This window comes from Helianthus annuus, chromosome 9 (assembly GCF_002127325.2).
Source record: "Helianthus annuus cultivar XRQ/B chromosome 9, HanXRQr2.0-SUNRISE, whole genome shotgun sequence".
NCBI lineage: Eukaryota > Viridiplantae > Streptophyta > Magnoliopsida > Asterales > Asteraceae > Helianthus > Helianthus annuus.
This window is the reverse complement of record NC_035441.2, coordinates 123,240,172-123,384,350: the sequence shown is the minus strand read 5'-3', so window position 1 is coordinate 123,384,350 and position 144,179 is coordinate 123,240,172. Positions and strand designations below refer to the sequence as shown.

The following is a 144,179-nucleotide window of genomic DNA, read 5'->3' as shown; positions in this document are numbered from 1 at the left end:
GGGTGATCCGAGCACCATGGTCTTCGGTTGCCGTCGGTTTGAGAAGAGAGAATGAGAGAACTAGGGTTGTGTGTTATGTTTGAGAGTTGTGACAAATGAGAAAACAAAACCCAAAGATGAGTTCTTGTTTGCGTAGAAAAGGAGTGGGCCGGCCCATCACGGGCTGCCCCTTTGGTCCGCTTACAATGGATACGGCCCCAAGTGGGCTTGTGTGATCGAGTGTGTAGTGTTGTGTGGTTCGGGTTTCAGGTAACATAACAATCACATAGTCATAACATATCACACATAACACATACAACATAACATTCTTGTAATCATTCGAGTTCATAAAGTCATGTCATAATCACGAATGTTACACAAAGATAGGTTCGAATTGCGTGTTGTCACAGTATCCCCAACTAAAAAGAAATTTCGTCCCGAAATTTGGTACGCACTCACTGAGAAAGCTAGGTAAGTTAAAGCAGCTAGATAAGTTAAAGCTAGGTAAGTTATATCGTTTGCTGGTTTTCCTGGGGTGTCACATGGTTATTCAAGGTCATTAAGTTGAACTTGATTTAACTTTCATACAAAGTGATTGGAAAACAAAGCGATGAATTAATCCCCGATCTTACAAGTGAAATCAACAAAACTTATTTTCTAGAAAAACCATTTTGATTAAAACAAACTTAAGTGTTTTGAAATCATAATGGGACAATAGTTTGTTGTCAGAGGGAGTTCTGATTGTTTAAGCCAAGTGGATGGAGATTTGAAGCAATTCAAAATCAGTTTGTCACTTTATTTGAACAGTTTATTTTCAAATTTTCCTTGAAAATCAAAAATTGAAACATATTTTTGATTTTAGGGGGAGTAAAAATTTTAGGAATTTCAAAATTTTGAAAAATCCAAAAATATTAGAAAATTTGAAAAAGACAAAAACATAATAAAATCTAAAAAGTCAAAAACATCAAAAATATAAAAAATGAGTTTTTTTGTGAAAAACAGGAAATGATAGTACATCAGTGGACTATCACAACACGCTAAAGAATTGGAAAGTCAAATGTAATAAACGGTCTCACTAATGATATGCCAGTAGGTTTTTATACATTCAGTAGATTGTTTTCGAGATATAAACCTAAATGTCAATACTTACTTATTTCGTGGGGAACATCTCTCGAATATATAGGTAACCCCTGAAATCTTGTTTGAAGGGCTTTCTATTTCTGACATACTAGGTCTTTGTGCGTGATGATATCTGGGGTATTATACCTGGACTTCTGATTTTTCCGAAGCAATAGCCTAGTCCTCGTATAATGCTCTGCACTGCTTTAATAGTAAAGCCCACCCTCAGCATAAAAAATGATGAAACATTGAAAAATGATAACCATGTGCTGTTGAAGAAAAGATCCCCAAACGGGACACACCGAAAGACGAGCCATCATCTCTTTGTCTGAACGGAAGTTCTAACCTGAGCTCTCATGGTCTCGCATTACCCATTTACAGATATCATTAGTGTACATTCACCTGTAAGACTGAATATAGAAGTCTGGATACGGGAGTATATTCTGAGGTGGTACACGCGAATAAGTTTAAGTGCTTAAAACACTAATCTAGTATCTCGGAATAGTTAAACTTTTTGTGAAAAATTAAGTGGATCAGTATACTGACAATCTAAGTGAATCGTTTAGAACTTAAAATGTTTAAAGCTTAACGGTGTTAGTGATTTGTCTCATAAACTGATATGACCCTCTTACACAAACTCACAAAAATATTGTATGTAAATATTTCTCAGTTGTTTTTCTTTAAAAAAACCCAAAAAGATTGTGTTTTTTTAAAAGGATTTTCGACAACTGATGTTGGAGAGCTGATTTTCAAAATTCCGAGTGCTAAACATGATGAACCAACAGGTGAGGGGGGGTTTGTTTGAAATGAGAAAAGATTTAGAAATGAAAATGTCAAATCTGAATGTTATTCTTACAAGTGGTTATCAGAGATTTTATATGTTAAATCATTTTTGAACGATACCTGCAAGTGGTTTATAAATTTGTCAAATTTTAAATTTGTGAAATTTATTTTGAGGTAGAGGATTGTGCAGGAAACAGCTTTGAAAAAGCCAGCATTCGATTCCTGAAGACTTTCCGCATAAAGCCTGAGCAGAATGTGAGCCAGGTTATGATCTTAAAGCAAAAGCTATGTCAGATTGCGATCTCGGAACAACTTAAGGGGGAGGAGTCTGCTAGCACAGGGAAGTCTGAAGATGCAAGACTCAGTTTCGAATCCTGATGATCACGCCAGCTGCTGATTCTGAAGAATTTATGGAATCAACATCCAAGGGGAAGTTAACTGCTGATACTAAATAGAGAAGAGAAAAGATTGAAGATGCTTACACTGTCAGATACTTTGGAAAGAACACGAAGATTGATCAAGACTGAAGATGTGACATTCCGAAGACTCGACACTGAAGACTTCGTCAACATCCAAGGGGGAGTCTGTTGGTGCATATGTCTGTCGACTTCGTCTTGTATCGAGTCTTGTAATAGATTGAATAGATCAAGTCATGTAGTTCGAAAGAATAGGCATGTTCACACGAAATGGCATGTTCACACGAAATGGTATGTTCACACGAAATGGCATGTTCACACGAAATGGACCATTTCGTGCGAAATGGACTTGTACCATTTCGTGTGGAATGACCTTTTCGTGCGAAATGGACTTGTACCATTTCGTGCGGAATAGAATGCCTATATATAGTGTGCTTGATCATTTCATTTGTAACTTTTGCAATTCCGGTAGCGAAGCTCTGCCGAGGTGTCTCCAGGTTGTGAATCGTTGTCAAATCAATATAGAAGACATTTAAACTACTTCTTTGTGTAAATCAAGCTGGTTCAACATCAAAACGTTTGTTTCTGCCTCTCGTTTTGATCAAAAACTCTTCTGAACGACTCGTTTGGTCGTTACAACGATCCTACACGTAGGGGTGTGAAAATTATGGAATAACAGAAGAGAGTAAACACACAGGATTTCAAGCAAACAGTTGCTACGTTAGCTAAGCATACCATGAACAATACACTATGTAAACTAACAGGCATGCAATACAAACATAAACCATATCACCTATAGTGTTGAGTCTTGCACGTGGAGCGAAGCGTTGTTGTGGATCGTTGAGCACTGAACAGGTTATAGTCTGGTTTTTATCAAAAAGTTTTTTCCTTTTTAAAACCAAGTTCACTATAACCAATGGCTCTGATACCAATCTGTCACACCCCCAAAATCCACAAACGGAGTATCACTGCAGGGAGTGTGACTGACAAGGATCCAGCCACCAATCATATTGAACAATATAAATAATTAAATAGACAAAAATCTAAACCAAACAATATAATTGGTGTCAAAACAATTTAACCAAGTCTAAGTTATCAGCGGAAGCATTAGGTTCAAAACCAAAACATAAGTTTAAAGTTCATAAGTTTATCATGAACACACAACGGTCCATGTTCCACAACGACTCCTCCCATGCAAGCTCCTGCTAAGTACCTAACGACCTGCAAGGCATGTAACAACGAATCAACAACAATGTTGGGTGAGTTCATAGTTGGTTGTCCATTTTAATGTTGTTCCAAAAACCATAGGTTATTTCGAAAACCATGAGTTAACCAGTTCCTTATTTCCCAAACCATATACCGTGGGGGCTACCCCATGTTGTAACCACTAGACCTATTACCGTATCGACTACTGACTTTAGTCATGTTTATGTGCCCTGCATTAATGTTTATCATCATTGACTAAGTGCCCAAGTACATTAGTCCACTCTCGTCCTCTGCGACACGGTGTGAGGCTTGTCAAACCTAATTAAGTCGATATAAAATTGAGGGGCTTCATGATAGAGTTTTGTCTAGTAAGATAAATGTTGTCATCCTTCCCAAGGAGGATGGATGTACGCATTCTACCCAAGGAGAACATGCAGGTTTAAGTCATCCTTCCCAAGGAGGATGGAGGTATGTATCCTACCCAAGGAGGATACGCAGGTTTCACTATAGTTCCTTAACCCATTCCAAAACCACCGGGAATCCCATGCCTTGTAGAAAGTGTGAACTCACCTTAGATTAGCTCGGCAGATAAATAGAAGGTCACTTGAGCTAATTGTGGTCAACCACGTCCTAACATGGTTACCATACGAGTCAGGTTTATGTTCAAGTAATACACGTATGTTCCACACATATACTAACAGGTTACGTACACGGAATGATCATGGCATACATATAGCATCATGGCAGTTGATTAATAGTATATAGCATGTTCAACAGTAACATATAAGTATTCATCCAAAATCTAAGTGTACGATTCAAATGATTGGGTCGGTGGAATGTGCGAGCCCAACATTGGTGTGCGAGTTCAACTGATGTGGCCCACTATCTCTGGCTCACAATCAAGGGTGTGTGATCCATCCTTGATTGTGCAATCCGAGAGGTGTGCGATCCAACCTTTACACAACCCAATAAAGATGTGCGGCCCAATAATCATTAAGCAGTCCAATATCTTGTGCGGCCCACCATGGTGTGCGATCAGCACCAAGGTGTGTGATCCACACTATGGTGTGCGGTCATGCATAAAAAGGCTGTACAGTGTGCTTTAACAATGGTACTATGCAATCCTAGGTGAGCAATTGAACTCGTGCGATCAGAAGCTTGTGCGACCAGTTACCTGTTTTGCGCAGATTATGGAAAACAGTTCATCAATCAATCACCCATCATTTACTCGATCAAATCAGTAATTATTAACCAAAATTCACAAGAACTTAATGCAATAACAATTAACAATCAAATCAACATTCCAAATAAATCGAACTGTTTGGTTCTTTGATTCACATGCACCCTACACATCAACCAATTCATATTTAAACCCTATTCATTTAACAGAGTGATTTCATTGATTGAACATCATCATATAAACCCTACTCCTAAACCAAACACTAATCTCATGATCATCATGTGGGTTTGGATCAATCATTCAGGAACATCAATCAAACATACATCATTTAATCATGTATTCATAGTTTATCACAACATCAAGGATCCATCAATCATCATGCATATCATCAAGTATTTATTATCAAACAATCAAACACCAACACTAGAAGGAGACTAACCGAATCAAACTATGAACCAAGGATTGTGTGCGATTATAAAGCTTTGAGAGAGGAAGAGGAGACACTCGTCGGCCTTCTCTTCGAAGAGAAGGGGAGGGCTGCCGTCGAACAAGAGGGAGGAGAAGAGAGAGAGAGAGAGAGCTTAGGGTTTTGTGTGTTTTCTTGTGTTTGCAAATTATGAGAAACAAACCCCACTAATGGGTGTTTGTATGCGCATAAAAGGAGTGGGCCAATCCCAGCTTTGGGCTGCCCTTGGCCACGGGTTCGAACCAAACAGGATTGGGCCGAGAGGAGTGTGTGACATGAGACAAGGTGTGCAGCCCAAAGGGTTTGTGCGATCGGTTATATGTTGTGCGACCAAGTTCGTTAACCATACATACTACACTCACATAACACGTAATCATAAACAAACTCATAAAATTTCATTGCAATCAAGCATAACAATTTATCAAGTAGTGTTCATACAAGTTACATCAAAGCACAACGAAAGGTTCAAAAATACGAGTTGTCACAAAAAACCTAATCTAAACCTCAAAAAAAACCTAACCCTAACAGCTAAACTAAACTCAAAAGCCAATTTTAAGCATGTAACACATATGTGTAGTACACATATAATGCACATGTGCAGTACAATTTTTTTTTTTTTGAAATTATTTTTATATATAAAAAATAGAGATTTTTTCTAAAAAATTATAAAAAAATTGGTATGTTTTTTCGTTAGTTTTCTAGTTTTCTCATTTACATTTAGTTTTTCATGATCCTCTATATATATATATATATATATATATATAATGTAAGTATCTATAGAAAACCCACTTTAATTTAGAAAACCCGGGAAACTCAAAGCTCCCGATGTTTTTTTTTCTTGAAAAAATTTACACATGTTATATACATGTTTTTAAGGGTTTTGGGCAAAAAAAATCAAAAAAGCGCCGAGTAGATATTTTAAAAAAAAATAAACAAGTTTTAGTGTAACACATGTTACAAATATGTCAGATGAATGTAACATGTGTTACGCCAAAACTTGTTTATTTTTTTTTTAAATATCTACTCGGCGCTTTTTTGATTTTTTTTGCCCAAAACCCTTAAAAACATGTATATAACATGTGTAAATTATTTTCAAGAAAAAAAAACATCGGGAGCTTTGAGTTTCCCGGGTTTTCTAAATTAAAGTGGGTTTTCTATACATCCTTCCCCTATATATATATATATATATATATATATATATATATATATATATATATATATATATATATATATATATATAGGGCGAGGATCATTTCAGAACCAAATTTTTTACAGAACTTGCAGAACTAATTACAACCACTCATTTTATCTTATTTAATAATTATTTTAGAATTTAATCTAAGGGTATTAACGTAAATTTATCTTTCATAAATCTTCGTATGATTTCAAATCTCCTTAATTATAAAAGTGGAGTGTGAGGTGCAGGTTTATGTAGGTTTGAGGATAGAGGAAAAATGAAAGTTGGTTTAAAATCTAATATGACATGTTGAGGTGGTGGTTTTTGATGGTTTGTGGGTTCTACCACCCGAGATGCTCTTATAAATTAAAATCATAAGTTATATCCTATAATTATAACTAAATTTTTCTAGGCGAAACCGAGCAAATGATAATGTAAAACAAACGTGATTTGAAAATAAAACATGTTGTTTAGAAAGCCAGAGCATTAGAACGGCTTAGTTTATCATTGTACCGTTTTATGATACAAAATAAAGACTTTATTTTGAGTACAACTTTGTTTTTAACAAAACTTATAAGGAATGTCGAGGGAAAAAATCAAGCACAACTACCTGCTTAAGTTTTTAGAATAAATTATACACGTAAATTATTAAAGAAGTATCAAATTATTTGATAAATTAATATATGTTCTAAAAAAGAAAAAAATTATAAAAAATGGTAAAGGAAATATATGGTCTAAAAAAGGAAAAAAATTAAAATATGTTATTAAAAGTAAATATAATAATAAACTATTATAATATATGAAATAAAAATGATAATAAAAAGCTATATATTATCTTAAAAATGTTACTATTCATCGTCCTTCGCTAACTATATATACTAGTTGGTTTTCCCCTGCACTATGTGGCGGTAACACAGTCAATATCAGTTTGGAAGAGTTCGTTTCGATACCGATACTCGCTATAGTAACTGAAAGAGAAAACTAATGAAATAAAGTCGCAATATTGTCGCATCTTTTACATCAATCAAAAATCTTAAAAACGAATACCGGTTTTTGATATTGTCGATATCGCCATATCGGTACCGATTTTATTTGGTCGAAATCGATTAGATTCATTACATATTGAGACTCGTATAGTTTACAATGTTATTTGGTCGAAATCGATTAGATTTGTCACATATCGAGACACGTATAGTTACAATAAAAAATACATTTTTTAATACTGTTATCAGCACTCGTATAATATACAATACAAAAAAAAATACGTTGTTTTGAATAATGTAAATACATCGTCGGTTCCGGTTCTATTTGGTATCATAGCGGCACGATATCCATTTTCATGAAAATTTATATCACAATGTTTAAAAAGTATAGTTACAGAGTTAGATTAAAAAAAAACAACATAAGCAAGTTACTAAAAAATAAACTAAATGACAAATAATATTTTATTAAAAACTTATAAAGAATGTTTAAAAAATTGAAAACACTATTCTTCGTGAATTCAAATTAATACATATAATAATATAATTGGTAAAACTGAGTGCACTATTCATGCTCCATGGAAATTAATATATAGTTAACTAGGTTAGAACCCCGTGTATTACACGGGTTTAATAAATGTAATTTTATATATTAAATAATAAAAAGTTATATCTTTATGAACCCCATATATTGTATGGGTTAAATAGATATAATTTTATATATCAAATAATAAAAAAAGTTATATCTTTAAAAACCATGTGTATTACACAGATTAAATAAATGTAATTTTGTATACTAAATACTAAAAACATCGTATCTTTTTAAAACCCATGTATAATCGGGTTGAATAAATCTACCAAATAATAAAAAATACATCCTTAAAAACCCCGTATATTACACGTGTTTAATAGATCAACAAAAGAGTTATGTCTTTAAAAACCACGTGTATTACACAGATTAAATAAAAGTAATTTTGTATATTAAATACTAAAAACGTTGTATCTTTAAAAAACCCGTGTATAGTTAGGTTGAAAAATCTACCAAATAATAAAAAAAATAATATCCTTAAAAAACCTCGTCTATTACACGTGTTAAATAAATCTAATTTTACATAGCAAATGATAAAAAAAGTTATATCTTTAAAAACTTTGTGTATTACACGGGTTATATAAATGTAAATTTGTATAGTAAATAATAAAAAAATATATTTTTAAAAACCTCACGTTTTACACGAGCTGAATAAATATAATTTTGTATACCAAATAATAAAATAGTTATATTTTTAATAAATTAGGATAACATTTAATATTAATTTATTATTTATATATTTAATATAAGATAAGATAAGTAGGAAAGAGGGGTATTTATTTTAAAAATATATTAAATTAACAATATAGATTTGAGGATAATATTTTTTTAAAGTATGATAAGAATTAATATTAATTTATTATTTATTTAGTTAATATAAGATAAGTATAGATTTAAGGATACCTTCAATGAATGACACGTGTCCAAATGTTGGTTTCTTTTATTATAGTAGACTAGCGGTAAGACCCGTGTGCAAACACGGGTGGTTTCTTAGAAAACCATGCATAACACATATTGATTGAAAGTATAGATACATGTATAGATATTGTACCAAAACGTGTTATCTATTATAGCTAAAAGACAATTATAAACATAGATCATCGGTTAATATATCAGTTACATATGATTATTTCAATTCTCTTATTCAAAAAAAAGAGTATCCACCCATTGACAATGTAAACTGTTATAAACATAAGTACGTGTAAAAGATGTCTAACGAACTTAATAAAACTTGAAATACAACTTAAGTTTTAACAAATATTAACTAAGAACGTACGATCACCTGCCTAAACAACTTTCATCAAACCTCAATCAAGAATTCGTTATGCAACAACATGTCCTTTGCTATATGTTGTGATCTGGTTAAATATGCTACTAGAGACAATGTAACAACTGCTGATCCAACAATCTCCCTATACAACAGATGATACCAAAACCCTTCTTTATTACTGATTTTTATTTCTCATCAACATCTCCCTGATTTGTCCTTTGAATTGTAGTTCAAAGTCCAGGGAGAACATGTCTTCTTCATCATCCCTTTCAAGTTGAAGGTCCAACAAATCTTGGAGATCGTATGCATTCAGATTATATGCACTATCCATTTCAATCTCTTCAACACTACCATCTGATCTGATCAAAGTCAATACTTGGGTTTTTGAGCATGACTTCCACTTCACTATTTTTTGATCGGTTGGTTTTCTTGGGAAAAGAATTATGGAAGATGAGTTTGGTGATTGTGGTCTGCTAACTAAATTTGCAATGGATTCAGACAAAGCAGATGATGAGAGAAAGTTTTTCGGAGTATGGATTTTTAGAGACAGAGCAGTAGTTGTAGGATAGACTGGGTTTGAAAGAACATTTGAATCTTCAGCTCTAAGTTCTTCCAGCTTTTTGTAGGTCTCAACTATCTTCAGTTTAGACCATCTGGCAATGGATCTAGCTGGACCATAACCAGCAGCCACAAGCTCTGCTCTCATTCTTTTAAACTTCAATGCCTCATTTGAATCCACTGTTTTGACTTTCTTCCAATTAGGTGGAGTTGGCTTTACCAGAGGATCCTTGCGCATTTTTGTGATTCTATCGATCTCTTCTCTAAGAGCATCTACTGACCAGTTTTTGAATTGATCTTCGGTTGCCTTATATGGTTTGTACTTCATAATGTGTCCAACATAATCATCCCTCGGTTTCATCTGAAGTTCAGGAATTACTGGCCTCTCAGACATGGATTTACTCAGGTCCCTAGCATAGTCTTCAAGTTTTACGACTTTGCTGAGCTGAAAAGATAAGAACCTCTGGTATTCCCTGTCATCCATCCCTATGCTATTCTCTCTTGCTATAACCTCAGCCTGTAATACTTTTAATTTCAGATACTCATCTAAGTTTTGAGGCTTCTTATAGCCATAAATAGATGGGAAGGATCTTTTAGATGGATCCTCTATTGTGAAGAATGATTCAATTTCACCTTTAATAATGACTAACTCCAGAGGATATTGAGCTTCCAGAGGAATGACTGATGGTAGTGTAGCAATTGGAAGAGATGAAGTAGGTTCTCTGGGTGGAAATGATGAGCATGAACTGTTTTAAATGGAGGCAGATGATACAGGGATTGCTGAGTTAATCTCCTCATCGTCTTCTAACACAATATGAGTTTTTCTCTTACGTGTGGACATGATTTCTGGTGAAGGAGAATGTTTTGGTAGTGAAGATGAATGTATGGGAAATCTTTATGACGTTGAAGGTGGTTGGATTGTGGTTGGTGTAGTGAAAATGATCATGGCAGATGTTTGACAAACTTCTGCTGAAACAACTGGTGTCTCAGCAGCTGTTTGGCTAACATCTGCTGATACTTTTGTTATATCAGCATCTATTGACTGAATGGGTGATGATGGTGTTGAAGCTATTTTCTCCTTCTTTTGTGGTGGTTCTTTTGGAGAAGGTTTGGATTTAGGTTCAGCAGAGGATACAATTTCTGTAGGATTAACTTTTGAATCTGGTGGCAACTTTCTCAGTGAATCTTTCTCCCCCTTTTTGGCATCATTATCATCATCATCTTTCTCAAAGATTGATGTAGGGGTGGAGCCAGTAAGTTTCAACAGATGTATTGTAATGTTCATAATGTCTGCTTGTGTGTCTTTATACCTGGCATTAACCAAATTTCTGATAAATTCCAAACTGAAATTGTGGTTACTTTCAGCCAAATTCCTCTGAGCTTGAAGGATGGGTTACAAGAATTCCAAAGCTCATTGGCAATTTCCTGTGTGGTAGGTTGACTTTCAAAGAGCTCTATCATCTGCTTAATCAATTCTTTAATTTCAGCAACATCTGTTTCAATGGTAAACACTCTAACCGTCAAATCCTTATAACTTAATTCATCACCTACTTTAATAGGATCATCTGAATTCCCACCTGTAGTGGTTGTATTTGTTTTGATAATAGGAGAAGTCTCCATATCATCAGAAACAGATGCCCCTTTTTCTTGGTTATGGGGACTTCCCACTAAAGCAGAGATTACAGTTGTAACCTCATCAATGGTTTCCTTTAAGGGAGTCTTAACGATGTAACCACTGTCCAACTGATCACCAATGGGTTCAACAGTTGTAGTGGCTGCTCCACTTGAACTACCACCAAGAGTTTTGTAACACTCAACGGGGATGACCTCCTCAACTGTTTGTAGGATAGCAGATTGAATTGGTTCAGACATAGTCATTTGTTGCGCTCTACTCTCAGTAATGTGTGGATTAGAGGAACTGTTTTGTTTCTGAAATTCAATTGCTTCAAACAGAAGTAATATTGTTGATGGAACTTGAGAAGAGGGTTGTGGTGTAGAAAGCGAGATTGCCCTAGGAGAGGGACTTTTAAACATACTTTCATATGAAAGGTCTACTTCATGTTGTGGTGTCCCTGTGCTTACAACATGATCCTTTTGTGATGATACATGAGGAGTTTTGATGGGTTGGGATCTTTCCAACAACTGTGAGGAAGTAGCAGCAGTGGTTTCAAGTGACATTTGTGTTGTCACTGGATTAAACTCTGGGATCTCATCTTCCAGAGGAACCTTTTTATTTTGTTTGGTTTTGGTGGGCTTTTTGGATGTGACAGGTTTCTTTTTGTGTTTTCCTGGTGTGTGTTTCACAACACCGGTTGTGGTGTCATGATTACCGAGAGCAGTTAGCTCAACAACAGAGGTTTAGGAAACAGATGTGGACGCATCTAAAACAGGCTCATCCCCCTTTGTTTCTGTTTTTGAAACTTTTGACTCTTTTCCATAAGTCTGGTAAAAGTTTTACTTGTAAGACTATTTATTTGAAAAGCTACACCTTGTTCAAAATATGTTTGTGACACTTGTTTTCGTAGGTAGTAGCTTAGAAGTCTTGGATACAACAGAAAAGCATTATTACGAACACCTTTTTTCAATTTTTTTCACATTTTTCACATTAGTCAACAAATCAGAAAACAGTGCTTGTGATAAATTGTAATAACATTTTGTTAAAATAGCATAACCTAAATACTGAATGTTTAAAGGTATCTCATTAAATGCGGTGGTCTTGGCTGAGAGACAAGTTAAAAGAGTATGAAACAAAAATTTCATTGGCGGAGGGAAGTTTGGTTTGTACATAGTAACTTCCTTTAATTGTGCATCATACCCTCTTTCAATGAAGTCTGTATGAAGTTCAGGTTTTCCAAAGTTGGTCTTACCTCCCAAGTCGTCCAATGCAAATGTAGTGGAAATTGTAAATAGAGAAATTCGTACCACACTTTTCCCGACCTTAGATATGATTGCAACTGGATTATTATCTTCAGACTCTATTTCAGCATTAAACCAAAATTGTCGCAGTGTTTTCGTATGAACCAGAGCATCAGCAGTAAGGATTGATTTGTATTTTGATGACGTTAAAAGGTCAATTATTGAGTGAAAGCTGGTATTTTTGCTGGTTTTCTCAAAAATGGGGAGGTAGTTGTGAGGGTTTTTGATGTTCAGAGACATGAGCAGAGAAGAAGGTGATTTGGGGATGAAACAGGGTTTAAGTTGGAGGGTTTTAATATGTTGGAAACTGTTTTTGAGAATTTTTAATTCGAGACGGCGGTGGTAGAAGCTCGATTTAGGGATGAAACAGCTTTTATATAGAGAGAAAAAGTGAAGGCTGACGTGGCAGTAGTTACAAATATATGATGGCTAAGATCAGTCCACGTCAGAACCTCTCTTGCGATAACCGATGACAGTTGTTTGGAAACCTCTGTTGGCCGAGTACAGAAGTTGGGAACAGTGTGAGTCAAACAGTCGTTAGATAAACAGAAGTTATGAGAACAGATGATAACTTTCAGCAGTTGTTTTATTTTTAGCTAACATCTGTCCACGTCAGAACCTCTCTTGTGATAATGCATGACAGTCAGCAGTATAGTAAATCAACAGTCATTAGGATAAACAGAAGTTATGACAACAGACGGTATCTTTTAGCAGTGGATGTATTTTTAGGCAAGCAGAAGTTTCAAAAACAGTTGTTTTCAACAGCTGTAACTTAACAGTCGTTAGTCTAACATCTGCCATTAGCCCAACCACTGTTAGTATCAAAACCTCTGTTAAGCATTTGAAGATTGAATATCATTTGTTGTTCGTTAACATATGTTAGCCCATAGCAGACCTTTGCATCTTTAGACAGTTATTCATCTGTAACTCAACAGTCGTTAGTCTAACATCTGCTATTAGCCCAACCACTGTTAGTATTAAAACCTTTGTTGAGCATTTTAAGATTGAATATCATCTGTTGTTCGTTAAAATCTGTTGGCCCATAGCAGACCTTTGCATCTTCAGCCATTTATTCATCAGCAGATGCTCTCTTTTGTCAGACTTTAGCTACAACACACCTTTTACAACAACAAATATTGACTCTTTGTAATTAGGTCTTACCGCAAATTCTTCCAAAAAACTGTTATTGATGAACAAATATTCTAGACGTTACACATCAACATCAATATCAGTCTGCAATCCTTAGATGTTAATGTCAAAATTATATAATAATACTTAGGAATGACTGAAATAATTAAAATGAAGATTCGACAACAAAGATTAATAGTATTAAAATTTATTCATTTATTCAGCAGTGGTAAATATGACAACAGCAGCATGCTTATACAAAGGTCTACAATTACAATTTCACATACTGTGCAACATCTAATCTAATGGACTAACAAACTCCCAACATCTGTTATTAACCTAACCACTGTTACTATAAAAACCTTTTGTTGGCTCAACATATTTTGAATATCATCTGTTGTTCTTTAACATCTGGTCTCCCATACAAACCTTTCCTTCTTCAATCTTTCATCATCAGCAGATGTTCTCTTTTACCACACTTTAACTACAACAGACCTTTTACAACTCCAAATATTGACTATCTGTAATTTGCAGGAGCACAAATTCTTCAAAAAAACTGCTATCAATGATCAGATTTTATACCTTGTTTTATCTTTGCACTCATCTGTTCACCATTAAACCAACCCTTGATCCTATTAAACCTCTGTTGACTTACCAAACATCTGTTCACACACAATTCAACATCAACATAATCTAAATCAAACTCAAACACTAAATAAGTAAAAGTAAAAATGCAACAACATAGATTCATAAGATTAAAATTTATTCATTTATTCATGACACTAAAAGTCCAATAATTACATAAAATACTGAACAACTAAACTTTCAAATCTAACAATAACAGCAAGTATTAAGAAATTTTAGCTTCAACTCCATCGATTGCTGAACCTCTCAATGTATGTCCTTTAGCATCGCCATGAACTCTATATTTCTATCACCGCACTCTATATTACTGACAACACAAAGCTCACGAACGGAAGTTGAAGGCATCCGCATCAGATTTCTGGAATCCTGCTCTCTCGTGAACAGGCCAACTTGCAATCCATCAAAGCATCTCTTCAGCTCTCGAAGAGTAGCCCTATCCTCATACACCTGTTCCTCAATTTTCCTGATAAAACGCTGCTTTAAATCATCTGATTTTGCAGAAGTGTATGATGCCATTTCAATAAACTATATTACTCGACTTTCCTGAAAGTATGATATCTTCGTAGGAAAACATGATGAAAAATAGGTGAAGTGGCAATGAGATTATATACTGAAATATCTATGTATGAAAGAAATCACACTTAAACTCATTGTACATCTAATAATCTAATCAATCAAAACGTGTAGATTTAATATAAACATATTAATGTATATTTCAAAACAACAGTCTTTTAATGCAAAAACTTTTTCAAACCCCAACTTTTATGGGAAAACTGTAAAATTAAATATCAAGAAACCCAAGTGACAAATTTTAGAACTCAAAGAAAAAAAAGCAGATTATCATAATTACAATTAACCTCTTCATTTACCATGTAGACGCGTTTTTAAACTCTATAAAAGACCGATGATTACTTTTGATTCAAAATATCAACAAATTGTCCAACAAATCATTGTCTGTCAAAAATTGTTCCAAATCAAAAAATCCAACAAAATCTACATGGCAAACTTCAGCTTCTACCACTGGTCAGACACCAGCGATGTTAAAACACAATTCTCGATGTGGTCACTCAAAAAAAAAAAGAACAGACGAAGAACTAAGCAGGAAAGTTGACATAATCAATGACACTAATTACAATAAAACCTGGAACAGCATAGCATGGCTCGACGAACTCCTCCACTCTCCTCCATAAGATTTCCAGAAGAATGCAGAATAGTTTCTGACACAACTACTAAAACAGAATCAGAAAATCTGCAACATGCTAACTGATCTGAAAAACAAAAGAGAGCATGAAATCACATGGAGAAATGCCATAGTCTACAAAATCCTAGCAAGTGTTAACTCTAGCATGTAATAGTTTATGAATATTTCAGTAAATTTTTATTTTTCTATGTATGCTTATTTAATTTAATAATCTCAATATGAATATTAACATATTCTAAAATGTCAGTGTCAATAAAAACTCTCAACATCATCAACACTTGTTTGTTCATAATCAAATTAAACTACAGGTAATCAAAATAAAAAACAAACCTAAAATGCAAATGCATCCTCTCAACGAAGGTAGCACATGCAACTTTTCACGATGTTGCAATAATGATACTGCAACATCGATGTTGAAAGGTTGATGTGTGAAGTGAAGCTTCATTGAAACGACGATGTTGGAACAATGATACTGGAACGATAATATGTAAACAGAAGTTCAAACACATGAAACTGGAACGATGATGTGTAAACAGAATCAACAAACATTCGAACAAAGAAGTATAATCGGAGATTAGCCGGCTGAATCACGAGACCTATGCATTTGAGAGAGAGAGAGAGAGAGATACGCTCGCAGATATGAGCGAGAGAGATAGAGGTGAAATTTGAATGTGGAGCAAGATTCAGATATCTTATTTATAGGATTTGAATATATGGTTTGAATTTTGAATCTGGAGCCAGAATTTTGAATCTGGACAGAGGTTTACTTTGGCTAAGATGAGCAGAGGTTTGAATGTAAAGTGAAGAGCAGATGTTTTAATTGTGAATGAAGTGTAGATGTCATTAGCAGAGGAGGTTTGAAGAGAATTTAAAATGATTTTATATATTAGATTTTATAATGCAATAATAACATAAGAAAAACATTTTTGGATAGTTTCTCTGACTAACACATCAGCTTTTCTTATGATTGGTGTTTCTGTTTTTATAGAAAATATAGATAGATAGTGTTGGGGTATGATAAATAGAAGTTGTTATTGCTACATTGCTCAAAATACACCCCAAATATAACATGGTTTGTTGGAGTTTATTGACGTAAAGAAGTTGGTTACTAGTGTCCTAATCTTAAAAATCAAAATTTCATGGGCCCACACAAAAGGTATTTTCTAAAACAAGATTGAACCAATCATCAACCAATCAATCTTCGTTGGCACGACAACACGCCACAAACTTGCAGAAATTATTAGAATTTAGAGAGAGAGAGAGAGAGAGAGTTCATCCCCACCACCCAGCAAGCGCTTCAACGGCATTGTTTACCGGCTAAAACAAGGTACTCTTTCTCTCTCTCTAACATTGATCGATTGATTCTTTCTTTCTTTACGCTTTTCCCTCGTTATGTTTGTTTCAATTTCAACAACTCTTCTTCTTCTTCTTACCCCTGTTTATCATCAATTCACCCCTTTACATTTCCGTTTCTCTAGGGTTTGTTTATTAATGCCAAAACACATTTCCACAAATCATTTGAATTCAGCTAAATAAACGTCGTTTTTTCAGAGGGGCAGGAGGAAGAGACGAGAACAAATTTGTTGGCCGTGATCAGGTCTTCAGAAGAAGGGAGATCTGAAGAATCATGAGCGCTTCCAGGTTCATAAAGTGCGTTACTGTCGGTGATGGGGCTGTTGGAAAGACCTGTCTCTTGATTTCCTACACCAGTAATACTTTTCCAACGGTATTTCTTCTTCATTTTATTATCCTATCATCACACAAATCTGGGGATTTTCAAAATATTTGCCAAATTCTTCTTTGTGTTGGAAACAGGATTATGTGCCAACTGTGTTTGATAATTTCAGTGCCAATGTGGTGGTCAATGGTGCCACTGTCAATCTGGGCTTGTGGGATACTGCTGGTAACTTTTTGAAATCTTGTCTAACTAATTTTTCTATTGGTTATACGTTTGGCAAATTGGATTTAAATAATCCCAACTTTTTCAATCTGGCCGATAATAATCCCAACTCGATTATTTGTCGATAATAATCCGAACCGAACCACTTTTGGCCGATAATAGTGTGCGTTAAAAATAGCTTAACGGAGTTATGTTTTTTTCCGAATTAGAAACCGATGTTTTAGGGCTTTTGAGTGGAATGAGGATATGAGTTGATTGATGTAAATTTACCTCGAAATACTGCCCCAAACGACAAAAACGGTGCTTCAATTCGAGTGTTTAAACTTTAAACTTCCAATTAACAAAAATCAAAGCCGTTTAAAGCACCTTTTCGACGTAAGTTTTACATAAATCGACTCGTATCCTCGTTCTGATCAAAATCCCTAAAACATCGGTTTGTAATTCGGAGAAAAACTTAACTCCGTTAAGCTATTGTTAACAGCAGATTATTATCGGCCAAAAGTGGATCAGTTCGGATTATTATCGGCAAATAACTGAGTTGTGATTATTATCGGCTAAATTGAGAAAGTTGGGATTATTTAAATCCAATTTGCCTACGTTTTGATTAGTTTAAGCAATTTATTGATGGTGTGAAATTGAAATAATGGGAACAGGACAGGAGGATTATAACAGACTAAGACCGTTGAGTTACCGAGGGGCGGACGTTTTCATTTTGGCATTTTCCCTTATCAGCAAAGCTAGCTATGAAAATGTGTCTAAGAAGGTAAAAATCTTGTCATTTTTCATGCTTCTATAGTATTTTTCATAATCTTTTACAATAATTTTGTGTGCTGTAGTAATGTAATATCTTAAAACCGATTTTCTTATATTTTACAGTGGATTCCAGAGTTGACACATTACGCACCTGGTGTGCCAATCGTCCTCGTTGGGACCAAACTTGGTGAGTCAATAACGAATTATTATTATTATTATTATTTTTATCTCAAAACCTGTTTGTTATCAGTTTCATTTGTGCATATGCATGCTTACTTTTATAGCTATGTTTTGTTATGACAATATTCATGTATTGATTTTTCACTTCAAGAGTATATAGTTCAATACAATATAATTTGACTCTTGTGGATTATATAGATCTTCGGGACGATAAGCAGTTCTTCGTAGACCATCCTGGTGCAACTCCCATAACTACCGCTCAGGTAATTATCACCGAGAAACACTTGACCCGTCCATAAACGGGTCAAAACTGCGACCTTTAGCTATTAGCAGTTTTCCTTATTTGCAAACATACATATTATTGAACTTATTATAGGGAGAGGAGCTAAAGAAGACAATTGGAGCACCTGAATACATCGAATGCAGTTCCAAAACTCAGGAGGCATGTATATTTTTATATGAATTTTTCCTGAAACGAAACATTTAATTGCTTTAAGTTGACACGCGTTATTTTTTTTCTCAGAATGTGAAGGGAGTTTTTGATGCTGCAATTAAAGTTGTCCTTGCTCCTCCAAAGTCAAAGAAAAAGAAGAAAGCAGGTCAAAAGGCCTGCTCTATATTATGATCAGAAGTCAAAGTAAGGTCAATGAGGCTAGCAGCGATCATCTATGTGAAGCATCAGTTGGCTTATCATGTGCCTCTGTCATCTTGATCCCTTGTCAGATTTTGATTTTTTGTTCGTTCTATGTATTGCTTTTGACCCGAGATTCAGTTAGATTAAGAAATTCGAGTTGGATTCATTTATGTCCTATTCGTTGATATGTATTTGATCTTTTCTATATACTAATCCTGTAGATGACCAAAATGATGCTTGTTAGCTTATGCTTTATCATGGTTTTAAAAAGCGAGAGGCGCACAAAAGCGACGAGGTTTAAAATTGAGGCGCAAAGCGCAAAAGCAGTGGGCTTTTCGTACCCGAGGCGCAAGATGTTTATATAATTTTTTTTATATATCCCATACATATCCCATAGGTTTTTAGCTTCCTTTAACCAAAATATAGCTATAAGTAAGGCTTTTATACCATTTTAATTACATGTACAAGTCAAAAAACCCAAGGTACAACATTTTTATGCAGTAAAACACCTAAGTTACATGAGGCGCGCGCCTCAGGCCAAAAAGCCCACAAAAAAACATCAAAAAATGCGCCTTTTGGTCGCTTCCTGTGATTACACAAGGCGAGAAGCAAAAAAGCCCCAGGCCCTGCGCCTTGTTGCGCCTTGCGCCTAGGCGCGCCTAGGGCGCGCTTTATTCTTTGCCTCATCGCTTGTCATCGTGGTTAGTATATTATCACTTTCAACATTCTTGATCTATCCCACTTTTGTCTTTCAATTTGAACAAATACGAAGACAGCCTTCAAATATTCAATAGGCGGTGTAATGGTAAGAGCCTGATTCTTGTGTAGTCTATCGGTCTCAAGTTTAAATCTTGTTTCTGCGGGTTACCTACATAACCTCTTGAAGTCCACACGCCAAAACGCAAACCGTGATATCCCTGATCATGTTGATTTTTTTTGGTAACAGGTTCTCATGGTTAAGAAAAAAGAAAAGAAATACGAAGACACAAGTGTGTCCATTGGACATTATCTTGATATCTAACCACTTTGGGATAGATGCTTCTTTTGTTTAATGTTTGTCTAAAAGAGGTAGAAGTATAATTGGGTTTGTTTATGTGCAAGTGGAGAATATGCTCCATTGATGGACCAAGATTTCGGCTCGTTGCCCATACGCAATGTAGTGGGGCTAGTCGATACGGTTGCATACATGCATGTCGTATAAATGTGTGTCTGGTCCAAGTTGGTACGAGTTTATTTTATAATCTTCAGAAATTACAACTAATTTTGCGAAAAGTAATTTGCCGTTTAGCAGAAATTAGAGTTTAGGTGAATATGTATGGATACACATAAACATGTAAAAACTAAGTAAAACTATTATGACATGCAACAGTTATTTGCTCACATTTGAATGTCCTCTCTGACCCAAAACAGCCACACATGCACCACACCATCTAGTTATATACAGTGGCGAAGCTTGAAAATTTCCACCGGGGGTCGGAAGTCACCGAACCTAAAAATTCTATATAAGTAAATTTCTTTTTTATAAAACCGGGGGGTCGAAAACGTATATACCTAAAAAATTCTATACGAAATATACATCCATAACACTACTGAGCGAAAAGTCCCCCCCCCCCCCCCCCGCGCCCCTTGAAAGCTACGCCCCTGGTTATATATATAAAATACAATGTTATATAAATATTTAAAGTGAGAATCGACCAAAAACTGAGCTTAATAACTACATAAAAGAGAGATTACTATTAGTTTAAACTAGCTTACCCGACCCAAAAAACTTATTAATTGATACTCACAAACCGAAAAATAGTGACTCGAGTGAAAAAAAAAATTAAAAAAAAAAAAAAAAAAAAAAACAAGGGTCCACACCGGGTACTTGAATCGCGCCCCTGGTATCAGATGAAAAAACTTGTGATGAACAAAATTAAGCTTACAAATATTATGTAACGAAATCAAATTAGATTTGAATGCAATGGACGAAATTAAATTGTTTAAAAAAGCAATATTCGTTTTCTGGGTTGATGTGAAACTAATGTATGGAGGTGATGAGAAGAATCTTGTTGTTCTTCACTAAAAATTTTCCTAGAATCTATACTATCTCCACACACTCTCTCTCTCTCCAACTATATATAAATCCATCCCACACCCATTACAAGACATACCAAAACATTTGTATTCTTTCATAACAATGGCTTCCAGGAGGATTTTAAAAGAGCTCAAAGACTTGCAAAGAGACCCTCCAGCCTCATGCAGTGCTGGTCCCGTGGCTCAAGATATGTTTCATTGGCAAGCGACGATCATAGGTCCAAACGATAGTCCGTATGCGGGTGGTGTGTTTCAAGTTACTATCCACTTCCCTCCAGATTATCCTTTTAAACCCCCCAAGGTACGTTCGTTATATATGATGGTCGGCTCAACCTTTTCCATGTCCAGGAATGGTTTTTGAGCCGGGGTTACTCTAGAAGCAGCCTCTCTATCCTCTGGGATAGTGGTATGGTTTGACTACATCACACCCTCCCTAGACTTTACCAATAACATTGTATGGTGGTGTTGTCGTATTTTGCTTATAATCCTAATAATGACTTACCATATTCTACCACATGATGATATTTGTATTGTCAAGTTATTGAGAACAATTAACACAAGTGAAATTAAGAAAAATTCACATAGATGTTACAAATCAACTTTGTTTAAAAAATATTGGCTTCTTGACCAAACATCTAGTACCACATATTGATGATTGTAGATGTCCATATAAACTCTAATTTTAACAATGAATATTCGCCCGTTATTTATCAAATTCAATTAATCCAATTGAACCTCCACTAATTCATGCCTAAACACTCCAAGTACACAAAGTGAAGCAGCCGAATATCGTCGCGGCTGATGGCCAGAACCTTAATCCCTACAAAATTGTTAGGGGGCACTATATTTTGGGGGTCAAAGTGAGGCTTGTTTTCCAAAACAGTAGAGACGCTTTTGATCTTCATGGCCAAGAACAACTTCAAAGTTGTTGGTTTTTATGATTTTATTAATGGTTTTTGATAATTTTTGAAGGTTGCTTTTAGGACCAAAGTGTTTCATCCAAATATAAACAACAATGGAAACATTTGTCTTGATATCCTCAAGGATCAATGGAGTCCTGCTCTCACCATATCCAAGGTTTTCTTTCATTTTATAGGATAATTTGTTAATTATTGTGCTGGATAGACATCTGGCTCACACAAAAAGTTAATAATAATTTGGCTTATGGTTCAACCAGGTCTTGTTGTCAATATGTTCATTGCTGACAGATCCGAATCCAGATGATCCATTGGTCCCAGAAATCGCACATATGTACAAGATAGACAAGGTCAAGTATGAAGCCATGGCTAGGAGTTGGACTCAAAAGTATGCTATGTATTGAGAAATGATGACGCGAATCTATGTTATGTAACTAATAACAAGTTCTTGTATGCCTCACAAAATGGAAAGGAGTTAAAAATAATTGGATAATGAGGAATATGAAAGAAATTACATGCAGGATGCTGGTGTATATGGATGGTTTTGAAGGTGAAGTTGGTGTCTAATTTGACTTTTAAATAAATTGTTCTAATTTTTTTTCCAACTGTTTTCACTATGCTAATTACACGACTATACAATGTTTATTGTCGGTGGTTCTTTACCAACGAAAACAAATGCGTCGGTAATACAGTATTACCGAAGGACAAAATGTTTCTGAAAGAATAAAAATTTGCGACGGTTGCAAAATTAGCTACGGTTTTTCAACCGATCTCTTATTAGTAGCAAAAGATTGACTATGATATGATACAATCACAAAACAAACACAAATGTTGCGCCCTAATTAGCAACGTATGGTCGCAAAATGGTGATAAATATATGAAAAATAAAAAGTTTAGTGAGAGTTGGTGAAAGATTTAATCCAAGTTGTTAAAGGATTACATTGGAGTTAAGGTATTAATGTGGTGTTGCTCCCCTTGGGATCAAGGGTTTGAGCCTCACAGAAGACGCATTTGATGAAAATCAAGTTGTTAGAAATTATTTATTTGCATTTGAATAGGTATTAGAATAGAATAGGTAGCTTGCACAGAAACTAATGTAAACATTAAAAATAATTCAGCTCTGTGTTATGTTTTCAAGTTGTCAAAGTTAATAAAACACAAAAAGGACTCATTGGGTGGTTCCTACAAAATTTCATGTGTTAATCGTTTTGCTTTGTTTTACCAATTGTCCCTAACAACTGGTATCAGATCACATTGCTATGAGAAATTCAAGGAGGACATTCAATCGAGGTGCATAACCGATTGATATTTGGAGTTGCTCGTTGTTGGTCTTGTGAGGATCAGAGAGGAAGTGATCGGGGCGTCTACCCATTCTATATCAGAGCCATATATCTATCATTGAAAGGGTTGAACTTTTGGTATAGAAATTGATCAGAGGGAAAGAAAAAACGAGAGAACTATGGCCGACGGATCTCAACCTAATAACGCATTAGCAAACATACGGGAAATTAGAATGTTAACCTCCAATGGCCAAAGTTAACTTCTACAAACTATTCTTCATGGTCAGTAGCTGCAAGAACCATCTTGGGTGCGTACAGGGTAGTGGTAGTAGCGCTACCTTAAAAATAGGCATTTGCTATGAAGTTTTGTTACGATAAAAAACGGTCGCAAATTTTGCTACGAATTAGCTACGGGCAAATTTTACTACAATTTTGCAACGGATATTCTGTCGCAAATGAAATCCGTAGCAAAATCTGTCGCAAATCCATAGCATAACCGAGGAAATAAATATAAACAAATAACGTAGCAAAATTGGTAGCAAAATTCGTAGCAAAGCCCATAAAATAAATATTTAGAAATTAACTAAAAAATTTCTAATAAAATCCATAGCAAAATTTGTAGCAAAGTTGAGAATACAAGTAATTAAAAGATAGTTGAATAAAATGCCTAGCAAATTGGGTAGCAAAATCTTGAAAAAAAATATCTAAAATCAAACCTATACAAACTTGTAGCAATATCCGTAGCAATATCTGTCGCAAAACTGAAAAATTAGATATAATGAAAAATACTTAATAAAATCGTAGCAAAGTCATAAAATAAATATTTAAAAATTGACAAAAGTTAAATAAAATTCATAGGAAAATCAATAGCAAAGTAGAGAGAAAAATATTCAAAAAATAATTAAACAAAATTCGTAGCAACTTTGAGAATCTTTTTAGATCTAACATAAAAAAAATTCATTAGCAACAATCATAGCAAAACCCGTAGCAAAATCTAAAAGTAATTTAAAAATAACAAAATTAACTTGGTAAAAGACATAGCAAGATTCGTAGCAAAATAAAGAAAACACATTTTTAACAGATATTTTAATAATATTGGTATACAAAATTGACAAAAAAATATAGTACATTACCAGTTTTGTCCTTATAGTTTGGTCATATTTACTACTCTAATTTGAAATCTTCTTTTTTCTGCCCCGTTGTCTATGTGGTTTTAAAAACTTATTATTTTCATCAACTTCGTTAACCAGATCCTATTTTTACCGTTAAACGAGGGGGTATTTATATCTTTTTATACATTTTTTATTTAATTCATGTTCAACCACCATTTATTTACCAAACTTTAAACCTTATTTTCTATCTTTTAATTAAAATTATATATATATATATATATAATAAAAGAAACCATTTTAAGGACACTTGTCATCATATTAGGCCATGTTTTATAGATAAGTATTATTTTAGTTTAATCTTTTCTAATTAATTATAGATAATCTTCCTACTAAATATTATTTAGTTTAATTTCATATGCATAATTATTATTTAGTTTATCTCCTTCTCATTTATAATATTATTTATTTAACTAATATAGTAAATTACGATTTTGGACCCTGTGGTTATATCACTTTTAGGGGCTGTTTGGCAAGTGCTGAACCAGTAAGTGCTGAACCAGTAAGAGGCCTGAATGGGTAAGAGGCTCTGAACCAGTAAGTGCTGAACCATTAAGAGCTGTTTGGTTGTATCTCTGAATGACTGTGTAGAATGACTATTTTACCCCTCTGAACTATTATGTGCTGAATGAAATGTATCTGTTTGGCAAGAGCTCTGAATAGTGTACAGATTGATGAAAATTTGTAAAAGAAAAATACAAAACGCCATAGAAAATCCAAATTACACATCAATCCTTTAAATCCAAATACAAAACAACACAACATACGAAATCCAAATACAAATAACACAACTCTACATACAATTTTAATTTGATTCATTTGAAAGCAACTGATTAGCAATCTGGTTACGTAAAGAAGTCATGTAGTCAATACCTTGTGAACCCCACTCTATGTCTTGAACTAGCAGGCCATCATTTTCCCCACTTTGCATTTCATGAAACATCGTGTTCTCATCATAGTCCATAAATAACTGATCATAAATATTGCATTTCCTTATAAAATTATGGACGGCGAAACAAGCAATCACAATGTCTCTTTGTATTGGAAAAGAAAAGGGAGCCATTTGCTTTAGGATTGGGAATCTCGCCTTTAGAACACCGTATGCACGTTCAATGACATTTCTGAGTTGTGCGTGAGCATGATTGAATCTTTCTTCCTTAGTTAACGCACGTTGTCGTCTAAAATCGGCTAACCAATACCTCGTACCACGGTAGGGAGTCATAAATCCACGAGTGTTGGTGTATGCAGCGTCACAAAGGTAATACTTATCTGTATCAGTATCAAAACTATCATATAAAAAACAAATAATGTATGAAATGAACATTGAAGAATGGTTAAAAACCTGGTGGCGGAAAAGGAAAGCCAGAATTTGGGTTGAATGCAACTTCTTTTAAAACTCGTGAATCATGTGCAATGCCCTCCCATCCGGCCCATACGAATGTGAATATCATATCAAAGTCACAAATTGCTAATACATTTTGAAAGCATTCACCTTTTCCTCTTCCCCTGTAACGAGTCTGTTGATCAACAGGCACGATCGCATGTATAAGAGTTCCATCTAAGGCACCTATTGCTCCAGGAAATATTTCTTTTAGCCTTCTATGTCGTTCGGAGTTATTTGCGCTTACATTAGAAGATGTTGGAACTATAACTTCTCTTGCGAAATTCATCATTGCCTTTAGGACCTCATGAAAACATCTATGAATTGTTTCCGTTGAGTGTTGGAACCTTCGTTTAACCATTCGAAAACGTTCATTATGTCCAATGACCATCAAAAACATAGCCAACTTTTCTTCCAAGCTTATTGACCTACTACTTTGCACCCAATTTTTTTGTTTAAAATGATTGCACAATAGTATAAATGCATCACGTGAAAGACGCATCATCTCATGACATTGTGTAGAAGTACCATGCAATAATTCTTGCGTGTATTCATGACCGGTTAATGCCGAATTCAAGTCTCTTATCCTTTCAACATTTATTCTCGAGGCTAATGAAACCCAATACCAACAAAAAATCATGATAACTATAATCTCATCGTCCGGATCCATAAGGTACCTATCATAACATAAATAAACAATTATATCATCCACATTACATCCATAACATAAATAAACAAATATATCATAACATAAATAAACATAACATCCATAACATAACATCCATAACATAACATCCAAAACATAACATCTAAAACATAACATCCATAACATAACATCCAAAACATAACATCCGAAACATAACATCCATAACATAACATCTAACCCAAAAAAAAAAAACAATCAAAGCACAATCTTAGTTAAACAATCCATACTTCGCTCCCGCATTCTTAACCCATTTCTCACAATTCTGCGGCTTAAGACGTACCCACAGTTTCCTAAGATCGGCACTCTCACCAAAAAGCAAAAGCGCTGTATCGTATTTCGCATCCGACTCATCCCAACCCAATGTCTCCAACTTCTCCAAACATGCATCCATATCATCAGAAAGTGTGTGTTTCTCAATCATCATCTTTGCCAACTTGCTAATATCTTCACCAACTTCTATAAGCTGTGACTCTAATGTTGCCTTATGTTTTCGTTTCTCTTCTTTTTCTTTTTTTTGGGACCGAATACTTGACTCCTCACTAACACCTTTACCTGGGGAATCCACTTGAGTGCATTCGACATCCATACCATCCAAATTGTGCTCATTCACTTCCTCAGAAGGATGAGGAAGCGTAGAACTTGGCCCCCAACTATCAAACCCATTTGAAGTAGACCCCTCAAACAATTGACAACAAAGCTCGGGGAAAGCAAGTGGCGCACTTCTCAAAGCTTCTACATACTTGTTAGACTGTGTGAAGAAATATTTTAAAATACTATAAAATTAATGAAATATACCACTACTAATTATTAGTATAAAATAGATACCTTCATCTCAATTTGCCACTCTTCTTCTGACAAGTTAAAGCTGTTTGTAACTGGATCATAGACATTCCCGGTTTTGTTTTTAAGCTTTAACCAAGCTGCAAATTTTCCTTTTAGAAAATCATAGTGATTCTTCATTTGACGTTGTTCCACTATGAAATTATGTTGTGTTTTCAAATTTTCAGCTACAGTTTTCCATGACGCTTGTTTAAGACTACTTCCTTCACGTCCATTAACGGTTATTTGATGAACACATGCTTCAAGAAAGGTTTTTTCAACACCTTCTTGCTTCCAATTAATCCTAATCCTTTTTGCCATTTCTTTGCCATTTCAACATACAACATAACCACAATCAAACATACAACACAAAGAAAACATGTATCTTTACAACATAACCATTTACAATCATACCATTCTACATATAACATCAATGAACATAACCATTCTACATATAACATCAATGAACATAACCATTCTACATATAACATCTATGAATTTTCAACATACAACATAACCATTCTACATATAACATCAATGAACATAATAATGAGTAAAATATTGAAAAAAAATATCAGAAAAAACTAATAAAAAAATCAGAAAAATAAACAAATCCATAAAAAAAACCTAATCAAACTTAACTACATCATAATAATGAGTAAATTAAATGAAAAATCAGTTTAATAAAAAAAAAGGCAAGAAACGAACCTGGGTGGGATGGAGGAGGAGGAGGCGGCGACCGAGAGTGAGGAGGAGGAGGGATGGAGGCGGCGACCGAGAGTGAGGAGGAGGAGGGATGGAGGCGGCGAGCGTGAGGAGGAGGAGGGAGAGGGAGGCTGAGGGCTGAGGGCGGCGGGCGGCGGTCGGAGACGCGGAGAGGAGGAGGAGTGCGGCGGGAGGTGGTGAGGAGACGAGGTGGGGGCGGAGGTTTTGAGAGCTAGGGTTTCTTGTGCATCAGAGGTGAAAGGGGAGGTGAAAGGGGGGCAACTAAGGTCTTTTTTTTCATTCAGCATGTTAATAGATCTGAATGATTCAGCACTGAATCATTAAGAGGTTTCCCATTAAGAGGCATAACCAAACAGCCCCACCTCTGTCCGAATAAGAGGTCCACCTCTTAATGATTCATTAAGAGGGTTACCAAACAGCCCCTTACTCTTTTAACCCAAAATGAATTTTTAACATCTGAGCTACCAACGTCTTTTTTTCTAATCTCTTTGCCCCCTAACGTCTTTTTTTTAACCCTTTTGGTCCCTAATATTTAATGGATGGGGTTAGTGTTATGGTGTTAGAAAAAAAATGTTGGGGGCTCAGATGTTAAAAAATTCTTTTTTGGGCTAAAAGGGTAAAAGTGATATAACCACAGGGGTCAAAATCGTAATTTACTCTAACTAATATTATTTATCATTTATACATTTACAGAGTTTTAAAAAATGAGTTAAATTTATTGAGATTTCGTTAACAAATTTTGCTACAACAAAATAATCTATTTATATCAATCTAAATTTTTATCTATGCTATACTATATAATAAAACATTAATATGTGACACATGTCGTTCATTGTGGGTATTTATTTTATGATTTTCTCGCTTCACTTCCAAACTTATCTTATATTAATTAAATAAATAAATGAATAATGAACTAATATTAAATTTTATCCTACTTTAAATTTCGAATACCATTCTTCTATTTTCTAATAAAATATTATCCAAAATTGTAAATTGTTAATATAAAACATTTTAAATAAAACAAATTATTTATCATGAAAACCAAACTTTGTATCAATATATTAAATATTTTCATTTTCACTGTACAAAATTACATTTACTAACTTTTTTATTATTTGGTATATAAAATTACATTTATTTAACTTGTGTAATAAATGAGGTTTTTTAAAGATGTATTATTTTATTATTTGATGCACAATATTACATTTATTCAACCCGTGTAATACATGTGGTTTTAAAGATATAATTTTTTTATTTGGTATATAAAATTATATTAATTCAACCCGTACAATATGGTTCTTATATATATAACTTTTTTTTATTTAATATATAAAATTATATTTATTCAACCCGTGCAATAAAGGAAGTTTTTAAAGATATAATGTTTTATTATTTAGTATATAAATTTATTTACTCAACCCGTGTAATACACGGGGTTATAACCTAGTATATATATATATACACACGCACACACGTACGCGTCTCTCTTTACATCCACGACTACACTGACACCACCCGTCATCATCGTCTCCCTCCTACTGACCACTACACAAACATCATCATTGAACAAAGAGATAGGGGATTGCAACGGTGGTTCGGCCTAGAAACTCTGGAATCCCTATCCTTACACGCAGACAAACCTTGGAATTCTATAAATCCTTGTGGGTTATTATTCTTTTATGGTTATAACCTCTGATTACGACCAATCATTTCCAATGGAGAATAAGAACACACAATAGATCACAATATGCAATAGGCAACACTAGACGAACATGAAACGCACAAGGACCAACACCATACAATGCTCCACAATAAGCAGACCTAATATATTTTAATATTATCACTATTAGTGTCAATATTATTATTGTTAGGAAGGAATGTGTCCCAACCCCCGACCCCTACCCTGCGAGCGGGCGTCGCGAGATCCAGATCAGTGGTATCGGTGTTTATTAATTTGGCAGCGGAATACATCAGGACCGTAGTTAGGAAATATTTTTATCAGAGTTAAACACCAAACTTTTCATAACAAATCATTGGGATAAAACCCAAGTTCATTTGCAGGCTCTTCGCTCCCATCGAAACAGCTGGGTAGTCACCGCCAGGCAGCGTTGCTGGTCGCTAGCTTGGGGAGGGGGATCCCTCCCGCGGTCAGGGGTACCGTGCAATTACCCTTTTTTTACAATACATTTATAGGGGTAAACCCTAATTATTGAAAACAAAAACTCCATTTTATTTAGGTAACTTTTATAGCCACTTTTCCAAGCCTTCAGTGCTCTCCAGCTGGCTTCTATTGGCTTTCACATTGTGTTACCTGAAACGCGTTTTAAGAACATTTTATCAGCAAGAAATACTAGCAAGTACATTCCATTTTGTAAAGCATCAGTTGTTACACATTACAGTATTAAGGGCGATTACAATGTTTATATCTACACAATTACTCGATTAGTACGTGTCACTCGACGGATCTATGACTATAGTCATATCACACATTGGATACCCGTGCCCAATTGTGAAGGTTATCAAGTACTGTATACAAACCCCATAATACTGGCAGCAATTGTAGAATTACCAAGACTTAATCACTATAATTGTATTTGAAAACATTTGAAGTTTTGGTAAAACATTTTGACTCACAAAAAGTGTTTATAAACAGTGAAGAAAAAGTGAATGTACTCACATTGTTGACTTAGGTGATACTAAAGCTTCCTGGTGTAACTCCTGGTTATTATCTATTAAAATTAAACAATGCACACGTGTTAGTAAAATAACCCAAATCACATTAACCGTACAACTTGAGACAGAACTCCAATGACTGAGTCAGGCAAAGCCTTGACATGCATTACGGAGTCCTAAATCAATCGGGTATAACACAAGACAGAACTTCAACAACTGAGTCAGGCAGAGCCTTGACATGCGTTACGGAGCCCTAGATCGATCGTTTAGGGTAACAGCAGGGTTATAATACTTACAACGAGGCAAAGCTCCGCTTTATAGGGGTATAATACCCGAGTATAATAATATCTATTAGAATTTAAGAAAGAATTCGATTTCTGAACGAAAATCAAATAAGCTCGTCGACCTCTATTTATAGGTTGATTAAAGGCGGCTCGCGCCCCGCGAGGAAGACAGGGAAGGCCTTTGCGGCCCGTGAGAGTCCTCGTGGCGACTATAGCTTGGTCGAGTCAATGGGCTAGCTTGGTTGAGTCACCGGACACGTGGTACAATGCCTTGTCCGGCACACCAACTCAGTCGCTTCCCGCGAAAGACGAAGCTAAGGGGTTTGCACCCCGTAAGCGACTCCTAAACTTTGTTTTTCTTATTTTTATAAATATTAGGGTATTCTGGGTCCGTTTCTCGCATACGGGGTACATTAGGAACGTTTAGGGTCATGTTTAAGGGTTCTAGGAGGGGTGTTATATCCTCCCCACCTTGTTTTTGAGATTGTAAACATGAAACACATCATGTATTCCTGTCATTTCCTCTGGCAGTTGTAGCTGATAGGCTACGGGTCCTATTCTTCTAATAATCTCAAAAGGTCCAACATACCTGGGGCTTAGCTTTCCTCTTTTAACGAATCTGACTACTCCTTTCCATGGAGAAACTTTTAACAATACTTTATCTCCTACTTGAAATTCTAAAGGTTTCTGTCTGTTATGTGCATAACACTTTTGACGATCTCGTGCTGCTTTTAGTCTTTCCTTGACTTGAATTATCTTATCTGTTGTTTCTTGCACTATCTCGGGTCCAGATAATTGCTTTTCTCCAATTTCAGTCCAACAGACAGGAGTTCTGCACTTTCGTCCATAAAGTGCTTCAAATGGTGTAGCATTAATACTAGTGTGATAGCTGTTATTGTAGGAAAATTCTATTAATGGTAAAAGGTCGTCCCAATTTCCTCCGAAATCAATTACACAGGCTCTAAGCATATCTTCCATTGTTTGTATTGTCCTTTCGCTTTGTCCGTCCGTTTGTGGATGATAAGTTGTGCTTTGATTTAACCTGGTTACCATTGCTTTTTGGAAACTTGTCCAAAAATGAGAAGTAAAACGGCTATATCAGATGCAATAGATAAAGGAATTCCATGTAATGAAACTATTTCATTTACATATAGCTTGGCTAACTGTTCTATACTGAAAGTTTCCTTTATTGGTAAGAAATAAGCAGATTTGGTCAATCTGTCTACAATTACCCAGATTGTATCATTACATTTTCTTGTCTTGGGTAATCTGGTAACAAAGTCCATTGTTATCAATTCTCATTTCCATATTGGCATTTTAAATTGTTGCAATAACCCTGAGGGTTTCTGATGTCCAACTTTAACTTGTGAACATGTTAAACATTTAGCAACGTTGCTTGCTATATCCTTTTTCATTCCTATCCACCAAAAATTCTTTCTTAGATCTTGATACATCTTATAACTTCTGGGATGTATCGTATACTTAGACTTATGAGCTTCTTCTAGAATTCTGTGGCGTAGGTTTCCTTGTTTAGGTATCCACATCCTTTTCTTATGGAACTTCCAAATTCCAACTGTTCCTTGTTCTAATTCCTTAATCATTCCTTTTAAACTTTCAGCATCGTCCTTGATTGTTGTTTCCTATACCTTTCTAATTTGATCATTTAAATCTACTTGTAGATTTAATCTGAGGGAATGTACTCGTTTCGGCTTTTCATGATACTTTTGACTTAAAGCATCAGCTACTAAATTAGCTTTCCCAGCATGATACTGAACATCACAATCATAATCACTAAGAACTTTCAGCCAGCGTCTCTGTCTCATATTTAATTCTTTTTACCCAAAAATATACCTGAAACTCTTATGATCTGTGAAGACAACAAATTTATTTCTATATGAATAGTGTCTCCAAATCTTAAGGGCAAAAACTATGGCTCCTAATTCTAGATCATGGGTTGTATAATTCTCTTCATGTTTCTTAAGTTTTTTAGAGGCATAAGCTATACCCTTTTGACGTTGCATTAACACACATCCATATCCTAACCTAGACGCATCATAATAGACTATAAAGTCTTCAGTTGGTAATGCGAGTATGGGTGCGTTGGTTAATCTTTGTTTAAGAATCTTAAAGGCTTCTTCCTGTTTTGGTCCCATTCAAACTTAACTGATTTGCAGGTCAGTTTGGTTAATGGAATGGCTATTCTAGATAAATCTCGGATAAACCGTCTATAATATCCTGCGAGTCCAAGAAAACTTCTTACTTCTGTTGGCGACTTGGGGATTTTCAACTTAGTAATTGCCTCGATCTTTGTGGGATCCACATGAATTCCTTCATGATTAACCAGATGTCCAAGGAATTGTACTTCTTGTATTCAAAATTCACATTTTGAGAATTTAGCATAAAGTTTCTCTTTTCTCAATAATGTCAGAAGTGTATGCAGTTCCTCTTTACTCTTACAGTAAATTAGAATATCATCTATAAAAACAATTATGAATTTATCCAGGTATGGTTTACATATCCTGTTCATCATGTCCATAAATGCGGCTAGGGCATTGGTTAAACCAAATGGCATGACTGTAAATTCATAATGATCGTACCTTGTTCTGAAAGCAGTTTTAGGAATGTCCTTTTCCTGAACTTTCAGTTGACGATATCCTGAATGTAAATCGATCTTAGAAAAGAATCGAGCTCCTTGAAGTTGATCGAACAGATCATCGATTCTCGGTAGTGGGTACCGATTCTTAATCGTAACCTTGTTCAAGTCTCGGTAATCGATGCACAGTCTTTCTTCTTAACAAACAACACCGATGCTCCCAACGGTGATGAACTTGGTTGTATAAAACCTTTGTCAAGAAGTTCGTCCAATTGTTTCTTCAGTTCCTGCATCTCCGTTGGTGCTAATCGATATGGTGCTTTGGCAATTGGTGTCGTTCCTGGTATTAGGTGAATTCTAAATTCAACCTCTCTATCAGGCGGTAATCCAGGTAACTCTTCTGGAAAGACGTCTGAGAATTTAGATATTACCGGAATATCTTTTAATTCTTTTCCTTTAGTATTAATGATTACGGAAATCATATATACTACTCCTCCTTTCCTTTCATAACTTGCGACTTTCATCACAGAGATGAACTTTGTCGATCTAGTTGGCTTATCTCCTTTAATTGTGATCTTTTCACATGTTGGTGTACTTACTTGTACTGACTTTTGATCACATAAAATACTGGCATGATTGGTTACCAACCAATTCATTCCTAATACAACATCGAATCCGGCTAGATTCATTGGGTAAAGGTTAGGTGAAAAGTTATGGTTCAAAATTTCTATTCTTGCTCCCTACAAGATTTCACTTATTTTAATGGATTCTCCGTTTGCTGTCTCTACCAAATAATCTTGTTGAAGTTTGGCTAAGGGTTGGTTGAGAAGTTTGTAGAAAGAAGTATTGATAAAACTTTGGTTTGCACCAGAGTCAAATAATACTTTGTCAAATATATTATTAACTAAGAACATACCGGCAATCACATCCGGAATCATCTTGGCTTCCTCAGCTGTCAGAACAAATGCTCTGGCATTTTTCTTACGTGCTTCAGTTGTCTTAGCCTTGTTAGTTGCTGCTACAGCTAGTTTCGGATAGTTCGGTTTGATGTGACCAGCCTCTCCACAATTGTAGCATATTCTGGCACTAGCCTTTCTCCTACAATCTTCTTCCTTATGACATGGGTACTTGCAAAAGTTGCAGAACACAACACACTTTCCTGAGTGGTTCTTTTTACAAAACTTGCAGTAGGGTGCAGAAGAACCTGTTCCTTTTCCACGGTTGGAATTACCGTAGCGAAATTCCTGGGTAAGCTTTTGAGCTAGGTTCTTTCTCTGGTTTTCCTCTTGTGTGCGTACCAGTTCATCAGTCAGGGTATTGGCTAGTTCTACTGCTTCTTCTATGGTTTGCGATCTAGCTGCCTTGACTACGTGTCTAATCTCGCTAATAAATCCCCAAATATAACGGGAGATTAACACTGGTTCAGGTGAGGCTAAGGTTGGCACTATCCTAGCATATTCGAAGAATATGGTAGTGTAGCCTTTGCAGTCTATTCCAGTCATTCTAAGATTTAGGAACTTATTGGCGATTTGTTCCTTTTCATTAGGAGGACAGAATTTTCTTTCAACCATTTCCTTAAAGTTGGTCCATTCCATATTATAAACTCTATCACTTTCCCTAGACTGGAGAATAGTATTCCACCATTCTAAGGTTGCATTTTTTAAAGGATTAGAAGCAAACATAATCTTATCTTCATCTGCACGTTTACTTATTTTTATGACTGCTTCTGTCTTTTCTGTCCAAGGTAAGGTTGCAATGGCTCCTTCATTGCCTAAGAATTCTATTGGTTTGTAGGCCAAGAATTCTTTATAAGAACAATCGTAAGAAGCAGTTCTTCTTCTTTTAGGAATTGGAGCTTGGATTATAGGTCTGTTATTATCGTTCGCACTGTGACTTGGCTTAGTGTGTTGGCGTTTACTTCCATTTGCAGATTTATTATTTTCTGCTTCTTTAACAGTCTTGATAATATATGGCATAGCATCTATAAATCCTTGTGCTACTATATGTTGGATGTCACTGTTATCTATTTGGGTTCCGTTATTCTCATTATTCTGGTTTTCCTGATTTACTTCGTTGTCCATCTGAATTGTGAACATTTATCAAGTATTAATTATCACAGAATAAATTTAGTACAATTATTTATACACAATCACACAAACAATTTGATCAAAAACGTCGATCATTGCGACTTTTACTCTTTCTATATATATATATGCATCAGCTACATACTACAACTGGGAATCAAATATACTAGTAGCTATGCATCCGTATCTATTTTAATCTATCTATAGAAATTTTTTTATCAAAATACAAAATTACACATATATCTAAACATTTTCTAAGTATCATGTATCCAATCATGTATATCGCGCTCGACATGTTTCCACATAAGCTTCTCTCCTATTTGACGAATTCTATCTCCTTCCTCCACTAATTCGTCTCCATATAAGCGAAGTTCTTCCAAATTTTCCTGGCGCATAGGTGGCATGGGTGCTGGTACTGGATCAGGGTATCGAGGGATAGGTTATCCATAAGGGTATGGATTGTGTATCACACTCTGCTTCCACCAGTCGCTGTTCCAAAATGGGTCTAGAGGGTTAAGGTCAGCGTATTGAGCTATGGGGTTTTGTGGTGGAATTCTGGGAATCTCATAGGGATCTACATCCGGAATTGGAAGCTGGTCTTCCTGGTTGGGTTCTATCATTTGTTGGTCTGGGAATAAAGGTAACAGTGGCGGTTCAACTATTTGGTTTGGGATAGAGTCTACTGTTGTAGTGGCTAGCATATGGAAATCTGCCAATTGTCTATCTAGTTCCTCCTCCCAATGTGGCCTATTGACTGTTTCCTGAGTTTGTGCACTCGTTTCCCTATTAGCTCTGACTATCGCTCTCTGTTATTGTAACTTCTTCATCATCTTTCTTCTCTCATGTGCTCCTCTATTAAACCAACCTCTCTTTTTAGTAATGAAAGGTTCCTCATACTGTGCCTTAAAAATAAATATCCCTTCCTCAGTATCGGCTGAGTATCCTGAGGGATTAGGTTGAGATGATGTTCCTTTATCTTTTGGTGAACTAGCTATATGACGATAAGCGTCCGATGTTCCTTGCTCACTCATATTGTAAACTAACAAATAGTCAAATTACACAAAACAATATTTACACGTAATCACATAAGTTATTTCCTAACACAGAATTTAAGTGTCAGCAGAACACTTCTTTGGCTTAAACCAGTGGCTCTAGCTCTGATACCACTCTCTGTCGTAACCCCCGACCCCTACCCCGGGAGTGGGCGCCACGAGATCCAGATCAGTGGTATCGGTGTTTATTAATTTGGCAGTTGGAATACATCAGGATCGTAGTTAGGAAATATTTTTATCAGAGTTAACACCAAACTTTTTATAACAAATCATTGGGATAAAACCCAAGTTCATTTGACAATACATTTGTAAGGGTAAACCCTAATTATTGAAAACAAAAATTCCTTTTTATTTAGATAACTTTTATAGCCTCTTTTCCAAGCCTTTAGTGCTCTCCAACTGGCTTCTATTGGCTTTCACATTGTGTTACCTGAAACACGTTTTAAAAACATTTTATCAGCAAAAAATACTGTCAAGTACATTCCATTTTGTAAAGCATCAGTTGTTACACATTACAGTATTAAGGGCGATTACAATGTTTATATCTACACAATTACTTGGTTAGTACGTGTCACTCGACGAATCTGTGACTAAGGTCATATCACACATTGGATACCCGTGCCCAATTGTGAAGGTTATCAAGTACTGTATACAAACCCCATAATACTGGCAGCAATTGTAGAATTACCAAGACTTAATCATTGTAATTGTATTTGAAAACATTTGAAGTTCTGGTAAAACATTTTGACTCACAAAAGTGTTTACAAACAATGAGGAAAAAGTGAATGTACTCACATTGTTGACTTAGGTGATACTAAAGCTTCCTGGTGTAACTCCTGGTTATTATCTATTAAAATTAAACAATGCACACGTGTTAGTAAAATAACCCAAATCCCATTAATCGTACAACTCCAAACAGAACTCCAATGACTGAGTCAGGCAGAGCCTTGACATGCATTACAGAGTCCTAAATCAATCGGGTGTAACACGAGACAGAACTCCAACGACTGAGTCAGGCAGAGCCTTGACATGCGTTACAGAGCCCTAGATCGATCGTGTAGGGTAACAACAGGGTTATAATACTTACAACGAGGCAGAGCTTCGCTTTATAGGGGTATAATACCCGAGTATAATAATATCTATCAGAATTTGAGAGAGAATTCAATTTCTGAACGAAAATCAAATCAGTTCGTCGACCATTATTTATAGGTTGATTAAAGGCGGCTCGCGCCCCGCGAGGAAGACAGGGAAGGCCTTTGCGGCCCGCGAGAGTCCTCGTGGCGACTATAGCTTGTTCGAGTCAAGGGGCTAGCTTGGTTGAGTCACCGGACACGTGGCGCAATGCCTTGTCCGGCACACCAAGTCAGTCGCGGCCCGCGAAAGACGAAGCTAAGGGGTCGCGCCCCGCGAGCGAATCCTAAACTTTGTTTTTCTTGATATTTATAAATATTAGGGTATTCTGGGTCCGTTTCTCGCATATGGGATATATTAGGAACGTTTAGGATCATGTTTAAGGGTTATAGGAGGGTTGTTATAGAATGCACCTAGGGAAAAATCGCCGGAGGTTCTTAAGTTGCCGGACGAGAGCGCCACAAAATAGCAGAATGTATCAGCCTCCTATCGCAACTTCCTCCGACCGGTAATGATTTTTCTCCTACAAACTGTACAGTTCCACCAAGTAGGGTTTCATGTTGGCGGTTGTTAGAGTGGGAAAGTGTCGTACAGTAGTAGGGAGAGATAAGGGTTTAGGTGGCGGTGGTTCCGTCGGCCGGCTGTGGTTAGGGCAGACAATATGAAGAGAGAGAGAGTAGACAGGGAGAGGAAGGGAGGGAGAGAGAGAGAGAGATATATTGAAAGTATAAACTAAATATATATGTTTTAAGTCTAGTTTGTAAATATTAGAAAGTATAGGGGCTAGTACGTATATTGTCAAAAGTCAAACGTTGTGTCTATTGGTGAAGGGGCGTGTCGGGTCAAAATTAGGTTATAAAATCCATTCATATTAGGGGTGAGCAAGTTTAGGTCCGGACCAAAAATAACCGAGAACTGAACCGAAAATATACCCAACCCGACCCGAACCCAAGTACCTAGGTATTTAGATCGATTCCAATTTTTCATATAAAATCGGGTCGGGTCAGGTCGGTTCTCGGTTCTTTTCATGGTGAAACCCGACTTGGACCTATGGACCGGAACCGATCCTATATTTAGGGGAGTGTATCGATTCTGTATTTTATGTTTGATCAGTTCTCGGGTCGGGTAGGTCGGGTTTTTCCTTTTGCTCACCCCTACTTCATATGTATGTATGTATGTATGTATGTATGTATGTATGTATGTATGTATGTATGTATGTATGTATGTATGTATGTATGTATGTATGTATGTATGTATGTATGTATGTATGTATGTATGTATGTATGTATGTATGTATGTATGTATGTATGTATGTATGTATGTATGTATGTATGTATGTATGTATGTATGTATGTATGTATGTATGTATGTATGTATGTATGTATGTATGTATGTATGTATGTATGTATGTATGTATGTATGTATGTATGTATGTATGTATGTATGTATGTATGTATGTATGTATGTATGTATGTATGTATGTATGTATGTATGTATGTATGTATGTATGTATGTATGTATGTATGTATGTATGTATGTATGTATGTATGTATGTATGTATGTATGTATGTATGTATGTATGGTATGTATGTATGTATGTATGTATGTATGTATGTATGTATGTATGTATGTATGTATGTATGTATGTATGTATGTATGTATGTATGTATGTATGTATGTATGTATGTATGTATGTATGTATGTATGTATGTATGTATGTATGTATGTATGTATGTATGTATGTATGTATGTATGTATGTATGTATGTATGTATGTATGTATGTATGTATGTATGTATGTATGTATGTATGTATGTATGTATGTATGTATGTATGTATGTATGTATGTATGTATGTATGTATGTATGTATGTATGTATGTATGTATGTATGTATGTATGTATGTATGTATGTATGTATGTATGTATGTATGTATGTATGTATGTATGTATGTATGTATGTATGTATGTATGTATGTATGTATGTATGTATGTATGTATGTATGTATGTATGTATGTATGTATGTATGTATGTATGTATGTATGTATGTATGTATGTATGTATGTATGTATGTATGTATGTATGTATGTATGTATGTATGTATGTATGTATGTATGTATGTATGTATGTATGTATGTATGTATGTATGTATGTATGTATGTATGTATGTATGTATGTATGTATGTATGTATGTATGTATGTATGTATGTATGTATGTATGTATGTATGTATGTATGTATGTATGTATGTATGTATGTATGTATGTATGTATGTATGTATGTATGTATGTATGTATGTATGTATGTATGTATGTATGTATGTATGTATGTATGTATGTATGTATGTATGTATGCATCGAACATATTCAGAATTATAGCAAGTATCTTATTCAATTCTCTATATGGTTCTTTCAATTCAAGCAAGTATAAACAAATCTTTTGGTTTGTTCATTCGATTGTGTATTATATTTAGTTTAACGGGGAGTATTGAAAGTATAAACTAAATATATATGTTTTAAGTCTAGTTTGTAAATATTAGAAAGTATAGGGGTTCGTATGTATATTGTCAAAAGTTAAACGTTGTGTCTATTTGTGAAGGGGTGTGTCTGGTCAAAATTAGGTTATAAAATCCCTTCATATGTATGTATGTATGTATTGAACGTATTCAAAATTATAGAAAGTTTCTTATTCAAATCTCTATATGGTTCTTTCAATTCAAGCAAGTATAAACAAATCTTTTGGTTTGTTTATTCGATTGTGTATGATTACCGACAAGAGAGAGAGAAAGAGAGAGAGAATAGGAGGGGAAAAGACGTTACCGATTGCGATGGCGTAGGGGTGGCCGGCCGACGGTGGTAGCGGAACGGTGGCTAGTTGGTCCGGCCGGTGGTGGTGTTGTTACAGTTTACACAGTGTATAGTAGAGAGAGGCGATGTCGTACAATAGAGAGAGGTAGAAATATCTAAACTTAAATTAACTTAACGTATATAAAAAAGATTTTAGGGTCTGTTTGGTATGAGGTAATGGAATAGACGAGTGAATGGAATGGGCAAAGGAATGGAATGGGCAAGGGAATGAAATGGGTCATTACCATTCCATGGTCATGTCTGGTTAACCTATGGGAATGGAATGATACATTACTTTATGTTGTTTGGTATGCAAAAAAAGACGAATGAATGGAATACAATTCATTGAAAATGACAACAATACCCTTTTCTCAAAATAAAGAAAAACTACTAGTTTTCACAAAATTTTTCCATTAAAAATTATAATAAATATATATTATGAGAAACAGAATATATTTAACTAACATAATTCAAAATTTATTCAAAAGTTTCCAACCAAAATAATTAAAAATCATCCAAGATCTGTAAAATAAAAAAAATAAAAATAATTCAAAAGTCATCGTATATCACGTCAAGCAATATCTTCAAGCATAGTCTTTACCCATCCAAATTTGCGTTCTTCATCAACCTTAAAAAAGATTACCATCAACTCTTCATTTTGTGCGAGCTTACGTACAGCCTTGTCACATTCACGAGTAGTCAAACCCACAACTTTGTTCATCTCCACAAAAAGATTGTTACGTAGTTCCTCTCTATTGCTCTCAGTTCCAAAAACTATATTGAAAGTATTTGTAGCCTCCCTAATCTCCGCACCGATTATTTCTGCCGACTCTTTCAAGCTACTCATTAGAGGATCCCAACTGTTGCGCCTCTTCCTCTTTCGCTGTATACTTGAGTCTTCTCTAGAAGCTTCATATGAAGGGCTATTTAGTGGTTGATTAAGATCCATATCATCTAGTCCATCCCCAGTAGCCTCTGCCTCTGGTTCTTCTCTGGTCATATCAGATATAATATCAGCGGCTTCTTGGGCATCTCTCCCATTTGCCCGATCCTTGCCAAACACAATACATAAGTCCCAGTAATGAGGAAATTTCTTTGATCTCCATTTTGTGGCATTTTTGTGCACCTAAAAAGCCACATCATCATGATCGAAGTTAACAAGACAAAAATAATAAGAGTTAAATGCCCGGATAGTCCCTATGGTTTGGCCTTTTTTCACCTTTAGTCCCTAACTTTCTAAAATTACCTCTATAGTCCCCAACTTTTCAATGTACGTTCCCGGATAGTCCTGGCGTGGATGGGGGTTAGTTTTTGGTGTTAAGTGGATGTGAAATTACAAAATTACCCTTACTTTTAAAAATAACAATAAAACATTAAAAAAATCTAATTTCCACTACATGACACCTAGTTATATAAAATCAGCAACAACAACAACTGCCAGTAAATATGTGTAAAAACAGAGTAAATCACCTTAGGCTTTCCGTCAATGAGAATTACGGCACCATCTTTATAGGGAAGCATAGATAGACCATTTTAGGGTTAAACCAGATGGGAACACTCTACCAGACTGCGTATTAAAAGAGTACACCGATTTGAACCCATACTTTTCCAATATGTCTCTAACTTCGAGCTGATCTTGGTCCTACCCACCTAATGGTGATTTGAAGGTGTCAATGGGACCCTCACCGGACCGGAAGAGGTGGACTTCCACCTCTGGGACTTTGGTTCGCACCGATTTCGACTGGGGCTTTGACTCTGAAGAACTATTTAACATTGGCTATGATTCTTCTTGCTTGCTGGTTGTGGTGACCGTTGATTCTTCGATTTCTACCATGGCCGGTAGATGAGAGGTAAGGGTTATTGGGGTTGTGATTTGATATTTGTAAACTTGTAAGTGGAACTGGAAAGTGATTATGTGTAACACCCCAACCCGGATAGGGCTGACGTGTCACTATTACAGATATCAAAAACCAAATACAATCCATTTAACGAAGAAAAGTGGAGTTCGAAAGATAAAAAAAAGTCTTAAAACAGACCAAGAAATCCTAAGTCTTGATTAATTTGAATACCCAAAAAAAAACAAAGTCTTTAATCTTGAACCACATTTTACTCTCATCATCACTGGTTCCCCAAGTTTCCCCGATTACCTGACAACAAAAGACAACACAACAAAGAAAACTACGGCTGAGCCAAAGGTTGCTCAGTAACGGAGAAATCAACATTACAAGTAAAGAACAGACATAATAAAGTATGAAATCTAAACAAACTTTATTTCAAACCAGAACAAACTTCTACGGAAACAAAACTGAACAGAGTCCGAGGTATAACCCAATACTTGACTGGAACATAAACGAACACATATCGAAACATATCATGGAAATATCATAAACATATCAAACATATATAGATGTCACACTACGTGACTACACTTAAAAATAAATTAAGTCAGGTCAGACGGAAGCACCCACGAGCCTAAACAACCAAACAGGTACACAGCTAGCTAGTCCATGCACCTATGAGACGGTGAGTGCGGTGTGCACCCATTGTTCCATCTCTATAAACCAAACCAAACCAAACCAAACCAAACCAAACCGAACCGAACCGAACCGAACCGAACCGAACCGAACCAAACCAAACCAAACATGCTCGGGTGACAGAGTACAACAATTAAAGCTAACGAGAACATGCAACAATAATTACAACTGCTAAAGTCTATTGCATGCTACTATGAACTTATCAAATAATAAATGTGAAATGAACAACTAACGGAAACAGACAAAATCCATACTGCAAAGTAACGGATATGATAAAAAAAATACACTGATGAGAAGACCAAAGAATTCGTACCAAGAGTAAAGAAAATAAAATTATACTATGATGTAAACGAAACAGAATCTGTACCTCAATTGAGCTAGCACGCCAAAAGCAAAGAAAACGAATCAAGTCGTCTTCATGTAATCAAGAACCTTAATTGAGAAACGAAGCCGAGACCAACGATTTAAGTTTTCGTGACGACCAAACAAATCCAATCAAGCAGCAACAACAGATCAATGGTCGTGGATCACTGTGTACAACGCCTGGATCAGACTAATGATATCGGTGATAAAACTGCAGCGGATACGGTGGCGCGAATGTATGAAGCTAGAAGTACTATGACGTGGCGGAGTATTTCAATGGCGGAGTATTGCAATGGCGGAGTGTGACCGCGGAGTTCACGCGGATTAGGTGGTACCTTAGTGTGAAACCGGACACCGGTGGCAATTGGTGGTTCGGTGAGTTTGAATAAGAAGCATTTTTGCGAAGGAGACAAGGCTTTAAAAAGATCGAGTAGTCGGTCGTGGTTATCGGGCCGGATTCTTCGTAGGTAAATTAAACCTTGATTTGAGTAAAAGAAATCACGGATGGATTAATAAAAGAAAGAAAAGATATGCAACCTACAATTATTTTATATAAGTTGCAACATGGAATTAATGTAGAAAGTCAACTTTGTTATTTTAAAAAGAAAATTCTTAGGAAATATGTTCATGAAAGAACTAGGGAAAGTATGTATATATATATATATATATATATATATATATATATATATATATATATATATATATATATATATATATATATATATATATATATAGTGTGGGGATCCTACGGAAAGTGTGTTTTTCCTAAAAAGTGTAAAAAGTCATAAAACACAATAATTTCAGGCATAAAATACACCTAAAACTCACAAATAATAGAATGAATATTACTAAAACACCATATTCAAACTCTAATAGTCCATAAAAACTTCAAACACACCATCGTAGAACTATGAATATAAAACACACAATGCTAAACAAATAAAACACAATAATATTTGTCATTCCACAATCAGAGCCTTAACATCTAAAACACAACACAAAACCCACATACATGATGTTTTAGTAATCTTCATCATATTATTTGTGGGTTTTTGGTGTGTATTATGGTTGACATTATGGTGTTTTATGACTTTTTACACTTTTTAGGAAATTTGGACTTTCTGGCCAACTCCTATCCTATATTGACGAGGTGTGACCCGCGTCGCTCACCCGACCCGGTTACAACCTTTTATATTTACATAAATACCCAGAATTATTCTAGAACCTTCCATATCTATAAGGAAGGTGCATAACTAAATCTCCCACTTTTCGGGAAGATCATGTAAATCTCCACCTTATCGGAGCACATCCTAAAATAAGGGAAACCCTAATTGAGAACCTATAAATAAAGACAAATACGTAAGGTACGATCATCTAATTCCCATACACTTTTCCCTTCATATACTTCTCCAAAAGAACGAATACTTATTCTCACGCCGGAGGGTGGTTACAGGAATAACCCCATTCCTGTAACGAGTCCTAACGGTGTTTCTGTTTTGCAGCCACACGTTCGGGTCATTGATCGTTGAAGTTTCCAGAGTTGTTAAGGTCAGTGTTTCTTCATTGGCGCCATCCGTGGGACCAAGCAAGAACAACAAAGAGCTTCATGGCAAGTGATCAGAACATGGCTGGTCAAAGAGCGACGAATGATAATCTGACGCTAGGGGCGGGAGGCGTAACCGCCCCAGTATCATCACCGGCCGTTACCAGATCGTTAGATTTGGAGTTCGAGGCGGAGGGGCCACCACCAGGGTTTGGTAACGTTACCACCGTCTCTTCCCAGGCCGTGGTTACAAACCCTTACTTTTACATGCCCTCACAAACACAACCCGGAAGGGTGGAGGGAGCAGGCAGCGGCATCTCAGCCCCAGGGGCTGCTATTTCTTCACAGACTTCGCGTCTTTTCTCCACCCCAGTCATCACCTCGGCGAGTCCTAGCATCTTAGCACCTGGAACCAACACTCCTCAATACTACCAACCGTTGATCTCCAGCCCAATGCCACCGTTGTATTCAGCCGCACTCACGGCAGCATTGTCCACCCCGCCTCATCAGCCGGTCATCATGCCAACGGGAGTAATGAATGCCCCTGTCACGCCAGGCAATCAGATGTATTTCCCGGGATATTGCTACGCGCCCCCTTTCGGGTACTTACCCTCATACGGGGGAACAGCCTATCCCCCTCAGGGAATGACACAAGGGATGTCACAGTCGCCCTACGCGGCTTACATGCCGCCGTGGTGGAACTTTCCGAGTCCACAACCAATGTATACTCAGGCGTCAACTGAACCCGTACACGACAGGGAAAACGCGGTCCGACCCCGGTTTACTCCTTTTGAAAACTCCGGTCCAGGAACAGGTCCCGCCCCGGGTGCAAACAACCCACCGGCACAAACAGTGAACTTAGAAGAGGACGAGTTAACCAAGCCATACAAGCCAGTAGATGCAACATTCCGATCTAAATTTACACGCCGTATCGCCGAAGCCCCTATTAAAGAAAAACCAAAGATGCCCCAAACAGTCGGCAAGTACGACGGCCTCACCGACCCGGATGATCACCTTAATCTATTTAAGAGTGCGGGTGAGGTGGCTTGTTGGCCCATGCCCCTTTGGTGCAAAATGTTCGTACAAACCTTAGTAGGAGCAGCGCGAGTATGGTGGGACAGCTTACCCACAGGCGAGATAGACAGTTTCGAGGATCTGGAATCAAAGTTTATCCTACAGTTCAGTCAACAGCGCCGACATACGAAAGATAGGAATGAATTACTCCATATCCGTCGTCGAGACAACGAAACGGTAGAGAATTTTATCATCAGGTTCAATAAAGAAAGCCTGGCGATACCAGGTGTCACTAACGATTTGGCATGCGGAGCTTTCCTCCAGGGGGTTAATGATGACGAATTACTAAGAACGTTGCATGGAAGGGACGGGGTACCCCCGACCATAGACGAGATACTGCGGATTGCCAAAGTATACGTTATACAAGAAAAAGCGGTAGCGGCCAGCCACGCGGCTAACAGAAAGAAAGAAGCCTTGAAGAACCAAGAAGAAAAAGACAATCGGGGGTCTAAAAGTAAACACAGGGGAGACCGATATCAGCGGAACGACAGAGACTCGCGTTACGATAAGCATCGGAGCTCATACTCAAGAAATGAAACGTCAAAACCCCGTTCTGAATATCCCAATCTAAGCAAGACCCCGGCAGAAATTCTGGCCTCGGAAAACCTCAGGCTCAACCCACCAAAGCCGCTGAAAGATAACCCGAACAAGGATACAAGCAAGTACTGCGAATACCACAAGGGAAGTGGACACGACACCAACGATTGTTTCCAGCTTAAAAAACAAATCGAGTACTTCGTAAAGTCAGGAAAGTTGGCACATCTGGTGCGAGATATCAAGCAGGGTCCGCCGGTGGTCAAGGAGGAAAATGACAAGGCGGCAGGAAAAAGGCCGCGAGAGTTAAACATGGTCCATGCTGGTATAGGAAGAGGGGCTAAACGGAGTTTCTCCACCCTCGAGCCTTGGATGTTGGCAACAATGACCATCGAACCACGAATGGAAGATTTGCATCTTACCACGGACGCCCTGATCGTTTCCGCGGAAGTAGGAGATTACCGAATGAGGCGAATTTTGGTTGACACCGGAAGCTCAGAGGATATCATATACGAGCACTGTTTCGATAGAATGCAACCGGAGGATAAAAAGCTGCTCGAATCGGTACATGCTCCCATTAAGGGTTTTACAGGGGAAAAGGTGGATCCCATTGGTCAAATCACCTTCCCGGTAACCTTCGGGCAAGCACCCAAGGAAAGAACAATACTACTAACTTTCCTCGTGGTCCGCGCCGAGTCATATCACAATGTAATCATCGGAAGGTTCACTTTGGGGAAGTTAGACGCCATAGTCTCCACGGCAAGAGGTTTTATGAAGTTCCCAACACCGCAAGGTATTGCCACGGTGTTTCGAGATAGAGTTGGAGAAGTATTGGACACCAAACGATGCCGTCAAGGCCCCGCAGGGGTTACAGGGCCAGAGAGGTGGGTACTGAGCACACGCCACCCGGATCAAATGGTCACCATCGGCGATACTCTGTCCCCAGAGGTAAAGAGCAATTTGAAACAATTGCTAAAAAGAAACGTAGACATATTCGCTTTCGAGCACGCCGATATGACCGGAGTCCCTCGCGATAAAGCAGAACATAAGCTCTCCACGCTCCCAGGCATTAAGCCAGTCGCCCAGGGTAAACGCAGTATGGCCCCGGATCGCCGGGCAGCGGTCGTTAAGGAAGTACGCAAGTTAGTGGAAGCTGGAATCCTCAGAGAAACACAGTATCATACCTGGGTGTCTAACCCGGTCATGGTTAAAAAGCCAGATGGCACATGGCGGATGTGCATTGACTTCAAGGATCTGAACAAGGCGTGCCCGAAAGACGCATACCCGTTGCCGGAAATTGATTTAAAAGTTGACTCCCTGGTACCGTATCGATACAAGTGTTTTCTAGACGCATATAAGGGATACCACCAGATCAAGATGGCCAAAGAAGACGAAGAAAAAACAGCCTTTCACACCGACGTCGGCATCTTTTGTTACACCAAAATGCCTTTTGGGCTACGGAATGCGGGAGCCACCTACCAGCGCCTCATGGATAAGGTTTTCGAAACACAGATCGGGCGGAACTTGGAAGTTTACGTAGACGACCTGGTCATAAAAAGCAGCGAAGAGAAACAAATGTTGGCAGACATAGAAGAAACTTTCCAGCGGCTCAGAAAGCATAACATAAAGTTAAACCCAAAGAAGTGCTCTTTTGGGGTTGAAGAGGGAAAATTTCTGGGGGTAGTAGTTACCCACGACGGCTTTAAAGCCAACCCAGAAAAAATAACCGCCATATCGCGGATGCCATCCCCCCGAACGTTGAAGGAAGCTCAAGCCCTAAATGGACGACTGGTAGCAATCAACAGGTTCCTTGCAAGGCACGCTGAAAAATCACTGCCGTTTATAAAAACGCTGAAAGATTGCCTCGACAAAAAGAATTTTAAATGGACGGCAGAAGCGGAACGAGCTTTGCAGGAAATGAAGCGGTTCATAGAAAAACTACCCACGTTGACCGCGCCCAGACACGGCGAAGTGCTAAAAATGTATCTGGCGGCGGCCCACACAGCGGTAAGCGCGGTGCTCATGGTTGAACGAGAAGGGAAACAAACACCCATATACTACATAAGCCGGGTGTTGGCGGGGCCTGAAACGCGTTACCCTACACTGGAAAAGCTGGTATTAGCATTAGTACACGCCACCAGGCGATTAAGAAGATACTTCCAGGCACACCGCGTACAGATCTTAACTAATTACCCGCTACAGCAGATCCTGCACAAACCTGAGGTCTCGGGTCGGTTGGCTAAATGGGCTATCGAGTTGGGAGCCCTGGATATCGAATATCAGAAACGCACAGCAGTCAAGGGACAAGTTATCGCCGATTTCTTAGCCGAAATACCAGAAGGAGAGGTAGTCACGGACCCGGTTGTCCAAGACATACCAGAAACGAGCACAGCGAGGCAGACTTGGAAGTTGTACACAGATGGATCGTCTAGTGGTAAAGGGTCTGGGGCAGGTTTGATGCTGATAAGTCCGGACCAAATCAGGCTAATGTACGCCTTACGTTTTGATTTCGAGTGCTCCAATAACGAGGCGGAATACGAGGCGCTACTGGCTGGTCTACGAATGGCAAAATCCATGGGTGCAGCCAGGGTCGACGCATACGTCGACTCACTGCTGGTCAACAATCAAGTCAACGAAACATATGAAGCAAAAGACGAGGCAATGGCGAGATATCTGGCAAAAACCAAAGAGCTCATGAACTCTTTCGATAAAGTCACGCTCAACCACGTGCACAGAGGGAAAAATCAGATAGCAGACGCCTTAAGCAAACTTGCCACCTCCGGCATGGAAAAGGAAGTCAAGGTTGAGACATTACAGACACCTTCAATTGAACCGCGTAGCGTCTCCGCTGTCACAATGGAAGAACCCTGTTGGTATACCCCGATCCTGCTTTTTCTCAAAACCGGCGAACTGCCTCCCGCCAAGGGCGAGGCACGAAAGATTCAAACGAAAGCACTGCAATACGAGGTCAGCGATGGTGTCCTGTATCGAAAATCTTACCTGGGTCCCCTCCTACGATGCGTCTCCCCGGTTGAAGCGAAATACCTCATCAGTGAAATACATGAGGGTATATGCGGTATACACGCGGGTCCTCGAGCAGTGATCGCTAAAATTCATAGCGCGGGGTATTACTGGCCCGGGATGCATGAAGACGCCGTCAGAGAACTGAGAAGATGCCTCAGCTGCCAAAAATTTGCCCCTCAAACAATTCGGCCCAAAAATAGTCTAGTACCGGTGACATCGGCTTGGCCTTTTCAGAAATGGGCTGTAGATATTGTGGGACCTTTCCCGCCCGCTCCCGGGAAATTAAAATACTTAATCGTGGCGGTGGACTACTTCACCAAGTGGGTGGAAGCAAAACCCTTGGCTAAGATAACGGCAGAAAACGCCAAAAAGTTTCTCTGGGAACACATTGTATGCAGGTTTGGCCTACCGCTCTACCTGGTAAGTGACAATGGGACGCAGTTCACGGATAGAATTTTTCAAGAATGGTGTGCCGATCTCCACATTCAGCAGATCTTCACGTCGGTAGCACACCCACAGGGTAATGGGCAGGTAGAGCGGACGAACAGAAGTTTGTTAGAAGGTATCAAAAAACGGCTGGGACACGAGGGAAGCTCGTGGGTGGAGGAGTTGCCACACGTCCTTTGGGCGCATCGAACAATGCCCAAGACCAGCAACAACGAAACACCATTTAGCCTTACCTATGGAATGGAGGCTATGATACCTGCTGAGGTAGGGTTACCATCGTTACGCCGTCTCGAAGTAAAAGATAACAATGACCAATCGCTGAGAGAGGGCCTAGATTTATTGGAAGAGAGGCGTGAGGCGGCCGCCATTAGCGAGGCACGTTACAAAAAAGCACTGGAAAAGTATTACAATAAGCGGGTGTCTAAATTAAGTTTCAAGGTGGGCGATTACGTCATGCGCGACAACGAAGCAAGTCGAGCGGAACCAACGGGAAAACTAGGCCCCAACTGGGAAGGTCCCTATGTCATCCAGGAAGACTTGGGCAAAGGAGCCTATCGCCTGTCCCGACTAGATGGCACGCCGGTCCCGCGCAGTTGGAACATCGCACAGCTGAAGAAATGCTATTTGTAATGCCTTGCTCCTAACAGCAAGAGTCAATTACCTTTTCCAGTTCGCATTTGTAACCCATCATGGGATTTTTACTCTTTGTTTATTTTTTAATGCAAGTTTAATAAAGATGCAAGTTCATCTATTACAAAAATTACCATCGCACAATGAATGCATTATCCGGTAGAAACAAAAACAACACCCTTAAACACGAAATATTTTTCATTATAAGTCATAGGGTAACTACAACAAGCGCTTACGGCGGGTATCTTGGTAATAGATACATAAACCGCCTCAAAAAGCAGATAGGCATCATTACATATACATAGCCTATCTCAAAAAATCAAAAACCAAGTACTTGTCCCTGTTTTTAATAAAAACCAAACATAAGGGAACCAAAATACAGAACATGTTCATAAAACACCTATTGATGAAAGATGGGTGCCGTCACCACTGCAGGGGTAGGCACCCCCACATCATCATCGTCTTCCACCACCACCACAGGGTTGACGGCCAAGGGAGCAGTTGAGCCACCAACCATTCGGAACATCAAGCCAGAGGCATCCGTCGGCTGCCCCTTCGTCCGACCACCGGACTGACGTTGGTAGGTCAGACGATATCGCCGCTCAGGGTCCACCTGGATCAAGTCAGTCAACACATCAGCCGATAGCTGCATTCTGGGATCCTCTGGTTGAGGGTCCGGGATAACAAGGCTTTGACATGCTCGGTTGGCACGAACCGGAGCAGCATTTGGGATTGGTCGTCTGCTCCTAAGCATTGATCTTGTTACCGGATGCTGTAACATCAAAAGGCCATCAGCAGCGTCAAGCACCCGAAAGATCTCGGAAAGCCTTTGCCGGTATCGTTTTCTTTCCATTGCACAAACATAAACAAAAATGGAAACGAAGGGTGAATTTATAGCAGTAGTTAACAAGTTTTGACAGTGATGACATCAGGTATATTAATTAAAAGTAATCATCACACATCACAGAGTCATATTTTCAACGACGGCGGTGTCAGAAATCATGACATTTGCATTAATTTGGCTGTCAAATCAAAACGGATAATGGGCACTAAACCCAATTTAAACAGTATCAGCAAGAGTACACAACGAGCAAAACAAATGAATAACGGAATGGTCAGTCTTCTTCGGACTCGTCCGCAGGGTCCAGCATCAGACGTAGCGAGTCTATTCCATCTTCATTAACTTTATCCATCAGATCGCCATAGCAAGGTAGAGGTTCGGTGTACGCAGCTTCAAGAGCCTTCGCCATATCAGCCTGTAATTTATTTTTGAGGGTTTGGAAGTCCGGCGGGACTCTTTCCGCTTGCTGGCAGTCCATGTAGCCCTTAAGTACACCATCATGATGACCAGCTTGGTAGGCAGCGGCGGAAAGACGGTCAATCAGGCTAGTAAAGTGGGACGACTCACGCAGAAATTCGAACGCCCCCACTAGCCCATTAGTTATCAACCAATTCCTGTCTCCCCGCATAGCCGCTAGCTGGTTGGTCAAATCATCGATCTCTGCATGGGATTGTGCCAGCGCGTCCTCCACCTCCCTTAACTTTGAAGACGACGATGCAGCAAGCTTATTGTTTTGGGTGACAAGGGAATCACAATGATCTTGCATCTCCTTGAATTTTGCCTCACGCTCCTCCAACTCTCCCTGCATCAGTCGGATCTTGGTATGACAGGTCTCTACTTCGGTTGTCAAATCCTGGTACCGCTCCTGAACCTGGAACACAAAATCAGTGTCAACACGAAATTTTTCCAATTGGGCCGATAACTCGTGTCTCACCTTCTGAGCCTCTGCCACAGCCTTGCGTTCCAACTCCTCTTGTACATTTTTCGCTTGAGCCAAAACCCTATCTTTTTCCGCCATATCGCGGGCCCATAAGATCCTTTCCTCAGCGAGATGTTCAGTTACCCTCCGCAAATCCTCCTCGGCCTTATTCTTCTCTGACAGAAATCGGGCCTCTTTCAACCCAGCGGTCTGCAGTTGACTTTCGAGGCGATGCTTGTCATCCCTCAGTTCTTGGATAATGACCCGGGCCTCATGAAGTTGGGTGTTATCACGCACCCACCGGCGCCGTATCTCTACCAACCGGCGAGGTAGGGTCACAGAATCTGATATAGACGAATTCATCAAATCCTCATTGTTTAACCCCTCAACATACGCCGCTTCAGCGGGGGGGTACGCCCTCTCAACCCAATGTTGGACAACTGGAGGAAAGATAAGTCGGGAAGATTCAGCAATCTTCCATTGAGGCTGGTAACGTTTATCCTGGGCATGAGGATCCCAACAAACGGTAGGTATAAACAAATCATCAATCAAGCGGGCACCATCGTCAGCAATGCCGCTGCTCGACGCACGATTATCGCCTCCACCCACGCTAGTTGCCTCATGCGCGGTCGACGCGGCAGCAGCATTGGTGTCAAAACCAGCAAACATGTCCTTGGGCGATTCAGGAAGGGTTGTGTCAAAACCACCTGATCGAAGCGAGGGCAGCGGCTCGGAAGTTACGGCTATGGATACCGTAGAACTAGGAATGGGCATGATGCAGCTCACAGCGGGAGCGAATGACGCTGAAACTTGTGGACTCGTAGGCATGCTGGTACTACCAGTACAAGACGCCGCCATAGTCGAAACAACAGTGGATGGCACACCCCCGGATGATATTCCCGCAAAGGTACCTGCACCACAAGACCAGACGGACGCTATCAGCAGGGACACTAGTATGCCATATGGTTATTTAAAATAAAATACCTGGTGAAATTGCACATGCGGCTTGCACCGCCTGAAACGCGCTCAGCGTAGGTGCCACAAAGATTTTCCTCTTTTTCGAAGCACGGCCAGGACTGGTCAGGTCGGAAGCTAAGGAAACTTCACGACTCGCGTTGGGCGTCTCTTCCATCACGGGCACGCTGACAGTGGTTGCTGCAGGTTTTCTCCCAGACAGCTTTAGCCGAATAGGTTTCTTCTCTGATGATGCTGAAGTAGCGGCCGCCATACCCGACAAGGGAGCGATATACTCCAAGGGATCCGTTGGCACCGCCGGTAGAAGAAATTGTTCCAGATGCACTTTCAACACATCTGGTTCCCCTTCATCAAGTCTCCGGTCGTTGGGTTTCAACGCCAGGTGACGTGGTGGATCAACAAAGTCAAACATCCCCCACTCCCCTGCGCAAAATACGTGATTTAATTAATACCGGATTTAAAAATATGTTAACCAGGTGTGGTAATGTAAACATACCTCCATCTTCCCGTTGGAATGAGGGATAACGCCTTATATCCGGCCATAACAGGCTCATACCGGCCATCACTAGCGCCCCTTCTGGAATAATAGTGCACTCAAAGGGGCGGCCACACAGTTTTACATACAGCGCATTTGACGCGTACGAATCTGCAGGGGGAGCATCATCCTTCACTTTATCCTTCGGTCCTTTATCTTGCCAATGCATTTCCCCGGGAATAGCACTGGCATCCAGGTAGAAGAATTTTTTCTTCCAATCCTTGTCTCTAGAACTTGTAGGGATCTCCCTCAGACATGATACTTCGGTATCCCGCCGATCAAAGGTAAAGAAAGGGGATTTCCACACAAGTACGAAGAAAGCCCTAAAGACGCTCAGTTCTGGGATGTGACCAAGAGCTACGCAGGCATACTCGAATTGTCGAAGTTTCACAAGGCCAAGAGGATGTATTTGAGAAATGTGGATGCGGTAGAAATCAAGCACCAATTTCAAAAATTTGGTGATGGGTAACCGGAAGTTGCAAAACTTGAAAAAATCACTAAACAAAGTGATTTTACCTGCTTTCAGGGGAAAGGCGGTGTCGGTTTTTGACGGCAACACAGGATTCCATTCAGCCCTAATGCCATAATCATGGACCAAATTGTTGAAAGACATCACGCCCCATTTGCACAGTAGTACGTCCATGGAAGCGGCGGAAGAGGATTCGGTCGTTTTTGAAGCCATTGAATAGAGAAGATGGTGATAGAGTAATTTGGGGGTGATTTCTTGAACATCCGTTTAAGGCATCGTCTTTTATAAGATACGAAAACTTTTCAAATTCAAAAATGTGTACGAATCGACGCACGTGTCAATCACGGGAAAAGACAGCTGTCATTGACGAGATGACCCAACTGTCACATCCGCTATTTTCGCCGTCATTTCCAAAGGTCGTCACACAAATCATTACGAGTTTACCCTTTTTCTTTTTCTCTTAGTCCGACCTAATGGACTCCCTCCATGAGCTCGGACTGGGGGGACATGACGAGGTGTGACCCGCGTCGCTCACCCGACCCGGTTACAACCTTTTATATTTACATAAATACCCAGAATTATTCTAGAACCTTCCATATCTATAAGGAAGGTGCATAACTAAATCTCCCACTTTTCGGGAAGATCATGTAAATCTCCACCTTATCGGAGCACATCCTAAAATAAGGGAAACCCTAATTGAGAACCTATAAATAAAGACAAATACGTAAGGTACGATCATCTAATTCCCATACACTTTTCCCTTCATATACTTCTCCAAAAGAACGAATACTTATTCTCACGCCGGAGGGTGGTTACAGGAATAACCCCATTCCTGTAACGAGTCCTAACGGTGTTTCTGTTTTGCAGCCACACGTTCGGGTCATTGATCGTTGAAGTTTCCAGAGTTGTTAAGGTCAGTGTTTCTTCATATATATATATATCCAATAATTACATACTACAATTTAATAAGATTTTTTAATATATATTAAGTTACGCATTAATATTATTTTTGAATTTTAGTGTATGACAATTCTACCCCACTTAAAAAAATTCGTCCTCGAAATTGCTAAGTACGGACCAAGAGTAAAATTCAGACATACACATATGGGAGAAACTGTAGATTTTATAATTGTTTCACAAACCACCACATACAAAAGAAAACTCTTGAGTTACTAAAATGACAGGTAGACGAGAACTAAAACGAGTAAGAGTTCATACCAGATCGGACAAAGTCAAACATATCAATTATTCGAGCAATGTATTCAGATAGTGAGGACAGATAAAAAGTCAAGTTGAATGTTATGGAACGGATAATGGAATTGGATCAAACTAGATAATCTTTATAACAACAACGCATCTTGAAGAGGTAAACATCACAAAGGGTACTCTAAACCAATAGGCCTATTCATCAAGTACTTAGCAAATAGAAGCAATACCACATATTGACGCAAGAGTGTCAAATAGAACATACATTTCATGTTTACTAATATGCAATTAACGTGAAATCGTACCTGGGGCATTAGCTGCATCATTAGTAGCAAGTCTGGCATTTCCCCTAGTATTAGCTCTAGGGTTAAACTTGGGGCACTCTTTAACCAGGTGACCTGCATCTCCACAATTGAAACAGAGGCGTTCAACTCGGCGACAAACCCCGCTATGAGGTTTCCCACAAGTGGCACAAGGAAGGTCACGATATTGTGGCAGGTTTTGTTTGTCTTGTTGTATCTGATTGTCGTAATTCCAGTCAGAACGGTGCCTACGGTCTCGAGATTGATCATTGCCACCTTGAAAAGAAGAATTACTCTGGTTATCTTCACTTGGTCGCTTACGATTATCATCCAACGTCCTCTGGCGATGCTTCTTATCATTATCCAAGTTTTTGACCGCATCAACAATCTCATTAATATCAGTGAAACGAAGATTCAGAATAAACTTTCGATCACGGTCACATATAGCCCACTTGAAAGTGTTGGTTTGCTGCTCTAGCGTACCTGCAGCCGGACCCAGAAAATTGACCAAACGAGTTTTAAACTCCATAATAGGCTCATCGTCCCCCTGCATGATAGAGGAATACTCTCTTAGATATTCATTGCGGTCAGCATCAGTGAAATACTGCTGATAGAACAATGTGCGAAACTCATTCTAGGGAAGTGTGGCTACATAATTGTCTCCTCCACGAGCATTTTTCAAAGTCTTCCACCACCTATGAGCATCGTCCTCCAATTTGTAACTAGCAAGCCTGACTTTGAATTCGTTATTCACACCCAACACTTCAAAATTTTTCTCGATATGAGCAATCCAGTTTTCCGCCTCAACCGGGGTGGCAGCAGTACTAAACGATTTTGGCTTTAGCCTTTGGAAGCGATCAAGCCAATCATGAATGGCAACAGGAGGGTTAACATTACTGCCATGAGGGTCGTTATTGTTATTACCCCCTGGAGGTCCATTGTTGTTATTTGGATGAAGCTGTTGCAATAAGTTAGGGATTAAACCCGCGATAGCTGTATTAACAACATTAGCAATGAGGGTCTCAATGGGAATGTCGTCATCCTCATTACGGTGCGTGTTCACATTTCTTCTAGGAGGCATCTGAAAAAGAAGATGCGTGAGACAAGAAAATTTCAAACTGACGGGGAAGATGGAAGAGAGAGATCCTAACCCGACGTCTACCCATTACCTCACATGTTTAATTATTAATGTTTAAGTTTTCTACAGGAATGAGCTTGGGCTCTGATACCATAACTGTAACACCCCAACCCGGATAGGGCTGACGTGTCACTATTACAGATATCAAAAACCAAACACAATCCATTTAACGAAGAAAAGTGGAGTTCGAATGATAAACAAAAGTCTTAAAACAGACCAAGAAATCCTAAGTCTTGATTAATTTGAATACCTAAAAAAAAAACAAAGTCTTTAATCTTGAACCACATTTTACTCTCATCATCACTGGTTCCCCAAGTTTCCCTGATTACCTGATTACCTGACAACAAAAGACAACACAACAAAGAAAACTACGGCTGAGCCAAAGGTTGCTCAGTAACGGAGAAATCAACAGTACAAGTAAAGAACAGACATAATAAAGTATGAAATCTAAGCAGACTTTATTTCAAACCAGAACAAACTTCTACGGAAACAAAACTGAACAGAGTCCGAGGTATAACCCAATACTAGACTGGAACATAAACGAACACATATCGAAACATATCATGGAAATATCAGAAACATATCAAACATATATAGATGTCACACTGCGTGACTACACTTAAAAATAAATTAAGTCACATCAGACGGAAGCACCCACGAGCCTAAACAACCAAACAGGTACACAGCTAGCTAGTCCATGCACCTATGAGACGGTGAGTGCGGTGTGCACCCATTGTTCCATCTCCACAAACCAAACCAAACCAAACCAAACCAAACCAAACCAAACCAAACCAAACCAAACCGAACCGAACCGAACCGAACCGAACCGAGCCGAACCAAACCAAACCAAACATGCTCGGGTGACAGAGTACAACAATTAAAGCTAACGAGAACATGCAACAAGGATTACAACTGCTAAAGTCTATTGCATGCTACTATGAACTTATCAAATAATAAATGTGAAATGAACAACTAACGGAAACAGACAAAATCCGTACTGCAAAGTAACGGATATGATAAAAAAATACACTGATGAGAAGACCAAAGAATCCGTACCAAGAGTAACGAAAATAAAATTATACTATGATGTAAACGAAACAGAATCCGTACCTCAATTGAGCTAGCACGCCAAAAGCAAAGAAAACGAATCAAGTCGTCTTCAAATCATCAAGAACCTTAATTGAGAAACGAAGCCGAGACCAACGACTCAAGTTTTCGTGACGACCAAACAAAACCAATCAAGCAGCAACAACAGATCAATGGTCGCGGACCACTGTGTACAACGCCTGGATCAGACTAATGATATCAGTGATAAAACTGCAGCGGATACGGTGGTGCGAATGTATGAAGCTAGAAGTACTACGACGTGGTGGAGTATTGCAACGGCGGAGTATTGCAATAGCGGAGTGTGACCGCGGAGTTCACGCGGATTAGGTGGTACCGTAGTGTGAAACCGGACACCAGTGGCAATTGGTGGTTTGGTGAGTTTGAATAAGAAGCGTCTTTGCGAAGGAGACAAGGCTTTAAAAAGATCGAGTAGTCGGTCGTGATTATCGGGCCGGATTCTTCGTAGGTAAATTAAACCTTGATTTGAGTAAAAGAAATCATGGATGGATTAATAAAAGAAGGAAAAGATATGCAACCTACAATTATTTTATATAAGTTGCAACATGGAATTAATGTAGAAAGTCAACTTTGTTATTTTAAAAAGAAAATTCTTAGGAAATATGTTCATGAAAGAACTAGGGAAAGTATATATATATATATATGAAAACAAATATTAGAAAAGGCTACAATCATAAATGATTATAAATTACCTGTATATAAGCTTACCAAACAGGCTAGGGAGCCTCAAGCATGCCATTATTGTAATCCCAACCAAAACCACTTGTATTGTTCCATGCTAGCATATCATGCACATCAGACCAATCACTTTTCATTGTCTTTACACGCGACTCTATATGTGGCTTTGCTTTTATGCCCGCTCCGGGAAGTGATATTGCTAGTTGTCGTTCAATTGCACTAAAGAAGCCCGGTTTAAACCCATTATCAGATTTGTAATTAGAGCCTGAATTGAGCACATCAAACATAGCTGCAACAAGCTTCTCATCTTCATCTTCATTCCATTTTTTTTCCTAGACCCCTTTCAGAATCAAGTTGTTATTCCATGTCTTCACACAACAAACCAATGTTATATAGATAATAAAAACATTCAATTGTTTTATAAATAACAAACATAAGATAACAAACACATAAAAACATTTAGATTTATTCTAACAAAAAACATTTAGTAAACATTACCGAAATATTTACATCATCACAAAAGAGCAGAACCCATGCCACCATTATGCTCGTGAGTAACACCATATATATTCAACTTTAACTTCAAATTTATGATATCTACATGTTCTTTATACACGAAGAAAAACGGTTATGTGGCCTAAATCATCAAATCACCTAATAATTCAGTTTCAATCTCGTATATCTCATATCTGCCAGTTGCTGATACACGCAGAACAGGATTTTGGATTACGATTATTTGACTTAATCAAATCACCTAATACTTCAACTTCAGTTTTAAATTTCTCATACCTACCGGTTGTTTATACACGAATAACAGGCTTTATACATACGATCAAGTAAAAATTAACGAGATAAGTGAAAGTTTGGGATGATAAAATCACAATAATTGAACAAATAAATATAAAATTTACCTGATTTCGTGTCTGATGACGAAAATCACAATAAACTGGGAAAATTAGGGTTCCAGAAGAGTGACGTTCTGCTCTATAAAGATGGTGATATATATAACCAAAATCATAATCCATTCCTTGTTTAGAGGATGTGTAAATCAGATATCGATGGAAGGGGAGGGATAATCGGTGAGGATGGGGGCAAAATAGAGAAACAACCTTTTGTTATTGAATGGAATGAAAAAAATTGGGTTTAGGCCAGGAATAGATTTCAATGATTTTAGAAGGAATGAAATGGGGTATGTAATGCTTTATTCCATTCACATGATCAACCAAACACTTCTTTTTTCATTAGCCTTGAATGGGTTATTCCATTCCATCCTCCGTTACCTCATACCAAACACTACCTTAGTTAAATAATTAAACATTTTGAAAAAGAACCATAACATTTCTACAATACTATAATTTCCTTAAAAAATTATTTATTGCTTCAAAAACTATTTGGTAAAAAAAAAAACAAAAAAATAACAGGAAGGAACAATAAGGTAAAGCAAAAAAGAAAAAAACAAGCAAAAAAGTTGCCAGCAAATAAAGGGCTAAGTCAAGAAAATTTTATACAAGACAAACAGGATTCGAACCTGGGAGGATTGTGTTCTAGACCAAAAATTCCTAGTGGAACACTTCACTTTGTAGAATCTGTATTGTTAACTATATTTTATAAATAAACTAGTTTATAACCCTGTGCATTACACGGGGTTGAATAAATAAATTTTATATACTAAATAATAAAACAATATATTTTTAAAAACCTAATTTATTGTACGGGTTGAATAAATATAATTTTATATATTAAATAATAAAAAGTTATATTTATAAGAATCATATTGTACGGTTTGAATAAATGTAATTTAATATACTAATAAAAAAGTTATATCTTTAAAACCATGTGTATTACACGGGTTGAATAAATGTAATATTGTTTACTAAATAATAAAATAATACATCTTTAAAAAACCTCATTTATTACACGAATTAAATAAATGTAATTTTATATACTAAACAATAAAAAAATTACATCTTTAAAAATATGCGCATTACACGGTGTTAATAAATGTAATTTTCTGTACTAAATAATTAAAAATATATATCCTTAAAAAACCTTGTGTATTTTACGAATTGAATAAATCTAATTTTATATATCAAATAATAAAAAGTTATATCTTATATCTTAAAAATCCTCATGTATTACATGGGTCGAGTAATGTAATTTTGTATAGTGCAAATAAAAATATTAATATATTAATACAAAGTTTGGTTTCGTGATAAAAAATATAATATTTTGTTGTTGCAAAATTTGTTAACGAAGTCTCAATAAATTTAACTCTTTATTTAGAACTCCGTAAATGTATAAATGATAAATAATATTAGTTAATTTTATTTTAAAATTCGTCAAATTTATTTGATACCAAACTAAACAAAACGTTCAAATATATAAAATCAAATAAATAATATTATAAAGAGTTAATTAAATAGTTAGTCCCTGTGGTTTGTACAAAATAACATACTTAGGTACTAATAGTTTAAAATCACCTTCTATGGTATTAACTTTTCATTTTGTAACGTTTGGAGGTATTAACTTCTAGGGTATTAACATAGTTAGTCCTTGTGGTTTTCACAAAATAACAAACTTAGGTACTAATAGAATATGATTTTAGACCTACAAATAACGTTAATACCTCCAAACGTTACAAAATGAAAATTTAATACCCTAGAATGTGATTTTAAAGTATTAGTACCTAAGTATGTTACTTTGTGCAAACCATAGGGACTAACTATGTAATTAACTCTATTATAAATGAGAAGGAGATTAAACTAAATGATAATTATCTATAAGATATTAAACTAATAATATTTAGTAGGAAGATTATCTATAATATATATTATTAAATTAAATAATATTTAGTAGGAGAGTTATCTATAATTAATTAGAAGAAATTAAACTAAAATAACAATTATCTATAAGAGATAGCCTAATATGATGACAAGTGTCCCTAAAGTGGTTTTCTTTATTATATAGTATATATATAGATGATGTAAAAAAAAAAGTGTAGTGGTCGGATCCACTGCCATTTAAGACCATCCTTTGTATTTGTTATATATAGAATTTGCCCACAAACAAACTTAAATCCTTACCATTTAAGAGGAACATCAATTCAACACCCAGGTACCAATATATAAGTGTTTAACTTTATAGTGAAATTTGTGTTTCAATATAAATTATTTGCTTTTAAATTTAGTATTAGCTTCTTGCATTATGTTGAATTGACAGGTTACAAAGCCTTGACCATATGTTCTTCTGCGTTTTTCTATGACTAGCTAGCAAATTAAGTAACCGATTCTTCTATAAATAAGTGAGAGGTACGTAGATTGAAGAATCATATATTAGTATTACTTAACCTTCCAATGGCTCTTCAACTATATCATCTAGCCTTTGCCAAATGTTTCTTTGAGGTATGTAAACCAATGCCAAACACCCGAGCGACAAGTAGGCGGCATAGATTGATCAAGGCCGCCGAGAGTCAGTTAGCCATTACTTACCAGCCAACTATCTGGAGTCACGATTATATCCGGGTGTTAGATGATAATTTCCCGGTAAGCCATTATACTTTTATGGTGACATGCCTAAAATTATCATTGTTTATATCTATATCTTACATATTGTAATTCTATTATTATTTGATGAACGAGCACAGACGAAGTTTGAGGAGAAGGTCAGGGAGCTAGAGAAGAAGACGGTAATGTTGTTGAATGTTGATTTTGAAAATGGTGGTTTCACTATGTTGGAGTTGCTTGAACAGATAGATGATATTGAAAGGCTGGGTCTTGGCTATCGGTTTCAAAACGATATAAGGAGAGCACTGGACATAATCGCGTCAATACATGGAACTAATGTCGGGCTTGAAGAAAAGCAAGATAGTCTACATGAGGCATCTCTTAGATTCAGGATTCTTAGACAACATGGCTATAATGTGTCCCCAGGTACTTCTTTTATTGTGTATAACGTATGTGTGTGTATACATAGGTGAGTTAATTAGGAAACCAAAAAATGTGAAGAACCGAAAAAGTAAAACAACTTACAAAATAATTCATTTTTACACGTAAAAAAATAATTTTACCAATATTTTTTGGAAGCTTTTACGTATAATCACACGTAGAAATCGTTTAAATAAAAAATAAATAAATATGAATAAATATAAAAACCGGCTTTAATCATTTGAATGCCATCTGGAATTGTTTACATGCAAAAGTTTCGAAAAATTATGTAAAAATGGTTTTATCCGATTTTAAAATAATTTTTTTATAACTTTTTTACATGTCAAATTAGTGGTTCTCCATTGAACCTCACACACTAGAGAGAACCAAAGAGTGATTTGAGAACCAAGATAATCACTATCAACCAAGGATATTTTTAAATATCTTCCCACTTTTATTTATACGTTACTAATGTTTACACAAATAGAAGAAAATTTGAAAAATATTTGTAGATCGACGGGTTAGATACATGTGTATCGTAAACTACATATATATATATATATGTAGATTGAACGTTTTTTTTTTTTTCCTCTTTAATGTGTGTATAATTTCGCTTTTATTTACACTACGCATATAAACGTGTTGTACAATTTACAGGGTATTGTTGAGATGCAATTTTATTCATCTATCTTGAATTTCAAAAGAAAAAAAAATATCAGTAAACCTTTTTATTTATATAATATGCATATGTGCAAGTTCTTTGTAGGAATATTACCTGACACAAAAGCTACTTATGTATAGAAAAACTTAAATATTAGAAAAACATATAAATAAATTAAATTAATAGATGTATGTAAAAAAACTAAAACATAAGAATATATGAACCACTAATAAAAAATTAACAATTTGAGTTTCTTCTCATATTAAAACCTTTTCTAAAATGAACATCCATATATATATATATATATATACATATATATATATATAGTATATGTGTGTGTGTGTTTGAGAAAACCTAGAAAACTTCAACCTCTTAATATTTTTTTTATTTTTGAAAAAAAAAACACATGTAATATACATGATTTAAGAGTTTTGAGACAAAAAATAAAAAAAAAAACAAAAAAAAAACGTCGAGAGGATATTTAAAAAATAAACAAGTTTTTTTGCAAGGCGGCTATAACATGTGTTATACAAAAACTTGTTTATTTTATTTTAAATTTGGTTGGTGTTTTTTTGAATTTTTTTGCTCAAAACCTTAAAAACATGTATATTAGATGTGTATTTTTTTTCAAAAAAAAATGTTAGAGATTAAAGTTTTTCAATAACTATAGATTTTATATATATATATATATATATATATATATATATATATATATATATATATATATATATATATATATATATATATATATATATATATATATTGATCAAAGGAGAACTTTAAATACTGCAAGAACTTGCAAGGAATAAATCAAAATCATTATTTTTCATGAAAAGTATATAAATTTAAGATATCAAATGATTTAGCTCTTCAAGTATTTCTTCTCTACCCTTTAAATTATTCTTAACAAGTTTTATATACACGTATATAGTAAAAATTGCAAATGTATAAATGGTAAAGTTAACCCCAATGCAAATTTCTGTTAACTAATACATGTGGATACATATATAATTTTATATTGTTGTAGTTTTATAATAATGCTAATGCTAATTTTCTAAATAAAAAATAATTTTGGATATATTTATTCATTTCTATGCATGGAAGCGATCCATGCAGAACACTGTAAATCATTCATTTGTATATAAGAAGTAGAACTTAATTAAGAAAAACAATTGATTATTAAATAAGTTATTTATATTTTTTTGATTTTTTATCGCATTAATTTAGTGTTCTATAATATATGTATGTCCAATATTACAATGATAAACTAATTCGTGATTCAAAATTAATATTGAACACAGATTTTATTAGGAGATTCAAGGACAATCATGGTGGCTTTATTGGATGCCTAGAGACAGATGTCGAGGGGTTGTTAAGTTTATATGAAGCTTCACATCTTGCTTTCATGGAAGAAAGTGATTTGCATGAGGCCAAGTTATTTGCTACCAAACATTTGTTGAAACTTAAGGGTCGAGTAAATGATGCCCAAGCTCTTGAACAGATAAACCATGCATTGGAAGCCCCCTTGTATCATAGGATGCTTAGATTACAAGCAAGGTGTTACATTCATGCATACAATAAACGACAAGACGCAAATCTACTTCTGCTAGAGCTTGCAACATTAGATTTCAACATGATTCAAGCTACATTCAGAACAGAACTTAAAGAATTATCAAAGTAAACTTTCCTTTCATCAAGATTCAAAAATAAATTGAACTTAAATGTATAGATAATGATCCAATTGATTCCTATTATACAATAATCAGTGGCGGACCCAGGAATTATTTGCTGAGGGTGCGGATAAGGCGTTTAATCATATTTTCAAGGGGTGTGGTCGGGTTTTTTGCCTTAAATATACACTAATTTTTTTTTCAAGAGGTGCGGCCGCCCACCCACGACTGTGGGTAGGTCCGCCACTGACAATAATCACCTTTCGGCCTTAATTTATATATAACAGGTGGTGGAAAAAGACAGGCCTAGCACAAGAGTTAGGCTTCATTAGGGATCGACTCATGGAATGCTTCTTTTGGACAGTTGGTGTGGTTTTTGAACCTCAATATAATTCTTGTCGTGTAAGGCTAACGAAAGTCTGTACGTTAATTACTGTTATTGATGACATCTACGACGTTTATGGTTCCCTAGATGAACTGCAGATCTTCACGGATGCTGTCAGGAGGTTCATAGTTTTTTACTTTAAATTATATCAAGTCTCTCTGGCTCAAATCTCTCAAATTTGTAACCTCCAACTGTTTTAGGTGGGATATTAATGCAATAGACGATATGCCAAAGTATTTAAAGCTAGGCTTCGGGGCTCTTTACAACACGATTACTGAAGTGGGTTCTAATACTTCGGTTGGACAAGGAGAAAACATCATACCGATCCTTGTAAAAGTGGTTAGTATTACCAAAAAAAAATTCTTATACTAATTTAATAGACTACCTAAACAAATCATCTTTTTTCTACTGTGGGATTGGTAGTGGGGAGAATTATTTGAAGCATTTCTTGTGGAAGCAAAGTGGACCCGTGACAAATACATTCCAACATTTGACGATTATCTTGATAACGCGTGGAGATCGGTGTCAGGAGTAGTTATTGTTACTCATGGATACTTTTTGATCAATCATGAAATCAAAAAAGATGTGATTGAGTCCCTAGAGAAGTATCATGATCTTATGAAATGGTCATCAATGGTTTTTCGACTTTACAATGATTTAGCTACTTCATCGGTATGTTTTATCATGACTCGACTCATTAAACGTTTTATTATTGTTCTGTTTGTCTTAATATTGTATTTCTTTTGACCTAGAATGAGATAGAAAGAGGTAAAACTGTAAATGCAATATCATGTTACATGCACGAGAATGGTGTTTGTGAGGAAGTTGCGCGTGCATATATAACAACGTTAATCGATGAAGCATGGAGTAAGCTGGTCAAAGTGCATGTGGCTTGTTCTCAAGAGTTGGCGAATCCGTTCATTGATATGGCAATTAATCTAGCTCGAATTTCACATTGTACGTACCAATATGGTGATGGACATGGAGCTCCCGACTCTCGAGCCAAAGATCGAGTCTTATCCGTAATTATTGAGCCCATTGCGTTTAAAGAAATTGAACATATGTATACTTAATGTTAGGGAAATTTGTGTGAGTGATAATCAATAACAATTCTTTTTTTATCAAAAGCAATATATATTATAAATGTTTAGGATTATATGAAATATACTTAGGGATAACTAAAAAAGCACTCAGATTTATAACTCAAAAACTTTCAGCAAAATACATGGAAGTTATTAATGTTTGTAGGGTGAATTTGATTGAAAATATTATGATCCATATCAAGAGTAATGATCATCATTTAGGGAGGGGGTTCACTAGTGATAGAATTCTATCACTCACAAGCACCAATCAAGTTCCGCCATGTCATCGACCATTTTTCCATCACTCACAACTTTTTTTAGTCGGGGTGGTCATCACTCACCACCACACCCAACAATTTCCCCCCAACCAACAATTACACTCACAAAACAAAAACAATAACGCGTTAAAAATATCACGAAAATGGAATTGCGTTATAGAATAACGCGTTATAGCAAGTGCACGGGGTGGGGGAGATGAAAGTTCCACGCGTTGTTGTTCCATTCCGTGATACTATCACGGACGAGCCCGCCACCTCTAAGTATATATACTAACTAGGTTCTTTTGCATAAAATGTTTATACCTTTTCATAAAAAGCCTGGTTAAATTTATAGGTACAAACTTTAAGAAAATTGCACATTTTCATAATTGATGGTAAAGAGAATGGGGGTTAGGATATAATAAAAAGTTTATTTGGGTAGGAAGTTTAGGAAGTAATTTTGATCATCCATTTATTTAATCAATAGCTAAGATTAAATGACTGAAATTGAAGGGAAAAAAAGAGGCGTGTGGGTTTGTTTAGGGGCATTTTAGTTAATCCAAGGCAATAGTTTCCCTCTCCTTCAATCCCCCCCCCCCCACATTTTTTAAACGTTAATAACTCTTTCATACGACATTATTTTTTTATAAAAATTGCACAAAAAAACAAGCGTTTTTTTATCTTTAAAACGAGTATACTATTGCTATATTTTCGAAAAAAAAAATTCGAAAACCCAGTTTCGTAAAACGCAATAAAAAAACCCAGTTGCGTAAAACGCAATGAAAAAAAAACCTAAAAAATGACATTTTTGTAAAACACAATGCACCAAAAACACAAAGAAATGTCTTATTTGTAAAACGCAATGACCAAAAAACACAAAGAAATGTCTTATTTCTAAAACGCAATAGCCTAAAAACACAAAAGAAAGTGTACTTTCTAAAACGCAATGGACTGAAAACACATAAAAATGTGTTTTACCTAAAACGCAATGCACAAAAAACATAAACAAATGTCTTATTTCTAAAACGCAATGGCCAGAAAACATTTAAAATGTCTGTTTTCTAAAACGCAATGGACTGAAAACACATAAAAATGTGTTTTAGCTAAAATGCAATGTACCAAAAATACAAAGAAATGTCTTATTTATAAAACGCAATGGCCAGAAAACACTTAAAAATGTCTCATTTCTAGAACGCAATGGCCTAAAAAAACAAAAGAAAGTGTTCTCTCTAAAACGCAATGGACTGAAAACACCTAAAAATGTGTTTTACCTAAAACGCAATGACTAAAAACACTTCAAAAATGTGTTTTACCTAAAACGCAATCACTAAAAACACTTAAAAATGTGTTTTTTTTCTAAAACGCAATGGCCAGAAAACACATAAAACTCTCTTATTTCTAAAACGCAATGGACACGTAAAAATGTCTGTGAACTGTCTGTGAATTGTCTGAACCAGAGAGTAGCAAATAAAACGCAATGGCCAGCTCGACCCCAGCCAGGGGCTCTGCCCCTTGGACCCCGCCAGGGGCTGCCGCCTCTTGGACCCTTCTACCAGGGGCGCTGCCCCGGACCCCCGCCAAGATCGTAAAACGCAATGACTAAATCAAAAACCCAGATCGTAAAAATGAAATTAAAGAATTTCTTACATGGATCGAAGCCGATTTCTTCAACGATTGGCGAAATTTGAATAACAGAAACACTTATCAGCGATCGAATCGAACGGTTCGAGTTATTATCTTCAAAATCACGGGAAAAAACAAGACTTTGAATGAAATTAAATTGGGTTTTTCTTCAAAAAAAAAAAAAAGCTGAAGAACACGTTGATCGGGTGTTTGAATCATTGATTGGTGACGAAAATCGCACTATAATGTAGTGATTATTGAGATAGAAAGTGAAGAAATGGTTGAAGATGGTGGGTTTTGAAAATGATGGGTTTTGATGTTATTGGGAAGAAGGAAGAAGAAAAGGATAAGATTGACTAAAATACCCTTTCTCTTTATTTTAAATTTTGCCACATGTCCTAATCCTATTGCTTCATATCCTTTCTAGCCAAAATAAATTTTCTATTTGATCCTACGGAAAATATTTTACGCAAACATGTTCATACATATACCGGGTCATAAATAAGCATTTTATCAAGTGTTATCCGATTTTAAACAACATAAAGTCTTTGCTTATTAGCATAGATGGTAGAATAAACCTTCGAAGATTAACCTTTGTATGGTTTGATACCGACAATTTCAATAGTTTTTTTAAGGGTTGGGTAAATATATTATAAAAGTTATTTGCAATGGGATATATGTAACTAATCAGTGAAACTTTGTAGGGGGTAGAAGGGTTTGCCCCCTATTTTTCTCCTTCGAAATGTTTATTTTTTGCCCAATATATTGAAAATATTATGGGTCTGTTTGGTACAAGGTAATGGAATGGACGTATGAATGCAATGAACAAGTGAATTGAACGGACGAGTTAATGGAATAGATTTTTACCATTTCATTGTCTTGTTTGGTTACCATGCGCGAATAGAATGAACCATTACTTTGCATTGTTCGGTTGAAAGGAAAAGAAGAAGGAATAAAATTAGTGATGAGTGGCGTCAGTAGTGGTGGGTAATGATAGTGGGTGGTGGCGGTGGTGGTGGTTGATGGCGGTTGAGGGTTTGTGGCGGTGTTGTGTTTCTATTATTATTTCTATAATTTTTTATTTATAATATAAATACAAAAACCGTATAAAAATAGTTTTTGTGTTGCTTTGTAAAAGTTGAGGAGTAGCGGGTGCTGCCCCTAATAATAATATATGTTTGCCCCTGACTGAATGTTTAATTTCTGATATTTTGGGCTCCACAATTTAAATGTTTAAGCTCTATCATCAATTCAGCTGTTTAATTTCTGATATTTCCGGCTCTACAATTGTAACACCTCGAAATTTTCCGTCAAAATGAAATAACGACACGTGTCACGTGCGACGAAAGTATTATAAACCCAAGATGTATGGCAGGATTTTTGAACATGTCGATATGTTAATTTATACCTCTGAACGACTTCGTTATAAATCCCAAGACCCTAACATGATTAATAAACACCTAGTATACCTTTAATCCGGTGATTACTAATAATAAAGGATGTCCAAATTTGCAAGTATGGATCCTATGAAATAATGCTCAATAAAAACTTTCGTGTATATGTTCCATCATAATGCAAACCAATGATACATTGAGATAGGTAGACACAACTGATTAAGCATGGGTAAAAAGGGCCTCATACTGACATTTCCCTGGCTCAAAATAATGCTTTACAAGTTGCCTGTTCAATATATGAAAGGTTAATTTTTTTGCTTTCTGGTAAGGGCTTACGGACCGTAAATGTCCTGCCTTACGGTCCGTAATACGTGAAAGGGTAATTTTTGCCTTCTGTCAAAAGCTTACGGACCGTAAAGGTCCTGCCTTACGGTCCGTAAGGGGTGCCCAGCGACAGCAACTTGGCTGTTGGCTGTTATAAACGTTTAACCGACTTAGTAAGATATTTTCAGCAACATGGGCGACCCCTAACAGTTCCTAGGCACTAGGAAACACTTGTAAATGATCTGGGATCAATGATAGACCTAGTTGTCATGATCTCAATGGATTAAGAACACTATATAAAGCCACATTGTTGCAACATTGTGTTCATTCCTTCCTTCTGCAATTGTGGAGCTTTCTGGAGCACAAGTGTCTTCCCTAAGCCTTCCTAATCGTGCATAGGACTTCAGTAAGTATGCTTGACCTTTCTTAGTTAGGTTTTTGCTTAGTTTTAGCTTAAAAGTCAAACCGTCGTAATTAACGGTTGACTTAACGATTAATCATTAATGGTCCTGTGATTTGTCGAATCAAAGGTAGTTATATTTTGGTAATTATCTGGGCATTAAACCCTTAAAAGGGCACCCTCTGATTCCCACTCTAACTAGTTCAAATGTCGGGTCAAAGTTGCTTAGAAAAAATCAACAGAATGCTAATTTTTGATTTAACGCATAATTCACAATGTAGAAGGCATGTAACATATTTTATCACTCATATAACTTGATAATAAGTATAAGAACTGGTCTAAGCTTGTTTGATCCGACCATTTTCTGTTTTGACCCGGTTCGGAACCGAAAGTCGCAAAACTTTGACTTTTGCTTTGACTTCAGTTCTGACCCGATTTAATATGACTTAGAAATGCCTTAGGACTCCCTTAGGACCAGGTTACAATATGGCATAACCCTCTGTGGCTGGTTCGATGTTTGTCCGAGTCATTTGCACATTTCCGTTAAATGCTTAAATGTTGACCATAATGCCCTTTCGACCTTAAAACGAGAATTTTGGACATGTGAAAGGACAATAACCTTAGTTACTGATTTATAAACATGTCACTAAAATTTCATGTCAATTAGAGGTCTAGAATAGGAGTTATGCTAAATAGCGCAATTAAGAAAACTTTTGTTAATTAAACGGCGCACTTAGCATAAAGCCTATCTAAACCCAAATTTCGACACCAAAACTTTTACACACCGATTTAATATAATATTTTGGGATTTTTAAAGATTTTTAATTATTTTTAACCTGCTCATAACCTAAGGTTATGACCTTGATTCGGTAAATACCGAATATACCCTTTTCGGACATAAAACGAGTTCTACATAGTATTTTGACGCCAATCCAATTGCTACTGATTTTAAATAATAAATAAAGTATTTTGAACTTTATGACCTGATCAGAAAACTCAGATTTCCTGTTTAACCCGGAAATCGCTTAAAACGACTTTATACGCGTATTAAACGCATAGTTTGGGTTTAAAACCATTTTTATCATAAAGACTTATTACCTACTGATGTAACTTGTTGAAATAAGTGGTTTTACTGATTTCTTCAGACCCGAACATCAGAAGTATAAATAATCTCTTTTATAATTTTTAAAATGACCAAAATACCCCTACGGGGCGTATTATGGGATTAAACTCATTATGGGAATAATGGAAGGTATCCTACTGATATCACAACATATTTAGAGCATATTGACTTAGGAAACCTGTATAAGACTCTTACGGTTACCCGTTACGCCAATTACGCGTTCGGTTCGATTTATGTAACTTGTTTACATAAATTAGCCGAAACGGGTCAAACCTTGTCGTTTTTATCTCAAAATCCAGAATGTGGTTGGATTAACCATATTATACAAGTCTTCAAACTTGTCGGTTCTAAACCACATTCTACTCCGGTCTTCGCTTAATCGTGCGTTCGAACCGTATCTTTCGTTAAAACTAACTGGTCTAAGTTTAGGCTTAATTAAAGACCCGTTAGGATTCTAATAGGTTATTATAAACCTTCGTTCCAGAATAGGAGACCCGGTAAAAGCTACCCGCACTTGCTATTCGTGAATTGATACTTGCAAAGGTAAATACTTTTAACTTAATTTCCCTTATACGGGCTTGGGGTACGGTATATAAAATACCGCTTGGTCCAGCATTGAATCTTTAATCGATTAGAGGTTAAATCATTGATATGCTCCGTTTTGGAATGTTTTGTTTGCTTAAAGCCTTTGGGGGGTTAATGATCATGTCCCGGATATCCTTGGCATCATCTTACGAGATGGCCACGACCTGAGCGCAGGGCGTACACCCGTCGGCGCATAATTGAATAAATTATGTGGTGTGTCTATTGATCTTTAACCCGGTCTACGGAACGGGCTACTGAACGCATAAGAAACATGTAATTCGTTTACAAGTATTATATTAAAATAATTATCCCAAGTTATAAAAGTTTGTGCCTCGTGCATTCAAATCAATTTTATTAAACTTTTCAAATGAGTCGGTTGAATGTATTTACCAGTGTAAACTGACGTATTTTTCCAAAAAGGTTAAGTGCAGGTACTAAGCGAACTAGGCTGGCTTTCTCCTAGCGTCCACAATAAGTCTCGCAAGCTTGGATGTCAACTGTTGAACAATATTTCCTATTTATTTTGGATCCCCTGCGGATTAATTTCGACTGTTGTGATACTTGATATTACAATTTATTTAAAGTTGAAATATATCTATCTTTTGCTTCCGCTGTGCATTTAAATATTGTGTTGTTTGACTGTAATGTTACCAACTACGTCACGATACTCCCCCACCGGGCCCACCGGTGAAACGCGTGAAAATCAGGGTGTGACAACAATTTAAATGTTTAGGCTCTATCGCCTATGGCTTCATAGTCTAGTGACATCTTGGTGGTGGGATAAGGCTTTGGGACCAATAGGTCCTGAGTTCGATTCCCACATGGGGGGTTTTCCCATGTTTATTGGGTTTCCTCCTGAATTGGTGTGGCATTATGCCTAGTGGAGATGGATATGATCGGGTGGTTCCTCTGGTGGCACGATAATACTCCAGTGGTCCGTTAGTGATCCAAATTTGCCGTTAAAAAAAATGTTTAGGCTCTATCATTAATTCAACTCATGTAATATACTTGAGTTGGTTCGGTTTTCGATTAATCAATAAAAGGCCAAATAAAGTGTAACTTAAGAAAAAAAAAAGGTTAACTTGAGTTGAAATACTTAAAAAAAGAACATATTATGATTGGTTTAAGTTTTGTCTTTATTGTTCACTCTTTTTATAAGATTTTTATATACAAGACTCCAAACAATGTTTTCTCTAACCTTTCGATATGGGATCAATTTTCATATAAAAATTCACAAGTAACACTTTTCTCAACTTATGACGTGGGATAAGCCTCCTCACGTAAATTTACTAAAAAAAAACCTTCTAAATTACACTAAAGCTCAAAAGTAAGAAATAGACGTCTAGTAAGATCTCAATAAATCAACCATGTTAAAAACATAATGGATTTTTAGGAGAAATGGCTTTTTCCTAAATTACTTGAGCGTAGTAAACCTCTCATAGATTCCAAAGCAAAATCTGGTTAGTTTTGCTCCCAAAATAAACCTCAATTTTCCTACAGAAGATAAATTCTCGACAAAAGGTTTTTTTATATATATTTAGGTTAAGAGATCAGTTTCGGTCAATTCGATTTTGGGGCTAGTTCACTTGCTGCCAATCATTTAAAAAATTCAGCTTAGAATAAAAAAATACACTCATTTTCTAAAGTATATACTTTTCACCCAAATTTCAAAATAAAAGTAAAAGCATTTAACGTGCCCATGGGCCAAAAATCACAAGGTTTCTTTAAAAATTATAAAGGCCTTGTCATTATATAGTTACGTTCCTTGTATGGTATTGGTTCCCCTACAAAATGTAGGACAACATTAAAAAGGGCCAAAAATCACAAGGTTTCTATAAAAATTATAAAGGACTTGTCATATAACAACTCTCTTAAAATATTGCGAACACCCCTATACGTCTTAAAATACATCCCGTATACGAAAAACGGCCCAAAATACCTTTAACTTTATAAAAATTAAATAAAAACAAAATTTAAGGGGCTCTGACGGGGCGCGACAGACTACCCTTGTCTCTGTCGCGGGGCGCGAGCGAGGGAACGAGTGGCGGAACCCTGAGCTGCCACGTGGCAGGCTCATGTCGAAGCTAGTCCGCAAACTCAGCAAACCTAAAACCTACTAGACCTATCTCGCGGGGCGCGACACACCCCTGTGTGTCTGTCGCGGGGCGCCAGAGACTCGCTGATCAGCACTATAAATAGAGATCATCGGCCTCAGTTGAGAATCGTTCAATTTTCGATATTTCTCTCTCAATTCTGAATAGTTAAAGTAATTCCCGGTGTTATACCCACTGAAATAGCGAAGCTCTGCCTCGATGTAAGTATCATAACCCCCGGTTACGTATTAGATACGCTGCCCGATTGATCTAATGCTCCGTAACGCATGTCGAGGTTCTGCCTGACTCAGTCGTTGGAGTTCTGTCTCGGGGAGAGTATAACTAATGTAAATTGGGTTATTATACTAACACGTATGCATTGTTTAATTAATAGATTATAACCAGGAAGTCACAAAGGAAATACCTAAATTAGCAATGTGAGTAATCCTTCTTTTTGCAAACTGTTTTTACAAAACCTCAAATGTTTTAAATTATATTTCACAGTGATTGAGTATTTGTAATTCTACAATTATCGTCGGTATGTTGGGGTTTTGTATACAAAATTTGTTACTACACTGTGAGTAGTAACATTACCACCAGTCAGGATTGACAGTACCGTGGGTGGTAATTAAAGTAGATGTAAACAAATGTAATTGCTGGATTGCCCTCAATACTCTAAAATAATAAAACTTTTCTTGATTAAACTGGGATTCACTCGCCAGTATTTCTTGCTAATAAAATGTTTTTAAACGCGTTTCAGGTAACAAAATGTGAAAGCCAACTAGAAGCCAGCTGGACAGCACTGAATGCTTGGAAAAGTGGCTATAAAAGTTACCTAAATAAAGAAGATGTTTTATTTTAATAAATTAGGGTTTATCCCTATAAACATGTTTGTAATGGAAACTTGAGAATTTCCCATGTATTTATTATTATAAAAATGTGGTGTTTTACTCTGATAAACTATTTCCTAACTACGATCCTGATGTAAATTCCGCTCCCAAATTAATAAACACTGATACTATTGATACTGGTTCACGGCCGCTCGTTCCCAAGTGATTAAGGGCCGGGGGTTGCGACATGTCATGTTATAGTTGCGTTTCTTACATGGTTTTGGTTTCCCTACTGATGCGAGACAACCAAAATTTTGATTGTGTTACTTCTATTATTTATGTTAAACTACAGCTTTTGGTATAATTACCAGTGAACCTCTCTTGATATATCCCATCAATCCATTCCTTTATTACATTTAATAATCTATTACTCAACCCATGAGTATCAATAAGTTTATGAAGTAGTCTGATGGGGTTGGATAGAGTTGTGGTCTTTTAATATGAGCTTATCTACAATCAATTTGGTATTTTTCAGATTGTGTTGTTCTATTGCATATGGCCTGTTAGGTATCAAGCGCCACATATTTACAATTACAATAACTAGGTTATATAGAAAATAAATTAGGGTTTTCAACTTGGGCCCAGGAAACCTAACATGAGCCGAAAGCGGGCCCAAGATCACTAAGCCTTCACAACAACAATCTCCCACTTGAAGGCTTTGCGAGTACTCCAATCCGCCATCCAAGCAAACAATCTACCAAGTCATCTAGTAACTCCATTAATCTTCAATAACATAAATCCTATAAGCCACCAATTCTAAGAATAAGCTAAAACTTCAATATCAGAAGTTCTCCAAACCTCTAGTTCCTAAGAACAAGATAAGACTTCAACCAATCTACCTAGTTGTAGCGACCCTTCTCATCAGTAACCTGAAAGGCCCATTGAAGCTTTCGACACCTCCAATATGGTCATCATAGACCCAGTCATGGCAAAACCAGCCAATAACTTCCTCAATCTCAACCGGCTCCCACTTACTCGAATCACCGGCTCTAGAGACCTTTAGGGGATAGAACACTCTCCACTAACAGCAAATTCTTAGGAGAGATTTCATTCGGATCCCTGGCCTTCCGAACCCAACGTCAATTTCTTGTCTGAACACATCATGTGCTCCCACTATGATGAAAAATCCCATACGCACTCAAACCTCCGAATACGCTCGAGCGGATTACTTGGAGTCCCATAGTCCTTTGTTGTAAACTAGACTCGTTTAGCTCCATTCTTCACGTTTTCTTTTAACTCAATACGAAAATATGTATAATTTTTTTGGACCAGTAACCTTGGTAGCGACAGAGAATTTTTAGGCAAAATAATTGTCGGGAATGAACCTATATAATTTTAGAAATTTCGGACGAAAAATCTAAAAAATTACATTATTTGACGGGGACGGGTGCACCCCTGGCCCCTTAAAAGTTGTGCCCCTGGTGCCCATCACCCATCTCGAATGCTTTGGATTTACAAATGAGATTCAGGTTCAATTGTCATCTCTTCCCTTGTAAACAAGTCAAGCCCAGGCCCATCCTGACACAAGGCTCGACTCATATCCAGCAGTAATAAACCAAAGATCCGACCCAAAAGGAAAACCGAGAACCACAACCACCATCGGCTGACACAACATAGTGCAGAAGAGTGCCATTGATGCATACCTCACCGAGAGTAAGAACCCTTTCCCTACTACAACATTGCAAAACATCATTACCCACAAACCATATCACACAAATTCACTCTCAACTCATCTCCAACGATCTAACACAATCGCCCACCATTGTAGCCCGATTAATACAACATTATTGTGCATCAAAAGCTCCACATGCCACCCATTACGCCCACCTCGTTATCGATCAATTTTACCGTCACAATAATGGATGCAACCCGTATCCGTTGAACGTTTTAATAAGATGTACCCCACCTGTCGACTCCATTAATATTTTTGCCAGTCGGGTGTCGAAAGGGACCCCAAGTTTCGACGATTTTACATACATTTTTGTTCTTGGAGCGTGTGCTCGACGCGTTAAAGCGTTATGGGAAGGGCTGCAGGTACACTGTCGAGTGATTAAACATGGGTGTGTGTCGAATGTCATGTTGCAAACTACCATGATTCATTTTTATGTTAATAGTAATGCGTATGCGTTTGCACGGAAGGTGTTTGATGAAATGCCTGTGAGAACGGCTGCCACTTGGAATTCGTTGATTGCGGGGTATTGTTCGCGGAAAGAGTATGCTAGAGATGGGTTGATGTTGTTTGTGGAAATGTTGAATGGCAAGTGTGGAGTGAAGGCTAACGATACCACCGTGGTTTGTGTTTTGTCGGCCGTTTCACGACTGGGTACTCTTGAAATGGGCGTTAGTATCCACGGGTATATCGAGAAAACAGTATGTGACGTTGAGAATGATGTTTATATAGGCACTGGGCTTGTTGACATGTACGCGAAATGTGGGTTGTTGGATTCGGCTTTAAACGTGTTCATGAGAATGCGGCACAAGAATGTGCACACTTGGACTGCAATGGTTTCTGGGTTGGCTGTTCATGGGAGAGGAAAACAAGCTTTGAAGTTTTTCAATGACATGACGGATTCCGGTATTTCGCCTAATTCAGTGACATTTACGAGCTTGTTGTTGGCTTGTTCGCAAGCGGGGCTTGTGGAAGAAGGCCTTTCTTTGTTTCACAACATGAAAAACAAGTTTGGTATTGTACCACTTCCACATCATTACGGTTGCATCGTTGACTTACTGGCACGCGCTGGGCACTTAGACGATGCATTTAAGTTTATTGTCGGTGAAAAAGTTGAAAGTGATGAGGTTTTGTGGAGGAGTTTGTTACATGCTTGTAGATTACATAATGATATTGTGATGGGTGAGAGAGTTGCAAAGATTCTTATTTCAATGCAACCAGAGCTTAATCTTGAAGCATGTGACAGAAGTGAAGATTATGTTGCTTTGTCTAATATGTGTGCTTCTGCTGGGAAGTGGGAAGAAGTAGCTGCGGTAAGAGAGGCGATCATTGATAAAGGAATTGAGACCAATCCTGCTGTTAGCACTGTTTTCACTTAGTTTGCATTTGTGTTATATGTAAATCATGTGATTTGATGTTTTTATTTAGGTAACTAACTATCTTCAGTACAGTTATTTTGGGTTTCATTCTTCTCTTTTGTTGGTGAAAATTGTCTGAAAGGGTTTAAGTTTGGTTCAACCTGATTGCTTTGTGAATCAATTGTGCGAGTTCATAGATCATATTATGATAAACTGATAATTTGATTCGTTCATGGAATTACACGTTTGATAGAACGGTCCAAATGTATGTAAGACGAGACATAGGTAGTCAAAAGGCTCAGGTTGCACTCAAGGCGCAAAGGGTTTAGATGCATAGCATTTAAACAAGCAAGGCCCGAGGCAAGCAAGCACGTTTACTCCTGGCATGGTGCAGACTAGTAGATCACTTTAAGCTCTGTTATGACTGATTTAGAGCGGTTTTTTAGGCAGCTTTCAAACTGGTTCACTGCGCCTGTGCGTCTAGGTGCACTCAATGCGGTTTAGCTGAGTCGAGGAGTCTAAGCGCCTTTTGACAACAGAAACATATCCAGTTCAATTTCATTCTTTTTAAACTAATGTGTAAATTATGATCAGAAAACAATATTACTAAAGTATTAACATAAATCTATTATAAAATGATTTAAAACGTTTTATCCATTAACAAACTCCTGGTTAAAAAAACCAACAATCATATACATAATCTCTATAAACAGTCTTGATTAAAACCCAACCCAGCAGCCGATAAAAAGTTACAACGCGCGAAAACTGTCGGCTTTGTCAAGTCTTGCAGTACCAGAGCTTGATGTCTCCCCCATTGCATCTGGAGATGCAGCCACTTGGGATGTCTCCCTTTTTAGTGAAGATGGCATCCCCGATATCTCCTGTACAATATTTCAAATCACCCAAAAAACCTATCAACATTTGCACTACAGACGGCATAGTTTTGCTCAAAAACACACACGTTATGTGATGTTTTAAATCGCCAAAAAGATATAGAGACCAGCAAAAGTGTGTTTTTAAAGCACTGTTTGGAAATGCTGTAGACAATTTTGTAACCGCTGGTGGTAGTTTACAACCTTGAAAAATACGTTTTGGCTAGAGGTGAGCAAGAACAACATTAATCTACAGTACCTTCATCAAATGCAATCTCATGTCACAAGGCCGAGCTTGAAATCCAACACATGCCATTACAAAATTCGAATACTGAAACATAACATCGGCAGCACTTTGCTTCTTCTGCTCAGCCTGCAGTCAATGTTTATGTTATAAATACAGAAAGGAAAAGGAATTAATGAAGTAAAATCAGCACAATTACCATCAACTGCAATAAAATCTTAACAAGCATTATCAAATACAGATAAAGAGGTATCTGTTATCAAACACACTTAAGCTTCCAGTTGTGAAATCAAGTGTACTTTCCAAATACAAAATAGGCAAATACCATAAAAAACCAACCTACTTTCATTTTTTTTAATCATAAGTTCATAAGAGTCCCCTACTCTTCTAACCAAATTTTCACATATTAAAGTCCATATACTTTTTAAAATTCATCAAACTTCTGAGCTTTATTTTAAACCTGGAACCTGTGTAGCCAATTATTCTGCTTACTTGGCTTTTTTTCCTATGTGACTGAATTTTTAACACAAAAGAAAAAAACAATCTGAGGTGGATATGTTTTCCAGAAGCCCTAGCAAACAAATCAGCAGAACATCCTCAAAGGAAACACCCGAAGAAAAGAAGCATGACAATTTGAGTGTGGAAAGCAATCTGACAAATCGATTTCAGGTATGTAATCGCAAACTGTACTTCCAAATTGATTCGATGATATTCGATACATGGTAAGTCGGTCATTTTTTATGTATGTTTTACATCCGGGATTCCAATATTTGTGTTTTTCTGTTTATTGTTCTTCTCTGCTAAATTATTTAAGGATTTTTTTTGTGTTTTTTTTTTTTTGTTTATTGTGTTTTTTGTTTTTGTTTTTTTTTTGTTATTTTGTGTTCGTTTTCGAGCCGAGGGTCTCTCTGGAAGCAGCCTCTCTATCCCTATGGATAGAGGCAAGGTCTGCCTACATCCCACCCTCCCCAGACCCTATAAGTAGCTTTGCTATTTGTGGGATTTACTGGGTATGGTTGTTGTTGTTGTTGTTTGTGTTTGAATATATATGTAATAGTATAATTTCTATTGTGCATCTGTGTATTTAAACTTAAATTCTGGCTGCAACTGAATTGGGTTTACAGCTGATTTGAGTTTCATGAATAAGTTTATATTTAGGTTTACATGAATAAGTTTCTATTTCAGAAGACCTAAAAGCAGAAAAAAAACAACTGTAACCAAAAAAAAGGAAAAGAAATAATACATATGCAATAAACACAAATATTATAAGTTATTTGACAAGTTTGTCCGTATTTAGCAAGTACAAGGACTTTAATATGTGAAAATTGAGTAGAGGGACTTTTACCAGACAAGATAAAAGTTTGTTGGTTTTTAAAGGTATTTGCCCATACAAAATCTATTATATTGCTAGTAAAAGCAATCTAAGCTACTCCTAATCTAACCTGATCTATAGAGAATGTATTTGTATTCTCTTAATAATTCAATAAAACTCACACTTACTTACAGTAGTTAAACACTACTATTAACCGCCTTATCAACTCACACTAACTAATGTAATGAACTCTATACTATTATTCTAACTGCCCCCAAGCTAAACGTCAACATAGACATTTAACTTGAAACAAAACAACGGAATAACAAATACGAAAACGAATCCCTAAAAATAGATTGACAGGCCCAAAGACTGACCTAAGACAAGCTATTGGTTACAAACAAAACTCACGAGAGAATCTTTGTAGTCCTTCATCTCTGTCCATCATTCGGTCAACAAAAAGATAAAGACACAACACTGTGTGAGCTTGCTTTGAAATGAGTGATTTGCCTATACGTTAGGCTTATGTTTTGTACATGTAGAAATCTTGCAATTCAGTAGTGTTAGGTCAGGATAACAAAGAACTCTCACAGAGCTTGAGAAACTAAGAGAAATGGTAGAAGACCTAATCCGATCTCAAATCCAATATCCGATGAAATCGGAAGAATCCAAAGAATTGCGATGTACAAATCTGTGAGTTTTATGGCTTTAATTCTACGAGTAACATGGTGTACGAATCCAAGAAAAATAAAGATTTCAGATCTGATTTACGGAGATAGAGAAAGCTTCGAGAATTTCTCCGATTTGCTGATCGCTACGGTATCTTCATAAACCAGACCGTGTTCAGAATTTAAGCTCGTTTTGCTGATCGCTACGGTAGACCAGTGAACAGAAACAAATTCTAAGATCGACTAGATCTTCTAGATCGACTCATTCTCCGATTTAATATGGCATCGTCCTTAGTAATCAAAGTGAAAGCAAAGCTTATGTTCCTTTTTCATGATCTTTTGCTGCTGATGATTTAGCATCTTCGACGGGGTATTATACTGTTTATTCTTGCAAATGAAAGAAACGGAAAAGGTTCCTTTTTCATTTTTGCATATCACAGGTATTAATCGTTTTTGCAGGTCCTTCCGCTCTGCGTGGCTCCACTACCATAAAAGCAATCTAAGCTAAGCTAATCTACGCCTAATCTCGAGAGAGAACATAATATGTGAAAATGCATTACTTATAGTAGTTGAACACTACAATGAACCACCTAACTAACTCACACTACTGATGTAACTAACTATATATTACTATTCTAACATTTAGTTTATCCCAAGGTTTATTGATTTCATTCCGTTTATCGGTATCAACATTTTATTACTTGCAGTTTAGAGCCAGAATCATATTCAAGTTTATAATTATTATCTTCATTAAAACAAAAGCGCGCATCCCATCTTTGTAAGAAAATTAATCATCAGAAGTATACAATTGATCATCATATAGGTTAAACTTTTAACAGTTGTTCACGAAGCTAATAAAAAATTATAAATTGTAATCAATCATCCATCCGCTCAAGAGATATATAAATAAACATAACAACAGAAGATGAAATTAAAAAGGAAGCACAATAGATACATACAGAATCATGTAAAAGACGAAGCAGGTGAATTTAGGGTTTTACGGATACGAAGAAGGCTTCTATCAAAATTACTGAGATGAATTTGGAGAACGATACAAAATCTAGGGTTTATTCGTACCTCGTAATCGTCATTCATAATTGAAACCCGATGGATTTGTTGGATCTCCGCCTGATCAACTCCGTCTATCAAATGATTTATGTAATTTCTTTTTAGTTGGTGTTTGGCATTCCTTCTCAAAACTAACTTATTAACTTATATAAGTTAAAAGTGAGAAGTTAGAAATTCTAACTTCTCAAAAATGACTTCTCAAGGCATAAAATTCTTCAAAATAAGCTAACCCAAACACTCTACAAATAACTTATTAACTTTTATAAGGGTGTAAGGAGTGGTTAAACACTTTGGAGTGGCAAACTAAAAAATCAACCAATGAGAGTGTGCCACGTCAATCAGTAAAAATGGTTTAAACTTTGGTGAAAAGTGTTGGCAATGGTTTAAACACTTGGGGAAGTGGTAAACTTTTTTTTTAAAAAAAAAGGAAAAAGGTGTGATTGGTTGAGAGATGGCATGGACCCCACCCCACAACACCCTCTCTCTCATACACTCCCTCTCTCTCTCCTGCTCCCTCACTCTCTCTCTTCTTCCCCGCGTCGGCAAGCAATCACCGATCCATTTACCACACCGATCGGTAAAGGGGTTGGCGGCGGTGTTGCCGCTCGGCAAACCGACTTTGCCGCGCCCCTTTACCGACCACTCCGGACACCCTAAGTCAATAAGTCATAAGTTGCTCCAAAATAAGCTAACCCAAACACCCCCTTAGTATTTATATCAGAATTCTCAATTCTATAAAGACTATATTATTCAATGTTGTAAAAATCGCGATCCAGGCGACGACTAATCGCTAGTCGGCCAGTAACTGAGTAATATTTCGTTAATCAATCCATTAATCGCTAGTTGGGTCTAGTCGGTCCTAGTCGGCCAGCCAAATATGGGAAATTCCCGCCAGATTTCGGCAAAAAGCTGTATTTTCCGGCCAAAACCTCTAAATTTCGGACAATTTCCAACCAAACCATGTTAATTCCAACAATTAATATTGTATACTTAAAAAAAATGAGTTGAGTAATGGTTAAAACCTAGCTACTTAAAATATTTACCTATAAAAATGTGTATACGTATACATATAACTGAAAATTACATATAAAAAACCCGATCCGATTAATCCCGATTAATCTCGAGTAATCCCGAGTAGTCGCTAGTCCCGACCTCATCGGCCGACTAGTGACTAGTGAGTTCTCCAACCTTGATATTATTATTTTCTATGACATAAAGAAAGTGTTTTAAGGACATTGGTCGTGGACGTGGTAACGAAGTTTAGAACTAGGTCTCTCTAGAGGTTGCCAGTTTAAAACTAAGCCAAACCGGGTATGCATTCAACTCTGACAGTTATAGAGGAGAGGATGCATTTGCTCGATTAAAGGCATCCCAAAATGCTTATCCGATGATTTAGTTGGCCGTTCAAAAAAAAATTTATGAAATAAAAATAAATTTATCTCAGATTTATTAACTTAAAAATAAAAAGAGGTTGAACTATTAAAGACCTATATTATTATTTTCTATGACATTGGGAAAGTGCTTCGAGTTTACTAGAAAACTTTTTTATGAAATAAATATAAAACTAGAAGATTGTCTCCCGTGTGTTACGTCGCGGCCAACGAAATTGACATGTTGTTGATCAGATTCACATTTACAATGTGTTAAAGATGTTTTTGCCGGTTAAGTCTGTATTACTATCTTATACAAATAAGTAATTCACCAAATAATCTCAATACAATTAATGATATCATAATTACCACGTTACATGATTTGTATCCATATAAATAACCTATCGTATTAAGCTACCCGCTGTAACAACCCGCACGTTCGTGCGTTGTTACTACTCGTTATACTCGTTACGCCTAGCACCAGAGATTCGGATCATAATGTAGCTATATCACATACATCGCTATTTCGCAGTATTTTCGCATATACGCATACTTTATCGCTATAACACATCGCATCACACACACTAACGCTCACGATGATGTTATGTGAGGACCTATTCTACCCTCCTCGATAGCCGTGATGCGTCGCAGAGAACGCATATTCGAAACGAAACCCGGTTATTGTATCGCAACTTTGAAATGTGGATATTCATACGACCCTATGTGACTAATTATTTATAATAAATATATGAATATGGGTATGAAAATGTGTAACCAAACTATCGCGACGCTTAACGAACAAAACGAAACATCAAAACGCCATTCGCCGGAGACCACCGATCGAGTAACCGCTCGATCGGGTGGCCATCCGATCGAGTTGCCACTCGATCGGACAACCACCCGATCGGACAGCCATCCGATCCGTTGCACTTCTTCCCCTTCACTCCCCTTCTCCTATAAATAGCACTTGTCACATCACTTGAACAGTGATGTGACAGCTCTCACTCGACCAGCACACTTTTGGGGCTTTTCCTCTCGACTCCTCGCGATTCTTGTAAGTTTTTAACTCTAATCTTGTACTTCTTTGATCTACACACACTTCTTCATCTTTTTCACCTTTGAATCTTAACTTTTAACCATGAAATCAATGGATTTGAGGTGTTCTAGGATGATGTCATCATGGAGTTCTTATGAACTTCAAATGTTGGCCTCATTCCACCAAGAATAACTTAGATTTGAAGGATTTCCACATGATTTCACTACGATCTCGCATAGATCTAAACACCTTCAATGATAAAAGGATTGAAAGAAACTTTTTCAACTCTTTTACACTCAATGCACTCAAAACCGATGGAATCAGAGCTCGTTCTGATCTTCTACTCATTCTAAGTGAAGTGTTGGCTCCAGATCTGATTCTGTCTAAAGAGACAATCGATTTCGGGTTAAGCATGAACAACCGTTACGGACAGTTAACTGATCGGACCAGGGTGATTCCTGTTCAATCGGATGACTTGGTTCATGATGGAGTTTCTGTTGTTTAGCACGTTATCACATCGTCTCGATCAAAACCGCAAACTTTCAAAACAATCAAGTGTCAAGACAATCAAGGCAGTTGGAACAGAATGTCGTCCGATCGGATTGCCACCCGATCGGACAGCCGTCCGATTGGCTTGCACTTGGTTCCACACTTAAACTATTTAATTCAACTTTTCAAGTTCTGAACGTCGAACGGATTGCCGTCCGATCGGGTTGCCACCCGATCGAACGACCACCCGACCCTGTGATGTTTTGAACTTCAAACAATTTTCAACATATTCAATACATAGCCTGTTCCAAACGGATTGCCACCCGATCAGATTGCAATCCGATCGCGTGACAAACTGCTATGAACTTGTTCTCACTAAGTGTCCTACTAATCGGATCGTCACCCGATCGAGCCGCTGTTCGATCGACCGACCTGAAGGGTAGAGATACTTCTATGTTTCGAAATGCTACAACGAAAACTTCAAAAGGCAAGCCATCATACACAGACATATCCATACCAAACGAGGTGACAATCCAATCGAATGGCCATCCGATCGGATGACCATCCGAACGGATTGCCACCCGATCGACCGGCCATCCGATCGGATTGCCATCCGATCGGGTTGCCATTCGACACTCAGTCACATCTCATCGTTTAACGCACTGTTCGACGCTTACGCTATCAATCTGTAATCAGGTTAATCGCAGACGTGCTCCCTTCAATCCAACCAAGTTGTGTTTACTTGCTGAACACCGACTGTGAGTATACTCGAACCCCTTTTTATCGCATTTTGGGTGTAACATACGTTTCTATTAAATCGAAGTTATCAAAACGAATTAATCAATCAAACTGTTTCACTTGCGAATGACTGTTATGTATATTTACACATGATGCTAGTTACATATGTGTTAGGACTTATACTCGCGAGGTCCCGCCTTAAACTAGTATAGTACTATAGCACCCGACGGGGTCTAGTTAGGATGAATAGCAATCGCAATCGCAGCTCGAGTGACTTAGCTGGTAGTATCTGTCTTGTATGCATATATGTTGAGGTATCTCGTTATGTATTTGGTAATTCGCAGCACTTTTTAACTATTTTACGCTACACTATCAAAACTTGTATACTCGCCAATACTTTTGTATTGACGTTGTTTTAACGTATATTGCAGGTTTAGTCGCAATCTACATCAAATCAAGCTAGGAAGTCTAGAAACTCACCTAAAATCTATGTTGTCGGATTTGTATTGTTCGAGAGGACAAGAAATCTGTGATAACTTATGTGAATGTATTGTTTATTAGTATGGGATAATGAACGTATTAAATACTGTCGCAATTCAGTTGTTATGGATTCTCTTGAGCAATCTGATTCGCCTAGTGCCACGCCCCGATGATTCCACCATCGGTTGGGGTGTGACAGATTGGTATCAGAGCCATAACTATAGGGAATTAGGCCAGACTTGACCTAGTCCGGGTCAATGTCTTAGAAACGACCTAGTCTATAGTCTAAGTACCAACGGGCCGACTCGTGCGAAACCAGTAGGATTTGCACGGGCCCACTTGATACTCTCGTTCGAATCCGCTAAAACTACAACTTCGCGTGAACACTGCATACTACAATTTCACGCGAATAGCCTTTCCTAAGGCTGGAATGTTACTTAGCCTTTCCTAAGGCTAACACAATACACACGTTTTCGAAAATACTCGCATAACATAACCGAGTGGTTCAGTCGAGATCAGGCGTGAAAACCAAGAACTCTCGATAAGATCGCTCACTCAACGCATTTTTCTAGCACGAGAACTTTTCGTCGAGCTAGGAGTGACATCCATAACTCAGCGAAAGTCTCCATTTCAAAATCTAGTGGAACTCCCGAATCTATTCGAAGAGCACAACCACAGCTAGGAGCGAAGTTATTAAGTCAGGGGTGAAACCCGTATCTTAATAAACCGTTCCACTCTCTATGAAATGTTTTCCAAAAGCTCTCACCAAGGACTTGGCTATAACAATAACTCGAGCCACGCGATGACTAGGAAGACAGGTGCCATGAGATGCATCCCAGTGGAAGCATAAGTCTTCTAGGGCAACGCGCGTGCATGAACTTGTTGGGTATAGTTGGGTTACCTTGGGCAGTCGACGCCTAAACACCTGAGGCACTCTATCTATTTTTCTAGCATACGACTCGTCGATTTTACGCTTTGTGGAACCTATTTACGCTTATGTGTTTACGATTTAAAACTTTACGCTTTATCGATTCCTTGATTTATCGATTTTCGCTCCCTGGTTTATAAACGCACAACTCGTACAGCTCTCGCAATCTAAAACGAAAACCGAATATTCGCAACAAAACTAATGTCTAATTTCTCGCTCTCGCTCTCTCCCTCTTCAACGCGTCCTCTGTAACGCTCCGTAATTTTTCGCGTTTATCAAATTATTTATTTATTCATTTATTTAATTAAATACATTATTTATTAATTATTTATTCTTTTATTTAAATCATTTATTCATTTTTAATCATTTATTTATTTATATATTTATTCAATATTTACATCTTTTATTCAATTATTAAAGAAATAATTATTTATTTTAAAAGAATAAGGATTTAATGTAAATTTACAAAGTTAGTTAAGCTTTAAACTAAAAAAAAAAGGGAACAAAAGTGTGGGTACCCGGACTCGAACCCGGGTCACCACGATAAACAAACGAGCAGCATGCCACTGCACCGCTAACCAACTTTGTAAACAAAACTCATTCATTTGATAATTAACCTAGTTTTCGATCACATACTGTGCGGCTGTCTTTTTGTAATCAAGAAGAAATATGAACTTTATTTATTAATAAGTTTGTTTTTTTAACTTCATTAACAACAGAAATAACTATCTTTTTTTTTCATTTTAAATCTTTTTCTTTTATAATAAAAATAACATAAATAAATTATCAATTTTGTTTCTTTTATAACAACAAAATTTATAGTGAAATAAAATATAATATAATATAATAACTTGTAAAACAATAAATATTAGAAATTTTATGCAAAGAATAGATATTGACTAGTTCGTTACGTGATATTTCAATATCTAGGACAATTGTTTTGTCCGTCCTCTTGGATTGTCCCAATCTTACTCGTGCGTACTTACAAGAAATCGCAACGCAACCAATGTGAGTATACTCGATCCCATTTTCGTTTTAAACACTTTGGGTGCAACATGTATTTCATATTCAGATTACACCACACTTGAAACTTGTTACATTCACACTCTATCCACATTTAAACACGAAACATTTTACTGCTTGTTAATCTCATATGCTATGCAAGTTGATCGTATAACACAAGTTGATCGTATAACACAAGTTGATAGTATAACACAAGTTGATCGTATAACACAAGTTGATCGTATAACACAAGTTGATCGTATAACACAAGTTGATCGTATAACACAAGTTGGTCGTATAACACAAGTTGATCGTATAACACAAGTTGATCGTATAACACAAGTTGATCGTATAACACAAGTTGATCGTATAACACAAGTTGATCGTATAACACAAGTTGATCGTATAACACAAGTTGATCGTATAAAACAAGTTGATCGTATTGAACAAGTTGATCGTATAAAACAAGTTGATCGTATTGAACAAGTTGATCGTATTGAACAAGTTGAACGTGTTAACCTCCCGCTAGTCTATTGGGAAAGGCAAAGTGGATCATGTTATTCGTGTTGGATATGAGTATTTAAACACTTTATTCTACTATATAATGTATCAAACTTGTATACTCGCCAACATATTTTTGTTGATGTTATTTTAATACATGTTGCAGGTTGATAGACGAAGTGATCAAGAAAACAAGCTAGGATGAACCTAGAAACCCATCTAGAATAAACAATGCTTTGAACTATTTTTGGTACAATGTTTGAATCTTGTATGACATCTTAGCATTTATGAAATTTGATTTAATCTATATTGTCACAATTAGTGTTATGTTGTTTTGAGCAATTTGTTCGTCTCATCCCGATGTTTCCGCCATCGGTTGGGGTGTGACAGATTGGTATCAGAGCCATAACTATAGGGAATTAGGTAGGTTTGCCTAGTGTATAGTCGGAGTACTCTGATACCAGATTGGTATCAGAGCCATAACTATAGGGAATTAGGAATGCCTTGCCTAGTCTATAGTTTAAGAGCTTATTCACTACGTGTTGCTTAAAACAACTTCCTTTCTATCTTCTTTGCTTCCCTCTACTTTCTTGGACTCTTAATATACATGCCTTTCCTAAGGCTAACACAACACACTTGGAGTCTTTGAAGACACTCTTATAACACAATTGAAATGACTCACCAAAATAGGGGTGGTTCCCACATTTGGTGATGACTTTCACTCAGCTATATTTTGAATTTTGCACGAAATATACCCACAAGTTAGGAGTGATATCCAAATCTTGAAGGGAATTTCCATTTCATATTCTAGTGGACCCTTATCCTTGGATAAGTACCAACCACACTAGGGTTCGATGTTATCAAGTTAGAGGTGAAACTCACATCTTGTTAACTAGTCCCACTCCTCGATTTTCAATCTCGCCAAAGTTTCGATTTTCCCAATCGATTAAGGACGTGTAGTAACTGGAAGGACAAATATCGTTAGTCGCTCCTCGATGAGAGTATTTGTCTATTAGGCCAAAGTGCGTTTCCTTAATTCGAAAAGGACTTCGATTTACTTTGGAGTAGTCGTATGTTACGTTCCGTGACAATCCATTTTTTTATGTTAATCTCTTTTATGCTATCTCAATTTTCATGTGTATGATATATCATTTCAATTTAATACATGCATGCTACTATGTTATATTGGATTCGTGATTACTGGTTTATTCTTATGTGATGAACTTGTCTTTTAACCCACACCTTAACATGTATAGCACTATGCGTAGTGCTATAGGAGTAGCGTCCGCCCGTATTCTAGTGGTCATGTTAAATTAACAACATTACACCCTCTTCGTTGCGACGATGTTGGGTAGTCAACATTGCGGTACACGATGGGTTGACATGTTTATTCACATGCCAGTGATACGTTAATCTTGTTAACAAAGTATGTCATGTGAATTGTTCTAAATTTTATGCTAATACTCATATTTCCCAAAAATGGAAGCTTATCATCAAGATAGGAGTGACTTCCTTACCTTGACGAATAACTCCGCCCACTTTTGAACTTCACCAATGAGCTAGGGGTGATTTCCTTACCTCAGAGGTAGTTACCAACTTTTATTCGTTCTCAATGAAACTTTATATTTGAACGTTACTTTCAATTCAAGCTTGGAGACACGTTACACATTATCTTGCAATCTAAAACAAATAATAATCTCTTGTGAACAAACTAAATTTACGAAGCTTTTATTATCTATGTTACCCTATGTGAAATTATTTGAAAACTCTATGCTATGTGAAACTATATGCTATGTGACACATTCATGAAAACAATTTTCCTTAAACAAAACGTCACGATCTAGTCTCTCATCTATTCTTTCCTTGGAATCTTTAGAAGTCTTACCCTTAGATTTCGAGGACGAAATCTCCTAAAGTAGAGGAGACTGTAACGCTCCGTAATTTTTCGCGTTTATCAAATTATTTATTTATTCATTTATTTAATTAAATACATTATTTATTAATTATTTATTCTTTTATTTAAATCATTTATTCATTTTTAATCATTTATTTATTTATATATTTATTCAATATTTACATCTTTTATTCAATTATTAAAGAAATAATTATTTATTCATTTAAATTATTTATTTTAAAAGAATAAGGATTTAATGTAAATTTACAAAGTTAGTTAAGCTTTAAACTAAAAAAAAAGGGAACAAAAGTGTGGGTACCCGGACTCGAACCCGGGTCACCACGATAAACAAACGAGCAGCATGCCACTGCACCGCTAACCAACTTTGTAAACAAAACTCATTCATTCGATAATTATATCCTAGTTTCGCGGTACATTCCTTTTTAAACAAAGCTGCCGCCAACTGTTGACAGCAAATAAACTGTTATCGTTTTCCTTTCCTTCTCGAACATGGTTTCCTTTCTAACATGTCCTGATTCCTCGATGATTGATATAAATTTCGCGTTTCCTTTTTATGATCGACCGCCGATTAACCGGATCCCATATTACGCGCGTTTCCTTTTTCGGGTCAATCACGAAACCACCTATATAAACGACACCCTCATAGCCCACCTCGACACCACCCACACTTGACTCCCTCGAATCTGTTTCTTTGATTCATCGCCGGAACCACTCTTTCATTGCCGAAAACCCACAAACGAAGAAGCCGCAAAACCATCTAAGCTCAACCGCAAGTTCACCGGAACCGGAATCTACGTCGGAACTCGTTACCACATCGTTCCGGTATATCTTTTCCTTACCCGTTTGATTCTCGATTAATCTTTTGTTAAAAATCGTAGTTTACGTTAACAATCACTCTCTCTCGTTTGACTCGTAACCCACCGGAGTTCCTGTAGCTTCACCAGAGAGAAGGAGACGTTGCCGGAACACGTACCGTCGCCGGAGAAGACGACCGGAGTTCGACGGAACTCATGACAAACTTTGTTCGGTATAATACTCATCACCCATTTATCCTTGTGAACTGCTACTTAATTTCATATGCTATGCAAGTTGATCGTATAACACAAGTTGATCGTATAACACAAGTTGATCGTATAACACAAGTTGATCGTATAACACAAGTTGATCGTATAACACAAGTTGATCGTATAACACAAGTTGATCGTATAACACAAGTTGATCGTATAACACAAGTTGATCGTATAAAACAAGTTGATCGTATTGAACAAGTTGAGCGTATAAAACAAGTTGATCGTATTGAACAAGTTGATCGTATTGAACAAGTTGAACGTGTTAACCTCCCGCTAGTCTATTGGGAAAGGCAAAGTGGATCATGTTATTTGTGTTGGATATGAGTATTTAAACACTTTATTCTACTATATAATGTATCAAACTTGTATACTCGCCAACATATTTTTGTTGATGTTATTTTAATACATGTTGCAGGTTGATAGACGAAGTGATCAAGAAAACAAGCTAGGATGAACCTAGAAACCCATCTAGAATAAACAATGCTTTGAACTATTTTTGGTACAATGTTTGAATCTTGTATGACATCTTAGCATTTATGAAATTTGATTTAATCTATATTGTCACAATTAGTGTTATGTTGTTTTGAGCAATTTGTTCGTCTCATCCCGATGTTTCCGCCATCGGTTGGGGTGTGACATCCTCGCGCATTCTATCCCGACCTATATGTGCATAAGCATAAACTACAACTAATTATATATATGCAGCAAATCAATTGTGTGGGAATTTAGGAATCTCGTGGCTCCTATGTGAAGTCTATTATATTACTCGCAACAAGTTTTGATCGCGCTCAATCGCATCGCAAAACTCAAAATCATTATGATCGAATCTCACTCCAATCTCTCTCTGTCTAGATGTCTTCCAACGACTCTACCTCAAGACAAACAGCTAGGAGAAGAGCCAAACGAAGCGCCGAGAAGAGGATTGCCTCACTTGTGGCCAAGGAAGTGGCCAAGGTCATTTCTCGAATTGTCGCTCAAGTGCACTCTCTCAGCAACTCTCGAACCCCGGAAGACTCTAATACGGAGGCGCCGTAATCTGCTTTCCTCTACAAACATTCAAGGCCTGTGACCCGATGGAGTTCACGGATGAAGGAGGTGTGTCCCAACTACTCCAGTGGTTCGATTCTATCGAAGTTACCCTTCGTCAGAGTGGGTGTCCCGATGGTTTCCGTACCACTTGTGCTACTGGAGTATTTCAATCGCTAGCACTCGACTGGTGGACAGCCGAACGTAACAAACGTGGGATCTCTGCAGCTTATGCTCTCTCTTGGGATGAGCTGAAAGAGCTCATGAAGAAAGAGTATTGCCCTCCCCACGAAGTCCAGAAGCTAGAAGACGAATTTTGGGAAATCAAGCAAGTCGAAGGTAACAATACTGGCTACACCGTAAAGTTTAAACAGCTTAGCATAATCTGCCCAAGTCAAGTCAACACTTCAGAAAAAGCCATCACAAAGTACATTCGTGGCTTGCCTGAATGTGTGGGCGATTTTGAAATTATCTTCACAATTCGTTGTCGAAATTGAGTTTTTATAAAACGTCGACTCACCAGGGTTATACAAGTGACAAGGCAGCCCTAGGCTAGGGGGTGTGCCCCGCGACTCGCGACAAGGGAAGGGTACCCCTTCGCGACACGCGGGCGGGTCCAAATTCGGGTATAAATACAGGGGCTTGGGACTTGATCAGTTTGCTTGTTTCGACGTTAAATTTCAATTCATACACTGAGTTATACACTGTTTACTTCAAAACACACACACGAACACGAAACGCTGCCGCACCAACAGGGTAATAACTCAATCGCTACTACGATTCAATGTTCGATCGATTAAAACTATCCAATGGATGTATAAGTGCTGCTCAAATTGGGTTTATACTTTGTCATTCGTCGTTACTTCGATGGATGTTTAAGTATTGCACTTTGTCATTCGTTGTGAGGGTTTAATCTCGTGAGTTATCGTAAATGTTGTATTAGTTACTAACCTAGTGCGTGTGCATTGTTATTTAAATTAGGTTATCAGGCTAATCAGTAGGCTAAACTCTGCCCGCATTAAACTTGCAATGTGAGTCATTCTCTTTTTATCAACTGTTTTACAATACCTCAAATTATTTTCAAAAGGTTATAATTACAGAGATTAAGTCGTGGTTATCTTAAATCACTGGCTAGTGGGGTATTGTGCACATTACTAATTTCTCACGGGTTAGGCTAATAAATCCTCACCGTGATAAACGTCACTACTTGGGGAGGGACCCAATAGTGATATGACCATCTTCAGCAAGTGACAAAGTGCCAGATAAAAATAAGATAGAAGCCATTGTAATCGCTCTTATGCTGTAAATTATAACTATGTGTCATTTTATCAAAATGAATGATTCACTCAGTATTTCCCCGCTGACAAAATATTTTTAAAAACATGTTTCAGGCGACCTGCTGTAAATCAAGGAAAACGTGCTACGGAGCACTAACCAGCTTGAAGAGGTGGCTCAGTTAAAATAAATAAACATGTTTTAAATAAATCAGGGAATTTCCTAGTAAAATTCCTCTATTGTAAATTACGGGGTTTATCCCGAATTATAAAATAAAATAATCGGGCATTTTAAGTTTTAAAAGATCCTGTTTTAAAATCTTCCGCTGTCGCATAAATTAAATACCACGGGTTCCTGTCCCGCGGCTCCTGACCGGGTCAAACCGGGTCTGGGGCCGTGACAGGAAAAGGTGGTATCAGAGCCACTGATTTAAGCCAATTAAGTATTTAGAGAATACTTAATTTTACTGATTGCCATTTTGTGATTATATGTTTTATTATTTGAATATTTGTTTACAGTATGGGTAAGCAAAGACTTTCAGACATTTATCGTCAATTAGATAATGCACCAAAAGATAAGGGATCATCATCCTCAAAACAATCCATAGATACTGAGGAAGGAATATTTGTCCGTAAGGCACAGTTTGAGAAGCCACTTTCTCCTAATAAAAGAAGTTTGATTATTAGGAAAAGTCAAGAGAAAATAAAGAAGCCACAACCAAAAGGGATGCCTAAAAAGACACAGGAAATAGGCAATAATCCACCTTGGGAAGATGAGCTAGATGAAAAATGGGCAGATCTTTATATGTTAGCCACTGTAGCAGTAAATACTAATCTTTAAAACTACCAATACCCTTACCCAGTATTAGTACCATATCAGCTACAATCCAGAAACTCTCAAGAAAAATTTATCCAGTAAATAAATAAATTTACAATAAACCCTAGTATGTTTTAATTTTCAGTTGTTCTTTGTATTAAACTAGTCCCACGGTATGCAATAATACTTAAATGTTTATCTGTGAAAATATTATTATAAAATTTTAACTTAGCATTTTGTGTGCATTTTTCATATATGCTAAACAGCATGAATGAGTTATCTGAAGCCCTAGAGAATCTCAATCTCTATCCTGTAAAAGTGGAAGTTTCCAACGACTTTACTGGTTACTTTGCCGATGTGGAGGAACCTATGGAATTTCAAGCTCCACCTCTGGAGAAACCAAAGCCTAAAAAAAGGAGAAGATTTGTAGGTTGGAGACGGGTACGCAGGAGGAAACCAGCAACTAGGAAAGTTCCCAAAATAGAGAATCCTATGGATAAAGGAAAAGGGATCGAGATTGGAGAAAATTCTAGGACAGCAGGAATAGAAATTGGGGAAAGTTCTAAGCAAACTGAAGAATTACCATTTCAGGAAGAATTAGATCACCTACTGCCAAGTTGTGATATCATTAGACCTATCACCAATAACCTCTACCCTTATCCTGTTGAAACCCAACTTCCAATAAATTTGGAACCAGCTATTCCAGACCCTCTAATCCACACCCAACCTTTAGGAGAAATGGACGAGTGGTGGACTAACGACTGGCAGTTTCAAAACCTCCTTAATAACCCGTATACCTTTTTCCCTCAGTTCGACCCAGAACCTATACCAAACCCACCGATGAGTAATGAAAACTTAGCTGAACTCCGCCATTTTGGCGAGGAGCTGATAGGTGCAGGGAATAGGATCCGGGAGGTGGGAGAACAAATCTCCTGGAAGTACGACGAGAGGGAACGTCGCTTCTAAAATGCCAGCTGACAAAGGATAGTGTGGTTGGGAGATTGTGTTTGTATAATAACATTAGTAATAAAAATATAACTCTGTAAAATAGCTTAAAAATAAAACTTTTATAAAATCACATTGTGTACGGATGCCTAATATAATCTATAAAAATGGAAGTCGAGAAATCAACAATTTTGGTTATACGTGTGTTGTAAAATTTGTGTGATTATGTGCAATTGTTTTGTTATATTGGTTATCCATTATTTTATGCTAATTATTTATATAAATTAATTATCAGATGGCAAACGCTAGTAATGAACCAGTTAACGAAATTAATCAATCAGAGCAAAATCAGGAAGGTCAATTTATGACTAGGCAAGATATCGAGAACATCGTTGCTCAGGGGATAGCCAATGATATTCCAGCAATCCTGGCTGCTGCCTAGAAACCTGTTGAACCTCAACAAATTATTCCTAGTAAACGTACTCAAGAAGATAACTTCAGTAATAGCGTAAACGGAGGCGGCGACCATACTAATCACAATAATGATCCCCGACAGGCCCCACTCCGTAAGAAAATGAAAGCTGCAACGCTTGGTTGCACTTACAAAGAATTCTTGCTTGTAAGCCAGCAGAATTTGCAGGCAATGAAGGGGCGACTGCGGCACTGCGTTGGTTGGAGAAAACCGAAGCAGTACTTATGATAAGTAAATGTGCTGAAGAAGACAAGGTTATGTATGCTTCGCATCTTTTTAAAGAAGGGGCGCTAGAATGGTGGAATACGGTACTTCAAGCCAAAGGAAAAAATATGGCCTATGCCATGAATTTGGAGGAATTTAAGCAGCTAATGGACAGAAAATTCTGTCCCAAATATGAAAAGGAACAAATGGCAAATAAGTTCCTGAACCATCGGATGATGGGGGTAGACTGTCGAGGATATACTTCAACATTCTTCGAGTATGCGAGAGTGGTACCAACCTTGGCTTCGCCAGAACCGGTGCTTATTTCCCACTATATTTGGGGATTGATTGGCGAAATCCGTAATATCGTTAAAGCTGCGAGACCTCGCACTATTGACGATGCGGTAGAATTAGCTAACACCCTAACTGACGAATTGATACGCACAAGTGAAGAAAATCGGAAAAAGGAAGTAGCCCAAAAGATTACCCAAGGATTTCGTGTGGGTAACCGTAATAATTTTCGGAGACTGTTCCATTTTGCAATGCCCGTAAAAGGAAGCATTTTGGAAGATGCAAGGGGCATTGCAATTCTGTAAAATTCCAAGGCATCAAGAAGAGGATTGCAGGAAGAAGAAAGCTATGGTCTGCTATAATTGTGGAGAGGCTGGACATCTTAGGCCAGATTGCCTAAAATTAGTCAAACCAGCAGACAACAAAGCCAAGACGACCGACGGAACTACTAAGAAGAATGCCAGAGCATTCCAGCTGACCACCCAAGAAGCAGAACTCATTCCCGATGTGATAGCTGGTACGTTCCTAGTTCACAACGTGTATGCAAAAGTATTATTTGACTCTGGTGCAAACCAAAGTTTTATCAATACTTCATTCTGCCAAGCTCTTAAATTACCATTGACCAATCTTAAGCAGATTTTTACAGTCGAAACGGCAGATGGAAATTGTTAACATAGATAAGGTTTTGCAAAATGTGAAGATAGAACTCTTAAGTCATAAATTTTCTGCAAACCTATTACCTATGAATTTAGCTGGATTCGGCATTGTATTAGGAATGGATTGGTTGGTAACCAATCATGCTCGAATTCTTTGTGATAAGAATTCCATAGAAATTCATACACCTACTGGAGAATTAGTGGTGATTACAGGAGATAAACCACGAAAGCCATTGAAATTCATTTCGATAATGAAGTTGGCCAGTTATGCAAGAAAACAAGAAATGGTGTATATGATTTCAGTAATCATTAACACGAAAAGTAAGGGAACTTAGGGAAATCCCAGTAGTCTCAGAATACCCTGATATATTTATAGAAGAACTACCTGGATTACCACCCGATAGGGAAGTAGAATTTAGGATTCATCTAATTCCTGGAACTACACCAATAGCTAAAGCACCTTATCGGTTAGCACCCACTGAAATGCTAGAATTGAAAACACAGTTAGATGAATTGCTAAGTAAAAGATTCATACAACCTAGTTCATCCCCGTGGGGAGCTCCCGTATTGTTTGTGAAAAAAAAAAGATGGATCAATGAGAATGTGTATTGATTATAAGGAATTGAATATGGTTACAATTAAGAATCGATACCCATTACCTAGGATTGATGATCTTTTTTATCAACTCCAGGGAGCTAGGTATTTTTCTAAGATAGACTTACGCTCCGGATACCATCAGTTGAAAGTACAAGAAGAAGACATACCTAAAACTGCTTTTAGAACTAGGTATGGTCATTATGAGTTTACAGTCATGCCCTTCGGATTAACGAATGCACCTGCGGCATTCATGGACATGATGAATCGGATCTGTAAACCCTATTTGGATAAATTTGTAATTGTCTTCATCGACGATATTCTTATTTATTCCAAAAATCAGGACGAGCATTGTCAACACTTGCATGCACTCTTAACTATGTTAAGAAGGGAAAAACTTTACGCCAAATTCTCGAAGTGTGAATTTTGGCTACAGGAGGTGGAATTTTTGGGTCATATGGTAAATCACGAAGGTATTCATGTGGATCCCTCCAAAATAGAAGCAATTACCAAATGGAAGATTCCGCAATCGGCTATGGAAGTTAGAAGTTTTATAGGATTAGCCGGATACTATAGGCGATTCATTAAAGATTTTTCTAAGATAGTCGTGCCATTAACTAAGCTAACCTGTAAAGCAGTTAAGTTCAAATAGGGACCTAAGCAAGAAGAGGCTTTTAGGATTTTAAAGCAAAAGTTAACAAATGCTCCAATTTTAGCCTTGCCAGAAGGGACGGAAGATTTTGAAGTATACTGTGATGCTTCAAAGCTAGGATTAGGATCTGTACTAATGCAACGCAAGAAGGTAATTGCGTATGCCTCAAGGCAATTGAAGAAGCACGAGGAAAACTATACAACTCATGACTTAGAATTAGGAGCCATAATATTTGCCCTTAAGATTTGGAGACATTATCTGTATGGAAATAAGTTTACTGTTTATACAGATCATAAAAGTTTAAGATACATATTTGGGCAAAAAGAATTAAATATGAGGCAAAGAAGATGGATGGAAATTTTAAGTGACTACGACTGTGATATTCAATATCACGAAGGAAAAGCAAATATAGTCGCAGATGCTTTAAGTCGTAAGTATCATGAAAAGCAAAAACGAGTCCGTGCTTTTAGATTAAATCTACAGTTAGATTTCATGGAACAACTGAAAAAGGTTCAAGAAACAGAAATCAAAGACAATGCTGAAGGAATGAAAGGACGAATAAAAGAATTAGAGCAAGGAAGTGATGGAATTTGGAGATTCCACAAGAATAGAATTTGGGTACCTAGACAAGGAGAATTAAGAAATAAAATTTTAGAAGAAGCTCATAAATCTAGGTATACCATACATCCGGGAAACAATAAGATGTACCAAGATTTAAGAAATAATTTCTGGTGGATAGGAATGAAAAAGGATATAGCCGAATATGTATCTAAGTGTCTTACTTGTTCACAAGTAAAAGCAGAACATCAAAAACCTTCGGGACTACTACAACAATTAGAAATGCCTGTATGGAAATGGGAACTCATAACAATGGACTTTGTTACTAAGTTACCCAACACCAGAAAAGGTAATGATGCGATTTGGGTAATTGTGGATCGATTAACCAAATCAGCTCATTTTCTACCCATGAAAGAAACCTTTAGTATGGAGAGGTTAGCCAAGTTGTATGTAGACGAAGTAGTATCCTTACATGGAGTTCCACTGTATCGGATAGAGATAGTCGTTTCACTTCCCATTTCTGGACTAGCTTCCAGGAAGCAATGGGAACCCGACTAAATTTAAGTACTGCATATCATCCACAAACAGACGGAAAAAGTGAAAGGACAATACAAACCCTGGAAGACATGCTCCGAGCATATGTGATAGATTTTGGTGGAAATTGGACGATCACCTATCTTTAATCGAATTCTTCTATAACAATAGTTATCATTCAAGCATTGAAGCTGCCCCATTTGAAGTACTTTATAGACGCAAGTGTAGAACTCCAGTTTGTTGGGCAGAAATAGGAGAAAGTCAGCTATCAAGTCCTAAAATTGTACAAGAAACTACCGACAAGATCACTCAAATCAAGGAAAGACTGAAGACAGCTCGAGATCGCCAAAAGAGCTATGCTGACCATCGATGCAAGCCACTACAATTTCAAGTTGGAGACAAGGTACTCTTGAAAGTTTCTCCTTGGAAAGGAGTAGTACGGTTCGGAAAGAAAGGAAAGTTGAGTCCAAGGTACGTAGGACCATTTCCCGTAATCCAACGAATAGGACCGGTTGCGTATCGTTTACAACTACCAGAAGAGTTAGCTGGAGTACATGATGTATTTCATGTATCCAACCTCAAGAAATGTTTATATGACGAATCCCTGGTAGTACCTCTTCAAGATGTGGAGGTAAATGAAAAGCTGAAAATTATGGAGAAACCACTACAGATAGAGGATAGAAAGATCAAGTTTCTCAAGCACAAACGACTAGTGCTAGTCAAAGTCAAGTGGAATTCAAAGAGAGGACCAGAATACACTTGGGAATTAGAATCAGAAATGAAGCAGAAATATCCTCATCTATTCCAATAGATCTCGAGGACGAGATTTTTACTAAGGTGGGGAGGATGTAACAACTCTCATTAAAAGTACTATTTCTTATTTTATTTTGCCCAATAGGAAACCCTAATTGAGACCCCCAAGTAATCCTGCATAAGCCCTAAAATTTTCAGAATAATCAGAATCAGGATCAGGGCCCCTAAAACTCAAGGGGGTATTCCCTAAATTGAAATTATCTTCACAATTCGTTGTCGAAATTGAGTTTTAATAAAACGTCGACTCACCGGGGCTATACAAGTGACAAGGCAGCCCTAGGCTAGGGGGTGTGCCCCGCGACTCGTGACAAGGGAAGGGTACCCCTTCGCGACACGCGGGCGGGTCCAAATTCGGGTATAAATACAGGGGCTTGGGACTTGATCAGTTTGCTTGTTTCGACGTTAAATTTCAATTCATACACTGAGTTATACACTGTTTACTTCAAAACACACACACGAACACGAAACGCTGCCGCACCAACAGGGTAATAACTCAATCGCTACTACGATTCAATGTCCGATCGATTAAAACTATCCAATGGATGTTTAAGTGCTGCTCAAATTGGGTTTATACTTTGTCATTCGTCGTTAGTTTGATGGATGTTTAAGTATTGCACTTTGTCATTCGTTGTGAGGGTTTAATCTCGTGAGTTATCGTAAATGCTGTATTAGTTACTAACCTAGTTCGTGTGCATTGTTATTTAAATTAGGTTATCAGGCTAATCAGTAGGATAAACTCTGCCCGCATTAAACTTGCAATGTGAGTCATTCTCTTTTTATCAACTGTTTTACAATACCTCAAATTATTTTCAAAAGGTTATAATTACAGGGATTAAGTCGTGGTTATCTTAAATCACTGGCTAGTGGGGTATTGTGCATATTACTAATTTCTCACGGGTTAGGCTAATAAATCCTCACCGTGATAAACGTCACTACTTGGGGAGGGACCCAATAGTGATATGACCATCATCAGCAAGTGACAAAGTGCCAGATAAAAATAAGATAGAAGCCATTGTAATTGCTCTTATGCTGTAAATTATAACTATGTATCGTTTTATCAAAATGAATGATTCACTCAGTATTTCCCCACTGACAAAATATTTTTAAAAACATGTTTCAGGCGACCTGCTGTAAATCAAGGAAAACGTGCTACGGAGCACTAACCAGCTTGAAGAGGTGGCTCAGTTAAAATAAATAAACATGTTTTAAATAAATCAGGGAATTTCCTAGTAAAATTCCTCTATTGTAAATTACGGGGTTTATCCCGAATTATAAAATAAAATAATCGGGCATTTCAAGTTTTAAAAGATCCTGTTTTAAAATCTTCCGCTGTCGCATAAATTAAATACCACAGGTTCCTGTCCCCGGCTCCTGACCGGGTCAAACCGGTGCTGGGGCCGTGACACGCGTTGCGGCGGGGGTGTAAAACCGTGACAAATAGCACCAACGTCACACTATAGCCAATGACCACCAACATTAAAGTTGCGGCGTCTTAACGTGGAAAAATTAGACCGGCATATAAAAATAGAAATAATAACTAACTCGATTTAGGACTCGCACTTTGTGACGAACTTATTAAACGAGAAAAAAAAATAGATGACGTAAACACACTGAACCACACATGTACGTTGCCCCATGTTAACTCGCAAAATTTAGAACGAAGCGTATAACAAAACGTAAAATCGTTGAACCACACACACATATTGTGCCATGTTAAGTCGCAAAATTTATATCTAAACGTAAAACGAAAAATTTTGCAAAATATGAAAAACACAGGGGATCAAAGTCGAAAGTAAAAAGGTTGTGAGGTTAAATTGGAAAAACTAAAAACTTTTGGGTTAAAACTACAAAATCAAGTAGTTTTGGGTTTAAAGTGAAACATCAATTTTTTTTTTTTGAAAACCCCCAAAACATGGGATACAACACCACTAAGCATCATGTACAACACAACTATGCACAAAACACTCATTAAGCATCATGTACAAACCACTATACACAAACATCTTTCAAATTAATAGTATATAAATATTTTAGATTAACTTAAAAATAATAAACTAAATCAGGTGAATGATTATGGTATTACATATTATGGTATCCTATGTTTCATTTAGAAATTATAGATTTATTCTCAAGGTTTAATGCTTCTTGTTTCATTTAGAAATTATAGATTTATTCTCAAGGTTACTTCTTAATAATAAAATGTTAAAAGCCTCTCAAAATTCATTTGGTTTTTAATTTTTTTTCCTCCTATAGAGTACAAGAAGGGTAAACCAACCATTTCCTCCTATAGAGTACAAGAAGGGTAACCCAACTACTGCATACAACATTTATTAGTGAAAAAGACCCAAATGTAATATGAAGTGACAAAGTGTAAAGACGAGGGATAATTTGTTTAATTTACTCATATTAGATTCAGGTAATATTAATATTTGCAAACTTCGCATTATATTTGTAAAATATAAAATTAAAGCTCTACTTTTAAGACGTTACAATCTTGCTCAGGTAAAAAGCTCAATTAATAAAGCCCAATTATTCATCGATACCTTGTATTTATTTCTTTCTTTTTCTTTTAAGGGTGAGACTATGAACTATTCCTATTTTGCCCTAATTTCAACAATACTCAAAACACCCAAAAATTCGGCTAAAACCAAGGAAACCGAATGCGTATACCCTTACAAAATTCAAACTTGATCCTATATATACCTTTTAATATGCAGTGAGACATCAACCACTTGGTTATTTGAATGACGACTCACTTGATCTTACAATTAGCTCTAAAACAATCCTAATGAAGAAATTTGCAAAACATCATTTTGTCTCGATTAAGTTTTATGATTTCAAGATTACAAAGAACACATATAGGCCTATTAGCTCAGTTGGTTAGAGCGTCGTGCTAATAACGCGAAGGTCGCAGGTTCGAGACCTGCATGGGCCAAAGTAGCTCTTTTTTAGCTCTGAATTGATAAAGTTTTGAAAATAAGCCCCTGCACTCTTAAACATTTACCTAGTCTACTTCAACTTCTATTTAACAGTTTAAAGAGAAGATTTATTTTTCCTCAAAGTTTATTATTACTTTTTCTTATAATGAAAAAGTATACATACTACTTAAATCTATATTATTTGTCTTCAGTGAAATTTGTTGGAAGGAAAAAAACACCAATGCAACACCTTGGTGACATTGAAGTAGAAGTACTTTGATCAAAGTTTATTTCAGTAACTAGTTAATTAATGAGAAAGACATATTTACTAGGACATCAAATAAGTGGGTTGTCATGATGACCTAAAAATACATTTTTGATACTTAAATCTTTTTAAATAAACGTACAATTTTATTCCAAGCAAACAAAAAAAAAATTAAAAAACTAAATAAATATAACCATAGCAGAAATTCGATAAAAAGATTCTATTAACCCTGCTTGAAGACTTAAAGTACTCACATTTGACATCTCCTTTTTCACCTTTAAAATTTAAAATTTAAAGATTTCTTCTATTTTATATTTTCATTAAAATCTCTATCTTTTTCTCCATCTTCAAACCATCGCCCTTTCTCTCATTCTCCTCCCTCCTTCCCTCGTTGTACGCCTTCTTTGATCTAGGTTTTGTTTGATTCATCCTTTACGGGCTATTTCTTGATCAATAATGTCCAAGCGATTGTTGTTTTAAATTTGATTCCAGATAGATTTCTCAACGTTTTCAATTCAACGGTAAACGTTTGTTCCATATTGATCCGCTATTGCTTGTACGCCTCTGTTCCTCTTCGGTCAAAGTTCAAAAATTTGAGCAACTTGTATAGGGATGCCAATGGATCGGATACATGACAAGTTTTAATAACATCGATCTCATAGCCGATTATAAAACAGTCATATATGTGGTCACATAAAGTCATATACTTGTTACTCAATATCTTTTGGGTTCCGTAGGTATCGAGTGTACCCTTTGTGATCCTATATGGTTAAAGTTTACCGATTGAGCGAAATTCGATCTTAAACTCATCTAGAAAACTGATTTGAAATACTATGTATTCAACTACGCTCAAATAACTTTATAAAGTCATTAACTTTAAGCTTCTAATAAATTTAAAATAATATTTATTACAAACTTTAGACTTTATTGTATATTAATATTATTATTCGGGTAAACAAGTTCGGGTAGTCGAGAGTGTCACCTAATCTTTTACCTGCATAAATTTCTAAATCTAATCTTATACCCCGACCCACTAATTCTACGTTGGTTTGGGCTCCAACCCCTCCCGTAAGATTAGACCGTCATCGCCTCGCCTCTGGTTTGTCGGCTTTAACCAGTGCACCAATTACCACAAACACATGAATCAAGACTAAGTCTATTGAACCGAAGTAAATGGTCAAACGTTGGGCAAACCTTAAATTCATACAACACAGAAAGCATAGAATATTTGAATCACATAATTAATGCCATCAAAACCGTCTTGCTGGTCTTCACCACAGTAGTTTCATCTAATCCACAAACCAGAACAGTCTGTCTGAAAGGGTGATAGATTCGATCAAAAGCATAGATTACTTAAAACGAGTTCATAAAACTACCATACGATTGGTAAGCGAACAAGCCAATAATACATGTACTGCAAAGGTCAAAATGGAAAAAAAAAACAACAATAAAACCATGTGAGAAAAGGGGTCAATCTGACACATCATGTTTCCTTAGCTGCAGGAGCCTTCTTTGCAGCCTCGGCAGCTGCTTTCTCTGCTTCAATCTCTGCAACAATGGCATCGATTTCAGCTTCATCAAGTTGCCTCAGTCCTTCCTTTGTCATCACAGCAACTTCTATGTTCTTCCCTCCACTCTCAACAACCTATGTTTTAATTAAAACATAAATCGTTATCTGTAAGTAATATCTTCGAAATAAAATAACTTTACTTGCACACAGATAGAGTGTGTGTGAGTAGGCTATGATATAGTAATATCCAAGATTCCAAGTCAACTAAAACTTATAATAAGCAATCTGCGAGCAAGCGAACATGTTGCTTAGCAAAAAACAGCTCACTTCTTGTAAGGTGCACTCAGGATGATATTAATGAAACTCGTTTGTTCGTAAAAAAAATGCAAACCATAATCACATCCAACTCTCCACATTAGTTGATCAAATTGACAGACCAATAATTTGTCATCACAAGAAGATCAAATAACTGCTTTCAGTCTAATTACTAATATTTAGGCCCCGTTTGGTTCCTAAAATTTGTCAGAATTAAATTAATTCCACTGTGTTTAGTTGGTTAAAGATGCAATCGGAAATTGGAATTTAACTCTTCACATTTCCTCAACGAAAAGGAATCACTAAATGTGACTTATACGCCCCAAAAACATTTAACCTTTTTTGTTTCTTCCAGACTTCATCCTCGGAAATAGGTATCATTGCCATAGTCATCACATTAGACTCGACACTATCAAGTCAGATATATCATAGGTGAACTGACTCTTTGTTTGGACACACGTAATGCAGTTAATATGTGAACAAAATGTAAGGCAACTAAAAAACACTTACTTCAAGCAGAGCACGGATGGCAAGTTTTATAGTTTCTTGACCAGAAGTCTCTTTGTAATTCTTTTCCAGAAACTCCCTCATGGAATTAGAGTTCCTACCAGTAGCATTAGCTTTCCAAGCAGAGAACGTTCCGGAAGGATCTGTCTGATATAACGATGGGACACCAGTATAAGGATCAAATCCTACAATTAGGGTTGAAAGTCCAAATGGCCTGACACCACCACTTTGTGTGTATTTCTGTTGAAGACCTGCAATGTAACGCGTGATATACTCTACAGTTACTGGATCCTCAACAGTAAGCCTATGGCTCTGGCACTCAATTCGTGCCCGGTTGATAAGAACACGCGCATCAGCTTTAAGTCCAGCACATGCCAATGCAATGTGATCATCCAAACTTACAATTTTCCTAACTGATCTGCAAACACAACCCGAAAAATGATTCAGAAATGCATAAACTGCCACAAATATATTACCAACAACTTAATAAAAAAACTGCAAACACGCACGCCGACTACACAGCTTCACAAGATGCGAAACGATCAGAACTTTCACACAATCAAATAAATATTATCTACAAAATAATACATGAGATTGTTTTCTAAATTGTTCAGTATACAGTAAACATGAACAAAATGCTTGAAGATATAAACGTTCATGCATACTTCCGTAACCACTATTACCCCTCCGATAATACTCAACTGACACAAGTTTTGAACAAATACGAACTTTTATACGATCATTCACAATTCCAAAAGCAAAAGAAAAAGCCACAATTCATGACAATGTCTCAGTGACTTTACAATGGCATTTAGCACGAAACAGGGAGTGGTGTGACTCCTATGCTCCGATAGCAACTCGACTATATCAATCAGTTTTTGCCTCTAATTCTTTCTATTCAACTCTTAACAGTAGATACAAACTTCAGATCCAATTTCGCAGCCGAATTAATATCTTAATGCCACGCATATTAAGATATATGCTTAACAGGTTTCACTCAGAAGATCAATTAGCTAATGTACGCTCAAATAACTTCTACTTTTGCACTAACCACTCACAATTAGGGTTTCAATGGCACTAACAGTCTCATATTTCACATCAACATCTAAAACTAACATTTACAACCAAACAAACAACAATAATCCTAACAAAAAGGTTTAATCCTAACATCACAAACCAAACATAAATAAATCGAACAATCAGGATGACGATCTTCTATTTCACATAAACAATTAACAAAACGTTTAATCTCTAACCTGGAGTCCTGAAGTTTAACGGTGGACTTCTTCTCGACACCGAGAACGATGGTATCGGTGCCGCGAACACCGACGGCGGCGTTACCTTTGCGTACGGCTTCCAATGCGTATTCAACTTGGAAGAGGTGACCGTCCGGCGAGAACACCGTGATAGCTCTGTCGTATCTCGCCATTAGCAGTGAGATTGTAGTGAAGATTTAGGGTTTCGTAGTTGGATTTGGAATTTTAGGTTTGATCGGAGACGAAATATGCAGAGGTGTTAATAATGGGGGATCTCTCGACTTTTGGAGCAAGAAAACTCTATTGGACAAGAAGCAAAATGGCCCTCCGAATTTGGACATTGTGTGCTTTAACCCCCTGAACCTTGCCCAAAATTCCCAAAGAAGCCAAAACACATAAACATTAGACGGGTGTTTTGTATATGAAACTGATTATTACATAAAAGTTAGAAAGTTAGAGTAAATTACAACCGGTGTCCTTTACGTTTGTACCATATGACAACCGGTGTCTTTTAACTAAAGATATTACAGGCTCCGTCCTTTATGTTATAAGTTTTTAACACCCTATGTCCTTTAGTGTTAACCGAGTTTAATTTTTTGGTTAAGTCTTACTATGTGCCTCACATGAAGACAACATGGTCTTTTTATCTAAATTCTACATTTAAAAACTAAATAAATAATCTATTTCATATGCAGTCTATTCTCAAATTAAATTCCTTTTTAATACTTACCTTAATCTATATCTTTTAAATCGATATTAATAATTAAAACTATAGCTTAGACCGTGGGGTATGGTGGGGCGTGGGTTACTGTGGCGGATCTAGAAAATCCGTCAAGCCGTAACGTTCTATAAAAAAACCGTAAGTAAATCGTAAAAACGTCAAATTTTTCCAAAATTTACACTAATTTTACACTACCGCCGGAGCGCCAAGCCGTAGCGGAGGTTGCCCCTTCTTATATGCTAGGTCCGCCCCAGGGTTGGGGGCATGGTGCGACACGTGGAGTATGGGGCACCCAAGACCAAAAGCCAATTTCAAAGGGGTATGGTGTGGCGTGGCTGGGGTGGCGTGACTAGTGCTCTTGGCCAATGAGGTTTCACCATGTCATGTGGGTAGCCCCGCCCAACGCCCGGGCTGAATCCCACGCCAATGGGGCCACGCCCAAACCCAAGCTCACCCGGGGTGGTGACTTGGGCGTTTCTCTCCAACCCACGCCCCAACCCCTGCCCCATACCCCATAGTCTTAACAATCTATTTCTTTCGATAAAAAAGTAACCATATTACTAATTAACCAACATTGCTTAGATATATTAGAATGTATGTGTAACACACACTCACACACATAATTTGGGGTTTAATTTAAACGTGCCAAACAAGCGAGCCAACGGTCCTATTAATGAGCGAGCCACGAACCGAACCTACTTTGGCTCGGGCTTGGCTCGTTTACAAACCGAGCCGAGCCAGCTCGTTTAAAACCGAGCTGACTTCGAGCCGAGCTTTTTTCAAACTTTTTTCAAGCGAACTTCGAGCAAGCCTCGAGCCACGGGCTTTTTAAATAGCCCTAGGTATATATATACACCGTTGTGTTGTAAAAGTTTATGTTTATTCACACTTTGTTTTATCAATTTGATGCCATAATTAAGAACACAAATTACCAACACGTAGGTTGTGCATCAAACTAATTTTCCTTCTTTGTGCTCAATTTGAATTGTGGAGTCTCAGGTTTTGGCCAAACAATAAAAGCAGGATGTACCTCCTTGAGAACACAGGTTAGTGACTTGTTAACAACTTTGTGCTATTATTGAAATACACGTTCTCACTATTTGCTAGTTTATGTATTTATTTCCGGGTGACACCAAAAATAGATATGAAACTTACCTGAATTAATAAGGGTGTGACATATTTAACGTTCACCATGATATCATGAAGAAAAAGAATTAACCTCTACTTAATTAAGAAGTTGCAATTATATATATATTATAATGAAATGATAATGATGATTATAATCCAATCCTAAAAAGCACAAATTGGTTTCGATTTAGGCTCGTATGATATAAACTAATAACATTGGTGAGCCAAGCTCGAGCAAAGATTTGACTTGTTTAAGCGATATTAAAACGAGCTCAAGCTAGCTTTTAGCTTATTTGAGATTGTACACAAAATAGCTCAAGCTGAGCCGAGCTTTGGATTTTACTCAGGCCTGGCCCGGCTTGTTTACACAACTATGTAGAACCATGATGACATTGTTTTCTTTCACGTACACACTTGATTTTAAAGCAATCATCACAACCCATTCTATTCTTGAATAGTGTTATTGTGTTTAGGTGAAGCTAAACACATTGTGGAAAGTGAGGTCTAGTTCTCTGCAGGTGTAACAACATGAAATCACCAGCAGTAATGGGGTCTTTGCTCTCACGTGACCATCAAGACAAAATTCATAGCTTTTGGTACAACAAATATAGCATATATATATATATATATTTGGATTTTGAATGTATAGAAGTTTTATAACATTGTTTATAATAATGTTTTTTGGTTTTTGTGTACAGTTGTGGCAATTCAGATGTTTAATACTTGAGTCTATGAGTGCAAATTTGAATCGTGAGTTAGACTATCAGCTACTATGGTTACTATGGTGAGACAATGTCCATTTATACAATTCTTGTGCTCAATTTGAATTGTGGAGTCTCAGGTTTTGGCCAAACTATAAAAGCAGGATGTACCTCCTTGAGAACACAGGTTAGTGACTTGTTAACAACTCTGTGCTATTATTGAAATACACGTTCTCACTATTTGCTAGTTTATGTATTTATTTACGGGTGACACCTAAATAGATATGAAACTTACCTAAATTAATAAGGGTGTGACATATTTAACGTTCACCATGATATCATGAAGAAAAAGAATTAACCTTTACTTAATTGAGAAGTTGCAATTATATATATATTATAATGAAATGATAATGATGATTACAATCCAATCCTAAAAAGCACAAGTCGGTTTCGATTTAGGCTCGTATGATATTGTAACACCCTAGTTACTAATTAACGATTTTGTATGTAATTACCAACGATTAGATGTGTAGTTAAGACTACACATGCCATAAAAATACGGGTTTATTAAATCTTTTACAAATCATGAGTTATTCTACATCACGTGATCATATGTTTAATCCTTATGTATCAAAGTCAAAACTAATGTTTTAATGGTTTTGACCCTAGGTGATTTACAACATGGCAAAGTGCGGAAACGTGCATCTATATCGTGTTCGGTTCTTCGTTGAGCTTGATCGTCTTCCGGCATCCAAGGTGTACCTACATTTCATAAACATGAAATGCTTTAGTCAAACAGGACTTAAAACGTGTCTAAACGAGTCCGAGAAACAATTGATAACAAAAACAAAAAAAAATTTCAACCTGACCTCCACCGTAAATTACGGTGGCACCGTAATTTACGGTGGCCACTGGTTTTACATGCCCCTACCGTAAACCAGTAGGGGGCCACCGTAAGGCTTTTCATCTCCACCGTAAATTACGGTGGCACCGTAATTTACGGTGGACCCTGCATTCAGTTTTCCATTTTTGCCGTAATTTGACACGAAATCTTCCGTATCTTTCAAACCGCTTATCCGTTTGGCCTACCGTTTCTTCCTACGTGTTTGTAATTTAATTCTCCATCATTTGGAGTTAAAATCCGACATTCGGCTTAACAAATTTAAGACTTCTAAGTCTTCGGCTTATTACCCTTTATACCAAATTTTGACCCGGTTATGCATTTTATCAAACAAACGTATTTATTTGATTCCTATATTTCATACACTTCATCGAATAATTGTGATATACCATATTAGGTTCTAATCATAGGTTTATTCACAATTTAAACCCGTTTTCACTAGTATGCTTATTTTGACCCGTTAAGGATATTTTAAGCACTTTTAAGCTCAATTTCGCTTTCATTCTAATCTAGCGTTGTAACCTATATCTCTTATCTAGTACTCTTCCATCACAACTAAATGTGTGTTGGATTTAAAGTAGATATCTATGTGTTCCGAATTTATACCTCTTGAAATATCATTTTACGGCAAAGACTCATATGGAGTCTTTTGGCCCAAGAATTACATCTTTCACTACCCGTACTCGTTCTAAACTTTTGTTTAATCATAAGACTCCTTTCCAAACAACCTCTAAGAGTTGTTTGTTCAATTTAGCCTACAAGGGCGTTTTGGTCGATTTTGGTCCTTCTTTTACAATGAAGGGCTATCACCAATTATTCGACCAAATTAGCACTTTTACATACATCATAAATAAGCGTACCTGGCTCGGATCAACAAATAGACCCGATTTTAATACCTTGCTTTATATTCGCTAATTAAGAACGATGCGAATATCCATTGGATATCTATTCCTGTAAGCATATGACTCGACAAAAGAATCATTAGTCTATATAGTCAAAAGGCGTTGTCTACACCTTTTGACCCGTTTGGCCGAATTGACCATTTATCTTTGCGAAATGATATTTATTATCATCTCCTCTACATGACTCTTCCCGTTTAACACCGTACGGTAATTTTAAATATAAACCGTGTATTTCTTTCGACATAATATGACCAATTTATCGATTTACTTCTTTTTAACCATTATTATGGTTTCTATCATCTTTGATTTTCTTGTTCTGTTCGACTACACGACGGAACATCATATTTCAATTGTTTAGATATCTCATTCATAATTTACATGATAAGAAAACATTCCACAATTTAAGACTAGTGTAAGCTATACTTACCTTGCATCCGAATTATGCTTTTCCGCCATTCTTGCTTCGTTTGACCCGCTTCCTTTCCAAGCCTCCACCTAGCTTGTCACGCGTCAAACTATCATCATAATTCGTAAGACGGTTATATTAGTCATCATTAGTTATGACTATTCCATCTTACATATTTTCTATCACAATTACCATTCGATCTTATTAATGGTCGGTTTGACTATTTAAAAGTCAAATCACCAATTAACACATATGATTGCACTATCAAGTTCACAAGACTCAATTAGGCACATTATCAACACTTAGTTCTCATTTAGGCATTTTAACAAACACCTAATGTGCATGATTTTACATATTTACTAACTAGTTCCTAACTAGTTATTTTTACCAAGATTAACATCAAATTTCACCACTATCTCTTATGATCAATTACTCAAACTTGCAAATTGTTCAAGTATCTTGTTCCTACTATGATCAATTACTCAAACTTGCAAACTTGCAAATTGTTCAAGTATCTTGTTCCTACTAGCAACTATGATGTTTTTAAACATGTGTACCTCATCATCTTTACTACATAATCAAAACCCACTTGACACATGAGTGTATGATCATGGATTCACAACCATGAACATCAATTCAACAAGTACATGACTAGGGTTTACTCCTAGACATAGTTTCATCACTAATTTCACCCAAACAACAAACATGCAAGTTCAGATTCGAGTTCTCTAGGTTTGCTCAGAATTTCAACTAGAGATTTCTCAAGAAATTTACATACCTCATGACTCCTTTTTCAATGGAGATCACTAATTTATACTCGGATTTTGATTTGGACTTGATTTGCCCTTTCAATTTGATGAAATTGTGTTGATTAGGGTTTGACCCTTCTTGGTCGCCCCTGAGCTCGATCCAGAACACACACTGTGTGTGTGTGTTTGTGTTTGTTTTTATTAAATAACTTTTCTAGTTATCCCGCTTTAACCCCTCGTGTTTGGTTCGTTATTAAGTAGGCCACAACTTACTTATTTCTTTTAACAATTTTCCCACTTATTAACTAGGTTAAATATTCCTAGTTAACTTAGCGGGTTCGGGAATATTTATGACTAAGTTTATTTTAGGTCTCGTTAACTCGGGCCTTCTAAGCTTTTATTTCTTAAAAGCTTTTATTCACTTTTTATTTATTATTAGGATTAATTATTTAAATCCTAATATTTACCGGGTAAATTTTTACCACTAAAGGTATTTTACCCGTCTTTACTATTAACGTGGTTTGATTACCAAAGCCGTTTTCGGGGTGTTACAGATATAAACTAATAACATTAGTGAGCCAAGCTCGAGCAAAGATTTGACTTGTTTAAGCGATATTAAAACGAGCTCAAGCTGAGCTTTTAGCTTATTTGAGATTGTACACAAAATAGCTCAAGCTGAGCCGAGCTTTGGATTTTACTCAGGCCTGGCCCGGCTTGTTTACACAACTATGTAGAACCATGATGACATTGTTTTCTTTCACGTACACACTTGATTTTAAAGCAATCATCACAGCCCATTCTATTCTTGAATAGTGTTATTGTGTTTAGGTGAAGCTAAACACATTGTGGAAAGTGAGGTCTAGTTCTCTGCAGGTGTAACAACATGAAATCACCAGTAGTAATGGGGTCTTTGCTCTCACGTGACCATCAAGACAAAATTCATAGCTTTTGGTACAACAAATATAGCATATATATATATATATTTGGATTTTGAATGTATAGAAGTTTTATAACATTGTTTATAATAATGATTTTTGGTTTTTGTGTACAGTTGTGGCAATTCAGATGTTTAATACTTGAGTCTATGAGTGCAAATTTGAATCGTGAGTTAGACTATCAGCTACTATGGTTACTATGGTGAGACAATGTCCATTTATACAATTCTTGTGCTCAATTTGAATTGTGGAGTCTCAGGTTTTGGCCAAACAATAAAAGCAGGATGTACCTCCTTGAGAACACAGGTTAGTGACTTGTTAACAATTATGTGCTATTATTGAAATACACGTTCTCACTATTTGCTAGTTTATGTATTTATTTACGGGTGACACCAAAAATAGATAGAAACTTACCTAAATTAATAAGGGTGTGACATATTTAACGTTCACCATGATATCATGAAGAAAAAGAATTAACCTTTACTTAATTGAGAAGTTGCAATTATATATTGAAGGGGTAAGGTCCCAAAAACCTCATAAAAAGATATGAGACCATACCACCAACTGGCCTTTCAACCTTTTAACCTTGCGCGGCCGCACATTGGTCTTACAAAAGGAAGGAAGAGATCAACAAACGATAGTCGCGCGCCTAAAGGAAAGCATAAAATCCTTGCGCCGCCTTCCATTGGCAAAGGGTTAAAAACCCTAAGAACAATACTTCCGCCCAAATATCCAAACTTGGATACCATTTTACCCAGACTTGGGATTTATGCAGCTGTATGCACACTGAAAGGTGTCACACCAGATTACAGCAGTAATCTTCTAGAAGGAATATGATCGTGCACCACCTAGACGGTTATAACCGTCTGGACACGTGTCATTTCCACAAACGTCCTGAAATCACAACGATAGCATGTAATTGAAAGATGATCTCCACTTAAACCACTTTCCACGTGGCAATTCCCCAACCATAGGTCAAGTCACGATCCGTGTGCATTCACATCAGGATCAAAACAACTTAACAAAGATTAAAAGGACTTAACGAAAGGAAAAATAACCGCTACGGCGTTAGCATCTTCCGTCATCTTTTCAATAACAGATTTTCCCTCCCAAATTCCCGGTTATAAATAGGAGAACTCTTCAGGTATAAACCCAGAACTCATTTTCACTACTCAAATACTTATCTTCTCCGTTACCAATACTTATTCTCACACTGGAGTCGGGTCAAGGAGAGAACCCTCTTCTCCCCTTGACGAGGCTAACGGTGCTCTGTTTTGCAGAAATCACTGGAGAAGGAGTTCGGCTGCAACTGAATCAATCGAGAGAGAACTAACCTTTTATGCGGATTCAAACCCCCTAGATATCTCGGTTCCGACCATTTATCTAGTGTTTCTTCATATATATATTATAATGAAATGATAATGATGATTATAATCCAATACTAAAAAGCACAAGTCGGTTTCGATTTTGGCTCGTATGATATAAACTAATAACATTGGTGAGCCAAGCTCGAGCAAAGATTTGACTTGTTTAAGCGATATTAAAACGAGCTCAAGCTGAGCTTTTAGCTTATTTGAGATTGTACACAAAATAGCTCAAGCTGAGCCGAGCTTTGGATTTTACTCAGGCCTGGCCCGGCTTGTTTACACAACTATGTAGAACCATGATGACATTGTTTTCTTTCACTTACACACTTGATTTTAAAGCAATCATCACAACCCATTCTATTCTTGAATAGTGTTATTGTGTTTAGGTGAAGCTAAACACATTGTGGCAAGTGAGGTCTAGTTCTCTGCAGGTGTAACAACATGAAATCACCAGCAGTAATGGGGTCTTTGCTCTCACGTGACCATCAAGACAAAATTCATAGCTTTTGGTACAACAAATATAGCATATATATATATATATATATATATATTTGGATTTTGAATATATAGAAGTTTTATAACATTGTTTATAATAATGATTTTTGGTTTTTGTGTACAGTTGTGGCAATTCAGATGTTTAATACTTGAGTCTATGAGTGCAAATTTGAATCGTGAGTTAGACTATCAGCTACTATGGTTACTATGGTGAGACAATGTCCATTTATACAATTCTTGTGCTCAATTTGAATTGTGGAGTCTCAGGTTTTGGCCAAACAATAAAAGCAGGATGTACCTCCTTGAGAACACAGGTTAGTGACTTGTTAACAACTCTGTGCTATTATTGAAATACACGTTCTCACTATTTGCTAGTTTATGTATTTATTTCCGGGTGACACCAAAAATAGATATGAAACTTACCTAAATTAATAAGGGTGTGACATATTTAACGTTCACCATGATATCATGAAGAAAAAGAATTAACCTTTACTTAATTGTGAAGTTGCAATTATATATATATTATAATGAAATTATAATGATGATTATAATCCAATCCTAAAAAGCACAAGTCGGTTTCGATTTTGGCTCGTATGATATAAACTAATAACATTGGTGAGCCAAGCTCGAGCAAAGATTTGACTTGTTTAAGCGATATTAAAACGAGCTCAAGCTGAGCTTTTAGCTTATTTGAGATTGTACACAAAATAGCTCAAGCTGAGCCGAGCTTTGGATTTTACTCAGGCCTGGCCCGGCTTGTTTACACAACTATGTAGAACCATGATGACATTGTTTTCTTTCACGTACACACTTGATTTTAAAGCAATCATCACAACCCATTCTATTCTTGAATAGTGTTTTTGTGTTTAGGTGAAGCTAAACACATTGTGGAAAGTGATGTCTAGTTCTCTGCAGGTGTAACAACATGAAATCACCAGCAGTAATGGGGTCTTTGCTCTCACGTGACCATCAAGACAAAATTCATAGCTTTTGGTACAACAAATATAGCATATATATATATATATATTTGGATTTTGAATATATAGAAGTTTTATAACATTGTTTATAATAATGATTTTTGGTTTTTGTGTACAGTTGTGGCAATTCAGATGTTTAATACTTGAGTCTATGAGTGCAAATTTGAATCGTGAGTTAGACTATCAGCTACTATGGTTACTATGGTGAGACAATATCCATTTATACAATTCTTGTTTCGTTTCTATGCTGGTAGTAGATAAAGACTAGCGAGTCTTTTTGTATTCAGATTTTTTCTATGGTGAGACAATATCCATTTAGCTTCTAGCACTTGAATTGTAGTTTACAATTGGATATTTTTATCTTTGCAATCAACTTGACCCGTTATTAGCTTTCGCTAGTTTTGAATTCTTGATTTAATTCATTGGTTGTTTTGTAGATTGAAAAGTTGAACTTAGGTATCAAGGAACTCGTTAAGGAAAAGGATGAAGAAAAAGAACGGCTAAATGGAATTATTGCCGGGTTGTTGGCTGAAACAGAAAAAGATAAGGTCGATAAAGATGCTATGCTCGATACGATGTCACAAATTGAAGCTATGTTAACAAGTTCAATTTGAAGATAGGCTACAAACACTTGGTTTTAAATGTTTGGATGTTTCTCTTATTAGGATTTTTTAGTTATTTGATGTTCTAGCTGGTATTTCTATTAGAATGTTTTATATGCTTTTGATACACAAATGTTTTATATAATTTTGGGTTTTCGTGATCTTATTAGACTTCTTATATAATTTTGTAATTTTATTGATATGTAATTTTTATGAAAAAAGCAGGGAAAATGAAAAATCAAGCTGAATAAAAAACCAATATTCAAGCAATCACAAAATGGTAGCAAATAATTCAACAAGCTCGCTAAATGCCCACCAGTTTTCAATGAAAATGGTGGTTAAGTGGTGGCAAATCGGTACCAAACAAGGTATGAAAATGGTGGTAATTAAATGGTGGTAAATCAGTAGCAAACAAGGTGGAACGTAGCAAACAAGAAGCGATGGCAAATAATTTTGACCAATTTTGTGGTGGCAAAAATAAGGTGGTAAAATATAAAAATGGTAGTTATTTAGTGGCATTAGGGCAATTGACACGGGTGTTTTGTCACCGCATTTTCAGTGGCAAAATGGTGACAACAGGGAAATTGCTACTGTTTTGTGACCAAAAGTTTCATGACAAAAACCCTCTTTTTTCTAGTAGTGAAACCGATTCCGATTAAATAACATCGATACCGATATCGTTATTATCAAAACGGGTAATGTTATTCGTTTTTATGGTTTTCAGTCGATGTAAAACACGTGTCAATATCTTTTTCGACAACTCACGAAGGTCTTGATACTGACCGAGTTTCTGCCGCATCGCGCAGGGACTCCTCCTAATAATCGTCTAATATTTCATTGGTTCTACCACGTGTAATAAACATGTTTCTAACCTAATAATAAATAAAAAAAATTAAATTTTAATAAGTAAATAACACATCGAATTTATCATTTAAATATATATTTTGACAACCGTATGTGTTAATAGATTATTATATTTATTTAACTTGTGTTTATTTCAAATTAAATTTTTGTAAATCGTGTAAAACACGTAGTACTATACTAGTTTGTTAAAAAAAAATACACTTATTTACCCGAAAATGTATTGCACTACCAAATACCAATTAACCACCTATCGTCTACAGCTAACTTCCATGTACGGTAAAGAAAAAATGAAGCTATCACCCGGCAGTTAGAAAGCTACATACAAATACACCGTCTCGATCTGTTCCAAAATTAACAGATATATTAGCATTGATTTGATTTTGGGTATTCAAAAACCATACTTACCAGCTCGGCCCAGAAATTAGGTCGAATCGGATCGAACCAAACCGTGAATTCACTAGATTAATGACACGAAAAAAAATGGGGTTTAAAACTTAAAATTCCAGAAAGTTTACCTGTGCTTTTTAGGTGAATCTTTGTGCTTTTTAGGTGACTCTTTAGCTTTCATATCTTTGATGGCTTTAGCCTTCATCTCTTCGGTTTGGCCCCTAATACCACCTTTTCCAAGTACAACTGGTGCTAAAACACCTCTCGGGTTCACCACCGCGGTTCTTATTTTAAAAACCGTCCACGCAGCTCCTATCGCATGACCCCCTGCATCAAGCGCTTCATTTGTTGCCTTAGCTGTCTCTTCTCCATATCTACACAAACACATTAAATTATCCTCCCATCACATACAATTTTGTGATCAATTCTTTTAATAGTTTTTCCTAGATTTTCTAGGACATCTGCATTCATCACAAGATTTGAACTCCCAATCTTTTGGTTACAGAGACCCTTAGGCATTGTGATCTTACGTTAAGTTATTGTTTTCCTTTTTAGGACTTACTTGTAGGTGACGATATCCGTGGTAACTGTAGACGAGGTTGACATTACATTCCTTCCCGAAACTTCAAAAGCATCGCAAACCTTGCCTGTGCACATAAAACATAATGTTAGACAACCGTTTAACCATGCCAGGGCCCATAAGATGGACCGTCAACAATCCTCTACTGAGCCATGGCTTGGTTAAATGGGCATAGTTCATCAACCAGATATGGGTTTCTGTCTTCTTAGAAAACAACCAGATCATGTTCAAGTAAGGTCGTGTGCGTGCATAAACATATATAAAAAGAAATAGTAGCCGCATAGCATTCATCAAGTACACACATTGCGGTTAGCGCATACTTACTAAATCCATCCAAAGTAGCCAGAGCCATTTCTCCAGGCACATACTTGAAGAACTTCTTGCCGAGTTTAGAATTCGCAACAGAAGTACCAACGTATCCAGTAATCTTCAAAACGCCCGAGAGAACTCCGCCTGCAACTTTCTCCGTCATCTTTGTCACCTTATTAACCCTACAACAATCACCATATATTGTCATCAACATGCACAAAAAAACTCTTGAAATTCACATAATGATTCATTCGAAACCTTCTAATATTCTTCAAAGTCTTTGGACTAACTGCTCTATCAGTCCCAGGGCCAATCTTCATCTTCAAAACCTCATTTCCCCACTTCAATCTATCAACCGTAACATCACCACACCATAAAATCCCTTTCACAAGATGCCCAGAACCAACCGCGATTAACTTCGCAGCTGTCCCACTATAATCCTCCACATTCGGCGCTAACGTAGTCCAATACGCCCTACAACTCTGCTCCATCACCCGCTTCTTCGAATCCGATTTCAAATCACTCGGACTCATACTTTCCACCATTGATACATCCAAAGCCCCATTCTTCTCCTCCACTCTCCCAAACGAAAACCGGCTGTACATCTCCAACAACTCATCCAGATCTTTCAGTGCGTCTTCCTGACCTTTTAACGCGAATGTTAATCCGTAATTTAACATGTCATCATCGTTTTCGTGTTCTTTCGGAGCCCTGATCGAAAAAAAGTAATGAGTACGGTCGAGCTTAACGCACGTACCGTCTCGGTTTAACGGCCATTGGATCTCATTACCAACACGGGCGAAAATTGTAACCACAGTGTTACCTTGACGTAACTGCATTATGGAGAAATATCCCATGGCTAGCTCCACGCTGTGATGTTTATCGATCAAATGTAGATACGCGCCCGGGATCGATATGATCGCGTCTTCAGCTGATTCGGATGCATTGTGTGGCGAATTCGGGCTGCATGGGGAGTCTGGGGAGGCGTTTTCGACCACGTCGTTGTGGTCGACGGTCGGGTAACGTGGTGGGGACGATGAAGATGATGATGATGGTGATGATGATGGTGGTGGTTGTTTAGGGTTTGATGTTGAGGGGAGTGGAGGGGCTGAAGGGATAGGGTTTGTATTGATTTTATGGTAGGGTTGGGTGGAATTAGGGTTTTCTGACGTCATATTTGTTGGATTTCAGGTGCTTTTAACAGGTTTTGAAGATCAAGCGATGTTGGATTTGTATTTCTTAGGGCAATGACAAAAGTGGGATCACGAAGACGAAGAACGCGTGGGTGTACAAAAGCGCGCGAATGAAACTGTTTGCATTGACAGGTTTTCTAGATATGATATATTATTCGCATGTATTTTAACGTTGTATGTTATGTTCGTCCTCTGGTCTTTTCTTAGGGGATGGGGCATTCATGTAACTGAGTCAAGTAATCAAGTGGCTTGAAATATTACCCCATGTGGCATGATTATAGCCAAGTGAAGATTGAGGTGTTTACCATCACGGCTTTATAGAGAAAAGTGAAGAAACTTTTCTAAGAATGCCAAGTATTTCAACCAATTTGATAATTTGAACTTGTAATAGGTGATATAGCTTGCTTGGTTGGGGTAACCAGTGGCGGAATAACGATTCTTTTTTAGGGGTGCGAAAATTTTTTAAAAATTTTGGACCTCTAGCTTTATAAAAAAATTTGGTTTATAGCGGGTCGGATCAGGTCAGATCTTGTAAAACAAGTAAACACAAACAAACAAAGTTTCATAGCGGGTCGAATCAGATTGGGTCAGGTCCATTTCAATTTTTCAACAATCAAATCCTAGTTTCTAACTTCCTATCACATTAACAAACAAAAAAGCATCAAAGTGCAAACCATCCTTACTTCTATTTCTCTTAGTCATTAAATAAAAGAACAAAAAAACTTATCTAAAACATACCTTGGTCTTTAATTAGAAGAATCCGGCGAAAAAAAGTGGTTCAACCCCTTTCATCTTGAGAAATCGCGGCATAACTTCCCTACTCATTGTTCCTTCCTAATCCTATCACATACAAAATAAACAAGGATCTTCAAGTGTTCAACCATAGCCCATGTTCCTTAATTTTCAATTTAAAATTTTGAATCTCAAGCCCTAGTAATTGTTATTTACCAACCAACAATCATATAATCAACCAAACTACCCAACTAAAGACTAGAACAACCCAAAAATACATAAAACATATAAAATTTTAAACCTTTTTAACAAATATATATATATATATATATATATATATATATATATATGGTCAGGATTTAGAGAGAACGCTGGAAAGTGTGAGAACGATTATGGATCGTCAGATCAAAACAATCTATGGACTAGATGGCGCGGTGGCGTTTTCGTAAATAACATAAACTTTTTAAAGGGGGCGCACTTCATTATGGGTAAAAGGGTCTTTTGACTTTCTACACAAAACGCCAAACTCACGAATAAAATGCTATTAAAATCCCTGCGTTAACACACATAGCACACTTCATCCTAATCTAAACGCCATTAAATATAAAAACGCCAAACTTTGTTTTTAACCGATAAAGCTGAAAAAAACAGTACTAAAACGACGGAACTTAATTACTAGCTTTTACTACAATAAAAATCGCGCCTAAAATACGCGCTGAAAACTTCCTATATAAACAACCTCTGAGACCTTCTAAAATTCACACCAAAACCCCAAACACCATATTTTCCTATATCCATTCATCTTAGAAACCCCAAAAAACCCCAAATATCAAAGATTGCAATCCGTGTTTCTTTGACATACACTATTTCCTCAATATAAACGCCAAAACATACAAAAACCACAAAAATTCAAAAACGCCATTTCATGGATATTCAGTTTTGTTCTCAATAAAGTTTAGCTAAACGGGATGGACAACATTGTTAGACATCTTTCTTGACTGAGGATTAACAATGTTGTCCATCTCGTTCAGCAAAACATTATTGAGTTTAGCATGACCAAAATTAGAGGTTTTTGGTAGTTTTATTTAGTGGCGTTGTTTTTTTTTTTTGGCGTTTGATTTGCTTGACCGATCTTATATTGTTTGTTACGTAACTTCGAAGTAGCATGTTATGAACAAATAGGTCGAAAAAAAAAGAATGGAAAAAAATGATGTAAAACGCGAAACTGAGATCTGTCTGTGTTCTATAGGAATGAAATATACAAAACGCCAAACTACTCTACAATGGCTCTCGAAGACCATCTATGTGTGTTCTATAAAGAATGAAAAATACAAAACGCCAAACTACTCTTCACTAGCTCTCGAAGACCTTGTCGATCTTCTCTTAATTACAGCCTGTTTGCATGTCGATGCGTAGTGTCCATATCCTTTGCTGTTCTGACACTGTCTTTCTTTAGCCCCGGGTTTCGACTTTGATTTTTTTTTCTCGATTGCTATCTCCTGTTTAGATTTCAGGCACTTCCGAGAACCAGAACCTTTGGATTTATACCCAACAGGGACTCTTATTGGATTCTTGTCATTTTTGTGTTGACCGGTTATCTCGGCAAATCTATCCCTAGTACCAGCGGGAGGAGCAACAATCTGCATATCTTGAACCTTCTTCATATAAGATTGAACACGATCATTGTATAAGGATAACTCCTCTTTATTACCAGATAAATGGTTCAAAGTATATTCCGTTGAAAAAATAATATCTCGCATCATACTTTACACATCGGGGTCAAGCTCGGTCATATATTCATGACTAATTGAGAATTCGGGAGAGCAATTTGGGAAAGCCTCTTTGCGCCATCTATTCAGAATGTACTGTTTTGGAAAATCCCTAATGTCCATAATTCTCAAAACATAGAATATATGTCTACATAGCAAACCAAATTGTTCAAAACGCCTGCATGAGCAACTGCATGTGCCATCAGACTTACGGAACATTACCTGAAAAACGCCAAAAATAATATCTCAATAACGCCATGCGGAGAATGTTGTCCAAAAAAATTAGAAAAAAAAAACACATTGGATATGAAAAAACGCCATTAACAGAAAACGTCATATAAAAACAAAACGCCATTGTTTACCTCAAATAAGGATGTACAAGGCTGTTGGAAGTCATTTACGTAAAACTTAACAAACCCATCAGGCTGATCTTCATAACGTTGATTTATGCAATCCGCAATTCCAATTAGCTCAGCTTGAACGTCACAAAAAATACTTTTTGTATATATGTCAACAGCTTGGCCTTCCAACAATTGGTAATTACTCTTCAACTAGGGTCGTTTGTATCGAGATTCATGATCATTTTTCCGGTGTGTGTGACATTGTGCTTCTATTGCAGTTTCATAATGAGTCATGAACTCAACAAGAGTAGCTTTCGAATTGAACACTTGACCAAAAAAATGATTCTCACTCTCCGACCTCGATGTCGTTCGCATAAGACTCGACATCTCTTCCATTCTATAGTATGCAGGGATCCAAGATTCCCTGAGTGCAACAATATCAGATAGCCAGTCATTATCTGCTAAATTGAACTCTGTGATAACCGCTTCCCATTCTGATTCAAGCTTTTCAGGTGTGAGAATATCCGTCCACACAACACCACAAATACGTTCTTTAAAATTGGTGGAATTGCATAGCCTAACACCAACCTATGTATAACACGAAAATGCCATGCATAAAAAAATGTATAAAATTACACAAAGACAAACCTTAATTAAAAAAAAAACATTAACAAGCTACAAAACGCCATGTATTTCAAAACGCAGTGTATCCTAAAACGCCAAAGGTAAAAATAAGCATACTAACCTTCAGAGAAAGTTTATGCATCACATGCCACATGCATAACCAATGCCTCGTGTCAACAAATACAACAGAAATAGCCTTCTTCATTGCTGGATCTTGGTCAGTGACAACAACTTTTGGTTGAGAACTAACAGGTTTTAGAAAAACTCTCAACAACCAAATATACGTATCAGCAGTTTCCGATGCCAATAATGTTGCACCAAATGTAACACTGCAGTGATGATTGTCTATACCAGTGAACGGCACAAACACCATAGAGTATCTGCATATGAAAACGCCATGAGAAACTGAAACAATAATAAAACGCCATTGCATGTAAATTTATAAAACGCCATTGCATGTAAAGTAATAAAACGCCATATCATGTAAACTAAAAAAAACGCCATTGCATGTAAACTCATAAAACGCCAAAAAACAGAAGAAGTTGAATAATAAAATATTACTTGTTGGAATGATACGTGGCATCAAAGAAATCACATCACCAAACACATGGTAATTTCGTTTGGCTTGATCATCACACCAAAAAAGTCCCTTCAAACGATTCTTTTCGTCTGTGAAGTAATCATATGAGAAATTAGGCTGAGAATGTTTTTTTTTTCATTCAAATGTCTCACAACCCTCTTATAGTTCTTAAATTCGACTTTACTTGCACCCACATCTTCAAAACCGCCAAAACAATTCTTCATAACATTAAACGCCTTCACGGGACCCAAATTCAGCTTAGACATGCTGTGTATAACATGCTTCTGGAGCTGAGTGAGGTGTCGTTTAGTTGGAAGAAAATGCTTATCACGACGTTCAACAAGATAATGGTTGTGCTCCTCGACAAACTTATACACCTTCCATGATCCATCCTCAAAAGTTACACCTAACAGTGCACCACAATCAGTCCTCTTTGAAAAGTTGGATCGCACTAATCGCTCTTTTTGAGTGGGGTCCAACGTATCAACCTTCTTATCCTTGTATAACCCAGATCTCGTACACAAGTAATACTTAATATGTAACACACCTTTAGAGTTCGTCTGTGTAGTACCTTTCCTGACTGAAAACCCACACTCCTTGGCATACTTAACATACATTGAATAACAATCGTCGAGGCTTGAGAATGCCATGTCCATTGTGGGCTTTATTTCTTCACTGACGTCAGCAATGATAAATGGTAATCCAGTTTTGGGGCAAAGCCTTTGACTCGAGGAAGCAACTTCGTCTGGGAACACACAGTGAGGAACAGAAAAACGCCATTACAAATAGAAAATGTCTTGTAATAACATTTTAGATTAAAACGCCATTAATTGAATAATAAACAAGACATAATAAACACATAATTTAAAAACGACATGATGAAAATGCCATGAGATGAATAATTAACAAAATATAACATCATAATGAAAACGCCATAATTAACAAAACTAACGTTTACACAAATTAACAAATAGTAATAACTGATGTTTATAAATAATACAAAATAACATTCAAAACTAATCAAATAGATGTAAAATGCCAATGATCGTAAAATCATAAGAAAAATACTAGATCGTAAACGGCAATTAAAATTAATATTGAAAACTCCAATTATCAGTTCTTAGTAATTGTTTAAATACCAATTAAAACGTGATTAAATTGCATAATTGAATAACGCCATTGAAAATCATACAACACATTATAAAAAAACAATGAAACAAGCATAAAAGAACAAAACGCCATATCTGTTGCATGATTTGCTGAAACAAAAATAGAAAACGCCAACAAGTTTTACTTTGTCGAACAGAATCCACGTTAGACGCCATAGATATGAGAAAGCTTGCAAAGAAGGTAACAGCTAACAAGAAATCTTTGGAGTTTTAATTTGAAAGAGATTTATAACGCGAATAAGGAGGGAACGTATAAAAGGACACTCTTATCCCCACATAACAATTAGCGCCCCCTACCACGTGTTGGGCCAGGATCCGTTCTCACCAAGTGTGAGAACGATTTTGGTGGTGACATGTGGCATTGATGTTAAATTACACTAAGAGGTAATATTGTCAAAAAATCCACTCACATGAACTGGGTGTTCAAATAAAACGCCATAAAAGTGTTCAAATAAAACGCCATAAAAATACTCAATTCAGAAAAACGCCAAACACTCAAAAGCTTTTTTAAGCCATTTTTTTGAGCCAGCTCCTAGTTAAAACGCCATAACAAAAAAAACTATATTTTCTGGGTCCAAAGTGTAACTTATAGTGTGAACAAGTGTGAACACAAGTATTTAATTAGTTTCATCATACACTCAGCTTTTTTTTTGAGCCACCATAACAAAAAAAGCTATATTTTCAGGGTCTAAAGTGTAACTTATAGTGTGAACAAGTGTAAACAAGTGTGAACACAAGTATTTAATTAGTTTCATGATACACGCAGCTTTTTTTTGAGCCAGCTCTTAGTTAAAACGCCATAACAAAAAAGCTATATTTTCAGGGTCCAAAGTGTAACTTATAGTGTGACCCAAGTATTTAATTAGTTATCATCATACACGCAGCTTTGGAGAATGTGATTGGAAATAAAAGAATTCATACTCCAATGAAGACACACAGAGCTCCCAGTTAAAACGCCATAACAAAAAAAACTATTTTTTTGAGCTATAATTTACAACAGCTCAAAAAACCCATTTTTTGAGCCATCCGCCTAAATTAGTATTTTTTGAGCTCAGAAAAATCATAATTTGTACTGTAAAAACACCGTAAAACACGCAGTTCAGAAAAACGCCATGCAAAACTCAGTTGAAAACGCCATAAAACACCCATTTCAGAAAAACGCCATGAAAATACCTAGTTAAAACGCAATAAAAACACCTAGTTCAGAAAAACGCCATGAAAATACCTAGTCTAAAACGCCATAAAACACCCAGTTCAGAAAAACGCCATAAAACCCAGTTAATTTTTTTTCGAAAAGTATATCAATATTATACTCATTGGAAAGATAAAAAACGCTGAGTTTTATGGTGTAATTTTTTTCGAAAAATAATCACGTATAAAAAGTTATTGTCGTTTAAATATGATGAGGGAAAATGGCATGTGATTAGCATGTGCACCTTTGTTTGGATCTTCCTATTTTACCTCTCCTGGTAGTTCCAAGACCCATGTTATTTACAAAAATGTCACCGCATCAATCTCAGCCACAAACCACTAAGATCTTGTGGCTGAGAATCGTTCTCACCGTTCTCACATTTTGAGGCGTTCTTTCCTGATCCTGCTCATATATATATATATATATATCACACACATATATTTCTATTGAAAAAACCCAATAAAACATCAAAACAAATCGAATTACCTATTTAAGTTCAAGTTTTGAATTTCATCTTTTCAAATCTTATACTAGAATCATATAATCAATAAGAGATTAAGAAACACCAAACCAATCCTATAAAGACTAGAACAACCCCAATTACCTCAAAACATATAAAAATTTAAACTTTTTTAACTCATCCTAAAATCCTATTATCTCATGACTCTTGAACAAAATCGCATAAACATCAAAATAACAAAAAAAAAAACATGTACCTGTCAGGGGCGGCCTAAATAAACCAGTTTGCATCTGGAATTATGCTGTCGCTGGGCGTTGAAGTGAGGCAGAGGGAGGGCGGGAGTCGCTGGCAAGTGGCAGCGATTTGGGTTTTTGTTTTATTATGTGGACCGATTTTGTTTAACAAAACTAGTAGTTGGGTTGGGCTTGAATGGGTATTAATCAGTTGGGCTTGATGGATTGAATTTATGTTTTGTTAAAGCGGTTAGTGGGCTAACTTGTTTACATAATTTGATCTGGTTTCAATCCGTATTCACAATTTTTTATATAAATTCCTAACATTTTTTTCTAAGGGGTGCGAACGAAAATTTCCAAGGGGTTCGGTCGGAATATTCCAAGGGGTGCGGTCGGAATTTTTCAAGGGGTGCAGACGAAAATTTCCAAAGGGTGCGGTCGGGATTTTTCGCGAAAAATACCACTAATTTTTTTTCAAGGGGTGCGACCGCCCACCCACCCCATAAGGTTGGTCCGCCCCTGGTGCTAAGTGATCAAGTGATATTTTATAATACTTTTATTATTGCATTTTTCCCTCTTTCATTCACAACCACTTTCAACATATATTAAAAACATTTTTCCCTCTTTAATTCACAACCACTTTCAACATATATTAGAAAGTTATGAATGGTGAAGAGTGTCCTCTCAAATTTACAAATGAACAATAACATTTTCTCTCTCTTCTACTTACAACCATTTATAACCCACATACATCCATTTTTCATAAAATAAAAATCTTCCTCACATAATTTTGAGGAAGGGATGTGAATACTCTTATATTGGAGCCTCTGTTTTATATAATACAGAGAAAAGAGTAAAGTACAATTTCCGTCCCTGTGGTTTTTACCAGATCTCATATACAACCCCTGTTGGCCAGTTTCGACCATTCTAGTTCCTGTGGTTGTCAATTGCAATCAATAACTTCCTTGTTGGAAACTTCCATTAGTTGAATGTTAATATTATGGTTAAATGACCACAATACCCTTAAGGGGCAGAAATCGCAATAGAAAATTATCATCCCCCCTTTTAAGTGTCTGCAACACACAACCCATCACCATCCTTGTTCTCTGTTTCAGCCTCCTGATGTGTACAAAATGCAACATATAAATTACATTAAATAAGGCATAAAACTAACCCTTTTTAAGTACTAATGTTGGAAAAAGTGTGTTTTTGTCTTCCTTTTGTATTTTCAGGGTTAAATGAGCTCAAATTAACAAAAGAAGCAAAAAGGCAGCTAAATCTAACATAAATACAAGAAAAGGAACAAAAGTGAATTGCCCGACCCCTCGACAGCATCCTCCCAAGCAAAATAAGGAAGACAGAAGGCTGAACACGCCCCGTGCTCAGTGAGCACGGGGCCGTGCCCAAGAAGCAGCAGAAAAGACAAATCTGTAGAAGCTTCTATTGCTCACCACGGGGGCGTGCCCAAAGTACTGCAGGCGCATTAATTGTAATTGCGAATTACAATTAATGAGGAGAGATAGTGTCAGACGGGCACGGGGCCGTGCCCAGTGGACACGGGGCCGTGCCCAGGCCTCTGTTCAGCCTATAAATAGGAGTGCTTGGCTTCATTGCAACTCATCCCTTGGCACCACCTCTCTCACACTTCATCCACCACCCACCACCATCACAACACCATCATCCATTGTCCATCATAGAGTGTGTGAGTCGTCTCGGGATCCAAGATTGATCGTAAGAGTTCTTGACAATCAAGGCCATGTTTGCCTAAGTCTCTTACATCACTTGGTGAAGACAAGTGTTTAGTATAATACTTTTTATTTTTAATCTTTTGCACTTTTTATTTGGTTTTGTATTAATGACTTTAATAACTAGTTGCTTATGTTGAAGGTGACTTTTCCTTATCGTTTGTCCGTGGTGTCTTGGCATTATTTTACTGTCTATATAAAATAAAAGATTTTCACCATTCATATCTCCACGGTCTATATGGAGGTATGTTGGCTACCTGGTCGGGGGTTAAGGGAACGGTTTGGTAAGGGTCTTGCCCTTGTTCAGCGTTTAGAGGTCCTGCAAGGGACCTGGGTCAAATTGAGTAGGACCTCCTTCAATACCCCAAAGGTATTGGATGGCGGGGGTCCAAACTCTTTGATCCCCTCATAAGTTAACTACTATTAATCCTATAACCCGGCTATTTAGGACTGTATCCCTGCTGACTCAGACTACTTAGTCGAGGGTAACGTCACCTCCAAAAGAGGGGCCTACCATAATTTGCATTAATAACTTAATTAATTATCTTTCAATAATCCGACCCTTTAGGATTGTATCCTTGCTGACTCAAACTACTGGGTTGAGGGTAACGTCGCCTTCAAAAGAGGGGCCTACTACAATAACTAAGATAATCTCTTAAACAAGTGCAAAAGTGCGAAAATAATCAAAGGTTATACTAATACACGAGTCGGATCCAAGTGATTCATCTTGTCTATCTGTTTTTATTTTTATTTTATTTTTCAGCATTTAGTTAGTTTTATTTTCTTAGTTTAAAAATCTTTTTCTAACATTTTGATTTGATTAGACGTTGAGGATAAACCGGTACTAAAAGCTCTTGTGTCCTTGGACGACCTCGGTATCTTACCAACACTATACTACGTCCACAATGGGTGCACTTGCCCATATGTGTGTTTAGTGTTAGTAAATATCGTGTTTTATAAATTTAAAACTGAGTTAATTGCTCGGATGGTCCCTGTGGTTTCAACTTTTTTCACGTTTAGTCCCCACCTTTTGAAAATAGCAGGTATGCTCCCTATGGTTTATCATTTTGTTACTCGGATAGTCCCTGAGTAGATGTCAGTTAGTTTGAAAATAGCAGGTATGCTCCCTATGGTTTGTCATTTTGTTACTCGGATAGTCCCCAGAGTAAATGTTGGGGGACTATCCGAGTAACAAAATGACAAACCATAGGGAGCATACATGCTATTTTCAAAATATGGGGACTAAACGTGAAAAAACGTGAAACCACAGGGACCATCCGAGCAATTAACTCTTTAAAACTTGGCTAAAAAGTGTAAAAAGGGCTTAATATATATATCAAAAATATAACACACTTCACGCACATCAAGTTTTTGGCGCCGCTGCCGGGGACACAAGGATTTTAAGAAAGTTAGGAATCAACGGCCTAATCATTTTTTTTTATTTTCTTTTTAATTTTTTAGGATTTTCTTTGTTTTTCAGCTTCTACAGAGCTCAGCACGGGCCGTGCCTGTTGAACACGCCCCCGTGCTCAATCATTGGAACTGGCAATCTTGTTTTAAGTCAGACCGTAAGCTGAACACGGGGCCGTGCTCACTCAACACGCCCCCGTGCCCAAGATTCAGTTACTGAAAACAGAACCGTTAGATCCCGGCAGTTGGTAATTTCTGACACAAACATGAGTGATAGTAATTCTTTTTACTTTCGTCACTCTTATGGTACGTGGTGTCAATTATGTGGAGGCAACCATAAAGAATTAAAATGTTATTTTCTAAATTATAGGCCCCACTATATAGACCCACCATCTCCCTATAACCTTAAGAGGGGCGAAAGTAAAAATAATCACTATTTCTCCCTCGAATGCGCCCAACCAAATATTCTAGGAGAAATGATCCTTGACGAGTTATTTCAACTAGAAGCTCTAGTTCTAAATTAGTTAAAAGAGCTTAGGAAGGATTTCATTGATCCATCCCAAGATGATGGCCAAGAAGAAGCGTTGGGGTCGCATGAAAACAACCTCGTTGTTCCCAATCCTACCTTCGTACCTAGCAAAGACATGGATGATAGTCGTCCCTATGCCGATTGTGCCGTGAAGGACTCTCCATCAACTTCGTTTGGTGCATACATAGACCTGAGCGATTTGGCATATACCTTCTTTAACAAGAGCCCGGGAAAGGGTTGGACTTGTCCACCTAAAATAAAAATAGGAATCACCCTCACTGACAACCTCTTGCGTTCTCGTCTTAGTCTAGAGCAATTAAGGTATCTTAGGCACTTTGGGGTTGTTCCATCCAGTAAGGAATCGCCCGATCCAAATAGACTCCTTAGAAATAGACGAACTTCATAATCAGCCCCTCGACACGGGGCCGTGTCCAACCAACACGCCCCGTGTCCACCAAAAGATTCCCTTCTGACTTTTACGTCAGAATACAGACAAACTGTGTCAGGATTCTGTCTGCACACGGGGCCGTGTCCAGCACGCTGTCGTTTTCTATAAATGAAGCCAAGAATTCTGCACATTTGGACCATCTAAGGACAGAGATTTGAAGGAATCTTCTCTCAACTATCCTAGGTATGTTCTAAAAGAAGTTTCCAACAACCTTCTTGTCCTTTCCTCTTTAATCCATTTCCTCTTCTTCATCTTTCTCCAAAAACCTCCATTAAAGGTTGAGAATTCAAGCTTTATGGCAAGAAATATTGGATTTTGTTTAAGGAATCTTGTTAAAAACAAGTTGTATAACATTGTTTTAAGTTACCATTGATCAAAAAGGCTTCACAAGTTAGAGAAAATAACTTAAAACTTCAAGATTCCTTGTTTCAAAATTCTGCAGAAAGGTGAACACGGGGTCGTGCTCATTGAGCACGGGGCCGTGTCCAAGATACTGTTTCATTAAATAAGCTGTTTTCAGTTTATTTTCACAGAATGTCAAGTGAAAACAGTGAAACATCATCAGTGCATTCAAGAAACAGTAGAAGTCGAAGAAGGCCTTCCATTGAAGCTACCCTTGTACACTACGTCATGGCACTTCGGGAAGCAATCGATGAAATGACTTCGGTAGAGGAGGTCCTAATAGACCGTATAAATTATCTTACGGTAGGGCTGGAAAATAGTTTTCAAGAAATTAACCTCTTGCACCAGAGGTTAAATATTCTTGTAACTCCTCCCATGGAACCCATCCTCCTTCAAGAGGATTGGAACCTAGCGTTCGGAGTCAATAACCCTACCGGATGGGATGATATTCCAGCAGAACCTCCCCTTGAAGATCCACAAGAGGTCCCGGTGGAAGTCACACCTCCTCAAACCGATGCCAATGAGCCCTCATTCTCCTCCCAAGGGAGATAGAGGAATGGCTCGCCGACATATGAGGAGTCCATAACCGGAGGAAGGAGTTCTATGAAGCCACATTCAACCGAGACTACTTTCTTCTCGAAAATTTTGCTAATTAAAATAACTTGTAGGCTAGAGGCTCCTTGGGTTAAAACTTCTTATGTTTACTTAACTACTAATATTTTAGGACTATGTATCTCTCTATGGTTTTAATGGAATGATGGTTTTAAAGTTTGAATGGTGTCATAATAAATAAAACACACTCATGGTGGTCAAGGATGACAAGGGAAACGAGAAACATGAACCCATGCACGAAAACAAGGCATCCGACAACAATTTCTCCATTACAGTAAGTTCAGCACGGGCCGTGCCCAGCCAACACGGCCCCGTGCTGAACATCCTGCAGACAAATGCCCAGTTTAGGTAACTGGACACGGGCCATGTTCACCGAACACACCCCCGTGTCCAGGCTTCTGTTTCTTTTCTTTAATTATTGTTACTGGCACCTGAACACGGGGCCGTGTCCAGATTGCCAGTAACATAAATTTTTGCTTTTGACACCATTTTACACATTAAATCAATCTAAAAATTTATTTTTGGGACACATTGAGGACAATGTGTAATTTAAGTGTGGGGGGGGGATGCTAAAACCTTGAATTTTGCAAGTCCTAATAACAAGCCTTACACAAAACTCTATTGGAACCGCTAAAAATTTTCATTTTTTTTACTTGTCTAAGTTTAAGTTGGGAATTCTAAGACTAACAAGGTTATATTTTTATAAGTTTACAACCGATAGCGTCGTGATAAAAAGAACCAACATAAGAAAATTATGAAATGGCATGACAAGCTTAGTTAAAATTCGATTATGTATACTCGATCACATAAAAACCCATTCCCACAAAAGTGAGTTTTGAGCCTTTATTGAGCATACAAATATACATCTTTACGCTAAATGCTCATTTTTCGTTTCTTGTGTGAATAGCCGTTTGGTTCTTACGACTCTAGAACTTGCCACGACAATTCATTCCCGGTCCTTACCAACTTAAACCCAAGTAAGTGAATTATGGAGGCATTAGGACTAACCCTTTTTCTTTCAACACCATTATTTTTATTTTTCTTTTCACCTACCCAAAAATTCCCCCTAGTTAACCCCTTTGAGCCTAAACCTTTTCATTTCTTAACCCAAAACCCTTTTTACCCACCAAAAACCCTCTTTACCCACCAAAAACCCTTTTTATTTTTACCCTTTATTTTAGTAACAAGCTCGGTTTTCGTGTGAAGTTAGAAATAATGAAGTAAATATTTTATTTTAGTAAATATATATATATATATATATATATATATATATATTTACAATGAAGTTAGAAATAAACAAACAAAGCTCCTCAAACAAAAGCTTGTTTGAAGAAATACTTCATTTAAAATAAAAAGTCACAAAAACAAAATGTTTTACGAAAACCGACGCTTTTTATGACTTTCGCCCTTTTCTACTAACCACTAACCCAACCACCCACCATTAGCCCAAGCCTAACCCTTCACCCAAAAAGTCCTCTTGATATTTACAAAGGTATAAAGTTAAAAAAGAGGAGGATTGATTGCTTGGCAAGCTTATGGTAGGAATAAGTTCCATGCTGCTCTCGAGTGATTCACTAAAAATACACCTTCGGCCGAGTGTGAGTGATTTCTCTCGTGAGGTATGTGAACTTGTATATAAATGGAATTTTAGAAAAGTATGTTATGCCTTAATAAATAATTCACCTTATGAAAAGTTTTTAATAAATCATGACGAATAAGATTGTAAATAAGTAAAAATAAAACCTAAACAATCTTGGAAACATCCCGACACTCTATGACAAGCCAAAACCTTCTCTTCTACCTATTCTATTTGGGAGTGTAAGCCACATATTAAGGAGTTTTGCTTGAGGACAAGCAAAAGTTCAAGTGTGGGGGTATTTGATGTGTACAAAATGCAACATATAAATTACATCAAATAAGGCATAAAACTAACCCTTTTTAAGTACTAATGTTGGAAAAAAGTGTGTTTTTGTCTTCCTTTTGTATTTTCCGGGTTAAATGAGGTCAAATTAACAAAAGAAGCAAAAAGGCAGCTAAATCTAACATAAATACAAGAAAATGAATAAAAGTGAATTGCCCGACCCCTCGACAGCATCCTCCCAAGCAAAATAAGGAAGACAGAAGGCTGAACACGCCCCGTGCTCAGTGAGTACGGGGCCGTGCCCAAGAAGCAGCAGAAAAGACAAATCTGTAGAAGCTTCTATTGCTCACCACGGGGGCGTGCCCAAAGTACTGCAGGCGCATTAATTGTAATTGCGAATTACAATTAATGAGGAGAGATAGTGTCAGACGGGCACGGGGCCGTGCCCAGGCCTCTGTTTAGCTTATAAATAGGAGTGCTTGGCTTCATTGCAACTCATCCCTTGGCACCACCTCTCTCACACTTCATCCACCACCCACCACCATCACAACACCATCATCCACCACCATCATCCATTGTCCATCATAGAGTGTGTGAGTCGTCTCGGGATCCAAGATTGATCGTAAGAGTTCTTGACAATCAAGGCCATGTTTGCCTAAGTCTCTTACATCACTTGGTGAAGACAAGTGTTTAGTATAATACTTTTTATTTTTAATCTTTTGCACTTTTTATTTGGTTTTGTATTAATGACTTTAATAACTAGTTGCTTATGTTGAAGGTGACTTTTCCTTATCGTTTGTCCGTGGTGTCTTGGCATTATTTTACTGTCTATATAAAATAAAAGATTTTCACCATTCATATCTCCACGGTCTATATGGAGGTATGTTGGTTACCTGGTCGGGGGTTAAGGGAACGGTTTGGTAAGGGTCTTGCCCTTGTTCAGCGTTTAGAGGTCCTGCAAGGGACCTGGGTCAAATTTAGTAGGACCTCCCTCAATACCCCAAAGGTATTGGATGGCGGAGGGTCCAAACTCTTTGATCCCCTCATAAGTTAACTACTATTAATACTATAACCCGGCTATTTAGGACTGTATCCCTGCTGACTCAGACTACTTAGTCGAGGGTAACGTCACCTCCAAAAGAGGGGTCTACCATAATTTGCATTTATAACTTAATTAATTATCTTTCAATAATCCGACCCTTTAGGATTGTATCCTTGCTGACTCAAACTACTGGGTTGAGGGTAACGTCGCCTTCAAAAGAGGGGCCTACTACAATAACTAAGATAATCTCTTAAACAAGTGCAAAAGTGCGAAAATAATCAAAGGTTATACTAATACACGAGTCGGATCCAAGTGATTCATCTTGTCTATCTGTTTTTATTTTTATTTTATTTTTCAGCATTTAGTTAGTTTTATTTTCTTAGTTTAAAAATCTTTTTCTAACATTTTGATTTGATTAGACGTTGAGGATAAACCGGTACTAAAAGCTCTTGTGTCCTTGGACGACCTCGGTATCTTACCAACACTATACTACGTCCATGATGGGTGCACTTGCCCATATGTGTGTTTAGTGTTAGTAAATATCGTGTTTTATAAATTTAAAACTTGGCTAAAAAGTGTAAAAAAGGCTTAATATATATATCAAAAATATAACACACTTCACGCACATCACCTCCCCTAGCCCTAAAATGGTAGCAGTCTCATCCAGGACATGTAATACGATAGCTCGTTCCAATGCACTCTGCTTATGTGGGGTTTCTGCTTGCATTCGAACCTCATGGACGGAAGCAAATCCTGGCTGTAGGCTTCTTTACTGTGTAAGTGTTGTTTTTATTAATCGATGATTTCAGTGTGATTAACTTGAAATAAATAATTTTAGAAGTTTATTTGTAACATTATAGAGCGACAACTGTGGTTGGTTACGCTGGATTGAACCTCCAAGCACATGTTCCAGATGCGAGAGAGTTGTCTTAGCCCTGTTGAGCTCAAGTCAGCAAAAAGATTAATTGCTAAGGATGAAGGCCTTGGAAGTTGCTGAGAAGGTGATTGAAGCTCAAGGACCTAAGTTTGTGTTAGGTTTTACTTTGCTCTTGTTTGTCATTTATGTAGCCATGTCTTGATGTATTGTGCTTTGAATGTTAAATTAACTCGGTAACCTACTTTTCTATGTTACACAACGACTACTTCATATTTTCTAACGCTAACTTTTCAAAAAGTGATATATAAATACTCATGTTAGGCTTATTTTGTTATTGTCACTCCATCAAAACTTGAAAATGGATAACAAATGTAAGAAATATTTTGTTCTATTCTCATATCATCAAAATAGGGTAATGGATAACAAAGACAAGTAAGCTTTTGTCGAAACAGAAGAAGAAACACAGGTTCTAGATGTTGGTGAAAGTAATTAAGTGTGTGGGACATGTCAATGAAGGAGGTTCATCTTCAAGTGCAGATGTGAGTCATGAAGTTGGCAAACCGAAAGACGTACTTGCCAAACACAAAGAAGATAAAGCAACACATGGGAAGAAAGTTGTTGATGTTGTGGAAGAACTTGGTTTCAACCCTAACTCAGATATAGATTATGACTCTAATGTATTAAAAGATGCATGGAATTATGAATACAAAAAAGAGGATTATTCATGGGATTGGCACAACCCCTATGAAGGAGAAGAGTCTGATTCAGACCTATCATCTAGAGGAGACTGAAATTGGAAATAAATGTAACGCCCTGCGTTTTCAAACATCCTACATTTAGAAACCTTACGTGAAATTCTATCTTTGGAAATCTTGTGTTCTTATAACCATTCTTTCATCGTAATCGTTGTAAAATACGGAACTTGCTACGTAAATAAAACTTGTACATTACACTTTTTACCTAGTTAAATCATGTTTTATTTCATATTTCACCTTGTTACAAGTTAGGGGAAACATTGTTGCATATTATTACACAACTTAACTAACAAAATTACTCATTATAATGTTTTAAAAAAATAAAAAAATAAAGAAACATGGCAGCCCAAATTCAGCAAAATTCAGCCCCATATAGTTGGGTTTTGTGGGCTAGTTTCAAGGTGTAACCCCTTCTAAACACTTCCAAAGCCCAACCCATTGAAACCCTAATCCTTCCCCCTATAAATACCACTTATAACCAGCCTCCCTACCACTTTTGCAACACTAAAAACTCTCAAAACATCCTCCAAACCGTAGCTGAAAGCAAAGGTTCGAGTAGATTGACACCCCTTCACGAAAATGAGCATAACTCACTCAATTCTTATCCGATTCACTCGATTCTTTTTCCTACTTGCTTGTATAATCATGGGGTTCGATTCCTAGACTTCTCCTTGGAGAAATCAGACCTGGAAATGCCCCGAAATAGTCCATAAACTTTCTGTTTGTTTTTATGTTCATCAAAAACTTGTTTAAACCTATGCAACTTGTGTCTAACACATCTCATACCTATGTCCTAATGCTTACAACTTATCCCATGGTTGGTTAAGCTTAAAAACAAGGTTGAGACATTTAAAATCAGAGGATTAAACCTCATAAACTTGGTGTTTTGTTTAGGGTTTTTAACCCACAAGTCATGTCAAACTTTGTCTTTGATACATGAGTGATTATGGAACAACTTGGGTTGTCCAAACATACAATCCTCACATGATTTGATGATTTCTCTTAGTTAGTGTGTATATTTCTTATTCTTTATTGTATGTTCATGACCCTCCTTGGTTGTTTTTTTTACATCAAGTGTAGTGGTGAACACATAGAGGTGCCTAAATGGAAGACTTGATCTTCCTACCTCCTACATGACTTCTATGACATTTAGAGGTACCAAAATGAAGATTTTAATCTTCTACCTCATGCTTGAACTATTGGACATATATTATATAACCTAAATATATTATTCGAATAATCGAATCCTTGATGATGAACTAGTGTTCATATGTCGGGGTACTAGATTACATCATCCTAGACTATGATAACTTGTCACGATTCTAATGGAACCTTGTTCCATGAAAACATCTAAACTCCTTCGAGTTTCCTAGTGTCAAGAACAAGCATCATATGTACTAAATGATTATTTTCCATGTTATTCTCATATCTTATTTTTATGTTGTTTTAAACACCGAATCTCGACTCTAAACATACTTGAACCTTAACCCTTATACATTCGGACTCTAAATCTCTACTCGTCAACAATTGGATAATCGGAAAACATATGCAAACTTTGTGAGTATACTCGTATTTCCCCCTTTTTACTTTTACCACTTTTGGGGTGTAACATGTTTACCTATTAACTTACACATGAACACTTTGTTAAACACATGAACGTTCCTATAACATGCTTGTATACGTGATGACTTGATACTTTAAACTTGGGTTATTCTTATGTGTTGAACTTATCATTAACTTCGTACGAGCCAAACCTTGACATATGTAGCGCTATAGGATTAACGACCCGCCCGTAAACTTGAGGTTATGTCTTGAGCATATTGCGTTTTCTTGGTTTGATATGTTAGACACATGCCATATTTAAGGTTTATCTTGAATCACATGCTTGCTATGAGGGATTGTTCACACTTTTATCTTATGCTATGTATGTACCAAACTTGTATACTCGCCTTTGCTTTTGCATTGAATTGTATTTTTAAACATGTTACAGGTTGATGATGATGAAATGAAAACGGATAGCAAAGATGCCTAAATACTCACTTAGACGTTTAGGTTTAAAGTGTTGTATCAATTTTGTTTATGTTATGTTGAACAATGTTGTTATTTGCTTTTCTTGTAATGTTTTGACATTTATTTTGGAAATGAAATTTGGATTATTAAATTATTGTCACAAATAGCGTTATGATGTCTCGAGCAATCTTCACACTTCGTCTCATCCCGATGTTTCCGCCATTGGTTGGGGTGTGACAGATTGGTATCAGAGCCATAACTATAGGGAATTAGGGAAAGTAGGAATGCTTTAGCCTAGTCTATAGTTTTTGAGATTTATTCGTATGTTTTGCTTGAAACTACTTGCATGCTACCTTATTTGTTCTTATTTATTCCTTTTTTTTATCTTTTTAAGCATATATGTCGCTTATGTGTTAACACTTGGCATGCTATATTTGCTTTATTATGTGCTAATACATGTTTTATTGTCCCATTCATTATGTGCTATTCTTAATATGCTTCATTGTGCGTTTAAATTTGTTTGTTTATTCCTTTAACATACTCTTTCCCTCATGCATTTTACTCGACTATTCTAAATTCGTAAACACTCGAGACGAATTCACCAAAATAGGCGTGAAACCCACAATTTGGTGAACGACTCTCAATCTACCTATTCTTTTTTTTTACACGAGATATCGCGATTAAGCTAGGAGTGAAATCCACATCTTAATGGTAAATCTCAAATTTCAAGTTCTAGTGGACCCTCGTCAACACGTCGAAATTAAATTTTGACCCGACGAGTACCAACCACACTTAGGATACGAAATCGTCAAGTTAGGGGTGAAACCCGCACCTTGTCGACTAGTTCCACTCCTTGATTTTTTCATAAATCCCGCCAAGTCTCGAAATTTCGATTGATTTGGGACATGTAGTAACCGGAAGGGTAAATACCGTTAACCGACTTGTCGGCGAGAGTATTTTACCTATTAGGCCAAAGCATGCTCCTCAAATTCAAAAGACTTTTCGACCACTTTGGTTAGTCAAAGTTCCGTTTGGAACACTCCAAACTTTGGTCAAACATGTGTTTCTATTGTTCATTTTATACGATGCAATCTTTCAACCTCGAGTTTACCTTTGATTTCTCTTTTCACACGCACAACATATCGAACCTTTTCGATACATTTATATATGCATGATTTTCATATAATTTAAATTCATATTCCTTGTAACAACTAGTGGAGAGGTATCATCGAGATTGGAGTGACTTCCTTACCTTGACGATTGACTCCACCCCTCTTCCCTTAAAACGACCTCACCAACGAGTTAGGGGTGATTCCCTTACTTAGGTGACCGTTACCCAAAACTTCTCTTTCAAAATATTTTATTATGCAAACCCGATCATGTTTTATACCTAAATCATTTATCATTATTCAAAATACCTACTTATACCGATTTCAAAATACATTGTTTATCAAACGTACTTCTTATTCTACCATCCATTTTCACTCAAATCATATACACGAGATTCTTAATCATGTCTTTACCGTTTTACTACATGAATTTCCAAACCTTACGAAATGCTACCTATCAATTTAATCGGTCTAATGAATCTCTTGCCCATGAACTTCACATCTGATTTATTAACTGAAACACGTTCACATTATATCATCATACTAGAGACTTCCACTCTTAATCGAAATCAAACTAACCTTTCTCAATTACTTATAAGACCTCATAGATGTTATATGATCGTTTTACCAAATACTCTTTCCAACATCAATAAATCCTTTGTTAAAATTATTTTTAAACAATCACTAAGTTCTTTTACTAAATTTCTTTTCTAAGGGTCGACGTTTTCACAAGAACTTTCAAAGTTCAAAATTTCATGTTTTGATGCAAATGAAACAAACCCGTTATTTAAAAAAAAAAAAAAAACTTCTCTACAACGCTTAACTCGTCATCCAAATTTCAAAACACGTGGGCTAGAGACTTCATAGGGACCGACAATTTTCAACATACGTGAACTCCTTTTTTTTTAACAAAAGTAGCATTTCAATCATTACAAAATACGTTAAGCATAACCAATGAGTACTTTATGTTCCTTTACATATACAAACTATATTCTACCTTTCAAACCAAGCTCAATCTAATTTTGATTCGACAAACTCAACGTTTTGTTTAAACAACTATACATGCACATCATCATACACATTTTAGACGATATCTCGCGATAACATCATTTATATCGTTCGTATCTACATACTTAACCTTTTTTTTTCTCCGCAATGTCTCAACGTACACCATATACGCAATATTTATTTTTCATACCTACACCTATGTTCATACGTTTTATGCTTGTACTCATACACATACTACTTATACGTTTTACGCTTCTACTTGTACACATACTACTTACACGTTTTATGTTTATGCTCATACATTCATGCGTATTCGTACTTAAACTTATGCTCATACTTTCATCCTTACTCATGATTCGTACATTCGTACCTATACGCGAGCGTAATCCGAGGGATTCGCTTACGTAGGTCCCATACATGCTTAAACATAAACATGCTTACATACGACATTCTTCTACGTACACATTCTTATTTTCAAATTCATGTATACCTTGATTCATACATAACTAGTACAAGCTATGTGGATCGTGCGACGATCAGTATAATCGCGGGTGCACACGGGATTATAGTGATAGGCGTATGAGAACCATAGAGTGTACTACTGTGTATGGTAAGACACGGAACGTAACATGACCCCGAGTAACGAAACGGACGTAATGTGGTTAAAACATGGTGGATACGCCGCTGGTACTTCCTATATATAAGTGTTTTCACCATGTTACCAAACTTTCGTAAAACGTGCCATGAGAAATTCAGTGTGTTGCAGACCTTTTGGACCTAATACAACTTCACGCAACTCACAAACGCATTATATCCGATTATTCATGACGAGACTTCATCCTTAACACACTACGTTCATCTATCCAACACTTATGCTATTCACATACTTGTACTCTTTAAGAGCCATTTGTTCATTCTATACTCGTATTATTTTATACAAAACTCGTTCGCAATCCAGCTTGTTTAAACATTTGAGTCCTAACTTACCTCATTACCTATAAAATAGCCTCCCTATTCTTGATTCTTGTGAAACTATACTTAGTATACCTCTATTGCTTTATTTAAAGTAACAAACCTTTTCGTTCCTCTCAATAAACAGGTTTTACGAAAGTATGATTTTTTTTATACTATCCTTAAGAACTTCCCCTTGCAAATCTACCTTGACGTTCTCCAAAATTTGGTACTTTTCAAAACTTTCAAACTTCCCAAGTTTCAATTCTTAATGATCACCTTTATGCCAAAAACTCTTTCAAGCCTTCCTCTTGAATAAATTTCGGGACGAAATTTCCTAAAGGAGGGGAGACTGTAACGCCCTGCGTTTTCAAACATCCTACATTTAGAAACCTTACGTGAAATTCTATCTTTGGAAATCTTGTGTTCTTATAACCATTCTTTCATCGTAATCGTTGTAAAATACGGAACTTGCTACGTAAATAAAACTTGTACATTACACTTTTTACCTAGTTAAATCATGTTTTATTTCATATTTCACCTTGTTACAAGTTAGGGGAAACATTGTTGCATATTATTACACAACTTAACTAACAAAATTACTCATTATAATGTTTTAAAAAAATAAAAAAATAAAGAAACATGGCAGCCCAAATTCAGCAAAATTCAGCCCCATATAGTTGGGTTTTGTGGGCTAGTTTCAAGGTGTAACCCCTTCTAAACACTTCCAAAGCCCAACCCATTGAAACCCTAATCCTTCCCCCTATAAATACCACTTATAACCAGCCTCCCTACCACTTTTGCAACACTAAAAACTCTCAAAACATCCTCCAAACCGTAGCTGAAAGCAAAGGTTCGAGTAGATTGACACCCCTTCACGAAAATGAGCATAACTCACTCAATTCTTATCCGATTCACTCGATTCTTTTTCCTACTTGCTTGTATAATCATGGGGTTCGATTCCTAGACTTCTCCTTGGAGAAATCAGACCTGGAAATGCCCCGAAATAGTCCATAAACTTTCTGTTTGTTTTTATGTTCATCAAAAACTTGTTTAAACCTATGCAACTTGTGTCTAACACATCTCATACCTATGTCCTAATGCTTACAACTTATCCCATGGTTGGTTAAGCTTAAAAACAAGGTTGAGACATTTAAAATCAGAGGATTAAACCTCATAAACTTGGTGTTTTGTTTAGGGTTTTTAACCCACAAG

At 36.9% G+C, this 144,179-nt stretch overlaps 11 protein-coding genes and 1 non-coding gene across 14 annotated transcripts; 5 read left to right on the top strand and 7 right to left on the bottom strand.

Annotated features, from left to right (window-relative positions):
- The first annotated feature begins 16,785 nt into the window (after positions 1–16,785).
- Positions 16,786–19,287, top strand: LOC110878486 (rac-like GTP-binding protein ARAC1). 2 transcript variants are annotated; one of them, XM_022126794.2, is made up of 8 exons: positions 16,786–16,940; positions 17,165–17,339; positions 17,429–17,516; positions 18,167–18,276; positions 18,390–18,453; positions 18,645–18,709; positions 18,823–18,888; positions 18,970–19,287. In XM_022126794.2, exons 2-8 carry the CDS (start codon positions 17,241–17,243, stop codon positions 19,069–19,071), a joined length of 594 nt encoding a protein of 197 aa, XP_021982486.1. In that variant the 5' UTR covers positions 16,786–16,940; positions 17,165–17,240; the 3' UTR covers positions 19,072–19,287. The 2 variants fall into 2 exon arrangements, with proteins under 2 accessions (XP_021982486.1, XP_021982487.1); XM_022126795.2 differs by having other exon boundaries at positions 16,798–16,940; positions 17,174–17,339.
- A 1,926-nt stretch (positions 19,288–21,213) lies between these two features.
- Positions 21,214–22,678, top strand: LOC110878485 (ubiquitin-conjugating enzyme E2 28). The gene is made up of 3 exons (XM_022126793.2): positions 21,214–21,457; positions 22,129–22,233; positions 22,334–22,678. The coding sequence occupies exons 1-3, from the start codon at positions 21,260–21,262 to the stop codon at positions 22,475–22,477; spliced, it is 447 nt and encodes a 148-aa protein (XP_021982485.1). The 5' UTR covers positions 21,214–21,259; the 3' UTR covers positions 22,478–22,678.
- A 2,531-nt stretch (positions 22,679–25,209) lies between these two features.
- Positions 25,210–26,551, bottom strand: LOC110878484. 2 transcript variants are annotated; one of them, XM_022126792.2, is made up of 2 exons: positions 25,865–26,551; positions 25,210–25,791 (listed from the first exon to the last, which is right to left on the bottom strand). In XM_022126792.2, exons 1-2 carry the CDS (start codon positions 26,541–26,543, stop codon positions 25,328–25,330), a joined length of 1,143 nt encoding a protein of 380 aa, XP_021982484.1. In that variant the 5' UTR covers positions 26,544–26,551; the 3' UTR covers positions 25,210–25,327. The 2 variants fall into 2 exon arrangements, with proteins under 2 accessions (XP_021982484.1, XP_035833446.1); XM_035977553.1 differs by having other exon boundaries at positions 26,015–26,550.
- A 266-nt stretch (positions 26,552–26,817) lies between these two features.
- On the bottom strand, positions 26,818–27,763 carry LOC110876257 (L10-interacting MYB domain-containing protein-like). Its single transcript, XM_022124435.2, has 2 exons — positions 27,435–27,763; positions 26,818–27,357 (listed from the first exon to the last, which is right to left on the bottom strand). Exons 1-2 carry the CDS (start codon positions 27,747–27,749, stop codon positions 26,818–26,820), a joined length of 855 nt encoding a protein of 284 aa, XP_021980127.1. The 5' UTR covers positions 27,750–27,763.
- A 24,315-nt stretch (positions 27,764–52,078) lies between these two features.
- Positions 52,079–54,915, bottom strand: LOC110878482. The gene is made up of 4 exons (XM_022126791.2): positions 54,195–54,915; positions 53,708–54,121; positions 52,739–53,634; positions 52,079–52,675 (listed from the first exon to the last, which is right to left on the bottom strand). The coding sequence occupies exons 1-4, from the start codon at positions 54,913–54,915 to the stop codon at positions 52,079–52,081; spliced, it is 2,628 nt and encodes an 875-aa protein (XP_021982483.2).
- A 7,507-nt stretch (positions 54,916–62,422) lies between these two features.
- On the top strand, positions 62,423–66,880 carry LOC110874622 ((E)-beta-ocimene synthase, chloroplastic). The gene is made up of 7 exons (XM_022123160.2): positions 62,423–62,693; positions 62,795–63,080; positions 65,037–65,412; positions 65,693–65,911; positions 65,991–66,129; positions 66,214–66,462; positions 66,543–66,880. The coding sequence occupies exons 1-7, from the start codon at positions 62,505–62,507 to the stop codon at positions 66,861–66,863; spliced, it is 1,779 nt and encodes a 592-aa protein (XP_021978852.1). The 5' UTR covers positions 62,423–62,504; the 3' UTR covers positions 66,864–66,880.
- Positions 66,881–77,031: 10,151 nt separating this feature from the next.
- LOC110878481 (pentatricopeptide repeat-containing protein At3g18970) lies at positions 77,032–78,765 on the top strand. Its single transcript, XM_022126790.2, has one exon. The coding sequence runs from the start codon at positions 77,197–77,199 to the stop codon at positions 78,607–78,609; it is 1,413 nt and encodes a 470-aa protein (XP_021982482.1). The 5' UTR covers positions 77,032–77,196; the 3' UTR covers positions 78,610–78,765.
- Positions 78,766–79,195: 430 nt separating this feature from the next.
- LOC110878480 lies at positions 79,196–82,890 on the bottom strand. The gene is made up of 3 exons (XM_022126789.2): positions 82,762–82,890; positions 79,720–79,833; positions 79,196–79,469 (listed from the first exon to the last, which is right to left on the bottom strand). The coding sequence occupies exons 1-3, from the start codon at positions 82,777–82,779 to the stop codon at positions 79,338–79,340; spliced, it is 264 nt and encodes an 87-aa protein (XP_021982481.1). The 5' UTR covers positions 82,780–82,890; the 3' UTR covers positions 79,196–79,337.
- Positions 82,891–103,978: 21,088 nt separating this feature from the next.
- On the top strand, positions 103,979–104,052 carry TRNAI-AAU. The gene has a single exon. It is a non-coding gene; the product is annotated as a tRNA-Ile (tRNA).
- Positions 104,053–105,525: 1,473 nt separating this feature from the next.
- LOC110878479 (proteasome subunit alpha type-7) lies at positions 105,526–108,156 on the bottom strand. The gene is made up of 3 exons (XM_022126788.2): positions 107,889–108,156; positions 106,636–107,050; positions 105,526–105,945 (listed from the first exon to the last, which is right to left on the bottom strand). The coding sequence occupies exons 1-3, from the start codon at positions 108,059–108,061 to the stop codon at positions 105,784–105,786; spliced, it is 750 nt and encodes a 249-aa protein (XP_021982480.1). The 5' UTR covers positions 108,062–108,156; the 3' UTR covers positions 105,526–105,783.
- Positions 108,157–118,587: 10,431 nt separating this feature from the next.
- LOC110874621 (senescence/dehydration-associated protein At4g35985, chloroplastic) lies at positions 118,588–121,087 on the bottom strand. Its single transcript, XM_035977020.1, has 6 exons — positions 120,171–121,087; positions 119,928–120,094; positions 119,586–119,670; positions 119,152–119,397; positions 119,042–119,093; positions 118,588–118,644 (listed from the first exon to the last, which is right to left on the bottom strand). The coding sequence occupies exons 1-6, from the start codon at positions 121,085–121,087 to the stop codon at positions 118,588–118,590; spliced, it is 1,524 nt and encodes a 507-aa protein (XP_035832913.1).
- A 2,516-nt stretch (positions 121,088–123,603) lies between these two features.
- On the bottom strand, positions 123,604–125,807 carry LOC110876256 (protein FAR-RED IMPAIRED RESPONSE 1-like). Its single transcript, XM_022124434.1, has 5 exons — positions 125,336–125,807; positions 124,693–124,976; positions 124,208–124,535; positions 123,969–124,081; positions 123,604–123,828 (listed from the first exon to the last, which is right to left on the bottom strand). The coding sequence occupies exons 1-5, from the start codon at positions 125,805–125,807 to the stop codon at positions 123,604–123,606; spliced, it is 1,422 nt and encodes a 473-aa protein (XP_021980126.1).
- Positions 125,808–144,179: the final 18,372 nt, after the last annotated feature.

Coding starts and splice junctions, on each gene's coding strand:
- LOC110878486 (XM_022126794.2), top strand. CDS start 17,241: ATGAGCGCTTCCAGGTTCATAAAGTGCGTTACTGTCGGTGATGGGGCT. Junction 17,517..18,166: donor GGGCTTGTGGGATACTGCTG/GTAACTTTTTGA, acceptor TAATGGGAACAG/GACAGGAGGATTATAACAGA. Junction 18,454..18,644: donor CCTCGTTGGGACCAAACTTG/GTGAGTCAATAA, acceptor TGGATTATATAG/ATCTTCGGGACGATAAGCAG.
- LOC110878485 (XM_022126793.2), top strand. CDS start 21,260: ATGGCTTCCAGGAGGATTTTAAAAGAGCTCAAAGACTTGCAAAGAGAC. Junction 21,458..22,128: donor ATCCTTTTAAACCCCCCAAG/GTACGTTCGTTA, acceptor TAATTTTTGAAG/GTTGCTTTTAGGACCAAAGT. Junction 22,234..22,333: donor CTGCTCTCACCATATCCAAG/GTTTTCTTTCAT, acceptor TGGTTCAACCAG/GTCTTGTTGTCAATATGTTC.
- LOC110878484 (XM_022126792.2), bottom strand. CDS start 26,543: ATGATTTTTTGTTGGTATTGGGTTTCATTAGCCTCGAGAATAAATGTT. Junction 25,792..25,864: donor CTTTCCTTTTCCGCCACCAG/GTTTTTAACCAT, acceptor ATACTGATACAG/ATAAGTATTACCTTTGTGAC.
- LOC110876257 (XM_022124435.2), bottom strand. CDS start 27,749: ATGGCAAAAAGGATTAGGATTAATTGGAAGCAAGAAGGTGTTGAAAAA. Junction 27,358..27,434: donor AGTGGCAAATTGAGATGAAG/GTATCTATTTTA, acceptor TTCTTCACACAG/TCTAACAAGTATGTAGAAGC.
- LOC110878482 (XM_022126791.2), bottom strand. CDS start 54,915: ATGGCTTCAAAAACGACCGAATCCTCTTCCGCCGCTTCCATGGACGTA. Junction 53,635..53,707: donor CGCATGTGCAATTTCACCAG/GTATTTTATTTT, acceptor CTTGTGGTGCAG/GTACCTTTGCGGGAATATCA. Junction 52,676..52,738: donor CTGTGGCAGAGGCTCAGAAG/GTGAGACACGAG, acceptor TTTGTGTTCCAG/GTTCAGGAGCGGTACCAGGA.
- LOC110874622 (XM_022123160.2), top strand. CDS start 62,505: ATGGCTCTTCAACTATATCATCTAGCCTTTGCCAAATGTTTCTTTGAG. Junction 62,694..62,794: donor TGTTAGATGATAATTTCCCG/GTAAGCCATTAT, acceptor GAACGAGCACAG/ACGAAGTTTGAGGAGAAGGT. Junction 65,413..65,692: donor GAACTTAAAGAATTATCAAA/GTAAACTTTCCT, acceptor TATATATAACAG/GTGGTGGAAAAAGACAGGCC.
- LOC110878481 (XM_022126790.2), top strand. CDS start 77,197: ATGCATACCTCACCGAGAGTAAGAACCCTTTCCCTACTACAACATTGC.
- LOC110878480 (XM_022126789.2), bottom strand. Junction 79,470..79,719: donor TGAGATTGCATTTGATGAAG/GTACTGTAGATT, acceptor AATATTGTACAG/GAGATATCGGGGATGCCATC.
- LOC110878479 (XM_022126788.2), bottom strand. CDS start 108,061: ATGGCGAGATACGACAGAGCTATCACGGTGTTCTCGCCGGACGGTCAC. Junction 107,051..107,888: donor GTTAAACTTCAGGACTCCAG/GTTAGAGATTAA, acceptor TTGTGTTTGCAG/ATCAGTTAGGAAAATTGTAA. Junction 105,946..106,635: donor CCATCCGTGCTCTGCTTGAA/GTAAGTGTTTTT, acceptor ATTAAAACATAG/GTTGTTGAGAGTGGAGGGAA.
- LOC110874621 (XM_035977020.1), bottom strand. CDS start 121,087: ATGACGTCAGAAAACCCTAATTCCACCCAACCCTACCATAAAATCAAT. Junction 119,671..119,927: donor GGCTACTTTGGATGGATTTA/GTAAGTATGCGC, acceptor TTATGTGCACAG/GCAAGGTTTGCGATGCTTTT. Junction 118,645..119,041: donor CTAATTTCTGGGCCGAGCTG/GTAAGTATGGTT, acceptor ATTTATTATTAG/GTTAGAAACATGTTTATTAC.
- LOC110876256 (XM_022124434.1), bottom strand. CDS start 125,807: ATGGACATGGCATTCTCAAGCCTCGACGATTGTTATTCAATGTATGTT. Junction 124,977..125,335: donor TTTTGAAGATGTGGGTGCAA/GTAAAGTCGAAT, acceptor TTATTGTTTCAG/TTTCTCATGGCGTTTTCATA. Junction 123,829..123,968: donor CTTGTACATCCTTATTTGAG/GTAAACAATGGC, acceptor GGCGTTTTTCAG/GTAATGTTCCGTAAGTCTGA.